The sequence below is a fragment of the Eurosta solidaginis genome, chromosome 2 (genome assembly GCF_040869045.1).
Source record: "Eurosta solidaginis isolate ZX-2024a chromosome 2, ASM4086904v1, whole genome shotgun sequence".
NCBI lineage: Eukaryota > Metazoa > Arthropoda > Insecta > Diptera > Tephritidae > Eurosta > Eurosta solidaginis.
Window position 1 is genome coordinate 204,260,218 of NC_090320.1, and position 144,179 is coordinate 204,404,396.

General features: G+C 39.1%; 2 protein-coding genes and 1 long non-coding RNA gene across 4 annotated transcripts; 2 read left to right on the forward strand and 1 right to left on the reverse strand.

The window, feature by feature from the left end:
• Positions 1–10,230: 10,230 nt before the first annotated feature.
• Sfmbt (Scm-related gene containing four mbt domains) lies at positions 10,231–86,283 on the forward strand. 2 transcript variants are annotated; one of them, XM_067766970.1, is made up of 11 exons: positions 10,231–10,390; positions 28,087–28,337; positions 33,611–34,475; positions 41,874–42,107; positions 42,237–42,767; positions 72,355–72,798; positions 72,873–73,122; positions 79,975–80,164; positions 80,233–80,539; positions 80,605–80,957; positions 82,983–86,283. In XM_067766970.1, exons 2-11 carry the CDS (start codon positions 28,194–28,196, stop codon positions 83,370–83,372), a joined length of 3,708 nt encoding a protein of 1,235 aa, XP_067623071.1. In that variant the 5' UTR covers positions 10,231–10,390; positions 28,087–28,193; the 3' UTR covers positions 83,373–86,283. The 2 variants fall into 2 exon arrangements, with proteins under 2 accessions (XP_067623071.1, XP_067623070.1); XM_067766969.1 differs by having other exon boundaries at positions 41,874–42,767.
• An 8,962-nt stretch (positions 86,284–95,245) lies between these two features.
• Positions 95,246–96,775, forward strand: LOC137240545 (uncharacterized). The gene is made up of 2 exons (XR_010949757.1): positions 95,246–96,506; positions 96,561–96,775. It is a non-coding gene; the product is annotated as an uncharacterized lncRNA (long non-coding RNA).
• A 26,888-nt stretch (positions 96,776–123,663) lies between these two features.
• On the reverse strand, positions 123,664–126,427 carry Sf3a1 (splicing factor 3a subunit 1). The gene has a single exon (XM_067766971.1). The coding sequence runs from the start codon at positions 126,253–126,255 to the stop codon at positions 123,937–123,939; it is 2,319 nt and encodes a 772-aa protein (XP_067623072.1). The 5' UTR covers positions 126,256–126,427; the 3' UTR covers positions 123,664–123,936.
• Positions 126,428–144,179: the final 17,752 nt, after the last annotated feature.

Below are 144,179 nucleotides of genomic sequence, written 5' to 3' on the forward strand. Positions count from 1 at the left end.
ATTCACTATCTGTGAGTTTTAAAGTGTACACAAGAAATTGTGTAAACTTTGAAATTCTGTAAGGGGAATATTTAGAATAAGGTGCCACGATTTTCCAACTTTTCTTTTTTTCGAGGGGTGGCGGGGGTCCTAAAAATCACAAAATTATCATCCGCAACTCTAGGAAACTCTAAGTTTATGAAATATAAGCTTTTTAATTTCCAAATTTGGTAAAATTTCAACTTAAGTCCTGCACTTAAAATTCGGGTCGCACATGTCGATAGCGATATCAAAAGACGCGTATTTGCGTCAAGATTCAGAATCCCAAAGCAGAAACTACATTTTTTATCTCGTTTAAAAGTTATTCGCGGAAAATCCGTCGGTACTATTGTCGCTTTTTTCGTTGTTGCAATTAAACAAATGACGGTGGTGAATAGTGTTGCCAGCTCCGCAACAATATCTTTTTAACTTGGTAGAAGATTATAAGGTGGTGACACGTCGACATAAATGCAAACAAATATACACTATCAATGTATTTTGTTTTGTAATTCTCTGAATAATTTGAAATTAATGTATTTAATTGGAACAAGTGCAGAATACATACATTTGTCAAAAAAAAAAAAAAAAACAAATTGGACTTTATAGAGATTTTTATGCTGATTCCAACTGTAATTCTGCGTAGAACACCTTTCTGCATAGGCGGCCTCCGGCCGCGCTTATAAAAATTAACCCTGGTCTACGCCATGCCAAGTCCGGGTGTGTGGTATAACCGTGGCTACCGCCACGGTGATGTCCTTCTGCGTAGTACACCCTGCTGCGCAGCACCCCAAATAATATTAGACGACAATTATTAAAAGTGTTTTACAAAAACAAAATACATTAATAGTGTATGTTTGTTTGCATTTATGTCGACTTGCCACCACCTTATAATGTTCTACCAAGATAAAAAGATACTGTTGCGGAGCTGGCAACACTATTCACCACCGTCATTTGTTTAATTGCAACAACGAAAAAAGCGACAATAGTACCGACGGGTTTTCCGCGAATAACTTTTAAACGAGATAAAAAATTTAGTTTCTGCTTTCTGAATCTTGACGAAAATACGCGTCTTTTGATACCGCTATCGACATGTGCGACCCGAATTTTAAGTGCAGGACTTAAGTTGAAATTTTACTAAATTTGGAAATTAAAAAGCTTATATTTCATAAACTAAGAGTTTCCTAGAGTTGCGGATGATAATTTTGTGATTTTTAGGACCCCCTCTACCCCTACAAATCAGCAAAAGTTTGAAAATCGTGGCACCTTATATAAAATCCAACCCTTCTGTAAAGCAAACTGTGAACAAGAAAACTCACTGATAAAAACTTCGTGACTTTTCTTGACAGCCAGTGTACACTATTGTCACATTCAAAACTCATACACATTGTTACAGAATAACTTTTTTCCATTGTAAACTTTACCAGGTAGCGCAACTAACAGCTGATCGCTCAAAATTAGTACACACACACAAACATCACTAATAGCCATATTACGGAAATATTTAGGGAAATTCAAGTTCAATTTTTAAACAGACATAAAATGTTATAATTTTGGAATATATAGCATCTAGGACACCTTAATTACAGTAATTGAAAGAAAATGTTTGCTTTTACCCAAGTATTTAATTATTTTTTCTAAATCTATCTTTAATATTGATACAATGATTGAAGGTATATTAATCCAATGCAACTCTGCTCTTCCTACTGTTCTTCTTTCCACTCCACTCGAGGGCCTTCTTTCACTGAATTCGAGTGCCTTCCACTCTCTTCGCAACATAACCTCAATTTAAGCTGCCAAACTATATAAGCTGTATTTCGTTGCTAACTAGTACAATTAAAACACTAGCTAGCTTACCGAATTGCATGGAAAGCAACAATAAAAAGTAATCGAGTTGAGTTGGCTAAGCGCTTTCAGTTGAAACCGCTTAGGTAATTGTCGACCTGATTGATAGTGTTGTATAGTGTTGCATATTCAAAAATAGGGCACTATTGTGAACGAGCGAATGAAATGAACTGTGGTTGTTAACCACTTAGCCAATTTAATTTGTATCAAATGAACGTATATTTATTATGTAGATAATTTATATTAAGTTACAAAATATGTGGAATTGTTAAATATTGAATTCTTATTAATTTATCTAGAAGCGTCAGCTTAGTTCAGTTGGTAGCGATTCAATGAATTGTCTCCGGTTGCAATTTGAACTTGCAACCGCCAGCGAATGACAAGAGGAAACAGAAACGAAGAAGAACTGCCACATAGAATGGTATTGCCAGATGCTGTGTGCTATGTGTGTCCCCACATTACTCCCCCCTAAGTGATGGTATTACTGTAGAATTTTGTTGTAGTGGTAAACTTGTTGAAAGCGACGGTTGTTGAGGCATGTTTGAATTGATGAGAACACGTCGGTGAGGTAGTTCTCCAAAAAATTCGTCACTTGCTACATGAGCTGGTTTGAGACGTTCGATGCTAATGTTGGAGTGCTTGCCATTCACGTCGACAGTGTAGATTCGCTCGTCTACTCTTTTGATTATTTTATGTGGGCCTGTATAGGGTTGATCCAGGGGACGCTTGGTTGCATCGACTCTTATAAAAACGTGGGTGCATGTAGATAAGTCCTCAAAGCAGAACGTTTTCTGTCGGCAATGGTGTGTGGTGGGAGCTGGCCGAATAGTTCTCATATGTTTGCGGAAATCGTTGATGAAATTCTGTGAATCTACTGGGGCTTCTGCGTTCGTGAAGAATTCACCAGGAACCTTGAGTGTCGTTCCGTATAAATATTCGGCTGGTGATGCTTTTAAATCGTTCTTGTAGCACGTTCTCAATCCCAGCAAGACTGTTGGCAACGCTCGGGTCCACTGGGGAATTTGGTGGCACATAATGGACGCCTTGAGGGTACGATGCCATCTTTCAACCAATCCATTAGAGGCTGGATGATACGCCGTGGTTCGAATTCGTTTGCCTCCAACTAATCTCGACAGGGCCGTGAATAATGCACTTTCGAACTGTGTACCCTGGTCGGTTGTCATAAGCTTAGGGCATCCAAAGCGTGCGATCCAATTAGAATAGAAAGCACTTGCGACTGTATCTGCTGTTATGTCCTTTATGGGGACGGCTTCCGGCCATTTAGTAAATCGGTCAATCATCGTGAGACAGTACCTATATCCTTGTGACTCTGGCAAAGGCCCGACTAAATCCAAATGTACATGTTCAAATCTTTCATCGGGACTGTCGAAAAAGGTTGGTGAAGCGTGTACGTGGCGATTGACTTTTGAACGTTGGCAAGGGAGGCAGAGGCGAGCCCATCGGGTGATGTCTTTGTTCATGTACGGCCATACGTATCGCTGCGCGACTATTTTGACTGTGGCTCTCCCACTGGGGTGTGCTAGATTATGCAGTGCGTCGAAAACTTTACGACGAAGTTCTGATGGCACGAATGGTCTTACGTTATTGGTAGAAATATCGCAGTGTACTACTTGTTGACTATGGCCGAATGTCAGTGGGTGAAATTTGAGCGATGTGTCGTTGTGAACCAACAGTCTTTGTAGCTCCTCATCTGTTGTTTGGGCTCGAGATAGTTCGTCATGGTCAATTGCCAATGGGAGGTGCATAGTGTCAATCCGTGAGAACGTATCCGCTACATTATTGTTAGTACCGGAAATATATTGAAAATTGGTGGTGAATTGGCTGATAAAACTGAGCTGCCTGATTTGTCGAGGCGATGATTTGTCAGATTGTTGTTTAAAAGCGTAAATAAGGGGCTTGTGGTCGGTCCTGACAACAAATTCGCGACCTTCTACCCAATGGCGAAAATTCTTTATTGCCTCGTATACCGCAGTCAATTCCCTGTCGTACGTACTATAATTCTTTTGTGCCGGTGACAGTTTCTTTGAAAAGAATCCTAAAGGTTGCCAAGTGCTATTGCTGTTTTGCTCGAGTACTGCTCCGATCGCTGTGCTGGAGGCGTCACATGTGATCCGAATTTCGGCTGATGGACATGGGTGTGCAAGTAAAGTGGCCTTCGCGAGATGGTCCTTTATGGAAACGAAAGCAGACTCTGCTTCTGCTGTCCATGGCACTGGCCTTCGATCGTTTTTCTTTGAATCTTTTAGAAATTCGTTGAGTGGAGCTTGAACCGTGGCGGCATTTTTCATGTGGCGTCTATAAAAATTCACAGCTCCAATAAACCTTCGTAACTCCAAAATGGTATTTGGCTTCGGGAAATTAAGCAGGTCTTTAACTCTATCCGGTAGTGGTGTTGACCCGGCCGCTGATAAACGATACCCCAAAAAATTCACCGTGGCTGCACCCAATACGCATTTGTCGGCGTTAACATATAGGCCGTATTTGCTCAGCCGGTGGAATACTGCTCGAAGGTGTCTTTCGTGTTGCTGCTCTCCTGTTGATGCCACTAGCAGATCGTCTATGTATGCGTATACGAAGTCGAGACCTGCTAGTGCCTCGTTAATGAAGCGTTGGAACGTTTGGGCTGCGTTGCGGAGTCCGAACGGCATGCTTACGAACTCGTACAGTCCAAACGGGGTGATTATGGCTGTTTTTGGGATGTCCTCCTCTGCTACCGGAATATGGTGGAATGCGCGCTTGAGGTCGATTGTGGAAAAAATAGTTTTGTTTGCTAAAATTGCGGAGTAGTCATGAAGTAATGAAATCGGATACCGATCGGGAACCGTTTGCTCATTCAGTCTGCGGTAGTCGCCGCACGGTCTCCAATCCCCTGATTTCTTCCTGGCCATGTGTAAAGGGCTGGCCCATGGGCTGTTAGACGGTCTGGCATGACCGAGTTCGACCAGTAACCGGAATTCGTCCTTAGCAACTTTAAGTCTTTCAGGGCATAATTGCCGTACGCGTTGTACGCATGGAGGGCCAGTGGTTGTAATGTAGTGTTTGACTGAATGTTTGGTTGCCGTGAGGTTGGACGGGTTACCTAACAGTTCAGGAAAGCTTTTGAGGATGCTTGTAAACCTGCTCGTACCGCTGAGCGCCGTAATGTTTGTGATAGGTGCTGTAGCGAACGACCCTGTGCTACGTGAACCGGAGCTTCGATCGATGATACACGCGCGCTTCAGATCCACCATTAGCCCATGTTCATGGATCAAATCTGCGCCGATGATTGGGTATGGGACATTGGCAATGCAAAATACCCACCGGATTGGATGTTTAAAGCCAAAGTCGAGCAAAATTGATTTTTCGCCAAACGTTTCGATTTGGGTGCCGTTCGCAGCTTTAAGTCGAAGTGCTTTTGGTGAAAGGTTGTCTTTGTTAGTGGGTGGAGTTACAGAAATATCTGCGCCAGTATCGACGAGGTACTTCATTCCCGAGTTGCGGTCGTATATAAATAAACGGCGGGGTAGGTTTTTACCACCAGACGTCGCCGAATCTACTGGTGGCTGCTTGCGTTTCCCTGTTCCTTTACATATGTACATGGTTGCGTGCACCTGTTTGCGCGCACTCCAAACCTACGATGATACAAGCACAATGCTGGTTGCCTGCTTGGTTCTGAGCCGAGCCGTATACTTGTGGTATTGTCTAGGTTTTGCCGACGCCGAAAACCATCCTCCGATGCTAATTGTGTAACCTTTGTTGTCAGGTCTTTAACTTGCTTCGTCAGCTTGTCGATTTGTTCCGTTAAATTGCCATTGTTTGAAGCAGCAGATTTGGAAATAGGCATAACGCATCGGCTAGCAGCGTCGCGTTGTACTTCCATCATTTGGTTTGCTATTTGAGCTAATTTGGCGTTATCTGTCTCGTGTATTCCAGCAAGCGCAAGCTGTACTTGTGTGGGAAGTTGTTCAAGCCAAATAGTGCGTACGAAAATGGGGTTGAGTTTGTTTCCGCCTAATCTATGTATTTCGGCCAGGAGTTCGGAGGGACGTCGATCACCTAGTGCCAAACCAGACAATAACATTTTGAACCGTCGTTCCTGTGAAATACCGTAATGTCTTATCAGAATTTCTTTGAGTGTTAAATACTTATCAGTTGTTGGAGGGTCTGTAATAATACCCTCGATGACAATAAGTGCGTCTTGATCGAGACGGGCGATAACAGCGTAATACTTCGTTGCGTCAGACGTAATCCTCCTCAGCTGGAAGTGAGCCTCCACCGTAATAAACCATAGTTCGACTTTTTGGTTCCAAAAAGGTGGAAGTTCCAGTCGTTCGTATTTATCGATGTGTGCACCCAGTTGATGTAGAGTTTGAGCACCCGTTGCTTCGAAGAATTCGTCTTGTTGGTTTCCATTTACCGGTTCAGTGCTATCACCTACGTTAGTTGCAGAATCTCCTGCTTCTGCCATGGCTTTGTCTTTTTGTGACAGATCACGTCGGGGTCACCAATTGTGGTTGTTAACCACTTAGCCAATTTAATTTGTATCAAATGAACGTATATTTATTATGTAGATAATTTATATTAAGTTACAAAATATGTGGAATTGTTACATATTGAATTCTTATTAATTTATCTAGAAGCGTCAGCTTAGTTCAGTTGGTAGCGATTCAATGAATTGTCTCCGGTTGCAATTTGAACTTGCAACCGCCAGCGATTGACAAGAGGAAACAGAAACGAAGAAGAACTGCCACATAGAATGGTATTGCCAGATGCTGTGTGCTATGTGTGTCCCCACAGAACATACGAATGCGCAGATAAACAAAAATAACAAAATAACAGCGTGGCGGCAGGGTGACATACATACAAACAAACACACGCATTTCATGTATTTTGTTTTTGTAATTCTCTGGTTGAGTGTCAAAAACATACTGCGATAGAAGTAGAAATGTCATAGCAGGTTTTGGCATAGTGAAACTGTTTAGCTAGTTGAAGCGTTTTCTTCAACCTCGCTTGAAAAAAATACACCTATAGTAAACATATGACTTTTATATCCAGCGCTCATTCAGCAACAAAATGTGCACAATACTTGACAGAATCGCATGAAAATATGGAACAAGTGCAGAAGACACACATTTGTCAAAAAAAAAAATAAATAAATAAAAAATCGAACTTTATAGAGATTTGTATGCTGATTCCAACGGTATATTTCTTTTTTGGTGCAAATGAGAGGTTTGGGGGTAATTCCATGTCAAAAGGCGAAATTATGAATTTTTCAAATCAAAATATCTCCGAAACTAGTAGATGGATTTCAAAAATTAAAAAATTGAAAAATAACTTATAAAAATACCTTTCATCTGATGTATATATATCTTTAACTTTTCTAGTCTTTATTTACCAAAAATTTGAAAAAGCTCTTTTTTGCATTCGTGAACGAGCTGATATTACCTTATAACTCTTATGTTTATTGTTATGTTAGCCGATCCAACACCGGCTGCGCCATGCACAGTAATTCTGCGTAGAACACTTTTCTGCATTGGCGGCCTTCGGCCGCGCTTATAAAAAATATAAAAAATAATCCGAAGGCCGCCTATGCAGAAAGGTGTTCTACGCAGAATTACTGTGCATGGCGTAGCCGGTGTTGGATCGGCTAACATAACAATAAACATAAGAGTTATAAGGTAATATCAGCTCGTTCACGAATGCAAAATTTTAAATAGTTTACCTTTGATGTATATTTTAGCAATAAAAAATTAGCAATGTTATACATTATGTATTTTTGCAATTAATTAATACAATGCATAAACCCATACATACATAAATAACATCATATATATACCTACATCGATAAAAATAATTGAACTCATATGACACCTTCTTTGTTTTTCGCCCCTAAATAATCAAGTTATACCTTCTAATATAAAGATATATATACCAAATTAAAGGTAATGAATTTATCTTCAACACCATAGTATTAAAGTATTTAACACATTTTTTCGACTTAGTATTCTATTAATGATAAATTAGCAATCATTTTCCCATAAAAACATAATTTTATTATAGAAATTTCTTCTAAATATAGATGTTTTATATATCAAACAAAACCTTGTTTTATTACCTATCTAAAGACATTACAATGTTCAAGATTGGCTCGATAGTTTCAAAGATATTTTGGTAGTATTTCAGTTTATGGTACCCACCGAGATTTGGGCCTTTTTTCGAGTGAGGTATCAAAAGACGCGTATTCACGTGTAGATTAAGAATCCGAAAGCCGAAGTTAACTATTTTTGCCCGTTTAAAAGTTATCCGCGAAAAACAGGTTTGTGAGATACATATTGTTCCCGCACGGTTACAATCTTTTAAGCGCACATATCACTTTACTTTTTATATTTAGTATATTAACATAATCTAACTTGCACAAATTAATGGAAAAATGATGTTAAATTTCACTAATTTACTTATAAAATATCAAAACAAATATTGCAACAAATTTCTGTCGAAATGAAAACACATGAAAGTGAACAGTGTTGCCAGCTCAGCAAACGCTGGTGATTACTTTTGTTGTTCTCTGTTAGGATTAATACAAATATTTACTGAATATGTTGCAATTTAATATATTAAACTAGAAGAGAATACGTCTTCAATTAATCTAAATAAAGAGATGCTGGCAAATATTTGGAATTTTCATTTTGGAACAAGTGCAGAATACATACATTTGTCAAAAAAATAAAAATAACAAATCGGAATTTATAGAGATTTTTATGCTGATTCTAACGGTATATTTCTTTTTTTGTGCAAATAAAAGGTTTGGGGTAATTCCATGTCAAAAGGCGAAATTATGAATTTTTCAAATCAAAATATCTCCGAAACTAGTGGATGGATTTCAAAAATTAAAAAATCAAAAAACAACTTAAAAAATACCTTTCATCTTATGTATATATATCTTTAACTTTTCTAGTCTTTATTTACCAAAAATTTTAAAAAGCCCTTTTTTGGTGGCCATGCACAGTAATTCTGCGTAGAACACCTTTCTGCATAGGCGACCTTCGGCCGCGCTTATAAAAAATACCCCTGGGCTACGCCATGCACACTAATTCTGCGCAGAACATTGACGAGTTTGTTTGGAGGTAAGTTTTTATTTTAGTTTTCTTGTTGCCGGTGTCGGATCGGTTAAGTGTAATTTTTTTAAAGGGGTTCTACGCAGAATTACTGTGCATGGCGTAGCCGGTGTTGGATCGGTTAAGGGTTATTTTTTTAAATTGCGGCCGAAGGCCGCCTACGCTGAAGAGTGTACTACGCAGAAGGACATTACCCACATCCGGACTTGGCATGGCGTAGCCCAGGGTTATTTTTTATAAGCGCGGCCGAAGGCCGCCTATGCAGAAAAGTGTTTTATGCAGAATTACTGTGCATGGCCACCAAAAAAGAGCTTTTTCAAATTTTTGGTAAATAAGGACTAGAAAAGTTAAAGATCGGATTCTTAATCTAGACGTGAATACGCGTCTTTTGATACCTCACTCGAAAAAAAGGACCAAATTTCGGTGGGTACCATAAAGTGCACAATTACCGATATTTTGTTTTAAAAAAATGTAAAATATACCTTTTGACGTGGAATTACCCCTATAGTTATTATTTGTACCAAAAAAAAATTATATGGTTGAACTCACCATAAACACCACTACCGATACTCATACAAATTTTTTTAATTTGACAAATGTATGTATTCTACACTTAAGCCGAAAATATAAAGTGTAAATATTTGCCGTCTTTCAGTGAGTTTTACAGCTCCGGCTCACGCTTACTTCTCACAGGAATACTCTGGATCATTGAGAGACTCGAGAAGCAGATGTCGTGAAATTTTCGCACACGTGAAATGTGATAGGCAGATGTCGCCGCTGGTTTTCATTTAACTCATACGGGGAAAGGCTAAGCAGCGACATCTATTTTTGAAAAAGTAGGTTTATTAAAGGCCGCGTTGGCAACCTAAAAAGAAGTAATTAACAAATTATCTGGCTCTCAAATTGAACCAGACTTCTATCTGGATTTATCTGGCTCAAATCGTTGTTGTTGCATTTACATGCAAAATTATTTATCTGGCTCTGGATTTTGCCACCGGATGACGGCAATTGTGTGCAAATGAGTTTTTAATAAGTGTACGTTTTTCAGTTTTTCATAGTTACGGAATTGACCCCCTGTTCGACTACCACAGAATATTTCGATAATCTTGTCACCCTGTTTACTTACTATTTTATTACATAAGTTTTGGGAACGTATTTTATACTTTACCGCCACCGCAAACTTTACAAAACAGAAAGAGTTAGCTATATACATTTTCGAAGTAAATACAATTGTATCTTGTCGTTTCTCATCGTTGATTTTGGCCAGTGCAGTTTTGTTACAAGCTGAATAATTATATTTTTTAAATATGCAAATGGGCCTAAAAAACTAAATTGTTTTACATAAAAACGTTTGCATAATGGAATTAAAATAGTTGGAAGCCAATTGTAATCGAATTTATACGAAACTGAACCGGGTAAGGTAGATTGCAAAGAAAGAAAATGTGTTTGGCTGGTGGCTGGTTTGCATGTTGTTCGTATCCGTGTGTTATCGTCGTTAGCGGCGGCGGCGGCGGCGTGTATGTTTATTGCAAGAAAAATGCTTTTCCAGCTATATTTGCTAAAAAGCTAACAAATAAATAACGATAAAACAAATGTTTTTGTATAATTTAGTTTTATGCAAATCCATAAACGAGTTAAAAAAAATAATTCCGTATGGGTTGCGTTAAATCTGCATGAAAATAGTTGCCTATGTGTATTTGGTAAAATATATGGTGGTGAGATATAAAAAGACCGCGACTAAATCATAGTACATAGCATAAAAAAATTGCAGGATTAAGCAGTGGTACTGTGACAAAAATTAGTACCTCTGCATGAGTAGCCTATTCATTAAGCTTCCACTCTACTATTTTATGTAAACTAATACGCATGTTTTCGATTTGGATAGAGTGCATTATGGCAGCATTATTGTGTACGTATATAGTTGGTCCCGAGAATTAAATAGATGCTTCAGAAAAAATTGTACAATTTTCCATTTGTGCAACACGATTTGACAATAAATATAAATAAGAGTGGTCGAGGGATCCCCTCTCATTATGGTCCACCCCCGTTAGAGGATATTGATGACAATTTGTGATCGGTCACACCTATTGGATGGGGCAAAGCACTGCTACAACAACAGGGATCCTCCTAGATGCCCAAACTGAATTCTTTATCTTCCGGAGGCTTCTGGTTTTTGCACAAAAAATATTTATTTTTTACCTAGAAAATTTTATATTTTACCCGGAATCGTTAATGTTGAACTAGCAGAACGTGCAGACGAAAAAATTTAGGTAAAGCTTCACACAGCCAAATATATCTGGAGATGTACTGAAAGACCCACTTTGAGCATGGCAGTAATGTTACCGTGTAGGCAAAGAATATATATTTGTTAAGAGGCGTCACTCGATACAAATATATACTCAAATATATTCTCTTTGGTGTAGGGCAATCGTTCACCGGAAATCGGATTACTACAACTGACAAAATCCAGATTGGCACAGAGTGACCCGAGCCCATTAGCTGCCATCTGTCATAGAAGCGGTTTAGCTCTGATAACGGTGTTCTCCGGGCGAGAGTTGTCAATTATACGAATTTTTAGTTTAGTTTATCGGGCATACATTGGATATGCCAGCCGCGAAAGACCAACCTTCGCCAACGCTAAAGCTTCGTCGCCAAAAATATCTAAAACAGTATCAATTGCGCAGAAAGGTATGCAATATTTAGTACCACAAGTTCATAAGGAATAACCGCCTAAGTCCCATGTAAAAGTAAAGAGTTTGACTGTAATTCTTTGTGACGACACGGTACTCAATGTTGCATACTTTTCTGAGTACATGATACGTTTTAGATATTTTTATGGAGTTTTAGCGTTAGCGGAGGTTTAAATTTGGGTGCAGCACCCGAATTCTAACATTCGTTAACGTTAAAACTCCCATCGTAAAAAATATTTAAAACAGTAACAAGTGCGCAGAAAAGTATGCAACCTTTAGAAGCATATGAATACATAGAATAACAGCCTAACTTTAATACTCTTACATGGGACTGATTAAGACATTTGGCAGTAAATGCTGCATATTTTCTGCGCACTTTATACTGTTTTAGATATTTTTAGCGATGCAGTTTTAGCGTTAGCGAATGTTGGAATTTGGGGGCAGAATATAGTCAGAAAAGGTAAGAGTTTAACCTGAACCAGTACTCGCTAACGCTAAACCTCCTTCGCGGAAAATATCTAAAAAAGTATCAGCCCCCGAATTCCAACTTCGCTAACGCTAAAACTCCATCGGTAAAAATATCTAAAACAGTAACAAAGTGTGCGGAAAAGTATGCAACATTTAGTACAATATGGTTACAAGGAGTACCAGCGTAACTCTAATACGTTTACATGGGACTTAGGCTCTAAAGGTTGCATACTTTTCTGCGCACTTGATACTATTTTGGATATTTTTAGCACTGGGGTTTTAGCGTTAGCGACTGTTGGAATTTGGTGGCAGGTGCCCAGCAACACTTAGTACCATATGATCAAAAGGAATAACAGCCTAACTCTATTACTTTACAAATGGCGGCAGCCCTCAAATTTCAACCTTCGCTAACGCTAAAACTCCATCTTCAAAATATCTCAAACAGTATCAAGTGCGCAAAAAATTATGCAAATCACCAACTTCTCTGACCTAGGCGTATTAATGGTCCCCAGGCTTGATTTTAAATTACAACGCACGTTTTATTATAACCGATGTGATCCAAAATTTAATTACTTTGGGAAAACACGAAGTTTTATTTTTTCAGAGTTCTATTATAAAAATGAGATTCAAAGTCATATATTCATGTATGTCTAGCGGTCTTTTTGAGTATTCTATAAAGGCAGCATAATCGCTTCAGTTCGTTAATTTGGCCTGTAATAATTTCTAAAAAAATCAAAACTTTGAGCTAATCAGTTAACAATAAAACGTGCGACATGTTGAATGTTGTGTAAATAGATCTAAAGGTACCCTGGCGTTTGTCAAACGATGGGCTAAGGAACTTAACGATCCATACGTTACTAAAACTCTCTTTACATCATTGGTGAGGTCCATATTGAACTATGCTTCGATAATGTGGAACCCGAGTTATCAGTTTCATTGTGATAAACTGAAAACACAATTTTTACTTTTTGCTTTGAGACACTTACCTTGGTATACGTCATGGAATCGCCCGCCCTAAAGCAGCCGGTGGAAACTTACTGTAGCCTACGTTACAGAGCCGTAGAGAGATGCTCGGTGTCTTATTTATAGCAAAACTTTTTTTAAGAGGCGCGAGAACCTCCGAAGAGATTTTAGCCGAGCTTTTCCGATTTTCGTCGTGCTTGTTTTAAATTTTACCTACAAATTGGCGGGACCGGGCCTATTTGTGTTATGCCGACTCCGAACGGCATCTGCAAGCCAGATGGCTTTTCACTTAGAGCTTTTCATGGCGGAAATGCACTCGGAGTGCTTGCTAACACTGCCGAGTGGCGACCCCGCTAAGAAAAATTTTCTTCTAATTAAAAAACATGTTTCTAAATTTTTAATGTTGCTTTGCCCGGGGCGTGAACTCAGGATATTCGGTGTGGTTTGCGGAACACGCTACCATCACACCACGGCGTAGCCTATTACATGGTTTCAATAAATAATGTCAAAACTTAGACTCTTGCGACTCGATATTCGGAATAAAAAATATCTGCTGACCTTAAATACGTAGTTAACCTATCGATTGAGGATACAAATAATAATAATAATAATGTGTTGCGACTGTTACAATTAACTACTCCACGTATTGTATTCATGTGATTATATTTTTTTATTCAGCCCAATTCTAAACAAAAATTCCGTGCGAGTTTTTTCCCTTCTCCCATTTCTCGTATTCTAGATAAAAATTTCTTTTGAGTTTTTTCAATGCTCCCTTTCCTCCTATTCTGAACCGAAAACCGGTTATGGGAGAAAATTTAATTTATTTATGTAGGTATGTATTATGAATGTGACTGAGAGGGAGATTTCTCTGCCATTTCTTAGGAGTTTTTTCACTTGTTAAATTAAAGGGAATGCATCAAAATAGTTAAAGGAAATTGGTTCTCAATTGTTTTTGTTTTTATCGGCCTATTGATAAATCATTCAAAGTTCGAATCGAGCTCAAGGCCAGAAAAATAATTTTTTTCTAATGATAATTATTGTTATTTTTTAATTTTTCTAAATTTGAAAAATTGTATTTTGTTTTTGGAATAAACCACCACAACCGACCGCTGTATAGCTAAATGGTTAGCGCAGCATGCCTAAAACGAACTGATGATGAAGGCTGAGCACCCTTCGGAAATTGGTTTTTAAAAAAAAAAAACACTTATTTGTACAAATTTGTAGTAAATTATGTACATTCTACCACAATATTCTTTATTTTAAGTCGAAAAGTATATCATAAGCAACAGAAGAGCTCTTGGTATGCAGCCATCTAGAAATTGCGCAAGGATTTTTTAAGAAGGCTTATGCCCCTATTACCGTTTACAACTCAACTCTGGTTGGGTTGAAATTTCGCAATTTGGTATTACAGAGGCCCTATTCAGTAACTATGAGTTTTGAAATGTACATTTTTCTTTCATACAAATTATATGAAGAAAAAGTGTACATTTTAAAACTCACAGTTACTGAATAGGGCCCCAGATTACAACTCAACCTGTCAAAAAAAATTTCGGTTGAGTTGTCTAGTCTAAGAACTTTTTGTGGCATTACCGTTTACAACCTTGTGTTGGTGTTGTTGTCAAAGACGTCAAAATCTTACAACTGATTACTAGCAGTTGTCTCATACAATTTTGCAGTTGTTTTGGAAAAATATAACGTTTTACAAGACGGTTCACCACCTAATTTTTAACAAAAATTTTCAAAGTTGGTATCAAAAGACACGTTTCGACCTCCGATTTAAGAATCCGAAAACAAAAATTTACAATTTTATTTCTAATAAAATCTAATTTCATGTGGTTGTATTTTGCCAGATTTTTGTACACACTAAGGCATAAAGGCTTTGCACCCACCCAGGGTTATTTTTACAAATCGCGGCCAAAGGCCGCCAACACAGAAAGATGTTCTTTGCAAAAATCTGTGGATCAGGCCTCATATTTCGGAGCCTCGGGCCATTTTGTGGGTTCATGTAAATGTTTTTCGACAGAAATAAAATTTTTAATTTCCGCTTTCGAATCCTAAAAACGGAGATCGAAACGCGTCTTTCGATACCACCTTTGATAAGAGTTAGATGGTGCACGGGCTCATAAAACGTTACCAAAAAAAACAAACAAAAAATTTGAAGCCGGTAGTTAAACCTCTTTTAATCAAACAATAATCAACAATTTTGTACACATTTATTAGAAAAAAAAACAACGTTTAAACGAATGTTTACATTGAATAAATGTTTGACTTTATGGAGCGACATTCCGAAGTTAAGAAATGTACAACGAAATTTCAATTAACAAAACAGCTGACTTCGAAAATCGAAATTCCTATTCCCCAATTATTGTTCTCCTTAGGAGAAAAGAATTGGAGGAATTCTTCCGCGGGAATAAAAAAATCCGCGGGAACAAAATTCCTGGGGAATATTTAGAATTGGGCTGATTGTATTTTGATTTGTTATATTTATTGTTAGGTTAAATAGTTACCTACTTATGTTGTTGTTGTAGCGATAAGGAAACTCCCCGAAGGCCTTGGGGAGTGTTATCGATGTTGATGGTCCCTTGCCGGATGCAGACCCGGTACGTTCCGGTACCAAGCCTGACCATCTCCGGAACGATTTGGTATGACCACATGCGACCTTCTAGGCCATACCGCCCTCCCACCCCCTAGATCCATGACGAGTTCGAGGTCGCCAGAGCCTCGGATAGGTGAGGTTGAGAATTGGGTTGGAGAAGCTATATATTGCGCTGACAACACCTTAAAAGGGTTGCTCTACACAACCCCTTGAATCTATTTGGTATTTTAGTCACCTCTTACGACAGGCATACCTACCGCGGGTATATTCTAACCACCTAACCCGCTGAGGGCAAATAGTTACTTATCTGTGAGGATTGTGTCCTGTAGATAAATAAATAAAAAAAATGGTCACAAGGAATAATAGCCTAACTTCTATACTTTTACATAGAACTTAATACCTACGCTTCTTATAACTGTGACTATGCGAGCAAAAAGAAGTTAAATTTTGCTTACAATAACATTGTCAGATATGTATATGGGCTGAATAGGCTTGATCACGTTTCCTATTACTCTGAAAAGTTGCTAGACATATCCTTTGACAACCTTCTAAAGGTTAGAACTCTTACTACCTTACATAAGAAAATCACCAAAGAACCTCATTACCTATTTCGAAGGCTTCAATTTCTTCATTCAACAAGGTCAATGCTCCTCGTGCATGTTAAATACCGCATGTTAGTTTCTGAACGGCAATTCTTTGTCACTTCGATCCGTCTTTGGAACTCCCTTCCAACTAGAATACGGCAAATAAGTAATGCACTGCATTTCAAGAAAGAGATAATTTGCTTTTACAACTGACTCTATTTAACTTCCATAACTTATGTACCTTACTGATTTCTCATCCTGTTTTGCTCACCACCTTCAACCTTCTCTAAGGGTTAAACTTACTACCCTACTGCTATTGCAACTCTCCTTTAACCTTAATTTCTGTTCTTCATCCCTAGGCTAAGCTCTATTAAAACATTTTTTAATGAAAATTTATCAATTGTCTATTATCTACTGTAACTTAATTAGTTAATTTGTTGTCATATTTTTAAATATTACATTCTTTATTTTTATACTCAGCGTGCTTTGCACACAGAGTATATTAACTTTGATTGGATAACGGTTGGTTGTACAGGTATAAAGGAATCGAGATAGATATAGGACTTCGATATATCAAAATCATCAGTATCGAAAAAAAATTTGATTGAGCCATGTCTGTCCGACCGTCCGTCCGTCCGTCTGTCCGTTAACACGATAACTTGAATAAATATTGAGATATCTTCACCAAGCGAAAGCGGATGATAACCACGCCCACTTTTTATATATATAACATTTTGGAAAGCACAAAAAACCTGATTGTTTAGTAAATAATACACCTAGAATGTTGAATATTGACGTGTGGACTGATATTGAGACTTGATAAAAATTTAAAAAAAAATTTTAAAAGGGGCGTGGCACAGCCCACTTGTGATAAAATCAATTTTACAAATATTATTAATCATAAATCAAAAATCGTTAAACATATCGTAACAAAATTCGGCATAGAGATTGCCTTTACTATAAGGAATGCTATGAAGAAAAACTAACGAAATCGGTTAAGAACCACGCCCACTTTTATATAAAAGATTTTTAAAAGGGTCGTGGACCAGTAAAATAAGCTATATCTTTGCAAAAAAAGAGCTTTATATAAATGGTATTTCATTTCCCAAGTGAATTTATAACAATAAATAGGAAAAACTTCAAATTTTAAAAAATGAGCGTGGCACCGCCCCTTTTATGACTAAGCAATTTCTATGTTTCGGGAGTCATAACTCGAAAAAAAATTAACGGATCGTAATAAAATTGGGTACACAAATTTTCCCTATAGTAGGAAATATTTCTAGAAAAAATTGATGAGGTCGCTTAAAGATCACGCCCACTTTTATATAAAAGATTTTTAAAAGGGTCGTAGATGAAAATAATAAGCTATATCTTAGCGAAAAAGAGCTTTGTATCAATAGAACTTTCCTTTTTGAATTGAATTATAACATTAAATTGGAAAACACTAAAATTTTTGAAAATGGGTGTGGCACCGCCCCTTTTATGACTAAGCAATTTTCTATGTTTAGGGCGCCATAACTCGAAGAAAAATTAAGATATCTTAATGAAATTGTGTACACATATTTTCCTTATAGCAGGAAATATTTCTAGTAAATATGGACGGGATCGGTTAAAGACCACGGCAACTTAGATATAAAACAAGTTTAAAGGGTCGTAGACTAAAAATAATAAGCTATAACTTAGCAAAAATAGTTTTGAATCAATGATATTTCATTTATCAAGTTTTATTGTAAGAGGAAATGGGGAGAAATTTTTTTTTTAAACGGGCGGTGCCACGTGTTATGTAGAATAGTAATTTATCTGATTTATTTTCTTTTTTGGCCGTCAGTATAAATTGTTGTTTTATATTTTTGAGCTCAAGGCTGGATTAATTAAAACACTTTTAATTTTTAATTTAATTTGTTTTATTTAAATTTTTCGTCAATATTTCGATTTCACTCTGAAGTCATCATCAGGACTGACTGCAAAAGACAATACGTAATTTTAATACCAATATATACAAATAAAAACATTAATTAACGCTTCAACACCACTTACATCTTCAAATGCGCTTTCAAGACTAACATTTAACATAACAATTATAAAAAGAAACAGCGATTAAAAATCTAAACAACCAGAGTAAACAAATTAAAAACCGTATTTGTAAACAAAAAACTTAAAAAACAACAATGTATTTGACGGCGAATAGTAGTACATATATATTTGGCATTACAGTGTTGTTGTGAAACGAAGACGAAACCTTTTATGTTTGTGCGAGTCTGTAAAAATACACCACAAGCTTTAGTTGTTTTTTATAAGGTTGCGGTAGACGTGAGAACAATTCGCGATGTCCGTTTTGAAATTCATCCTCTTATTATTAAGGGTGTCCACTATATGAAGCATTTCTAACGTGAAGCGTTTCTCGTAATTGTTTTCTTCTTCCAAAATGATTACATTGTCAAAGTCTGGATAATGTCCTGTTTCTTGGCAGTGGGATGTTAAAGCCGTTTTGTTGTCCGAAAAATTGTTCCTTAATTTTATATTAGATCTATGTACGGATATCCTTGTCTTCAATTTTGTTTTTGTAGTCCCCACATATACTTTCTCGCATACGTGGGACCCGTCGCCATTGCAAGGAATCTTGTATACTACATCCGATTTTTCATGTGTTGAAATTTTGTCTTTAAGGTTGCTAAAAATTTTCCGTAGGGTGTTGTCATATGTGAAAGCTAACCGCACGTTCTCTTTATCGTACATGTTTGAATATTTTATTCTCTCCGAGAGTTTCGGGACATACGTTGCAGACTTGTATATTTTGGCATCTCTAGTCTCTTTTCGATGTTAACTTTATGGGAAAGTTGTTGTTTTCTAGAATCTTTTAGATAGTTTTTATGTTTTTATCGTGATAAATATTGTCGCTGATGGATAGAACTCGTCTGACGAAGTTGTTGGCCGTGTTCAAAATTGTTTTCTTCTCATGTTGTGAGTGGAAGTTTATAAGCCTCCCCGAGAGGCTGTTGGTTTTTGATACCAATATATAGTTAAGAAATTATTTCTTTTGATTATCAATTTATCAAAAATGGGTTTTGCCCGTCTTTTTCTATCTCAATTGTAAATTTGATGGATCTGTGATATCCATTCAGTATTTTAAGCAATTTGTATCTTCTGTTTTTACTATAGCGAATAAATCATCCACGTACTTTGTAAGTAATCGTGGTTTGTTAACCGATTCAGCCTCAAATATGGTTAATAGTTCTTCCATAACGATATCCGCTATTACCGGTGACGCTGGTGATCCCATTGGCATCCCTGATCGTTGCTCGTATATTTTGTCTCTGTATTTAAAAAAAACGATTTTCTTTGAGACAAAACTTAACAACACTTAAGAAAAGCTCTTTCGTCATGGATGTGTACTCTTTTATCTGGTTCCACTTAGAATCTATGATATCAAGGGCCAAATCAACTGGGATACTGGGAAACAAGGAAACAACATCGAACGACACTAGACTCTCATCATCATACACATAAGTATCTTTTTCTTGAAATCGATCGCGTCTTTTACATTAAATTTGGATGCCATTGTTAGTTTTTTTAATATTTGAACAACGAATTTACATAGACTGTAGGACGGAGAATTAATAGACGAACAAATAGGTTTCAGCGGAATCCCTGCCTTATGGATTTTTGGCAGACCATAAATTCTGGGTGGGTTCGCTGTTTTACAGGTAAGACGGTACTTTTCTTTAAGGTCGATGGATTTGTTATTGTACAATTTTTCCACTATTCCATTATTTTTCTGTTGTAGTCTACTAGTGGGGTCACGCTTCAATATTTTGTACATAGAAATATCATTTCACTATTGTCTGCATCTTTTTTTCATATTCGATCTTATCCATCACTACCGTAACATTTCCCTTATCTGCGTTGAGAATTAAAAGTTGTTCGGTGTTCTTTAAAAATGTTTAGTGGAGCGCAGGGTGTCTTTTGTAAATTTATCTCTAACAGAAGTTTTCGTCATATTTAGGTGATTTTGCAGAAATGTCGTCAAGTTGTTCCTTTCTATCTCTTGTTTCTCTTTTTCTTTAATCATCTGTATGTAATTTTCTCCGTCAGCTATCATTTTAAAAATAGGAAATTCACTCACTTCCGTTGGCAGGGCATATTTGGGGGCCTAGGGAAAGAAGCCACTGAATATTTGTAGGTATTTGTACGTCTGTCGCGTTACAAATCCATTCCGGTATCACCCTAATGTTCAAGAGTTGTTCTTGTTTCTATTTTAGTACTTCATATTTGTTGACTTGTGTAGTTTTCATGTTCGTTTTTAATTTGTTTATTAGTAGTTCTTCGCTTATGAAAAATGCCGTAAAGTCTTTTGTGGTGAGATGTTGTGTTATTTGTGTCTTTAATCTATTTACCTCTTTTCCTTTTTTACGTAGAAGTTCATGTTTTATTGCGATGGTTATATTTAAAAGTTTCGCTTTCATCCTTTCTATGTTTGTACTTACGATGTTTGACAGTTTTGTTGGTAGTTTGTGGTTTTTGCTGTTGTTGTTGATGATATAAAGAATGTTTTTAGTAGCATTATTGATGAATTTTGGTGTTATTCCATTTCTCCTACACCTCTCCAGAAACAACATCGACTCTGAAAGCCTCGTGGACTGATGTGTATAGCGTTGGTATTGCTTTATGTGATTTCGGGTTTTTCTGTCATAACTCCTCTTTATGTTCTTGTAGACGTTGGTAGCGTCTTCAACTTCTCGGTGTGCTCTCCGTTTTTGCATGATTTATTTTCTTTGTTGGCCGTCAGTATAAACTGTTGTTTTATATATTTGAGCTCAAGGCCGGATTAAATAAAACACTTAATTTTTAATTTAATTTGTTTCATTTAAAATATAAAACAACATAGTAATTTATCTGAAATGAAATGTACAATTAAAGTTCACGCTGAGTATATAATGTTCGGTTACACCCATATATGTAATACTCCTATATTGCTACAAAAGCCTAGGTACATTCCCAAACATCAGAGTGCCGATATATTGCTGTTTAAACGTTTTTGTTTTTGTATTCAATAATCGAATGTACCTAAATTTAAATTTTTTCTTGTCACACTTATGCTGCTACAATCACAAAAATTGTATAATGTTTTGATTTCGAATTCAAAACACATTGCGAGCATTTTCTTTTAGCAATATAGAATATAGGAGTATTACATATATGGTTACACCCGAACTTAGACACCTTTACTTCTTGTTACTATTTTTTTTTTTATCTTATGCTGTTTTGACTAGCACTGTAAAATAATTTTGTCAAATTGTTGTGCTGTTACAAAAATAATTAAATTACTAAAGTTTATAATTTTTGGTTGCTTTCACTTCTTCGTCTGGGATATTAAATTTTATATAAAGTATTTTCTGACATAAAAAATAAATAAGGGTTAATTTTTTAGAATTAAGTTTAGTTGTCAAATGTCAAACGCGAATTGAAACCAAAACTTTTTAAAATTTAAAATTTAAAATTTTTCACACAAAAATTCCATTCTACATACAATTTTGTACATGTATTGTGATTTGCACTTCAATATAAAAAATTTTGAGCAGCACTGGTTACAAATACCAGTTTTCGTAAGTTTTTTTTTTTAATACGAACTGACAATGTTTGTGTTTTTCGTCAATCATATAGGTTCCTGCATGATGTTATAACGACAAGGTGGTCTATGTAGTGACAGCTCATTTTGAAAACTCCCATACAATACGAATGATGAGAGAAAGGGAAAAAATAGAGGAGGCCGTTTTGTGAAATAGTATTAAATAAAGTACTTTTTTGTATCAATGCACTAAAATCCACAAATGGTGAGGAAATTGGATGTTTTTTTAAATTGTTTAAAAAAATATTTCTACTCATATTAGTAGTGGAGTTGGCCTTTTATATATAGAGTGCTTAATCAAGTCCAGTGAAACCAATCATCGGGATAATGTAGAAAAAGCTCAAACTTTTTTTTTTGATAGATTGTCCCTAGAAATAAGCTTTACGAGTAAATTTCTGCCATAAAAATCTTCATCAGCCTTAGCAGATACCTTGACATATGGATTCTCAATGAGGATCTTGAATCCTAAATTAAGAGGGCCACACTATCTGCCTAATGCCAATTTCATACAGAGGCTTAATGAAATAATTAGTCAAGTTTTCTACGTTAAAGCCCTAATTGAACTCAATCTTCCATACAAAAAACAAATTCTTAATTATTTCATTATTGCTTCATTGAATGCCTAATCGAGCTCAATAATTTACGAAAAATAGTGTATGCACACAATTGTTTGTGCGATATCCAAGATTAATTTTATTGATTAAAGTTTTGAAATTTACATGAATATATATATAAGTTTAATAAAATAAAAGAAAATGTATTGAAGGCGTGGTGTATGACACGTTCGTTGTCCAAGTATTAACTCTTCCTCTTCTTCTCTCGTTTATGTATCCAGGCTGTTTGACAGTTGGGATAGCATTGCCAGTTGGTGTGGTATTGGCAAACTTGCCGTCGCTCACAGTCGGGTTTCCTGACCATTCGTAGCGCCCTCGCTCGAAATGCTGTTTTCGTTGTCACTGATGTCATCAAGATCATCAGGTGGTAACTGACACCATGGTCGTATTTGATCAGATGCAAAGACGGGTGTATAGTGGCGTTGTGTTCTTTCAGCATGAGGGAGATCTTCTATCACGCAGCGGTCATTTGGTAATACCTTGCTAACAATGAAAGGACCTTTGTATCGAGGTTCCAACTTACGTGATGTACCCGTGCTCATCGGTTCACCTTCGTTATACGTCTTCGGCCTGGAGTGCTGCGATTAGCTACATCTCGTAGCTGCTGTAATTCGGTGTCGGTCATCATGTCATTGGAATCATCTTGGAGCGCTTGGATGAGCTGGTTGTGCAGAATATCTCGTGGCGTATATCCATTGAGTAATGCGGCAGTTACCCACCGACGTGTGCCTTACGTAAGGACGTTTGTCGTACGAAGCACGTTTGACCGAACTCTCAAGCCCGTAGGAATCAATGTGTGCGTCTGTGTACATGTACATAACATATTTGTGTGTGTATTGTTTACAGATAAGCACTGTTGCCATTGACCATTTTGCATGTATGCTTATGGAAACATCAACTTTTTCCAATTTAATTTTTGATATTGTAAAAGGCCGGAATACATATTAAATAAGTATAAATAGATAAAATATTTATAATCAGCACTTTTACATAAATATTTCGAATTATTTTCACAATTTTTCAAACTTTAATTAGGCGTTTTTGCATAAAATTGCAAACGGTCAAAAATTAGCGTACAAAAGTTTACTAGGCAACTCTGTCTAGTGGGACAGCGATCAGCTGACACGTTCTTACGGAAAAAATTAAAATAGTTTTGATTTCTACGTTCCGGGCTACGTACATACGGGCGTTGCACGTCGGTGAGTTTTCGTTTACATTGCACACTCATAAGATAGGTCGTGTCAGCTGACACGTTTTTGGTACGTACGTTCGTGAGTAACTGCCGTATAACTGGAATGGAGCACAACCGGTAGTCTTGTTGAGCATGGTGTTGATGCACCATTGGATCCGGCGTAGATCGTCGTCCCATCGTTTTTCATTTTCGGTTGTCGGTAATAGCATGGATAGTATAATGCGGTTCATTCGTTCGGCGTGACCATTTGCACGTGGAGTACGCACGGCGTTGAGAACATGTTTGACGTTCTTGTCGTTGCAAAACTTCTGGAACGTTTTTGACGTGAAAGCCGTTCCGCGATCGGAGATGATGCGTTCAGGCATTCCTAAGTAGCTCGTTACTTCTAATAACACCTGGATTACGTGATTTGTTGCTGTGCTCTTTACTGCGCGTATTATGGTAAATTTCGTGAATGAGTCTACAATGGTCAATATGTGCCCGTTGCGATTGGAACTTTTCGGAAACGGCCCTAAATGTTCGACGTGATTTATATTAAATGGTATCGGCTTAACGTTGTCGTAATGGTACTGGCCTTCTCGTCGTCCACCTGGTGTTTTGTTCAGAGCGCATCCGACGCAGGAGTTGATGTAGCTCTTCACGTAATTACGCATGCGAGGAAACCATAACATATTGAGAATGCGCTTTATCGCTTTATCGACGCCCATGTGACCTGCTTTGTCGTGGCATTCATGTAACACCACATGTATTTGCTTCGGGACTACCCATAGAAGTTTGTCGTTGTACTTCCTGTATAGACGTCCTAACTCGATGACATAATCCGAGTGTTCTGGATTTGTACCATTCCTCATCTCGTCGACGATGTTCTTGAGTTTATCATCTTGCAATTGGATGCTGCATAACCAATCCGGCTTGTCGATCATTGTTTTAGCAATTTTGAGATCAGCGGTTTCCATCTCGTGGGCGCATTCATATGGCATGCGGCTGAGTGCATCCACATGTTCCATACGGGAACCTGGTCGGTGAATGATCTCAACGTCGAATTCCTGGATTCTCAACCACCATCGGGCTATACGTGGTATCAGTTTTATTTTTTCCATTGTAGTCCGCAGAGCGTTACAATCAGTAATGACTCGAATTTTCTTTCCATATACGTAATACTTGAATCTTTTCAATGATTCCACGACCGCCAAAGCTTCCAGCTCATAACTGTGGAAACGCTTCTCGTTATCTGTAGTGGATCGACTAAAGTATGCAATCGGCTGGAGTTGCCCTTTCTCGGCTTGCATTAGGACGCTGGCAAGGCCAATGGAACTGGCGTCTGTATGTAGTTCGTGATCGGCATCGATGCGGTAGCTCACCATTGTTGGTTTTGAGATGAGCATGTGTTTCAATTTGTTAAATGCTGATTCTTGTTGTTCTCCCCATACGAATTTTGTATTCTTGCGTAGTAACTTACGTAACGGTTCGGATATGATGGAATATCCGGCGACAAACTTGCGAAAATAGCCGCTAAGACCTAAGAACTTGCGTACTTCGGTGACGTTTCGTGGTGGCGGAAAGTTGGCGATTGCATTTGTCTTAACTTCTCCTGGACTGATGCCTGTAGGATGTAGTTGATGTCCTAAGAATGTGATGGTTTGTTTGAACAATTCACACTTATTGACGTTTAGTGTGAGTCCACATGATCGTAACACTTGAAGTGTTCGGGAAAGTTTATCGTACATTTCTTCGAAAGAGTTGCTGCCAATCAGGATGTCGTCCATGTAGTGAAGCATGTCGCCTTTCTTCACTCGTTTTTGTATTTCGACCATGAGTCGATTAAAAACTGCTGGTGCGTTCTTAAGCCCAAACGGCATACGTTTGAACTCGTACCATCCGTCGGTGGTAATAAATGCGGTGAATTTTTTACTATCGGGTGCCATTGCGATTTGGTAGTAGCCACTATTCAGATCGAGCGAAGAAAAATAACGAAAACGTTTGGCCTCTTGCAGCCTTTCTTCGATATTTGGGACCGGAAAGTTCTCCGTTTTCGTTAACTTGTTGATGCGTCGGTAATCGATACATAAGGTACAAGATGCCAAATTGGACCAGGCCTAAGCTAGGAGGGGTGACCTTACAGGAGAAACCTTGCACAAAATATTTAGGAATCATCCTAGACAGTAAGCTGTCATGGAAGCTCAACGTGGAGGAGAGGGTCAAGAAGGCCTCAACGGCACTCTATGCATGTAAAAATGCTGGAGTGTACAGCGATTGTAAGCCCTATTCTATACTATGGAGTTCTTGTTTGGTGGAAAGCCACACAAAAAACAACATACCTCAAAAAATTAGGGGGGGGGGGGGGGGGTATGCAGAGTATCGATGCTTAGCATTACGGGAGCCCTGAAAACAACCCCGACGGCTGCACTGTATGCCATTTTGCACATCCCACCTGTAGACCTGGTAGCAAAGAACAAAGCGTTAACGACCGCAACCAGGCTCGATGCTTCGGGGCAGCTTGAGCGCCGACCATATGGCCATAGTAGTATAGCGTCCTCAGTCACAAGACGAACAGACTACATGATTCCCTACCTGCGCTTCGAGGGAGATCTTAAGGCCATAATAGAGGTGGACGGTGGACGCAAGTGTGCGCAAATGGAGGACGAGGCGATACATGTGTACACCGATGGTTCCAAAGTAGTGGAAGGAGTAGGGTCTGCGATATACTGCGCTGATCAGGAAATAAGCAGATCCTACAGGCTGCCGGATTACTGTAGCGTTTACCAAGCGGAAATATTAGCCGTAACCACAGCAGTAGAAACCCAGGAATAGCTTAAGCTGCAACCGTGTTAGCTTTTATATTGACAGTCAAGCAGCAATTAAGGCAATAATCTCGCATAGCTCAGCATTTAAATGCGTGTTAGAGTGTAAGCAGTCTCTGGAGAGAATCGGGACAGGGAGATGCATACATCTATATTGGGTCCCAGGGCATATGGGAATAGATGGGAATGAAAAAGCGGACGAACTAGCTAAAAATGGCGCATTCCTTGAAGCTTGCTCCGTAGATGTCCCAATTAGATTGGGCGAGATTAAGCGAAGTCGAGAGGTGCACATGATCGACCAAGCGGGAAAGGCGTGGGCTCAAGCGCGGGGCTGTAAAGTGTCGAAGATTATGTGTAGGTCTTACAACCTTAGACTAACACAGTTGCTCCTATAATTAAAAAGCGAGGACTGTAGACTCATGACGGGTATTCTGACTGGACAATGTCTTCTGGTGTCACATGCCTTTAAACTAGGCTTGGTCAGTGATAGCACATGTAGGAAGTGCGGGTTGGAGGAGGAAACGATCGAGCACGTTCTGTGATCGTGCCCTGCACTTTCCAGGCTAAGACCCCAGCTATTAGGAGTGATACAGCTGTCAGATCTAGAAGCAGCAAGTGGCTTAAGTCCTAGGAAGCTTCTAGTATTTGCCAAGAGAACGGAGTTATTTTATAATATAGGTCCTGGTTTTTGATAGGGCTTTTCAGTTTGGTCGTTAAAACAAACTTCTGGTAACACTATGGACTCAATTAGTCTATGTGAGGTCCTCATGGACCGGCCAGTTCAACCTACCTACCTTGCCGCAATTTATCCGTGAAACAAAAATTTGCCGCGACTATATTTTAGAAAATATCGAGTGAAGTTAGCTCAGAAAACCACTTTGGCCAGTTAGGAAATTCTTCCACGTGAATTTGCCGTAAATTTGCCGTAGATAAGTTGCATATTTTATAAATTCGAAAAAAGAAATTCATTTTTTTTTATGGTGAAGTTAGCGTGCCACTTTTCGAAAACCACTTTGGAACCAGTTCGGGAAATAATTCCTACAGAAGAAATTGCCGTAAATTTGCCGTGAATTATCCTTGAAACAAAAAATTGCCGTGGCCATTTTTAGAAAACATCAACTGGCACGCCATCTTCATGTGAAGTTAGCGTGCCGCCCTCAGAAAATAATTTTAATAAATTCGAAAAGTTTGGGGGCACCATAAAAATATTAATTTTTTTTCGTATTTATAAAATATGCCACTTATCTACGGCAAATTCAAATTTATTTTCCTAACTCGTCTCTAAGGTGGTTTTCTAAGGGTGGGACACTAACTTCTAAAATATAGTCGCGGCAAATTTTTTTGTTTCACGGATAAATTACGGCAAATTCACGGCAATTTACCCAATAGGTATTTTTTTTTCCGCGTAAAAGTTGTCTTTCCAACTTCAGAGAGGTCATTTGATTTCGTTCAGCACAGCAAAAGTCGGCTTGTAACAATGCATTCCAGCGCCAAACTAATTATATTTGATATTAAAAAATTGTCTTATAATAATTTGTATGGTAACTAATACTATTTCCTTTCATATTTGATCTTAGGTACATACATTTTTTGGCTTTATTTAATAAATCTATCTACCCATTCATTCGGAAACTCCTAACAAAAAGAGTCATAGATGAGAAGCTTATATTAAGCGTTTCTTAAAATGAATCCTTCGGAGCTGCGTATGATGTGGATGAGTCACTATAATCCGGAACGCATTACCATAGAGGACGCAAACTCATACTTTGGACATTCATCTGTGGGACTTTCTGTAATGGATGATTTAAGTTCACACCAACAAACAATGGTGCGTATTAGAAAATAGAAACAACAACACCTATGATTACCTCTTGTTTCACCAAACACACACTTCCATCGTAAATTTTGCGGATGTTAAACAAAAATACTTAAACTGCGTTACAAAAAGGAGCGTTTGTTCTGTCCTATGAATCAAATATACTTTTACGAAAAGGGGAGACAAAATAAAAATACACGTTTATCGGCGATTTTCATGTACACGTCAGAATTTTTATACTCAGCGTGCTTTGCACACAGAGTATATTAACTTTGATTGGATAACGGTTGGTTGTACAGGTATAAAGGAATCGAGATAGATATAGACTTCCATATATCAAAATTATCAGTTACGAAAAAAAAATTTGATTGAGGCATGCGTCCGTCTGTCCGTTAACACGATAACTTGATTAAATATTGAGATATCATCACCAAATTTGGTACACGAGCTCATCTGGACTCAGAATAGATTGGTATTGGAAATGAGGGAAATCGGATGATAACCACACCACTTTTTATATATATAACATTTTGGAAAACACAAAAAACTTGATAATTTAGTAAATAATACACCTAGAATGTTGAAATTTGACATGTGGACTGATATTGAGACTATTGATAAAAATTTGGAAAATTTTGTTTAAAATCAAAAATTGCTAAACCTATCGTAACAAATTTCGGCAGAGAGGTTGCCTTTACTATAAGGAACGCTTTGAAGAAAAATTAACGAAATCGGTTAAGGACCACACCCAATTTTATATAAAAGATTTTTAAAAGGGCCGTGGACGAATAAAATAAGCTATATCTTTGCAAAAAACGGCTTTATATCAATGGTATTTCATTTCCCAAGTAAATGATGAAATTTCCCAAGTAAATAGGAAAAACTTCAAATTTAAAAAAATGGGGGTGGCACCGCCCCTTTTATAACTAAGCAATTTTCTATGTTTCGGGAGCCATAACTCGAAGAAAAATTAACGGATCGTAATAAAATTGGGTACACAAATTTTCCACATAGCAGGAAATATTTCTACAAAAAATGGACGCGATCGGTTAAAGACCACGCCCACTTTTATATAAAAGATTTTTAAAAGGGTCGTAGCCGAAAATAATAAGCTATATCTTAGAGAAAAAGAGCTTTGTATCAATAGAATTTTACTTTCTAAATTGAGTTATAACATTAAATTGGAAAAAAACTAAAATTTTTGAAAATGGGTGTGGCACCGCCCTTTTTATTACTAAGCAATTTTCTATGTTTCGGGAGCCATAACTCGAAGAAAAATTAACATATCGTAATGAAATTGTGTACACATATTTTCCTTATAGCAGAAAATATTTCTAAAAAAAAAACGGGATCGGTTAAAGACCACGGAAACTTAGATATAAAACAGGTCTAAAAGGGTCGTAGACTAGAATCAATGATATTTCATTTATCAAGCTTTATTGTAAGAATGGGGAGAAATTTTTTTTAAACGGGCGGTGCCACGTGTTATGTAGAATAGTAATTTATCTGAAATGAAATGTGCAATTGAAGTTCACACTGAGTATTTAATGTTCGGTTACACCCGAACTTAGACACCTTTACTTGTTTTTTTATGTATAAAGTATAAAGCTCGTAGTATCCGTTTGTCCGCCTGTGTGAAAGATTTTGGATAGATTTTCAACCCTTTTTCCGTGATCCAATCGCGCTAAATTTTTGCAGGCAGACTCGTGGAGATGCCTGTGTATCACATACAATTTTTTAAAAAATGAATTTTTATCAATTCTCAGATTTTCCTGATTTTTTTTTTTTAAATGGTTACCGGTTTTTTATAACGGTTTCAGCTCATTAAAAAACCGAATTTTTTTTTTTATTAATTTTATTATATTAAAATAAAAAATTGCAATGCTTTTAAAAAAACGCAGGCCTTTTATTTTTGAGTTTGTAAGCATTTGTGTCAGTATCGCGACAAAAAACCAATAGTATTCGCCAATCATATGCGTAAAATCTTGTCCTTTAAAGCGCTTTTCAATAGCCGCAAAGTCCTGATGGAACCTTTCGCCATGCTCATAGCTACAAGCTCCTAAATCATCAGGGAAAAAATCTAAATGATTGTGAAGGAAATGGATCTTTAGCGACATTAATATGCCCATTTCTCCATATGCCGAAATCATTTCTGCAACAATATTTTTATAATTGGCAGCTCGTTTGTTGCCAAGAAACTGCTCAATAACGGCAACTGTGCCTTTCCATGCACGTTGTTCGATAGCATTCAATTTTGATGAAAATTCATAACTTGCAACTACTTTTTTTATCTGCGGACCATTGAAAACACCTTAAATCCTACAATTCATTAAAAAAAATTAAGTTACTGAATGCCTTCTTAAAAAAATACCTATATGAATCTTATTATTTCGAGTTGGGCACTGCATTTTTTCTCAAATGAAATATATAGAAAAACGTTTTGTCAAGGTATACCTCTCCTAGTGGCACAACTGTCAGCTGATCAGAACAAACACACAAACGGCACAGAGTGTGTTGTATCAAACAATAAATTAAACGAATTTAAATGATGCAATATTGACTGCAATTAATTTCATTTCATCTGTCATACCAATTGTAAGTGTTGTAAAATTCATAAACAGTTTAGTGTTATTATTATGCTATTGATAAACTACAAATATATGGAGTAGGATGGGTCGAAAAACAATTTTTTTTTTTAGGAACGCTTTAGTAGTTTAAAAATTTGGAGTCCCTTCAAGTTATGCCGAAAAAAGTAAAAAGAAATTTTTTTTAATTCAGGAAAATCTGAGAATTGATAAAAATCTATTTTTTAAAAAATTTTACGTAATACAGACATTTCCACGAGTCTGACTGCAAAAATTCAGCTCGATTGGATCACGGAAAAAGGGTTAAAAATCGATACAAAGTCTTTCACACAGGCGGACAGACGGACTCTACGAGCTTTATACTTTATACATAAAAAAAAATTCTGACGTGTACATTAAAATCGCCGATACACGTGTATTTTTATTTTTTCTCCCCTTTCCGAAAAATTATATTTGGTTCATAGGACAGAATGTGTGTAACGCGGTGTTATAAGTATATATCAGGGGCCGAAACTGTTATTCCTTTTATAATATAATTCCTTGCAAAACTATTAATTTTGGACTTTTAATATATTTGGATCAAGATAAAAATTATTTTCGGATTTTTATTACCTGAGTCCGATAGAACTGGTGAAACTCGGACTTTTAAAAATAAAAGTCCGGAAATAAATGTTAAATCCGGACTTTTATTTTTAAGGCCAAAATAAAAGTCCGGCTGGATAACAAAGAAAGGGCCTATCCAAATTAAAAAAGTTTGGTACCAATCGATTCTCCTGGATTCCTAAAATTAAAAACCTTATGGACTTTTGAAAATTTATGTTAATTATACTAGAAATTTCTCATAAACAAACTATATCGAAAATCTCGTAGTATAAATAGTGAACTTGCAGTGGATTTTTGCAATAATTTTCGTTCCAATAAAACTATTAGAGTGAAAATTGGTACACCACATTCTGCTATGATGGGAAGGTTTTCTGAAATGGGCGTAATAGGTCAGTAGCCACGCCTCTTTCTGTATATAGAAATTTCCGCACAAAACATGCGATATTTGAGTATCTAAAGAAGCCACGTTATTTAAATTTGACATGTAGTATGCTGAACTACCGGTTTCGAAGGGTCCTTAAATGATCCCGGAAGGGTCCCAAAATGATATCGAAATAGTCCCGAAATAATCCCGACGGGATCCCGGACAAATCCCGAAAACTATCCAGATATGATGCCGGAAGGATCCCCAAATGAACCCGAAAAAGTCACGAAATGACCCTGACGGGATCCCGAAAGTCATCCAAAAATGATACCGGAAGGATCCCCAAATGATGCTGCAATAGTCCCGAAATAACTCTGACATATTCACGTATTTAGCAATGAATTAAAGTAGCCAGTTTTGATATTTTTATATACAAGTGGGTGTGACTTTAATTCGATTTTAAAATTTTTCTGTCGGTATTTACAAATAGAAATGTAAACTTCGCTTTCCAATTTGCAAAAACATAGATCAAAGTCCAAAAAATCATATTTGGAAAGTAGGCGGTGCCACGCCCATTGTCCAAAAAAATTATGTGGATAAACTACATACGATGTCAGTAATTTACATACCAAATTTAAATAACGTGGCTTCTTTGGATACTCAAATATCGCATGTTTTGTGCGGAAATTTCTATATACAGAAAGAGGCGTGGCTACTGACCGATTACACCCACTTCAGAAAACCTTCCCATCATAGCAGAATGTGGTGTACCAATTTTCACTCTAATAATTGTATTGGAACGAAAATTATTGCAAAAATCCACTGCAAGTTCACTATTTATACTACGATATTTTCGATATAGTTTGTTTATGAGAAATTTCTAGTATAATTAACATAAATTTTCAAAAGTCCATAATGTTTTAAATTTTAGGAATCCAGGAGAATCGATTGGTACCAAATTTTTTTAATTCGGATAAGCCGCTTCTTTGTTATCAAGCCGGAGTTTTATTTTGGCCTTAAAAAATAAAAGTCCGGATTTAATTTTTATTTCCGGACTTTTATTTTTATAAGTCCGAGTTTAACTAGTTCTATCGGACTCAAAGAATAAAAATACAGATTTTACTTTTATAAGTGGACTTTTATGGAAAAAGTTCGAAAAATAAAAAGGATGCATGGTTCGATATGATATTGCTATAGGGATACCTGGAAACTCAAACATTTTCACCTAGGACAATTTTTTGACCAGGACTTTTTCGGCTCCGAAAAAAAATTATTATTTTCCGTCCCTGATATATATAAGTACATACACAAAATCAATGGCAATATGGAACATTTGGAATCGTATGTATTTCATTTACAATTGAATTATTTAAATCTTCAATTGCATCTTATTTACTATAATTTCACTCATTTATTTCTAAAAAATCTTTTTTCTTTTCATATATTTTTTTCTTGCTGTGTTTGATCATTTACTCCTCCCCAAAAACAAATAAATTAAATTTTAACAATTCGAAATTTGAAAAAAAAACTATTACGGCTTCAATAACATAATTTCGCGTTAATAATTCTTTTTAAACACTATTATTCAATGAAAATGAAATTAAACCGTCGTTAATTACTAAACAAAAAAATATATTTATATATTTTTTATATACACACGTTTTATTTATTATAATACCAAAATAATACAAACTTATGTGCGCGCTCGTTTACCTGTTTTTATCAAATATAAGGATTTGAATCCAATGATGAGCATTGTTGGGGGGGATTTTAGTGGTCAGGCGGCAGCAGCAGCAGCGGCAGCCGCATTAGGTGTACAACCAACAGCACTCATAGCGGCTAACTCTAACGATATTTATGGATTGGCACAAGTAGGTGGTTTGCATCAGCAATTGCTGCAACAATCGGCAGCAGCTGTTTTTCAAAATTATACAGAAGTGATTGATGATGATGATGGTAGCGGTGTTGGAGTTGCTGGTGAAGTAATAGGTGGTGGTAGTGGTGGTGGTGGTGGTGGTGTTGGTGGCGGCAACAATGGCAGTTGCAGCAGTGTCAGCATTGTAGATAAAACCTTAGCACCACAATTTATACAAGCCGATGAATCACAGCCCATATACGATCAATTGGATGATGGCAGCTATGATGACGGTTTGACACCAAAGCAAGAAATTATTAATATTGATGATTTTGTTATGATGACCGATTCGAATTCGTATGATGGTACAGAATTTATGGCTGATGAGAGAGATATGCAAGATGGAAGTAGTGGAGGCGTTGATATTGCACATTCGCATGGCATGGATGAGAATGGTGTATTGGTGCCTTTGGATAGCACGCATAAATTAATGAACGATAGTGGCGATGAGGTGTTGGTGCCTTGCGCCACATCTATGGCTCTACACACAAATGCGCCGACCTCATCAAGAGGCCTTGGTGTTGGTAATGGTATAGGTGGCGGATCAGGGCATCATCGCTCATCGCAACGTAAGACCCGCAAAATTGAGCCGGTCAATAGGCCAGGCTTAGTACTAAAGACACCAATAGCATATAAGGGGAATATAGATCCATCGGTTATACCAATTCAAAAAGATGGCATGGGTATGTTTTGTTTTTTGATTATTTTTTAACTAGAGAACGACCGAACTTCGGCTGTTTCTTTCGCCGAATTTGCAAAATGTCAATTTCGCTTGAAAAATGTCTTAGTAATTCGCATTTTTAAATATATTACCGTTTTATTATTTGCTATTTAACAAATATACATGTAAATTAACCGCGACCGAATTTGGCAATTTTCGTCTTAAAATACCCATGTTCTGTCGTTCTCTAAGTAGGTCTAGTTTTTCCCAAAAAAAGTGCACTTAAATATAGCAACATATTTGGTGAAAGTAGCCGGCCTTCATGACGGGCTTCATCGAATTTTTTTGGATGACCCAGGCCTAATGTTTGACTTAAAACTGCATAGTGTGCTTTAACTTTAATAAATCAGAAGTAGGTTGTAACACTTTGAAATTTTTAAAGTAGATATAAATTACCATAAACAATGTTCAATGTAAACAAGTAAGGAAGGCTAAGTTCGGGTGTAATCGAACATTACATACTCAGCTGAGAGCTTTGGAGACAAAATAATAGAAAATCGCCATATAGGAAAATGAACCTAGGGTGACTCTAGAATGTGTTTGTACGATATGGGCATCAACCGAAAGGTGTTAATGAGTATTTTAAAAGGGAGTGGGCCTTAGTTCTATAGATGGACGACTTTTAGAGATATCGCCATAAAAATGGCCCCGGGGTGACTTTAGAATGTGTTTGTACAATATGGGTATCAAATTAAAGGTATTAATGGGGGTTTTAAAAGGGAGTGGCCCTCAGTTGTATATGTGAAGGCGTTTTCGATATATCGACCAAAATGTGGACCAGGGTGGCCCAGAACATCATCTGTCGGGTATCTCTAATTTATTTGTATATGTAATACCACGAACAGTATTCCTGCCATGATTCCAAGGGCTTTTGATTTCGCCGTGCAGAACTTTTTCATTTTCTTCGACTTAATATGGTAGGTGACACACCCATTTTACAAAGTTTTTTCTAAAGTTATATTTTGCGTCAAAAAACCAATCCAGTCACCATGTTTCATCCCTTTTTTCGTATTTGGTATAGAATTATGGAATTTTTTTTCATTTTTGGAAATTTCCGATATCGAAAAGTGGTCGTGGTCATAGTCGGTGTTCGCCCATTTCAGATAAGTACGTAAACTAAGTTTAGTAAAGATATATCGATTTTTGCTCAAGTTATCGTGTTAACGGCCGAGTGGAAGGACAGACAGTCGACTGTGTATGAAAACTGGGCGTGGCTTCAACCGATTTCTCCCATTTTCACAGAAAACAGTTATCGTCATAGAAGCTATGCCCTTACCAAATTTCACAAGGATTGGTAAATTTTTGTTCGACTTATGGCATTAAAAGTATTATAGACAAATTAAATGAAAAAGGGCGGAGCCACGCCCATTTTGAAATTTTCTTTTATTTTTGTATTTTGTTGCACCATATTACTGGAGTTGAATGTTGACATAATTTTCTTATATACTGTAAAAATATTAAATTTTTGTTAAAACTTGGTTTTAAAAAAATTTTTTTTTAAAGAGTGTGCCTGTTCGTCATCCGATTTTGCTAATTCTTATTTAGAACACATATAGTAATAGGAGTAACGTTCCTGCCAAATTTCATCATGATATCTTCAACGACTGCCAAATTACAGCTTGCATTGCTTGTCCAAAATTTTGCTAATTTTCTGTTCTGCGTCATAAGGTTAACCCACCTACCAAGTTTCATCGCTTTATCCGTCATTGGTAGTGAATTATCGCACTTTTTCGGTTTTTCGAAATTTTCGATATCGAAAAAGTGGGCGTGGTTATTGTCCGATTCCGTTCATTTTAGGAACTTACATACCAAATTTTATCAAGATACCTCAAAATTTACTCAATTTATCGTGTTTACGGACGGACCGTCATGGCTAAATGAATTTCTTTTTTCGCCCAGATCATTTTGATATATAGAAGTCTATATCTATCTCTATTAGTTTATGCCGTTACAGGGTACCGTTATGCGAACAAAATTAATATACTGTTAGCTCTGCTTATAAAAAATCAAAAATCATATCCGTTCGTCCGCGACGACAACTTAAAAAAAATTAAGATGTTGGAACGAAATTTGGCACAAAGATTCGCCTTGTGGCGCGAAATTGGATAATAACCAAACCCACCATAAACAAGTTCAAGTTCAATTACATTTTCGGATTGCTTACTTTATCCCGTCTTACTAAACTCTGAAATTTATAATTCCAAAACATATCATCCCGTTTATTCCTTAACCACGTAACTACAATTAAGTGTTGGGAAATCGAAGAAAACTAACTGAACAACATGCTTTTTGCACACAGAAAATATATATGCGTGGTAATTGAAGGAGATAGTAACGATGACGGTAAAGCTTTTTGACAAGTATTTTTACATAAATATTTTCTCATAAAAATTCGAAGTTACCAATATTTGTTTATATTCGTCTTTAAATATCCATGTTTTGTCGTTTTCTACGTAGGTCTAAAGTTTTTTCTCAAATGTCCACTTAACGGCGGCTTCCATTGGATTTTTGTGGATGATCTCCAGATCTAATGTGTGACTTCCTACTGCAAAGTGGCTTTATAACTTCAATCGTTTAAAAGTAATATGTAACACTTTAAAATAATTAATTTATAATATTAACAAGTAACGAAGGTTAAGTTCGGGTGTAACTGAACATTACATACTCAGCTGCCAAATTACAGCTTGAAAAACTTTTAAATTACTTGTATATTGCGATCAGTTCTCTTTTTAAATATAATTTATCATAACAGGCTTTTCTGATCTAAGTCCGGCGTGCAAATAAAACTAAATTATTCCACTATTTTCCCAACGTTTCGCTAAACTTTGTTAGCATCTTCAGGGGGTATTTATTTTAAAAAATCCCTGCCACAAACAGAAGTTAAAATTAACAGATAGTTAAATAAGTAAACAATTTTTTAACAAGAAACATGAACATAAAACACGAACATAAAACAACAACAAAAACATTAGACACTTAAACATATACATAAATAAACTGTAATCAGTACCATCTAACCATCATGGTAGTCTTGTCAATACTAAATATTCTTATTTTTATATTTCTAAACATGCTATGTAGGCGGCAGCAATGTTTTCTGTATCCTCGCGTTTGTTCATTGTCTTTTTTCGTCTTTCCATTATCCTCAGGCTTTCCAATGTGTATCTTGTTGTTTTTCTCTTTTCTTTGTCTATGATTTTCGCGTTTTTAAAATCAGCTGTATGACCACTTGTCAACATATGCTGTGATAACGCTGTGCTGGTCTTTTGTTTTTTTATGTCAGCTTCATGTTCTCCCAGTCTAACAGCTAAGGTTCGCTTTGTTGTGCCAATATATATTTTATCGCATTTTTCATTTTCTCTTCCTTTGCATTTGATCTCGTATATAACGTTGTTTTGTTGTTGAGGCTGTATAGGGTGTTTTGTTTTTGTATATATTGTAGAGACAGTGTGGTTTGATTTGTAAGCAAGGGTTGTGTGTTGTGTTGTTGCTATATTGTGATGAATATTTTCTGTCAATTTTGGAATGTATGTAACGCTGTAGAATTTCTTTTGTGTTTGTACTTCAGTACATGTTCGTTTATCGGGTTGGTTGTTGTTTTTCATGGTCTCCTGGTCTATAAATTCGCGTATTAAATTTATTGGGTAATGGTTTTTTCTTAGGATTCTATATATTTTGTCTATATTAGCGTCTTGGAATTTTTCATGGCTTATGGTCAGTATCTTGTGTAATAAATTTTTGGCTGTATTGATCTTATATTTTGTGGGCTGTGATGATAAATAATTTATTAGTCGTCCAGAAGAAGTAGGTTTTGTATGCCAGTCAAGTAGAAGATTTTGATTTTCCCTGTGAATGCATGCGTCAAGAAATGGAATTTTGGAGTTTACTTCTATTTCCATTGTAAATTTTAATTTGTCATGGTATTTGTTTAAATTTTCAAGAATTGTGTTGGCATCGTTGCGTTTAATTACAGCGAAAATGACGTCTACATATTTGCATATAAATTTTATTTCTATATTGTGTTCTTGCTTTAGCTTTAGAATAGTATTGTCCAACACGTCATCCATGAAGATGTCCGCAATGGTGGGAGAAGTTGGATTGCCCATGGGCATTCCAAAGGTTTGTGTATACAAATCGCCATCAAATATAAAATAGTTGTTTTGCTTTATGCAGAAGTCTAACATATCTTGAAATTTTGTTTTGGGAATGTTAGAAATGGCTTGTATTTTGTCCCATTTGTTTGAAATTGTTTTAGAAGCTAACGTCGTTGGTATGTTTGTAAATAATGATACGACGTCAAATGACACTAAAATATCTTCGTCACATACACATATTTCAGACAACCTATCTTTGAGGTTAAAAGAGTTTTTAATATTATATTTATCCGAAATTAATGTCTTTAGAATCTCTCCAATGTATTTGGATAATAGAAAATGAAAAATGCGATAAAATATATATTGGCACAACAAAGCGAGCCTTAGCTGTTAGACTGGGAGAACATGAAGCTGACATAAAAAAACAAAAGACCAGCACAGCGTTATCACAGCATATGTTGACAAGTGGTCATACAGCTGATTTTAAAAATGCGAAAATCATAGACAAAGAAAAGAGAAAAACAACAAGATACACATTGGAAGCCTGAGGATAATGGAAAGACGAAAAAAGACAATGAACAAACGCGAGGATACAGAAAACATTGCTGCCGCCTACATAGCATGTTTAGAAATATAAAAATAAGGATATTTAGTATTGACAAGACTACCATGATGGTTAGAGGGTACTGATTACAGTTTATTTATGTATATGCTTAAGTGACTAAAGTTTTTGTTGTTGTTTTATGTTCGTGTTTTATGTTCATGTTTTCGATACGAAATGCAATAGTGTAAGTGTTTCTTGTTAAAAAATTGTTTACTTATTTAACTATCTGTTAATTTTAACTTCTGTTTGTGGCAGGGATTTTTTAAAATAAATACCCCCCTGAAGATGCTAACAAAGATTAGCGAAACGTTGGGAAAATAGTGGAATAATTTAGTTTTATTTGCACGCCGGACTTAGATCAGAAAAGCCTGTTATGATAAATTTTCTTTTAAATTACCTTCTTTTAAAAGTGGGCGGTGCCACGCCCATTGTCCAAAATTTTACTAATTTTCTATTCTGCGTCATAGGGTCAACCCAACTACCAAGTTTCATCCCTTTAACCGTCTTTAGTAATGAATTATCGCACTTTTTCGGTTTTTCGAAATTTTCGATATCGATAAAGTGGGTGTGGTTATAGTCCGATTTCGTTCATTATAAATAGCGATCTGAGATGAGTGCCCGGGAACTTACATACCAAATTTCATTAAGATAAATTTACTCAAGTTATCGTGTTTACGGACAGACGGACGGACATGGCTAGATGAATTTCTTTTTTCGCCCAGATCATTTTGATATATAAAAGTCTATGTCTCGATTAGTTTATGCCGTTACGGGGTACCGTTATGCGAACAAAACTAATATACTTTGTGAGCTCTGCTCAGCTGAGTATAAAAACGTCCTATCTCAGAAAAATTTTGAATAACGCCCTATTACAGAATTTGTCTCAAAACCTCTATACCAGAATTCGATTGAAGAACACGCTATCTCAAATTCAATACATTTTGAGATAAGTCATTTTTGAAATAAATTGTGAAGTAGAGCGTTATTCAAACATTGTCTGAGATAGGGCGTTTTCAAAACGACGGTCGATATAGGGTGAATTCCGCGCAGCATTCGATATACAACGTTCAAGGTACAAAAAAAAAACCATCATGTCCGTTCGTCCGTGGCACGAAATAAAATAATAACCGCAACCACCGGCATTTGAAGAGAGGTTTTTATGCTCTCCTGTAAAATTCAAACGCTGTTAGATAGGCGGTTTTTCCGTTGATCGATAGATGGTTTTGGAAAGGCATCGTAAATATGCTATTTGATCTACCCCCATCTTCTACAAATATAGGAAATTCGGCAGGTTTGTTGCTTAGAGTTGTCGGGATTTTGCTACATGATGCGTATTCAAACGATTTTCCGACAGATTTCCACGTTTTGCCGTTTTCAGTGCCATTTTTTTTTTAATCTAACAATTCGAAATTTGTGTCCAGTTTGTGTTCATGTTCCGCAGCACTACTGCTGGTGCCGGGTCGGATCGCTTCTAATAATGTCTGTATGGCAACAACATTCTTATGATAAGTTATATCGGTACGTCCCCCGCCACAACCATGACAACTTTTATTGAAACCGTGCGGTATGCGCAACAAATCAGCAGCGCCTCATTGCGTTGCATCACATCGTCTGTGAAAGGTGCTTTTCTAGCATCGGGGCCTTGCAGCTAGCTCTGAAATGCTCAGCCTGTTATTTTTAACTTTTATTACTCGTGAATCTTTTCGTACGTTAGATACCAGTTCCTCAAGGTATATATAGCATATGCTACCACCAGCAGGTCATCCCATCTGGCTGAATTAAAAGCATTTTTACGTTCCGGGTGACAAATATTACTATGTCTGCGTCTATGGCTTCTGCTATGGAATCTAACGTGGAGTGCCCTCTACAGAAACCATGTGTTCGGCACTTCTTTCCCACCCTCTATTGCTGCAGTGAGGCGTAGCTTCAGGAGGCTATCGCAACATTTTCCTGCGTTGTCCAGCATGTACAGTGGGCGGAAAACTGGGGTATTCTTTGCCTTTACGAATGAGAACTTGCCGTGTTGTCATCCATATGATGGGTGTAAGAAAACACGTATCCTGTTACATATCTTCCATAGCTCAGCTGCCAACTGCTGTGCATAGGATAAGCACCAGTTCGAAGGCAGTTATGAGGCCTTGCGGAACTATCACTTTGCGTCTCCCATTTTTATGAAGGATATGTAGGTATGAACGCCTAGAACTCATTCTTGTTTAATTAAAAGTATAAACCAGAAAACCTTAAACGTTACATTTACACAAATTTATATTCATTTTATAAAAATCCGATTTTTTAAGTTTAAAATCACATTAGACTCTAGATTGTCCTCACATGAGTTGTTTTAACATTCTTATTTTGTTTGTTTCTGTTTTTTTTTTTTTCAATCTTAAAAATTATTCGGCTGTAACCAAAAACAACCAAATAATAGTATAAGGAAATTGCTTTATTCAAACCACAAACAGCTCCTTTTATCCGAATATCGTGGCATTTATTTTTTGCTGCGCTTAATTTTTATAAAACGATACATTTTGATTTTGATTTAGTGCCTCTAACATTTCTCTCTGTATATCTACACCCACCCCTCTTAAATCAAAATTAATTGATTTAATTGGCTTTACTGACCTTTCGATTTCATTTCTATGTATTTTGCTTATTTTTGCAGCCGTATGTGAGCGTTGTGGTGCAATCGGTGTAAAGCACACGTTTTATACAAAATCTCGGCGCTTTTGCAGTATGTCTTGCGCACGTGGTGAACTTTATTCTCTAGTTGTCAACAATACAAAAATGGCTGGTGGTGGTGGTGCGCAGCAGCAACAACAAACACTTCATTCAAATTCTCCTGCACATGATTTTGTTGATGGTGGTGGCGTTAGCGGCACAGCATGCAGTATCAATGGTAATAGCAACGATTCACAACTACAACTACAGCAACACGATACACAATCTCAACAATCCTCCTCCGATATTGAGTTGGCGTTACGTGTTGCACATATTAAGAATTCGAATTATCGTTTTCGTATCACAGACCAATCAAAAATTACTCAAATCAATGGCTATGACGAACCGCTGATGTCATCGGAATTGACTGGCATGGATGGCGCTGGCGCTTTAACATTTACAACAGATGATGGTGGTATAAGTTTAAATACGGGAGATGGCGGCGGTATAGTTGCTACACCAAGAGCCTTGCAAATGTATCGTGATGTATTGCCTCAAGAGGACCTGCCACAAATACCAAAATTTGAACGTATATCAGCATCGTGTCCACAAATGGAAAAAATTATAAGTATACGCCGTCGCATGTATGATCCCACACATTCGTACGATTGGACGTCACGTTTATCACATGTAAATTTCTATGCTGCACCCGTCACTTGTTTTCCCCATGCACCTGGTTATGAGGTATGGGATAGTATTGGAATTGATATGAAAGTAGAGGTGGAGAACACGGATTGTGATAATACAGAAATAGTGCAGCCTGGACAAACGCCGCATTCATTTTGGGTTGCGACGATCTTGAATATATGTGGTTATAAAGCTTTGATGCGTTATGAAGGTAAGTCAGAAACTGTTTGTGGTATTTTATTGACTACACTGGCTAATTCATATACAATATAATATGACATCAAAAACCAAAAATAGCATTGCTCATTTCTAGGCCTATGGCTAAGGTCAAAAGGCTGTAGTGACTGAAATCAAAAGCTAAAGTAAGCCGTAGCCTTTATTAAAAAAACTAAAGCAGAGACTAATTATTAAAATAAGTGATGTATATTGATTGGAACGATTTTCCGTCATCCCTTGTCAAATTTGGTTTCGAGACAAACCGGTTTTGGCGTTGTGCCATCATCAGTGTCGATTTTAGTTCTCTTCTGTCTCAAAACCAAATTTGACAAGAGATGACGGAAAATCGTTCCAATATAGTCCAAAAAAAATAATTTAATTTCAACGGATTTTGTTTGGGAGTCTCAATCAAATTATTATTTTGCAATACCCTGCAAAAATCCCGAGTACTCCATGCATGCATGTATGGAGTACTCGCTATGGACCAAGCGAGTGCTCCAAAATTAACCACAATTCATACAAAAAATATGGTCCAATTAACATTGCGATGTCCTAGGACTGGACCATATACTCCAGCTCAGCATTACATCAGAGTAATCCATGGAGTAACCACAGTCCTATAAACATCGTGTAGTGATTACAATCGTTAAAAACGAGCAATGAGCGGCTTACAACATGTTCGTGTAGAAACATGAGTTGATCCATTGCTGCATTACAGTGGAGTATAATGGTAAGTACTCCAGTGGACCACATGATCCAACGATTTTTGCAGGGTAAGAACAAAAAAAAGTGTATGGTAATTGAGAATTTGCGTGCAAAAAGGAAACTTCTTTGAAAATTACGTTTTGAGATTTTCGTGTTTTTAACATTTGAGGTGATATAGCATTTTTGTTGTTGTAGTTTTTGTAACATATTTCTTATTTATAGTATACTAGCAGACCTGGCAGACGTTGTTCTGCCCTAAATGTGGTCCATCTGCATACATTTTAATAAGCTTTTCCGTCTAACTCTGCCCTCACCCCTCTACACTTTTTCCTAATCCTTTTATTCACTCCTCCCTCCGTATTTTTCGCTTCATCTATCTCCATCTTCGTCTCATTCTATCTATTTTTCAGTCTCCTCTCTTCTCTCAAGTTCTTATTCTTCTTCATCCTTTATTTCCAGTCCCAGAGGGTGGTATGTAATTTGTTCCAGTCCCCTTCCGAGTCTCAGTCCCACTCCGAGTCTCAGTCCCAGTCCCAGTCCGTCTCTGGTCTACTTCCCGGAAAAAAGGACCGTAAATATTAATATAGGCAAATTTATGTATATACCAAATTTCAGGCAAATCGAATAGGACGTATGTAAATAGGTATGTGGGTATTATTAATTCATGTCTTTATTTCGGCTTCGCATGCACACATCAGTTTGGTCGGTTGATGCGACTAAATCGAATATCACCATGAAAATTACTTTAAAGCTCTCAGCAACAGCTTTCATTTGATATCCATATTCTATAAACACATTCTAGGGGTACCCGGGTCCACGTTTTGGCCTATATCGAGACCCTGTGCGTCGATCGCACCAAACCTATGTGCAAACCACCGCGTGAGGCATACGCAACGACCGGCGCAGCTCTTCAAACACCGGCTACCAATAACACACACTTTAGCCTTTCTTTTTATATATAACATTTCAAATGTAGCCTTTCCAATGTGGGAATAAATGTCACCTTTTTGCATATAACATAGAAGCAACAGTGAAATTTTTGTACTTCCTATGTAAAAAAGCTCAAATATAAAATTTCAGCGAAATCGAGAGACGTTTACATAACTTATATGGGGAGGCACACTGCATGGGAGTGTGAGTTACTTAATTCTTTTTAAACGGTTTTATTTAGCTTGACTTGACAGGCGGCCGGCCGGTCGGCACGAATTTTGTAATTAAAATTTAAGTAACTTCGCGATAAGCTACAAGCTTGAAACTTGGAATATAGTTCAGAACCCGATGACAATGCAATAATAAGAAAGAAACTCTGATAGTTAGAGCATGGATCGAAATACTTCAAAAAATCGTATTTGTGGTCCGATTTGGCTCATATTTGGAACACATAATGCATACATGTATAGAAAGCGAACTATGAAAAAATCGCCGCTAGGTGGGGCAAGGATCGAGATATTCAAAAAATCGTATTTGTGGTCCGATTTGGCTCATATTTGGAACACATATTACATACAGAAATAGAAATCGCTTTATAAAAAAACAATCCCGCTAGGTGCAGCAAGGATCGAGATAATAAAAATACTCGTATTTGTGGTCCGATTTGGCTAATTTTGGAACAAATATTACAAACAGTCCGGTAGAAGTGACATTAAAATACTTTGGAGTTCGAGGAGGGACAAGCATACGTGGCGCAGAGTCGAGTAAAGTCTTTGGAAGGATTAGGAGAAATTTCTATTGATAGTCATAAGTAAGACCAATTGAACCCTAATCAGGTTATGCCACGCCTCACATTTTTAGAAGCACAGCTTTACATTTTGCGATATCACGAAGTCAGTTTCAGAGATAAAAAAAATATTTGGTGTGAGTATAAAACCGGACATTTTTCCCATTGAGCTGTTTTACGCAAAATGGGATGAAGGGACGAAGATCCGCATTTATGAGTGACGCAAAATTGTAAGAATCATAGAGACTTTTTAATTTAACATAAAAATTATCAGATAATTTATAATATAAAAGTTTTAATCATCTGTATTTAATTAGCGAGCTTTGCTCATATTGCTTTATACAATGGTTTTTGTAATTGATATTAGAGAAAAATTGTAAGTTTACAAACGGCGATGGTTACTAGGACATGTTTCTGAATTTCACTTCTTCATCAGCTAGCTTTTCGGGAGCTGAGCGTTGAACTCGAATCTCCAACATTCATATCAGTGCAAGCCTTTTAGCTGCTACGCCATATGAATGTTCCGTTGTTCGCTGTACAATTGCTCTCAGAGAGTTGCCTTTTTGTTTATATTCCTTTTTGTTTTTCTCCCCTCTGGTGTAAAATCTATAAAATGTTATAACTCAATATATATTTTCTCCTAAATCAATAGTTTTTGGTATCTGGCACATACAAATCGAGATCTAGACAATTTTTGGAAAAAGAGCAGCGGTCCTTCTCCTCCCGCCATCCGCCCTTCAATTGTTTTTATTAGCACGGTTTTATTAGCTTTACCTGTATGTTTCTTTGTAACTCTTCATTCGCTCCAACGCGCCTGCTGCCTTATTAACCTGGTTTTTTAATTAGCTTCACCTTATTTTTAATCCGTTAGGGTCATATCGAGACCCTTCCGGGATCATTTCTGGATGTTTTTCGGGATCCGTCCGGGATCCCGCCGGGGTCATTTCGGGACTTATTCGGGATCATTTTGGGACCCTTCCCGGATAATTTCTGTATAGTTTTCGGGTTCCGTCCGGGATCCCGTCGGGGTTATTTTGGGATATTTTCGGGACTATTCCGGGATAATTTCGGAACTATTTCGCGATCATTTGGGGACCCTTCCGGCATCATATCTGGATGGGTTTCGGGATCCGTCCGGCATCCCGTCGGGGTATTTTCGGGATAATTTGCGTACCTTTGGGAGATAAATTCTTTACAGTTTCCGGGATCACTACGGGAGTTTTTCGGGGTAATTTTGGGTCCCTTCCGTAATCATTCCTGGATGGTTTTAGGGATCCGTCCGAGATCCCGACGGGGTCATTTCGTGACTTTTTCGGGATCATTAGGGGTCATTTCGGACTTATTCGGGACTATTTCGGGATCATTTTGGGACCCTTCCCGGATAATTTCTGTATAGTTTTCGGGTTCCGTCCGGGATCCCGTCGAGGTTATTTTGTGATATTTTCGGGACTATTCCGGGATAATTTCGGAACTATTTCGCGATCATTTGGGGACCCTTCCGGCATCATATCTGGATGGGTTTCGGGATCCGTCCGGCATCCCGTCGGGGTATTTTCGGGATAATTTGCGTACCTTTGGGAGATAAATTCTTTACAGTTTCCGGGATCACTACGGGAGTTTTTCGGGGTAATTTTGGGTCCCTTCCGTAATCATTCCTGGATGGTTTTAGGGATCCGTCCGAGATCCCGACGGGGTCATTTCGTGACTTTTTCGGGATCATTAGGGGTCATTTCGGACTTATTCGGGACTATTTCGGGATCATTTTGGGACCCTTCCCGGATAATTTCTGTATAGTTTTCGGGTTCCGTCCGGGATCCCGTCGAGGTTATTTTGTGATATTTTCGGGACTATTCCGGGATAATTTCGGAACTATTTCGCGATCATTTGGGGACCCTTCAGGCATCATTTCTGGACGGTTTTCGGGATCCGTCCGGGATCATTTCGGGACTATTAGGGGATCATTTTCCGGCATCATTTCTGCATAGTTTCCGGGATCGGTCGGGGATCATTTCGGGACTATTAGGGGATCATTGGAAGACCTTTCCGGTATCATTTCTGCATAGTTTCCGGGATCCGTCGGGGATCTCGACGGGGTCATTTCGGGACTATTTCGGGATCATTTCTGCATAGTTTCCGGGGTTCGTCCGGGATCCCGTCGGGGTCATTTCGGGACTTTTTCTCGACTAATACGGGATCATTTGGGGTCCCTTCCGGCATCATTTCTGAATAGTTTTCGGGATCCGTCCGGGATCATTTCGGGACTATTAGGGGATCATTTGAAGACCTTTCCGGCATCATTTCTGCATATTTTCCGAGATGCTACGGGGATATCGACGGGGTCATTTCGGGACTATTTCGGGATCATTTCTGCATATTTCCCGGGGTTCGTCCGGGAACCTGTCGGGGTCATTTCGTGACTTTTTCGGGATCATTTAGGGTATTTTCCGACATCATTTCTGTATGGTTTTCGGGATACGTCCGGGATTCCGCCGGGGTCATTTCGTGACGTTTTCGGGATCATTTGGGGTCCCTTCCGGGATCATTTCTGGATGGTTTTCGGGATCCGTCCGGGATCCTGTCAGGGTCATTTCGGGAATATTGGGGATCATTTGAAGACCTTTCCGGCATCATTTCTGCATACTTTCCGAGATTAAAAAAAAAATAAATAAATGTAAGGCGCGATAACCTCCGAAGAGATCTAAGGCCGAGCTTCTCTTCCAATTTGCGTCGTGGTCCTCTTGATTTTCCCTACAAATTGGCCGGACGGGACCTACATGTTTTATGCCGACTCCGAACGGCATCTGCAAAGCAGATGAGTTTTCACTGAGAGCTTTTCATGGCAGAAATACACCCGGAGTGCTTGCCAAACACTGCCGAGGGGCGACCCCGCTTAGAAAAATTTTCTTCTAATTGAAAAATCTTATTTCTAAAATTTTGATGTTGCTTTGCCCGGGAGTTGAACCCAGGGCATACGGTGTGATAGGCGGAGCACGCTACCCATCACACCACGGTGGCCCTTCCGGCATCATTTCTGAATAGTTTTCGGGATCCGTCCGGGATCATTTCGGGACTATTAGGGGATCATTTGAAGACCTTTCCGGCATCATTTCTGCATATTTTCCGAGATGCTACGGGGATATCGACGGGGTCATTTCGGGACTATTTCGAAATCATTTCTGCATATTTCCCGGGGTTCGTCCGGGAACTTGTCGGGGTCATTTCGTGACTTTTTCGGGATCATTTGGGGTATTTTCCGACATCATTTCTGTATGGTTTTCGGGATCCCGCCGGGGTCATTTCGTGACGTTTTCGGGATCATTTGGGGTCCCTTCCGGCATCATTTCTGAATGGTTTTCGGGATCCGTCCGGGATCCCGTCGGGGTCATTTTGGGACATTTTCGGGATCATTTGGGGTCCCTTCCGGCATCATTTCTGGATGCTTTTCGGGATTCGTCCGGGATCCCGTCTGGGTCATTTCGGGACTTTTTCTCGACTAATACGGGATCATTTGGGGAGCCTTCGGTATCACTTCTGAATGGTTTTCGGGAGCCGTTTGGGAACCCATCGAGGCATTTCAGGACTTTTTCGGGAATAATACGGGATCGTTTAGCGACCCTTCCGGCATCATTTCTGTATGGATTTCGGGATCTGTACGGGAACCCATCAGGGTAATTTCGGGACTTTTTCGGGATCATTTGGGGACCCTTCAGGGGTCATTTCGTGACTTTTTTTGTATTATTACGGGATCATATGTGGACCTTCTCGACATCATTTCTGGATGGGTTTCGGGATCCCATCAGGGTTATTTCGCGACTTTTCGGGACTATTTCGGGATCATTTTGGGATCCTTCCGGAATCATTTCTGTATGGTTTTCGCGATCCGTCGTTGATTCCCTCGGAGCCATTTCGGAACCTTTACTGGAGTATGTCGGGGTCATTTGGGGACTTTCTCGGGATCATTTGGGGCTCTTCTGGCATCATTTCTGGATGGTTTTCGGGATCCTTGCGGGATCTCGTTGAGGTCATTTGGGGACTTTTTCGGGATCATTTGGGGGCTCTTCCGGCATCATTTCTGGATGGTTTTCGGGATCCGTCCGGGATATCGTCGGGGTCATTTGGGGACTTTTTCGGGATCATTTGGGGGCTCTTCCGGCATCATTTCTGGATGGTTTTCGGGATCCGTCCGGGATCCCATCAGGGTAATTTCGGGACTATTAGGGGATCATTTGTGGACCTTTCCGGCATCATTTCTGGATAATTTTCGGTATCCGTCCGGGATGCCGATTTCGGGATTCTTTCGGGATCATTTGGGATACCTACCGGCATCATTTCTGGATGGTTTTTGGGATTCGTCCGGGATCCCGTCGGGGTCATTTCGGGACTTTTTCTCGACTAATACGGGATCATTTGCGGACCCTTTCGGCATAATTTCTGGATAGTTGTCGGGATCCGTTCGGGATCCCGTCACGGTCATTTCGGAACTATTAGGGGATCATTTGGGGACCTTTCCGGCATCATTTCTGGATAGTTTTCGGAATCCTTTCGGGATCCCGTCAGGGTCATTTCGGGGCTTTTTCGGGATCATTTAAGGATGGCTTTCAAGATTCGTCCTTGAACCCGTCAGGGTAATTTCTGGACTTTTCCGAGACTATTTCGGAATCATTTTGGGACCTTCCCAAGATCATTTCTGGATGGATTTCGGGATTTGTCCGGGATGCCCTCAGGGTCATTTACTATTAGGTGAGCATTTGAGGACCTTTTCGGCATCACTTCTGGATGGTTTTCGGTATCCGTTCAGATTCCCGTCGGAATAATTGCGGGACTTTTTCGGGATCATTGGGGTCCCTTCCGACATCATTTCTGGATGGTTTTTGGGATTCGTCCGGCATCCCGTCGGGGTCATTTCGGGACTTTTTCTCGACTAATACGGGATCATTTACGGGCCCTTTCGGTATCATTTCTGGATAGTTGTCGGGATCCATTCGGGATCCCGTCAGGGTCTTTTCGGAACTATTGGGAGATCATTTGAGGACCTTTCCGGCGTCACTTCTGGATGATTTTCGGTATCCGTTCGGGATCCCGTCGGAATCAATGCGGGACTTTTGCGGAATCATTTGGGATTCCTTCCGGCATCATTTCTGGATGGTTTTCGGGATTTGTCCGGGATCCCGTCGGGGTTATTTCGGGACCTTTTCGGGGCTAATACGGGATCATTTGGGGATCCTCTAGGGGTCGTTTCGTGACTTTTTCTGTATTATTTCGGGATCATTTTGGGACCCTTTCGGCATAATTTCTTGATGGTTTGCCGGATCCATCAGGGTCATTTCGGGATCATTTGGGGACCCTTCCGAGATCATTTCTGGATCCGTCCGGGATGCCGTAGGAGCCATTTCGGGATTTTTTGTTACTTTTCCGGGATAGTTTTTGTACCCTTCCGGGATCATTTCTGGATCTGTGCGGGATCCCATCTGGGTCAATTCCGGACTATTTCGGGATCATCTTGGAATCCTTCCGGAATCACTTCTGTATGGTTTTCGCGATCCATCGTGGATCCCCTCGGAGCCATTTCGGAACTTTTTCTGGAGTTAGTCGGGATAATTTAGGGACCCTTCCTGGATATTTTCTGGATGGTTTTTGAGATCCGCCCGGGAGCCCGTCAGGGTCATTTCGGAACCTTTTCGGGATCATTTTGGAACACCTTCAGGGATCATTTCTGTGTAGTTCTCTGGATACGTCTAGAATCGTGTCGCTCTCATTTCGGGTTTTTTTGGGACTATTCGGGGAACTTTTGGAGACCCTTTCGGGGCATTTCTGGATGGTTTTCGGGATCCGTCCGCGATAGCGTTGGGGTCATTTCGTAGCTTTTTCTGGATAATTTCGGGATCATTTGGGATCCTATCAGGTTAGCAGCTCATTTACTTCTTTTTTTTACTCAATTACAAAAATAAAATGCATTAGACAGAAAACAAAATTGTAAACAGATAATAAGCAGGCTAACGCGAATAGCCCATATATTTAAAATTTTCCTTTCGGACGGGGCCGCGGGTAAAGGCTAGTATATTATAAATGGCAAAGTTTGGATGTTTGGATGTTTGTCCAGACGTTTGTCTTTGTGACTCAATCACGCAAGAACGGCTGGACGGATTTGTATGAAATTTGGCATGCATATAGCCAATAGTCTAGAAGGATCTACTAGCTATATATTTTTCAAAAGGGGCGTGGTCTCCGCCCCCTAGAAACAGTTATAATTTAATTATATTTTTAGTCTTTGCGACTGAATCACGCCAGAACGGCTTCACGGATTTTGATGAAATTTGGGACAGAGATAATAGTCTACTGGCGAAATTTTTTTCGAACATGGAAAGGGGGAAGGGGTCCCACGACCCCTTCGAATAATTACTTTTTAATAATTTTTACACATTATAACTACGTATACTGACCTTCACCAATATTACAAACTCAATGGGTGAAATAAGTCGAGGGCTTACAAAGTGAGCAGTGATACACCCCCCCCCCCCCCCCCCCCCTCCTTTCCCTCGTGCAAAATCTATAAATTGTTATAACTCAATGTAAATTTTGTCCTAAAATCAATAATTTTTGGTATCTGGCTCATACAGATCGAGATCTAAACAATTTTGGAAAAACGATCAGTGGTACTCTCCTCCTCCCGCCATCCGCCCTTCTTCAATTGTTTTTATTAGCACGCTTTTATTAGCTTTACCTGTATGTTTCTTTGTAACTCTTCATTCGCTCCAACGCGCCTGTTGCCTTATTAACATGGTTTTATAATTATCTTCACCCTATTTGTAATCCCGTTTGGGTCATATCGAGACCCTTCCGGGATAATTTCTGGATGGTTTTCGGGATCCGTCCGCGATCCCGCAGGGGTCATTTCTGGACTTTTTCGGGATTATTTTGGGACCCTTCCGGGATCATTTGTGTATAGTTTTCGGGATCCGTCCGGGATTCCGTCGGGACTATTCCGGGATCATTTCGGGACTATTTCGCGATCATTTGGGGACCCTTCCGGCATCATTTCTGGACGGTTTTCGGGATCCGTCTGGGATCCCGTCGGGGTCATTTCGGAACTTTTTCTCGACTAAGACGGGATCATTTGGGGACCCTTTCGGCATCATTTCTGTATGGTTTTCGGGATCCGTTCGGGATTCCTTCAGGGTCATTTTGGGACTTTTTCTCGACTAATACGGGTTCATTTGAAGTACCTTCCGGCATCATTTCTAGATGGTTTTCGGGATCCATCAGGGATCCCGTCGGGGTCATTTCTGGACTTTTTCTAGACTGATACGGGATCATTTGAGGACCCTTTCGGCATCATTTCTGGATGGTTTTCGGGTTCCGTCCGGATCCCGTCGGGGTCATTTCGGGGCCCTTTCTCGACTAATACGAGATCATTTGGGGACCCTTTCGGCATCATTTCTGGTTGGTTTTCGGGATCCGTCCGGATCCCATCGGGGTCATTTCGGGACTTTTTCTCGACTAATACGGGATCATTTGGGGACCTTTTCGGCATCATTTCTGTACGGTTTTCGGGATCCGTTCGGGATCCCTTCAGGGACATTTTGGGACTTTTTCTCGACTAATACGGGTTCATTTGAAGTACCTTCCGGCATCATTTCTAGATGGTTTTCGGGATCCATCAGGGATCCCGTCGGGGTCATTTCTGGACTTTTTCTCGACTAATACGGGATCATTTGAGGTAGCTTCCGGCATCATTGCTAGATGGTTTTCGGGATCCGTCCGGGATCCAATCAGGGTCATTTCGGGACTATTTCGGGATCATTTGGCGTACCTTCCGGCTTCATTTCTAGACGGTTTTCTGGATCCGTCCGGGATCCCGTCGGGGTAATTTCGGGACTTTTTCTCGACTAATACGGGATCATTTGGGGACGCTTTCGGCGTCATTTCTGGATGGTTTTCGGGATCCGTCCGGTATCCCGTCGGGTCATTTCGGTACTATTTCGGGATCATTTGAGGTACCTTCCCGCACCATTTCTAGATGGTTTTAGGGATCCGTCCGGGATCCCGTCAGGGTCATTTCGGGACTATTTCGGGATACCTTCCGCCATCATTTCTGGATAGTTTTCGGGATCCCTACGGGGTCAATTCAGGACTTTTTCTCGAGTAATACGGGATGATTTGGGGACCCTTTCGGCATTATTTCTGGATGCTTTTCGGGATCCGTCAGGAATCCCGTCGGGGTCATTTCGGGACTTTTTTGGGACTAATACGGGATAATTAGGGGAGCCTTTCGGCATCATTTCTGGATGGTTTTCGGGATCCGTACGGGATCCTGCCAGGGTCATTTCGGGACTATTTCGGGATCATTTGGGGTACCTTCCGTCATCTCTATATGGTTTTGAGGATCCGTCCGGCATCCCGTCGGGGTTATTTCGGGACTTTTTATCGACTGGTATCGGATCATTTGGGGACCCTTTCGCCATAATTTCTGGAAGGTTTTCTGGATCCGTCCGGGACCCCTTCGGGTCATTTCGGGACTATTTCGGGATCATTTGGGGTATTTTCCGTCAGAGTCATTTAGGAGTCCGTTCGAGATCCCGTCAGGGTCATTTCGGGACTATTAGGGGATCATTTGAGGACCTTTCCGGCATCATTTCTGGATAGTTTTCGGAATCCGTCTGGGATCCCGTCGGGGTCATTTCAGGACTTTTTCGGGACTAATACGGGATCATTTTGGGACCCTTCCGGAATCATTTCTGTATGGTTTTCGCGATCCGTCGTGGATCCCCTAGGGACCCTTCCTGGATATTTTCTGGGTGGTTTTTGAGAACCGTCCGGGAGCCCGTCAGGGTCATTTCGGAACTTTTGCGGGACTATTTCGGGGTCATTTTGGTACCCTTCAGGCATCATTTCTTTGTGGTTCTTTGGATAAGTCCAGAATCGCGTCGTTGTCATTTCGGGTTTTTTGGGACTATTCCGGGATCTTTTGGAGACCCTTCTGTGGCATTTTTAGATGGTTTTCAGGATCCGTCCGCGATAGCGTCGGTGTAATTTCTTGGATTTTTCTGGATCATTTGGGGATCCTATCGGGTTATCAACTCATTTAGTTCTTTTTTTACTCAATTACAAAAACAAAATGCATTAGACAGAACAAATTTTTTAAACAGATAGCTTGATAAGCAGACTAACTTGAATAGCACATATATTTTATTTTCTCCTTGCGGACAGGGCCGCGGGTAAAGGCTATCTAATATATATTATAAATGGCAAAGTTTGGATGTTTGGATGTTTAGATGTTTGGATGTTTGGATGTTTGTCCAGACGTTTGCCTTTGTGACTCAATCACGCAAGAACGGCTGGACCGATTTGGATGAAATTTTGCACACATATAGCCAATAGTCTAGAAGGATCTACTAGCTATATATTTTTCAAAAGGGGTGTGGTTGCCGCACCCTAGGAACAGTTATAATTTAATTATTATATTTTTTCGTCTTTGCGACTGAATCACGCCAGAATGGCTACACGGATTTTGATGAAATTTGGGACACAGACAGTAGTCTACTAGCGAAATTTTTTTCTAACATGGAAAGAGGGGTGGGGGTCCCACGACCCCTTCGAGCAATTACTTTTTAATAATTTTTACACATTATAACTTTACGTATACTGGCCTTCACCAATATCACAGACTCAAGGGGTCAAATAAGTCGAGGGCTTACAAAGTAAGCAGCGACACCCTCCGCCGCGCCCCCCCCCCCTACCTCCCTTTATCTCCCACTCTGGTGTAAAGTCTATAAATTGTTATAACTCAATATAAATGTTCTTCTAAATGTATAATTTTTGGTATCTGGCTCATACAGATCGAGATCTAAACAATTTGGAAAAACGACCAGTGGTGCTCTCCGTCTCCTCCCGCCATCCGCCCTCCTTCAATTGTTTTCATTAGCACGCTTTTATTAGCTTTACCTGTATGTTTCTTTGTAACTTTTCATTCGCTCCAACGCTCCTGCTGCCTCTTTAACATGGTTTTATAATTACCTTCACCTTATTTGTAATCCCATTAGGGTCATATCGAGCCCTTCCGGGATCATTTCTGGATGGTTTTCGGGATCCGTCCGGGATCCCGTCGAGGTCATTTGGGGAATATTTCGGGATCATTTTGGGACCCTTCCAAGATAATTTCTGTATAGTTTTCGGGCTCCGTCCGGGATCCCGTCGGGGTTATTTTGGGACATTTTCGGGACTATTCCGGGATCATTTCGGGACTATTTTGCGATCATTAGGGGACCCTTCCCTCATCATTTCTGGATGGGTTTCGGAATCCGTCCGGCATCCAGTCGGGGTATTTTCGGGATCATTTGCGTTACTTTGAGAGATAAATTCTTGATGGTTTCCAGTATCATTACGGGACTTTTTCGGGGTTATTGTTGGTCCCTTGCGGCATCATTTCTGGATGGTTTACGGAATACGTCCGGGATCCCGTCACGGCCATTTCGGGGCTATTTAGGGATCATTTGGGGTATCTTCCGCCATAATTTCTGTGTGGTTTTCGAGATCCGTCCGGAATCCCGTCGGTGTCATTTCGAGACTTTTCCCCGACTAATACGGGATCATTTGGGGACCCTTTCGCCATCATTTCTGTATGGTTTTCGGGATCCATCCGGGATTCCGTCGGGGTCATTTCGGGACTTTTTCGCGACTAATACGGGATCATTTGGAGACCCTTTCGGCATTATTTCTGGTTGGTTTTCGGGATCCCGCCGGGATCATTTCGAGACTTTTTCGGGATCATTTGGTATCCCTTCCGGCATAATTTCTGGATGGTTTTCCGGATCCGTCAGGAATCCCGTCGGGGCTATTCCTGTACTTTTTCGGGACTAATACGGGATCATTTTGGGAGCCTTTCGGTATCATTTCTGGATGGTTTCCGGTGTCCGTTTAGGAACCCGTCGGGGCCATTCCTGCACTTTTTCGGGACTAATACGGGATCATTTGGGGAGCCTTTCGGCATCATTTCTGGATGGTTTTCGGGATCCGTTCGGGATCCCACCGGGGTAATTTCGGGACTTTTTCGGGATCACTTGGGGTCCCTTCCGGCATAATTTCTGGATGGTTTTCCGGATCCGTCAGGAATCCCGTCGGGGCTATTCCTGTACTTTTTCGGGACTAATACGGGATCATTAGGGGAACCTTTCGGTATCATTTCTGGATGGTTTTCGGGATCCGTTCGGGGTCCCATCGGGGCCATTTCGGGATTTTTTCGGGATCATTTGGTGTCCATTCCGGCATAATTTCTGGATGGTTTTCGGGATCCGTCAGGAATACCGTCAGGACTGTTCCTGCACTTTTTCGGGACTAATACGGGATCATTTGGGGAGCCTTTCTGTATCATTTCTGGATGGTTTCCGGTATCCGTTTAGGAACCCTTCTGGGACATTCCTGTACTTTTTCGGGACTAATACGGGATCATTTGGGGAGCCTTTCGGCATCATTTCTGGATGGTTTTCGGGATCCGTTCAGGATCCCAGCAGGGTAATTTCGGGACTATTAGGGGATCATTTGGGGACCTTTCCGGCTTCATTTCTGGATAGTTTTCGCGATCCTTTCGGGATCCCGTCGTGGTAATTTCGAGACTTTTTCGGGACTAATACGGGATCAGTTGGAGACCCTTTCGCCATCATTTCTGGATGGTTTTCGGGATCCGTCCGGGATCCCATCGGGGTCATTTCGGGACTTTTTCGGGATCATTTGGGGTCCCTTCCGGCATCATTTCTGGATGGTTTTCGGGATCCGTCCGGGATCCCATCGCGGTCATTTCGGGACTTTTTCGGGATCATTTGGGGTACCTTCCGGCATCATTACAAGATGGTTTTGCGGATCCGTCCGGGATCCCGTCGGGGTCATTTCGGGACTTTTTCGGGACTAATACGGTATCATTTGGAGACCCTTTCGCCATCATTTCTGGATGGTTTTTGGGATCCGTCTGGGATCCCGTCGGGGTAATTCCGGGACTTTTTCGGGATCTTTTGGTGTCACTTCGGGCATTATTTCTGGATGGTTTTTCCGGATCCGTCAGGAATCCCGTCGGGGCTATTCCTGTACTTTTTCGGGACTAACACGGGATCATTTGGGGAGCCTTTCGGCATCATTTCTGGATGGTTTTCGGGATCCGTTCGGGATCCCATCGGGGCCATTTCAGGACTTTTTCGGGATCATTTGGTGTCCATTCCGGCATAATTTCTGGATGGTTTTCCGGATCTGTCAGCAATCCCGTCGGGGTTATTCCTGTACTTTTTCGGGATTAATAAGGGATCATTTGGGGAGCCTTTCGGTATCATTTCTGGATGGTTTCCGGTATTCGTTTGGGAACCCTTCGGGGACATTCCTGTACTTTTTCGGGACTAATACGGGATCATTTGGGGAGCTTTTCGGCATCATTTCTGGATGGTTTTCGGGATCCGTTCGGGATCCCAGCAGGGTAATTTCGGGACTATTAGGGGATCATTTGGGGACCTTTCCGGCTTCATTTCTGGATAGTTTTCGCGATCCTTTCGGGATCCCGTCAGGGTCATTTCGGGACTTTTTCGGGACTAATACGGGATAATTTGGAGACCCTTTCGCCATCATTTCTGGATGGTTTTCGGGATCCGTCCGGGATCCCATCGGGGTCATTTCGGGAATTTTTCGGGATCATTTGGGGTCCCTTCTGGCATCATTTCTGGATGGTTTTCGGGATCCGTCCGGGATCCCATCGGGGTCATTTCGGGACTTTTTTGGGATCCTTTGGGGTCCCTTCCGGTATCATTTCAAGATGGTTTTCGGGATCCGTCCAGGATCCCGTCGGGGTCATTTCAGGACTTTTTCGGTATCATTTGGGGTACGTTCCGGCATCATTTCAAGATGGTTTTGGGGACCCGTCCGGGATCCCGTCGTGGTCATTTCGGGACTTTTTCGGGACTAATACGGATCATTTTGAGACCCTTTCGCCATCATTTCTGGATGGTTTTCGGGATCCGTCCGGGATGCCGTCGGGGTAATTTCAGGACTTTTTCGGGATCATTTGGGGTACCCTCCGGCATCATTTCAAGATGGTTTTGGGGAGCCGTCCGGGTCATTTCGGGACTTTTTCGCGACTAATACGGGATCATTTGGAGACCCTTTCGGCATCATTTCTGGTTGGTTTTCGGGATCCGTCCGGGATCCCGTCGGGGTCATTTCGAGACTTTTCCCCGACTAATACGGGATCATTTGGGGACACTTTTGCCATCATTTCTTGATGGTTTTCGGGATCCGTCCGGGATCCCATCGGGGTCATTTCGGGACTTTTTCGGGATCATTTGGGGTCCCTTCCGGCATCATTTCTGGTTGGTTTTCGGGATCCGTCCGGGATCCCGTCGGGGTCATTTCGGGACTATTTCGGGATCATTTGGGGTTACCGGCATCATTTCTGGTTTGTTTTCGGGATACCGTCGGGGTCATTTCGGGACTTTTTAGGGATCATTTGGTGTCTCTTCCGGCATAATTTCTGGATGGTTTTCGGGATCCGTCAGGAATCCCGTCGGGGCTATTCCTGTACTTTTTCGGGACTAATACGGGATCATTTGGGGAGCCTTTCGGTATCATTTCTGGATGGTTTCCGGGATCCGTTTGGGAACCCGTTGGGGTCGTTTCGGTATTAATACGGTATCGTTTAGCGACCATTTGGGGACCTTTCAGGGGTCACTTCGTGACTTTTTCTGTATTATTACGGGATCATATGGGCATCATTCGGGATGGGTTTTGGGATCAGTTCGGGATCCCATCAGGGTTATTTCACGACTTTTCGGGACTATTTCGGAATCAGTTTGGGACCCTACCTGGTTAATATCTGGATGATTTTCGGGATCTGTCCGGGAATTTTAGTATCATCTTGGGACCCTTCGGGGATCATTTTAGGTCTCTTCACAACCGGTAGTTCAGCACACATGCCTTTTTAAATTATGAGCTTTTATGGCCGTAGATTTGCTGCTAATTATTCGTAATTAAAATTCCGTATGTTTTATCTTCAATCTAATACAGCTTTTTCGTTCTATTTTTGAGTTTTTTAAATGAATCGTGTAACGAACTGTTATAACTATAATTACACTTTTTGTAATATTTTAACCAACTAAATACCCGAGAAAGCAACACTATTTTCATCTAAAAAATTCTCTTTGGTTTTTAGCTAATTGTAGGTTCACTCCTTTGTTCTATGAGTAGTAATTCTTTCACCCCTCCCATATCAGTTAATTTAATTTAAAAACAAAATGTATTTTTTTTTTTTAATTCGAAAAAAACTTTATTGTACTACGCATGAAAGCGTGCCTTTCAGCTTCTCACTTTGTTCTTTTTTTTACTAAATTACAAAAATAAAATACATTAGACAAAAATAATTTTTAAACAGATAAGTTGATAAGCAGGCTAACGTGAATAGCACATATATTTTATTTTCTCCTTGCGGACGGGGCCGCGGGTAAAGGCTAGTATATTATAAATGGCAAAGTTTGGATGTTTGTCCAGACGTTTGTCTTTGTGACTCAATCACGCAAGAACGGCTGGACGGATTTGTATGAAATTTGGCATGCATATAGCCAATAGTCTAGAAGGGTCTACTAGCTATATATTTTTTCAAAAGGGGCGTGGTCTCCGCCCCCTAGAAACAGTTATAATTTAATTATTATATTTTTTTGTCTTTGCGACTGAATCACGCCAGAACGGCTTCACGGATTTTGATGAAATTTGGGACAGAGATAATAGTCTACTGGCGAAATTTTTTTTGAACATGGAAAGGGGGAAGGGGGTCCCACGACCCCTTCGAATAATTACTTTTTAACAATTTTTACACATTATAACTTTACGTATACTGACCTTCACCAATATTAGATTAGATTATTATTTATTTCATTATTCTCATAAGCGTATGTACATATTAGATAGCTTAATTTTACATGTCTACAATATCATTACTTAGAGAATAGTGACATCTTTATTTTATATAATAAAAATAGTGTTGTATGTCACATCATGTTTTAACAAATTCCATTGTATAAATAGTAGTAGTGGGGTGAACAAAAAAAAGAATACAAGATATATATAAAAAAATGTATTTAAAATGAGAATAAGATATTTCAAAAATAAATTGACTAAATTAAGTCATGAAACAATTTGAAAAAAGAATACAAAAGCTAAGTTTACAGAATTCCTCATAAGAAAACAGCAAAAAGAAAATTCAAAACTATACAATGCATATATAAAATTAAAGACTATATTATACAACGTAGTGCATCAAAATTTCTATCTGGTTGGTATCAAACTCAAGAAGCCAAGTTTTTATTTTTTTTAAAAACACAGATCTGGATCTAATGTCTCGTATGTTTTCTGGAAGGGAATTAAAAAGCTTGCAGGATAAGACTGTAGGAATTTCTAAACAACGTTGTTCGAAAAACTGGTAAAGAAACAAGTGTCGTATGGTTACTACGCAGGCTGTACATTCCTCGTGTGGGATTTTGCAAATAGCCACCTCTCATGTAAAAAATTTTTAAAACTTTGTAATAGAACAAATGCCGAACTGGGAATATTTTTGATCTTCTAAATAAGTCAAAGGAGTGAGTCCGACGTGGACAATTAAAAATTTTTCTTACTGCACATCTTTGCAGTACAGTTAATTGATTTATTTTATTGGAGTGAGCACCACCCCAGCAACTTATTCCATATTCTAATTTTGAATGAAATATACTATAATAAACTGTTTTCAGTGTATGGTTTGGAACGTATTTTCTAAGACGGTAAAGTATACGATTGGTTGAAAGTAAGTATTTTCTTACAGTTGCGATTTGCTCATTCCAGTATAGATTACGGTCAATTGTGACTCCTAGGTATTTGAAGCTTTTCACTTTTTCAATTTCAAAGCAGTTAGAGTCACATGCTGTATTATTTTAAAAAGAATACTGATAACGATGGTTGGAGCACTTGTTACTATATAGGATATTACGTTTGCATATTGCACTGTGAAAGGTTATATTAAGATCTTGTGCTTCTTGAAGTTTTGGACTAAAGCACATTAATTTGGTTTTATTGCTGACAACCAGTTTATGTTCCGCAAACCATGACCGAAGTATGTGTATATCGTGGTTCAGATCCGCTATCAAATTTAAAGGATCCGTTGAGTTATATGCAATTCCTAGGTCATCCGCAAATGCTTCGACTTTGCCCTTAAAAGGTTGAATAAATAGTGAGTTCACATAGATAAGGAATAATATGGGACCCAGAACCGATCCTTGTGGTACACTAGAGTTTATGACTTTGTTCTCACTAAGAGTGTTGCCTATTTTCACTCTTTGGGTTGATTTCCTAAATAAGAAACAAACCAATTGTATAACAAGCCACGAATTCCCAAATTATAAAGCTTATTTAAAAGACGGCCATGATCAACCATATCGAATGCTTTTGTAATGTCCACAAAAAGCCCAGCACAATCTTTTTTTGAATCAATACCCTTGTATATAGTTGAACAGAAGTCCAAAAGAGCATCTTCCGTAGAAAGACCATCCCTGAAACCAAATTGCAAAGGACTAAGAAAATTTATTTTTTCAAAGTAGGATAACATCCTTACTTTTACAATTTTTTCAAAAATTTTAGTAATTGATGACAAAAGTGAAATCGGCCTATAGTGAGCCATATCTTTTTTATTACCTTTTTTGAGAATCGGTATTACAATTCCTAATTTTAATTGTTCTGGGAAAATCCCAGTTGTAACACTCAAGTTAAAGATATGTTTTAAAACATCAACAATATTGTATGAGATTTTCTTTAACATAACGTTAGAGATTCCATCATGACCGGAAGAATTACTATTTTTCAAAGATTTGATTGCAGTTAAAATTTCCGATCCTGAGATTGGCTCAAAAAAGAAGCTGTTGCTTCTGAAAGAATCTTTAGCTACTCCAAAATCAGAGCAACAATCGCAAAGGGGTGTCACATTTGGCGGAAAGTTTGACTTCACAATTGAAGTAAAGTATTCATTAAAATCATTAGCTATTTCTATGGGAACAGAAATATCAACGCCTTCTTTTTGTAAAACAAAATGAGAATCTTGCCTTTTTGTGTTTTTATCAATAATCCTATTTATTACTTTCCACTCTTCTTTTGGATTACCTTTGGATTTATTGACTAAGTTATTATAATAATCGTCCCGACATTTACGAATTTCTGCATTGATTCGTTTGCATATTTGCTTAAAACGAGTATTCAAATTGGTGTCACATGGATGTTTGTTGCACTTTTTTTTAAATTTATTTTTGAACCTAATTCTATTCAAAAGGCATTTATTTATCCACGGTTTGAGTCTGATTTCTGATGCTTTTTTGTTAACGCAGTATGTTGAGGAGTTAATGCATTGCATTAAATTATCTAAAAACAAGCCGTATGCCCTTGATACATTTTCTTCGGCGTACACATTGCTCCAAATATTTAAGCGAAGTTCAATATTTAGTTGATCAAAATTAATTTTTTCCACAACATGCCTATTTCTTTTTCTAACGTCTTTCTCAACCATTGTGTTTTTAAAGAGAATACCACTCATACAGTGATCCGTGATACCCAGGTCCGAGTTAATAGCGGAACAGGCAGACCAAGAAGAACCAAAGAAGCGGCACAGTACGTGATCAAGACACGTACCTGCCACTGGTCTAGTAGCTTCGTTTATAAGTGAATATAACCCATGATCTGACAATACCATGTTATAATTATTAAGTACAGGGCTTGTACTTAATAGATCCAGATTAAAATCGCCCAAAATTACAAGATTCGTCGTTGATACACTACTTGATAATGAATTGAACTCATCGATAAATAATTGAGCAGGTTGCGAGTGAAGTCTATAAATACAGACAAATACAAAGTTTATTTTGCAAATGCAGCACGAAACCTTTATAGCGTCAGCACTAGTGAGACTAAGTCGTTCAATTTTGCTACAGTCAAACGAATCATGAACAAAAACCCCTACACCGCCAGCTGGATACGAATCATTAGCACTTGCATAGAATTTATATTTAGGTAAATTATATTCGTCAATCTCAAAAGAATATATCCAGATTTCTGATACAAAAATAAAGCTAGGTAGGTTCAGGAAAGCATCAAGATTTGTTGCCAATAGATCGAAATTACGACGCAAACTAGGTATATTTTGATGTACAGCATAAACAGATTTAACAAACTCAATGGGTGAAATAAGTCGAGGGCTTACAAAGTGAGCAGTGATACACCCCCCCCCCCCCCCCCCCTTCCCTCTCGCGCAAAATCATAAATTGTTATAACTCAATGTAAATTTTGTCCTAAAATCAATAATTTTTGGTATCTGGCTCATACAGATCGAGATCTAAACAATTTTGGAAAAACGATCAGTGGTACTCTCCTCCTCCCGCCATCCGCCCTTCTTCAATTGTTTTTATTAGCACGCTTTTATTAGCTTTACCTGTATGTTTCTTTGTAACTCTTCATTCGCTCCAACGCGCCTGTTGCCTTATTAACATGGTTTTATAATTATCTTCACCCTATTTGTAATCCCGTTTGGGTCATATCGAGACCCTTCCGGGATCATTTCTGGATGGTTTTCGGGATCCGTCCGCGATCCCGCAGGGGTCATTTCTGGACTTTTTAGGGACTATTCCGGGATTATTTTGGGACCCTTCCGGGATCATTTGTGTATAGTTTTCGGGATCCGTCCGGGATTCCGTCGGGATTATTTTGGGGCATTTTCGGGACTATTCCGGGATCATTTCGGGACTATTTCGCGATCATTTGGGGACCATTCCGGCATCATTTCTGGACGGTTTTCGGGATCCGTCGGGGATCCCGTCGGGGTCATTTCGGAACTTTTTCTCGACTAAGACGGGATCATTTGGGGACCCTTTCGGCATCATTTCCGTATGGTTTTCGGGATCCGTTCGGGATTCCTTCAGGGTCATTTTGGGACTTTTTCTCGACTAATACGGGTTCATTTGAGGTACCTTCCGGCATCATTTCTAGATGGTTTTCGGGATCCATCAGGGATCCCGTCGGGGTCATTTTGGGACTTTTTCTCGACTATAACGGGATCATTTGAGGACCCTTTCGGCATAATTTCTGGATGGTTTTCGGGTTCCGTCCGGATCCCGTCGGGGTCATTTCGGGGCCCTTTCTCGACTAATACGAGATCATTTGGGGACCCTTTTCAGCATCATTTCTGGTTGGTTTTCGGGATCCGTCCGGGATCCCGTCGGGGTCATTTCGGGACTTTTTCTCGACTAATACGGGATCATTTGGGGACCTTTTCGCCATCATTTCTGTATGGTTTTCGGGATCCGTTCGGGATCCCTTCAGGGACATTTTGGAACTTTTTCTCGACTAATACGGGTTCATTTGAAGCACCTTCCGGCATCATTTCTAGATGGTTTTCGGGATCCATCAGGGATCCCGTCGGGGTCATTTCTGGACTTTTTCTCGACTAATACGGGATCATTTGAGGTAGCTTCCGGCATCATTGCTAGATGGTTTTCGGGATCCGTCCGGGATCCAATCAGGGTCATTTCGGGACTATTTCGGGATCATTTGGGGTACCTTCCGGCTTCATTTCTAGACGGTTTTCTGGATCCGTCCGGAATCCCGTCGGGGTAATTTCGGGACTTTCTCGACTAATACGGGATCATTTGGGGACGCTTTCGGCATCATTTCTGGATGGTTTTCGGGATCCGTCCGGTATCCCGTCGGGTCATTTCGGTACTATTTCGGGATCATTTGAGGTACCTTCCCGCACCATTTCTAGATGGTTTTACGGATCCGTCCGGGATCCCGTCAGGGTCATTTCGGGACTATTTCGGGATACCTTCCGCCATCATTTCTGGTTAGTTTTCGGGATCCATCCGGGATCCCTACGGGGTCAATTCAGGACTTTTTCTCGACTAATACGGGATGATTTGGGGACCCTTTCGGCATTATTTCTGGATGCTTTTCGGGATCCGTCAGGAATCCCGTCGGGGTCATTTCGGGACTTTTTCGGGACTAATACGAGATAATTAGGGGAGCCTTTCGTCATCATTTCTGGATGGTTTTCGGGATCCGTACGGGATACTGCCAGGGTCATTTCGGGACTATTTCGGGATCATTTGGGGTACCTTCCTTCATCATTTCTATATGGTTTTGAGGATCCGTCTGGCATCCCGTCGGGGTTATTTCGGGACTTTTTATCGACTGGTATCGGATCATTTGGGGACCCTTTCGCCATAATTTCTGGATGGTTTTCGGGATCCGTCCGGGACCCCTTCGGGTCATTTCGGAACTTTTTCGGTACTATTTCGGGATCATTTGGGGTATTTTCCGTCAGGGTCATTTAGGAGTCCGTTCGAGATCCCGTCAGGGTCATTTCGGGACTATTAGGGGATCATTTGAGGACCTTTCCGGCATCATTTCTGGATAGTTTTCGGAATCCGTCTGGGATCCCGTCGGGGTCATTTCAGGACTTTTTCGAGACTAATACGGGATCATTTTGGGACCCTTCTGGAATCATTTCTGTATGGTTTTCGCGATCCATCGTGGATCCCCTAGGGACCCTTCCTGGATATTTTCTGGGTGGTTTTTGAGAACCGTCCAGGAGCCCGTCAGGGTCATTTCGGAACTTTTGCGGGACTATTTCGGGGTCATTTTGGTACCCTTCAGGCATCATTTCTTTGTGGTTCTTTGGATAAGTCCAGAATCGCGTCGTTGTCATTTCGGGTTTTTTGGGACTATTCCGGGATCTTTTGTAGACCCTTCTGTGGCATTTTTAGATGGTTTTCAGGATCCGCCCGCGATAGCGTCGGTGTAATTTCTCGGATTTTTCTGGATAATTTTGGGATCATTTGGGGATCCTATCAGGTTATCAACTCATTTAGTTCTTTTTTTACTCAATTACAAAAATAAAATGCATTAGACAGAACAAATTTTTTAAACAGATAGCTTGATAAGCAGGCTAACTTGAATAGCACATATATTTTATTTTCTCCTTGCGGACAGGGCCGCGGGTAAAGGCTAGTAAATAAATAAATGCAAGGCGCGATAAACTCCGAAGAGATTTTAGGCCGAGCTCTTCCAATTTGCGTCGTGCTCCTTTTAATTTTCTCTCTAAATTGGCACGACGGGACCTACATGTTTCATGCCGACTTAAAACGGCATCTGCAAGGCAGATGAATTTTCACAGAGAAGTTTTTCATGGCAATTCGGAGTGTTTGTCAAATCACTTCCATGGGGCGACCCCGATTATATTTTTTTTCTTACTGAAAAAGCTTGTTTCTAAATTTTTAATCTAACTTTGCCTGGAAGTTGAACCCAGGACGCTGGGCGAGGGAGGAGGAGCACGCTACCACCACATCACAGCGGCCGCCAATGCAATTTTTAAGTCTTTAGACATTTTGCTGCGATACTGAAGTTGAATATGTTTGCGGATGTATTGGAGCCCCAAGATGCTTGGCATAAGATTCGATATTGATATTTTGAATTTTTTCCACAATCAATGCTGATCTACCTACCGTTTTTTCGAGGTAGCCTCCATCGATTTAAGTCAACCGAAAAAATTGAAAGTTAACAATGCTCATCCTAACATTCTATCTGTGCAAAAATCCGACCCCAATCACGCCCACTTTTTATATAAAAATACAAAAAGGCGTTTTTGAAGCATATATATCGTTATATAGGTAACTATAAAGATGCAATGCTAAAACTTTAGACTTTTTTTGTTTTGTCAAAGCCGTTCCGAAGACGCATAAAAAAAATTGCATTGGTATATCTTCTTGAAAAATCGCTACCAAAAGTCGATGCAAAGCGTTTTAAGAAGATATGCTGACATAAGAAGGCATTGCAGCAACTATTGTTCAAAATTGTTCACTCGTTTTCTTTTGTTCTACTTGGTCCTTTTAAATATTAGCATTGTATCTTTAGCAGTTACAGAGATATCACGATACATTTGCCTCCAACACACATGTGTGTTTAAATAAAAATAGGGCGTTGTTGTCACCAGATTTTTTTTTTAGTTTTTGGTGGAGTTGATCAACCTTGTATTCGAAATATGCGCTCCAAATTTCGCAATTTTACATTTACGCTCCGATTCTGAGCGTTACCGGTACCGAGAACATTAAGTATGTAACAGAATATTGTTACCAGTTCTTATATCCGCGATTCTGGAACAAATGGTAACCCTGTCATCACCAAGAAACTCACCATTGTCTGTGGGAAAAAGGTAGTTTTCTTCGCTTTACCGAAAATGTGTCACTTGTAGATACGAGCTTAACGAATAAACGGGACGATGTGTATGATAAGTTTTTACAGAGGTATATTGTAATTTATTCTGTGAAAGTACATAATGTATAGCAAGATGCAATACTTTTTTAACTATTATGATTACTAATTTGCGCTTACAATTCTTTATTTTCCAGTTTTTCCTTTTTCTAAACACCAGCTGTTGCGTGGTTATTTCGATGTAACCACCTACTTTTGTCTGTAATAAATTGTCCGCGATGTAGAATACTAAGGCCCGGTTGTCAGTTAAACTACGCTTAAACTTATTCTGCAGTTTTTCAGTCTACTTCAACTGAAGTTTAAGCTAAGTTTAAGCGGTCGATCTGCCAGGGTTAAACTCTAGTTAACCTATCAGTTATTTGCGTTCGTACGAAATGGCGTCGAATATACCCAACAAGCGTTTGAGCTTGAGTACCATTAGAGCTCATGTTGATAACTAGGCATACTTCTAAAATCTCAAAAGTTGTTTCGAAACAGTGGCTCAACTCGAGAATCATAGCGTACTCAGCAAAAGAGGGAACTTTTTATAAAGAAAAATATGCCATTACTTAAGTTGAAAAAATGTAATTAACAACTTGCGGTTCTCTAACTGGACTCAAATGTATGATTCAATGGTGTTGATGTAGGATCTACGGTGTGGCAGGCCGAGCACGCTACCATCACCCACGGCGGCCGCCTATATAATTTATCCTTGATTAATTACGCTCCATTACTGCTATCCACCAGGTGTTTATTTCTCACAATAAACAGCTGTTGGTTTTGGTGGTACCACCTTGGAGATTTTTTTCAACTCCACCTCAGCTCGATATATAATGTAAGATATCAACTGGAAAAATGGGTTGAATATTCATTTGAAAATTGTACATTTCTCAAAATCTCTCGAAATTAGGATAATAATTGGAAAATATTAATGATGTTGGAGATCACCTGGAAAACTTTTAATTTTACAAAATTTCTCAAAGGTTGGATAGTGACTGGAGAATGAAGTTGCATATCAACTCGAGAACTATCTGGTTTGAGAATAATTAAATAATGATGTTGGATATCACTTCCAGAACTAGATATATATTTCGCCGGAGAATTTTTTTCTATGTTTGTTGGGTAAACAAAATCCAGCTGTTGCCATACCTACAAATTATCTAGATAATAAAAAAAACAATGTTGCCGCACAAAACAGCATACCCCAAAGGCGGCCTTTAACTACGACTGAAAAACTGCTCAGTAGTTTAACTGGAGTTTAAAGTTGACTAGAGTTTAAGCAAGCTTAGTTTAAGCTTAGCTTAACCAACCACTGATAAACCGGGCCTAAAAGGTTGTAAAAGTTGTCACATGATTTCGCTACCGTGGTGAAGAATGCTGTGATCACACTAGAATCGGGGCATTAGCCGTTCTGAAGATATCGCTAGCGGAGGCGGATGAAATGGTCCCATGCCCATTTTTCAAAATTATATATGTTTATTGATTTAGACCCATGTACATATGTAGGCTGGTAAATTTGAAGATGAAAGCTCAAGTTGGTATCGGAATACCGCAGCTCTCTTTATAGGAAATATTTTACATATAAAAAGTGGGCACAGATATGCCGAATATGCAAATTTTTTTGTAGAAACCTTACTCGTGGTGAGAAGAAGTAGCATGTCAAATGAGAGTTCTAGCAAAAACACATATGAGGGTGCGCCGTCAGACCGATAGGCGGACAGATGGGCGAATGGATGGATGAGTATTTTCAACTTTTAATTTATTGCAAGTAACAAATTTAACTTTTACTTAAGATCTCAATCTCCTGCATTGGCTTCGGTTTTACATATCACAAGTTATCTCTTCGAATATTTAACGAAACCAACTCGTCAATGCTACAGCATGTCACAAGCCATATTCCACTTTATTAAAATTTATAAATAAAAGCGTCAAATAATTAGTTTTGAAGACTCGAAAAAAGTTAAAACTTATAAATTTAATTTCGGATGACTTATTTATTGGGCAAAATTATTTGAAAGCTTTTTTTCATACTTATTGAAATTTCTGTAATTTTTTTGATACTCAAAAACAAATAATTGCTATTTTGGGTGCATGATTCAATTACACAAGGTTTCGCATGTAGCTTTTTTAAAAATATGACACTCCGCACTCATGGTTGTTTTTAAGATGTGGAGAAGGGGGAAAAATGAAATCCCCTTTTTCAAAAAGGCACAAATTCGACAAAAATCTCCTTTTAAGACATGACGATTGATAAAGCTTTAGCCAAGGGCTTTGTTAGAGAATGTGGCCGTAATAAACAAACCGTTAGTCACTTTTGACACTGAGGGAAAATGATGGTGTGCATAACGCGTCATAGATAAATCCTAAGATGGATATATGGACTGAGGTTTAGGAGCTGAAAGCTCAGAAATTTTAGCAGTCGCTGTCAGCCCGTCTTTCAAACTCGGCTAGTATCTTCCAAGCTGAAGTCCTGGGGTCTTATCCTGTAACTATATGCGAAGAAAAATGCGTTTCAAAAGCTTTCATAAAAAAAAAATTTTTTTGTTTAATCCGAAAAAAATGTCTTTCGAATAGAGTTACAAATAAAACACCTGAGCACTTACTCAAGCAGCGCTCATGGCGCTTACCTCCCCCATCACTTCGTCTAAGATCGTCAGCTGCTGCAAAAGGTTGTTGTTGTTGTAGCAGTGCAAGAGGTCGCTTTAGGCTGCAGCTAACTACGCTACAGGCACCGATGGATGCATCATAGGTGGTGGAGATGCATCATTTAAGAATATAAATCTTTAGGATCATTGCCACAATCACTGGCCACTGGCCTGTATGAAGAAAGAACGGATATCCCTTTTTACAGCATTGGCGTGTGCTGCGTCGAGGAGAGCTGCAAAGACACACTCACGCATTGCCTTTAGCTATACCCAGCTTGAGCACACGCTAGGTTTCAAACTATTGGTACAGCCGGAGCTTCCGGAAGCTGTTTAGTACTCCGTAAACGAGATCTGGAAGTTCAAACGGCCAAGCCAAATGTTTTGAAAAGAGCGCCTAACATCCTTTTTATCAGCAACAAGAAAGTGCATCACAACAGCACCTCGTTCTTTACTTGCGGGTCTTTAGCATACGGGCAGCACAGCAACCAGGATTTGCGCTTATTTGCGGCGTCTGCAAAATAATTACAAAGTTCAAGTACTCAACATTGTTACAAAATTACGTTTTATATACAGCGTGCTTTGTACACAGAGTATATTAACTTTGATTGGATAACGGTTGGTTGTACAGGTATAAAGGAATCGAGATAGATATAGACTTCCATATATCAAAATTATCAGTATCGAAAAAAAATTTGATTGAGCCATGTCCGTCCGTCCGTCCGTTAGTACGATAACTTGAGTAAATAATGATATAATATTCACCAAATTTGGTACACTTATCTGGACCCAGAATAGATTGGTATTGGAAATGAGCGAAATCGGATGATAACCACGCCCACTTTTTATATATATAACATTTTGGAAACTCCCAAAAAACCTGATAATTTAGTAAATAATACACCTAGAATGTTGAAATTTGACATGTGGACTGATATTGAGACTCTCGATAAAAATTTGGAAACATTTTTTAAAATGAGTGTGGTACCGCCCACTTGTGATAAAATCAATTTTACAAATATTATTAATCATAAATCAAAAATGGTTAAACCTATCGTAACAAAATTCGGCAGAGAGGTTGCTTACTATAAGGAATGCTTTGAAGAAAAATTAACGAAATCGGTTAAGGACCACTCCCACTTTTATATAAAAGATTTTTAAAAGGGACGTGGACGAATAAAATAAGTTATATCTTTGCTAAAAACAGCTTTATATCAATGGTATTTCATTTCCCGAGTGGATTTATAACAATAAATAGAAAAAAACTTCAAATTTAAAAAAATGGGCGTGGCACCGCCCCTTTTATGACTAAGCAATTATCTATGTTTCGGGAGCCATAACTCGAAGAAAAATTAACGGATTGTAATAAAATTGGGTAAACAAATTTTCCCTATAGCAGGAAATATTTCTAGAAAAAAATGGACGAGATCGGTTAAAGACCACGCCCACTTTTATATAAAAGATTTTTAAAAGGGTCGTAAACGAATATAATAAGATATATCTTAGCGAAAAAGAGCTTTGTATCAATAGAATTTTACTTTCTAAATTGAATTATAATTAAAATTAAATTATTTTTATTAAATTATTATATTAAATTATTACTAAAATTTTTCAAAATGGGTGTGGCATCGCCCCTTTTACGACTAAGCAATTTTCTATGTTAAGGGCGCCATAACTCGAAGAAAAATTAACATATCGTAATGAAATTGTGTACACAAATTTTCCCTATAGCAGAAAATATTTCTAGTAAAAATGGACGGGATCGGTTAAAGACCACGGCAACTTAGATATAAAACAAGTTTAAAAGGGTCGTAGATCCATGATATTTCACTTATCAAGTTTTATTGTGAGAGGAAATGGGGGCGGTGCCACGTGTTATGTAGAAATGAAATGTACAAATGAAGCTCACGCTGAGTATATAATGTTCGGTTACACCCGAACTAAGACACATTTACTTGTTATTTGTAATTTACCCAAAAATTTACAGCAAAATTATTAAATTTTTCACGAATGTTATCAAAAGAAACTATGGGTAACATTTAATAATTAAACCATGTTTTGGGTGTATGTGCTGTGTAGCGCTGTGAACTGAGTCTTACAATTACAGTTACAATTTTATATTTCTGCTGCGAAAATAATGTTACTATCTATTCCCTAAATTTTACTCTCAATAAAAACTCAAGCAACGCCATCTAAGGAATTAACTTAGAAAATTAAATACATTTTCTCACTCATTGCAGGATTTGATGAGGCCACTCATGACTTCTGGGTTAATCTTTGTAATGCTGAAGTGCATTCGGTTGGTTGGTGTGCGACACGCGGCAAGCCACTCATACCACCACGAACAATAGAAAACAAATATACGGATTGGAAAGATTTTCTCGTCGAACGTTTGTCTGGGGCACGTACACTGCCATCTAGTTTTTACAACAAAATAAATGATAGTATGCAGTCACGTTTCCGATTGGGTTTGAATTTGGAATGTGTTGACAAGGATCAAATCTCGCAAGTGCGCCTAGCAACAGTGACAAAGATAGTTGGTAAACGTTTATTTTTACGATATTTTGATTCGGATGATGGATTTTGGTGCCATGAGGATTCGCCTATAATACACCCGGTAGGATGGGCAACGACAGTTGGCCATAATTTAGCAGCACCCGGCGATTATTTGGAGCGCATGTTGGGTAAGATCGCTAACGTAACTTAATTGCTTACTAAAAATAATAACTTCTAATTCACATTCATTTTTCTATTTTAGCGGGTCGTGAAGCAATGATTGAAGTGCATGAAGATGACGCAACAATTGAACTTTTCAAAATGAATTTTACCTTCGAAGAATATTATATGGATGGCAAAGGAAATGGTTTTGTGGAAGGCATGAAATTGGAAGCTGTCGATCCACTAAATCTTTCATCAATATGCGCTGCAACAGTTATGGCAGTCCTAAAATTTGGTTACATAATGATACGCATCGATTCATATCAGCCAGACGCAGCAGGGTCAGATTGGTGAGCATGTTACATCGCAGTGGGGAAATATAAAAGAAATAAATTTCTTTCAAGCTAAAGCTTAGTATTCACATCAAAACAAAAATCAAAAATACTTGGCTACTAGTGTTTTTCACATCCCCCAGCGGGTCAGGGGTTAGAATATACCCGCGGTAGGTATGCCTGTCGTAGGAGGCGACTAAAATGCCAGATTCAACGGGTTGTGTAGCGCAACCTTTTCAGGTTCCCAGCGCAATATATAGCTTCTCCAAACCCAATTGTCAACCTCGCCTATCCGTGGCGAATCCTGTTTCATTAACAGCCGAGGCTCTGGCGACCCCAAGCTCCTCATGGAACTCGGGGGTGGAGAGGGAGGGATGGCCTGAAAGTTCAATGTGGCCATATAAATCGTTCCCGAGATGGTCGGGCTAGCACCTTAATGGTGCTGTGTTACCGAAGCGTACCGGATCTGTATCCGGCAAAAGACCATCACATCGATAACACTCCCCAAAGCCTTCGGGGAGTAACCTTATCGCTACTACAACAACAAAGAACGACGCCTATTTAAATACCAATTTGCTACAACAACCAATTTATTTAAGACCTATATTCTGAATATATGCGTTGTGCTCCACCCGTGACAAAAAATCCGAATGTTGTTATTCTACATTTTGCAGGTCGTTTGTTTATTTCATATTTGTTATACAATGTTAGAATGTGGTTTTAAATATATCCAATAAGTCAGTTCTGTCTGCTTTGAAGTTGTTAATGAATTATTCAACAATAAAGTATGCCCCACCCGTCACAAGAAGAACGCAGAAATATTTCATAGAAATATGTAAGTAGATATTGCTAATACGCTCTGAAATCCTCATAGAGATATCAACTAATTAGCTCGCACCCGTGACAAACGCCATATTTTGGATTAAAATAAATAAATAAATGTAAGGCGCGATAACCTCCGAAGAGTTTTTAGGCCGCGCTGCTCTCTTGCAATTTGCGCCGTGCTCCTTTTAGTTTTTTCTACAAATTGGCGGGAGGGGACCTATTTTTTTATGCCGACTCCCAACTTGAGTTTCCACTGAGAAGCTTTTCATGGCAGACAATCGGAGTGCTTGCAGGACACTGCAGAGGGGCGACCCCGCTTAGAAAAAATTTCTTTTAATTGAAAAAACTTTCTTCTAAAGTTTTGATGCTGCTTTGCCCGGGGCGTGAACCCAGGATCTTCGGTGTGTCAGGCGTGCTACCATCACACCACGGCGGCCACCAATTTTGGATTATAGCAATAAAATCATTAATGAAAAATTAGTTATTTTTACGAAATTTTATTTATCACGGCATCAATTCGGGACTACCTACGGATCAGTTTGGGATTATTTTCGGAAATATTGTAGCCATAATTTCGGGACTACCTCCCAACCGTTTCCGCACCATCCGCTGAAAATTTGGGTATTGCGATCATTTTCGTTGAGCGACTATGTTGGGGCTCCTTCGCAAACGTTTCGGAGTTGTTTTCAGTACCATTTAAGTCTGGGTTGCGGGACTATTTCGCGTCAATTTCGGGATTATAACGAAGGAACTGATTTCGAAGATCACATTGGAACTTTTTCGAGATTATTCCCCCATCCCCTACCCCTGGACACATTTTTTATACTCAGCGTGCTTTGCACACAGAGTATATTAACTTTGGATAACGGTTGGTTGTACAGGTATAAAGGAATCGAGATAGATATAGACTTCCATATATCAAAATCATCAGTATCGCAAAAAAATTTGATTGAGCCATGTCCGTCCGTCTGTCTGTCCGTTAACACGACAACTTGAGTAAATATTGAGATATCTTCACCAAATTTGGTACACGAGCTTATCTCGACCCAGAATGGATTGGTATTGAGAATGAGCGAAATCGGATGATAACCACGACAATTTTTTATATATATAACATTTTGGAAAACACAAAAATCCTGATTATTTAGTAAATAATACACCTAGAATGCTGTAATTTGACGTTGTTGTTGTTGTTGTTGTTGTTGTAGCAGTGCTTCGCCCCACCTAACAGACGCGACCGATCACAAACTGTCATCAATATCCTCTAACGGGAGTCCAAGGAAACTTGCTGTTTCAACAGGGGTGGACCATAGGGAAAGGGGTGTTAGAGGCGTTGGTTCCACATTACAATTAAAGAGATGGTTGGTGTCATGTGGGGACACATTGCAAGCGGGGCATACATTTTGTATGTCGGGGTTGATTCTGGATAGGTAAGAGTTTAACCTGTTACAGTATCCAGAACGAAGTTGAGCCAGAGTGACACGCGTTTCCCTGGGGAGTATGCGTTCCTCTTCCGCAAGTTTTGGATACTTTACTTTGAGTACTGGGTTCACCGGGCAATTCCCGGCATAAAGGTCCGACGCCTGTTTGTGGAGTTCACCAAGGACCTGCTTATGTTTTTTCGCTTCATACGGCTGTGTTCTCAGATGCCGTATTTCCTCAAAATGCTTACGGAGATGACTCCTTAAGCCCCTAGGCGGTGCTGGCTCGTCAATCAGATGTCTGTTGGGATGCCCAGGTTTCTGGGTATTCAACAGGAACTGTTTGGTCAGCATCTCGTTTCTTTCCCTGATGGGGAGTATTCTCGCCTCATTATGTAGATGGTGTTCTGGGGACATAAGAAGACAGCCCGTGGCAATTCTGAGAGCAGTATTTTGGCAGGCCTGTAGCTTCTGCCAGTGGGTAATTTTTAGGCTTGGCGACCATATGGGTGACGCGTAGCACGTAATCGGCTGGCTAATTGCTTTGTATGTATTCATGAGCGTTTCTTTATCTTTTCCCCAGGTACTGCCAGCAAGGGATTTGAGGATGTTGTTACGGCTCTGAATTCTCGGAACAATTGCGGCTGCGTGCTCACCAAAATGTAGATCCTGATCAAACGTCACACCCAAGATTTTGGGGTGTAGGACAGTCGGTAGCGTAGAGCCATCGACGTGGATGTTCAAAATGGTCGACATTTGGGACGTCCATGTTGTAAATAAGGTCGCGGAAGATTTAGTCGGTGATAATGCCAGGTTTCGCGAGGCGAAAAAACTGGAGAGATCAGGGAGGTAGCCGTTTATTTTATTGCATAGCTCATCGATCTGTGGGCCTGGGCCTGTGGCCATTACTGTGCAGTCATCGGCGTAGGAAACGATTGTGACTCCTTCCGGTGGTGAAGGTAGCTTAGATATGTAGAAATTAAACAAAAGTGGGGATAGGACACCACCCTGTGGCACCCCTTGTTTAATTCTCCTTGGCTTTGATGTTTCGTTTCTAAATAGGACCGATGCCTGCCGACCACCCAGATAATTTGCGGTCCACCTTTTAAGACATGGGGGAAGGGTAGACCCTTCCAGGTCTTGCAGTAACGAGCCATGGTTGACCGTATCAAAAGCTTTTGATAGGTCTAGCGCTACGAGTACTGTTCTGTGGTGGGGGTTTTGATTTAAACCGCAATTTATCTGGGTGCTGATGGCATTTAGCGCGGAGGTAGTGCTATGGAGTTTTCTGAAGCCATGCTGATGGGAGGCTAGTTGCAAATTTGCTTGGAAATAAGGGAGCAAAATGGCTTCGAGCGTCTTTGCTGGCGATAGGAGAGATATCGGACGATACGACTCTCCTATGTTAGCTGGTTTACCAGGCTTTAGTAGCGGGACCACCTTGGCCATTCTCCATTTCTCGGGTATGACAAAGGTGGAAAGAGACAGGTTGAAGACCTGCGCTAAATATTTGAAACCCTCTTTCCCTAGGCTTTTAAGCATCGGCATGGCTATGCCGTCTGGGCCCACTGCTTTGGATGGTTTAGCGCGACCAATGGCGTCCTCAACCTCTTTAGCGGTGATGGTGATTGGTGACGCGCTGAATTTGTGTTTATGTGCGTGTCTGTTGGCCCTCCGTCTAACTTTGTCGACCGTAGAATGCATTATATATTGTCGGCAGAAAGCGCTCGCGCATTTTTTCGCATCCGACAGCACTTTGTCGCCAAAGGCGATGGAAACTTTGTCTTTGTGCTTAGTCGGATTCGATAGGGACTTTACGGTGGACCAAAGTTTACCCACACCGGTAGAGAGGTTACAACCTCTTAGGTGCTCCTCCCATTTCGCCCGCTTGTGTTCATCCACAAGCAATCTGATGCGTTGGTTTATATCCCTTATTTGGGGGTCGCCTGGATCAAGCTGCCTTATAAGGTCACGTTCTCTCGCTAAGTTTGCGGCCTCCGCCGGGAAGTGGGGCCGGATTTCGGGAATTCTCCCGGCGGGAATGAAACGTGCCGAGGCGGATTCAATGACCTTGCGGAAGGCACGCTCCCCTTGGCGGGCATCAGTCGGGATAGGGAGGGCAGCAAAGAGATTGTCTGTAAAGGATTTATATTCTTCCCACTTTCCTTTTTTAAAGTTTATGAAAGTGCGTTTTTCGGTGACGGTGAAGTCGGCGGTACGCTCGAGCGAAGCAAGTATAGGCAGGTGGTCGGATGCCAATGATACCACGGGCTGCCAGTTGACGCAGTTTACGAGTTCTGCGCTCACGATTGAGATATCTGGCGAACTGTGACAGCTTCCTACCATACGTGTGGGGGCGTCTCCGTTTATTGTGCAGAACGTCGTTTCTTCTATTTGATCCGCCAACATCTCGCCCCTACTGTCCGCCCGCAAATTTGAATGCCATAGATCATGATGGGCATTGAAGTCGCCTAAAATAATGCGATTGTTTCCAGTGAGTAAGGCTGTGATATTAGGGCGGTATCCACCGGGGCAACAGGTGGCAGGGGGGATGTAGATGTTGATGATTTCTAGGTTTGCATCGCCTGACCGGACAGATAGGCCTTGACGTTCTAAGACGTTGTCCCTGCGGTCGATGCCAGGATCAAATATGTGATACTGCACAGAGTGGTGTATTATAAACGCGAGGCCGCCTCCATTTCCGCTCTCGCGATCTTTTCTGTGGACATTATACCCAGAGCAGGTCTGCAATGCAGATCGTGCTGTGAGTTTAGTCTCTTGAATCGCAGCAATGCGGATGTTGTGCCGCTTCATGAAATTGACTATCTCCGTAATCTTCCCAGTTAGTCCATTACAGTTTAACTGCAGAATTCTGAAGTGCATGAGGGGAGACGTCGCCACTCTGGGGGTAAGTGACGGGTGACTACGCCTGGGTTGAGGAAGGCCAGGACGCAATTGCTGTTGTGGCCCTGGGACTGGGCGTCCTTGGGCAAGCATTGGGGTACCCGGATGATTTGGGTTTGCGACCTGGCAACATGGCGCGATGAAACCCGTCGAGGGGTTGCCGTCGCGGAGACCAGAACATCTAGGAAAGTGGCACCACCCAAGGCAGGAGCTGCATTGGGCGGATGTCGCAAACATATATATTCTGTGCTGGCAAACGGTGCAAACGGAGGTAGGGACTAAGAGTCTGGTTCCCTGACCTACACGATTGCTGCCGGAAAAGAGGGGGGAGAAGACGGGGGCAGGGGCTGTTGCTCAGCATTGCTTCCGACTCTACTACGAAGATTGTAGTTATGAGTGGTAGCAGCTGTTTGAGTTGTTGGCGCCGTAAGGCGCGAGCAGCAGCGGGTACTTGTTGTGGCTTGCTGAGCAGCGGGGCTGCTGGAAGGTAATGGGGGGGGGGGGGGGGGGGGGGGGGCGCTTAGACGTAGACTACGAGGCGCCCTTGGGCGTGAACAGCAAGGAGCCACAAAAGATTTATAAAAGTTACGTGGACGTCGGGTTTTGGGATCAAGCCCAGAACAACCTGTCCGATGCAACCATCCCTTACACGAGACACACTGAACAGAGTATGACCGTCCTAAAAAGATTCTTTTCCGGCAGATGCAGCAAAACCATTTCTCAGGACCGGGGTCAGGAGACGGACCCGGATTGGATTCGATACCTTCCCGGAGCAAGAGAATATGGAACAGTCCTGCTGCAAGGAGCTGCTGGGAGGATGACAATTTATGGGAGGGACGAAACAAATTAAATGGGGTTACACTGAAATGACAGTCCTTGGTCGGGAAAAATCCCGAGTCGCTCCGGTACATAGAACCGACTGCCTTGGGAAGCGTGTATTTGCGCTGACCATAATCTACTTCAATTCTTACATATTGTAATTTGACGTGTTGACTGATATTGAAACTCTTGATAAAAAAAAATTTTATAATAGGCGTGGCACCGCCCACTTGTGATAAAATCAATTTTACAAATATTATTAATCATAAAAACCGTTAAACCTATCGTAACAAAATTTGGCAGAGCGGTTGCCTTTACTATAAGGAATGCTTTGAAGAAAAATTAACGAAATCGGTTAAGGACCACGCCCACTTTTATATATACGATTTTTAAAAGAGTCGTGGACGAATAAAATAAGCTATATCTTAGCAAAAAATAGTTTTGAATCAATGATATTTCACTTATCAAGTTTTACTGGAAGAGGAAATGGGAAGAAATTTTTCTTTTAAACGGGCGGTGCCACGTGTTAGGTAGAAAAGTAATATATCTGAAATGAAATGTACAATTGAAGCTCACGCTGAGTATATAATGTTCGGTTACACCCGAACTTATACACCTTTACTTGTTTTAACGTTAATGCGATTTTTTTAACGTTTAGCTTAACGAAATTAGAAATAGTTATTGAAGAAAATGTATAGAGCTAGCAGTTTTAAAACTAGATTTTCATCTTAAAATAATATTTGGTCTTATCATAAACAAAAAACCTGTTTATTTCATTTGTGTAAGTGTACTTTGTAAACACAAGTTTTGAATTTTCAAAAATTTCTTTAAAAAACCCCACTTTAAGTAATTTTACCAAAATAATTAAAAATTTCAATGTAAAAACTATTTTTATTTTCAGGTTTTGCTATCATGAGAAATCCCCTAGTATATTTCCAGTAGGATTTTGCGCATCTAATAACATCACATTAACACCACCCAATGGATATGAGATGAATACTTTTAGTTGGGAAACATATTTGATGGAGACGGGTAGCATTGCCGCTGGACAACATTTATTCCATCGTATTGTGCCCAATCATGGGTTTGAAGTAAGCTATTGCATATTGCTGAATGTAAAATTATTTTTCTAATTTGATAAATTTAACTTTTTTATTAGGTCGGTATGAGTCTCGAGTGTGCTGATCTCATGGATCCACGTTTGGTGTGCGTGGCCACAGTCGCACGTGTAGTTGGACGTTTGCTCAAAATACATTTTGACGGTTGGACAGATGAATATGATCAATGGTTGGATTGTGAATCGCCTGATGTATACCCAGTGGGTTGGTGCGTTTTAGTCAATCATAAATTAGAAGGACCACCAATAACAGTACACTCAACGGCCAAAACGAACACAAAGGTGAAAAGTCCAAAAAAACGTAAGAAAAAACTGGTGAATACGAAAAGTGGGGAAATTTCAAATACAGGTATTCTATGAGTTTTTAATACCAAAAAGAATGTGCGTAATTTTCGAACTATTATATTTTTCAAGCAAAATCACGGACCATCGCTTTAAAAACGAATCCGCATCTTCCAAAATTGAGCATTAAGCTTGAACTTAAACCCGAACATCATAATGCCGCTTTTTATGAAGATGATCACGAAGATGATGATGACGATGTGGAATATGATGAAGAAAGTACAAGTCATCGTTCTGGTCAATCAACACCCGTATCACATATTGTTGACGGCACACAACAAGTGCTAACAGAAAAGACGACGACGTCTGTACAGCAACAAATGTCTACGGCACAAGCGCCAACGCGTTGCGGTAATGCAGCCATTAAAAAATCAGTTTCACCGGCACCGCCGGTTGTGGGACGAAAGGCTACCAGCTATATCGGGGTATGTATTAGGGAGTTGTGAGAGTATTGCAGCTGTTGTTGAAGAAGAGTTGTTTAGTGTATTTAGTGTATTTTTTTAACGTTTTTACATTTGGCTTTGTAACTCAATAAAATGAATTTTTGCATACACACAATAGCCGACAGATCTACTGGCTATTTTTTTTTTTTTTTTTGAAATCAGGGAAAATAGTTCACCCCCCTGGGTCTAATAATTCTCCCCTTTGGCAACCTGAGTGAGCTTTTTTTTTAAACGGTATAACTTTGAGTATATTTTGATGTAGACCAATGATTTTGGTATATATCTCATATAGTTCGAGATCTAATCGATTTTGGAAATGTGAGCAGTGAGCCCTTTTCTTTCCTTTTTCGCGATTGTTGATTTCATAATATCGGGTTGATTTCGGCTGTTTCCTATTAGGGATCATGTTGAGATAATTTCAAAACGATTTCGATGTTGTTCTCAGGATCACTGTAGGCATAGAAATGTTGCGAGATAATAATGGTACTATTGTAGAAATAGTTAATTGCTCGGCTAAGCTGAGCGTCCATGTTTCGCTCTAAAAATATGCTTGATTATGTTTTCGAAGGCTATACGTTTTTGGAACCCAAATTATTTCTGTATAGTTAACGTATTTCCATGTAATTCCTGAATTACGGTGTATAAAATTATTGTTGGCGTAAGTGAGTCATCAGCTTTGGAACCTGTTTTGTATTATTTATGTTAAAAAAATTCCAGCAAAGTAGAAAAAGTTATCGAAAATAAATGCCAATATTTTAAAGGTATACATGAAGTCGTTTGTCTTTGGATTATAACTTATATAAAGCAGCCATCTCAAAAATAAAGAAAAACCTGCATTTTAGAAGTTGCCAAACACAAATGATAATACCATAAAAACTATGCTTTTATTGTTTTATTTAGGTTTTTAAGTAAGAAACGCTTGAATAGGTAAAATACGTTTGGAACATTTTCAGAATCAATTCACGATTGTTTTTCTATTCTTTCGGTACTGTTAAGGGGTACTTAAGAACCGTATCGGAATAATTTCAAGACCGTTTTCGGGAGTGACTATTTCGCAACCGTTTGTTGTTGTATTAACGACAAAGACACTACCCGAAGGTTTTTGGGGAGTGTTATAGATGTCCTTTGCCGTATATAGAACCGGTAGGTTCTGGTAACAAAGCACCATAAATGTACTAGCCCGACCGGGAACGCTTTATATAAGCACATTAAACCTTCTAGGCCATAATTCCCCCCTCCTCCACCCCTAGTTCCATGAGGCCAGAGCCTACCCTAACGTATGTATGTATGTATTATACATTCATATTTGTAACAGAATTCGCCTCGCGTAGGTGAGGTTGACAATGCGGAAGCTTTGAAGCTATAAAGCTATAAAGCTTTGTATTGCGTTTATCAACCCCTTGAAGACCGTTTCGGAATTTTATTCGGAATCATTTCGATACCTGTACGGCGTTGTATTTGGAACTATTTCTTCCTTTCCATCCATAAGAAAACTTTTTTATCCGGAGCATAATCTTTCATTGGCATAACATGACCTCGCCAGCGTAGTCACTTGTTGTAGTTCCCTGGGCTATGTTGATGTCTGAATATAGCTGGTACGTCTCATAAAATTTTCTTCATTTCCGAGCTATTATAGGATTGTTTCTTGAATCAATTTAGGAACATTTGGCCCGTCTCGGAATCATTTCTTAAACTTCTTGGAGGTGTTTTTCTGCATTTGAAATGTTGTACACGCTTCCCCTTCCACGCTCTATACCATCCTTGTCTACTTTTTCTTTTGTTTCTCGCTGTCTGTCGTCCCTTATTCCATTTATCTCCATTCCTGTATATTCCACTTCTGACTCAGAATCCCAAACCCTCTTATCTAACTCGTTCATACTTCCACTTATAAGATTATAACATTTGATAAAAATACTGATGTAATTATGAACTTGACTCATTGTGCGATGTAGTATTTTCAAAATATAGCAATATTACTCATATCTAAACTTGTTTTAATTTTCACAGAATTCATCAGTTTGTAATAGCAAATACATTCCGCGTCTCATTGAATCCTCATCGAATGACAACAATACCAGCAGCTGTAGTAGTAGTAGTAGCACTAATAACAATAGCCAAAACACAGATCCGCATGCCGACCTTATACCCGACACATGGAATGTCTATGACGTATCACAATTTCTGCGCATGAACGATTGTACAGCGCATTGTGACACATTTCTGCGAAATAAAATTGATGGTAAACGATTGTTACAACTTTCTAAGGACGAAATCATAACATTACTTGGCATGAAGGTGGGACCTGCGTTAAAGATATTCGATTTAATACAACAGCTCAAATGTAGAGTTAACCCAGGCAAATCAAGGTTACATAAGGCAAACAAAACATTTTTATAGTGCCTTTTGAAGCTACAGCAACAACCTAATTATCAGCAAAGCCACCTAAATCAACATTACAGCTTAATCTCTCATACATATACAGCAATTCGTCACAATACTTGTTATTTTAAGATTTATTATATGAACACACTGTGTAACTGTTAAATGACTTATGTATGTAGTACATGCATATATATTTGGATCATGTAGTATGACAGTGCCTAAAATGCATACTTGAAACGATTCGAATTTGCTACCAAGAATTGAATGAAAGAGCATAAGTAACAAATTCAGGTTTTTGCAATAATGCGAGAGATTGGTTAGTTATGTCAATTGGAATTCATTATATACATACATATAAAACATTAGTTACGGATTAAGTTTTAAATTAAGCAGAAACAGATTAAAATAGCCAACCGTGTTAAAATGACAGTAACAGAAGGAAAGAGAGAGAGAGAAAACCCACAACCAGAAAAGAATATAAATAAGAAAACCACACAAAGATTAAAACAAACAGTGAGAATATTTTGAATTACAATTTTCTTTAATGCCGTAGAGTAGTTACTTATTTTTAATATTTCCACTTCTTACATACTTACATAAATGCATACATACATATTTTTAATACCTACATAGTACACCGTAGTACAGTAACTTTATTTTAGCTAAAAAAAAAACAAAAAAAAAATCAAAGTTATAAATTTCTTAATAAATGTCATATTTAATTGTATACACTATCATTTTCTATTAATAGTAAGAATCACAATGAAAAAAAAAAAAAACAATGCGTAGACTGACAATGTTAATGATGATGATGTGAAAAAGCAGACATAATTCAAAACCACTAATTGTATGCGTAAATAACTACAATCAATAACCTTTATATAAACAACAAACGCGACGTTCTCTAATGCTAGAAAAGAAAATATATATTTAACAGCACTGCTAAACTATACGCAATAATAATCAACCACGCAATATAAATGCCTTTTCCTAAATGAAAACAATAGTAGGTTTGCTAAGAAATATGTACCTACTTTCATACATATTCATTTAATTCATACACTATAAATGGAGAAATAAAATCGGTTATGTTGCGCATATACATACATAAATTTATATATCGTTAGTATAGAGCAGACCTGTTAAATTTGAATTAGTAATCAATTAATTAGATGCCTATTTTAATGGCCAATGATTATTTCAATTGTTTTCCGAAAAAAGCAATTACTAATTGATTACCAATAGAATGATTTTTTCCGATTATTGAAAAAAATAAACAAAAATAAAAAATAATAAAAAAAAATATTAAAAGAAAATCAAAAATAATCAATTACTTTTTTTGATTTTTGATTACTTTTGATTATTTTTGATTTTTTTCAATAATCGTAAAAAATCATAATTTTTTTTTTGATTATTTTTTTTTAATCAATTGAAAAGTAATCATTAAAAATAGAAAATAATGGCAAGTAATCATTAAATGGCGTTTAAAGAAAATAATCAATGGAACGGCCAATCATTATCATTAGTAATCATGATTTAACAGGTCTGGTATAGAGCAAGAAAAGTGCGTATTCTTTTTTAAATCTATTTTCCTGTTTGTATTTTCTGGTAGCCACTAACAATAGTAGTTGTCTGCTTAGAATTGTATTTAAAAAAACAATTATTGTACCTAAATCATGCATGACGTTTTTTGGTATCAGGACATAATTTATACACAATACAATCTATACTAACGATACTTGTACATTTTTTTACCAACTTCGATCAACTTGAATTCTTTACATTTTCCCATATAAATTATTTGCATAAATATTGTTACATTCAAAACTCAATTTCAAGAACTATACGACATGACGCAATAAAAGCAGACAGGTGGCGCCTATATTACAAAATGGAGTCGCATTTGACAAAACACGGCCTCATAAATTTAAGTGTTCCTTCTTTCTGTATCATAAAAAAACACTACATTAATTTCTCTCTGAAATATGAAGTAACGTGCCGGAAAGCAGCGCCTGTGGTCTGTATTGCTTTTTGTAGGAGGGTTTCTTTCCTTTACCTGAGAGGAAATGGAAAAGTTTTAGTCAACGGAACTGAATGGCTGAATATTCAGAGTATCACATTGTACACAACTAAGGAATATGGAAAGTTACCGCTGACGTCATTGAGATGACTTGCAGAATAATACCCAAAACTTACAGAAGAGGAACACACACTCGCCAGGGAAACGCGAGTCACTCTAGCTGAACTTCGATCTGGGTACTGTAACAGGTTAAACTCTTACCTATCCAGAATCAACCCCGACATACAAAACATATGTCCTGCTTGTAACGTGTCCCCACATGACACCAACCATCTCTTCAACTGTATTGAGGAACCAACGCCTCTAACATCCCTCTCATTATGGTCTACCCCTGTTGAAAGAGCAAGTTTCCTTGGACTCACGTTAGAGGATATTGATGACAATTTGTGATCGGTCGCACCTATTGGATGGGGCGAAGCACTGCTACAACAACAACAACAAGATGACTGACAATCTGGAACAATGGGAGGTTTGTTAAACGAAAACTCGGGATAGACGGTATAGGTTTACATTTTTCGATGTAAACCAAGCTTTGAATTAGGCTCATTCAGCAGAAAGAGGTGGCTGGTGTAAAAATATAAAAGGGCAGAGGTTTTACAGCAACGAAGCATCAACAAATCAGAGATTATAAATTTAACTGATGGCAAAAAAGAACTTTGGCTTATCAGAATTTTTTGTTTTTGTACTACGTAGATCACCTGTCTGGTTTTGTCTGCTATACGTTAAAAAATTACATAGTGAAGAATGTACCAAAATCTTCAAAATTGTATAATATTGTAGAGTAAAAGAGGAAGAGGGATGTATTTCTTTAAATAAAGTAAGCGTCTACCAGAAATAAAAAAAGAACACAGCGCACGTTTTATTGTTTACTGAGGTAAATCAAACTTTTTTTTCGAGATTTTATGATACCCCCAAAACAGCAAAACATACAAAGAATACTCCAGAGGAAAAAATCAAATTTGTCATGAAGCTGTAAAAAAAATCAAAACTTAGTTTGCGTTTTCCTAACAAATTCAAATATTGAATTACATCTGTTTACAATAAAACGTGAGATATTTTCGATAATTTGAAATGGCCTTGAATACATCGAACCCTCAACGTCGTGCGTTAGTTGCATGAAATGTTGATAATCAATTGATCATTACTAGCAAAGCGAACGCGACATTAAAATTTTTACTGCGCGTTTACAGCACATGATCACCTTGAGTACCAGCAACATTTCAACTATGAAGTAGAAGACCTTGAGCAAAACTACCTGTTATTATTTGGTTTAGCACATCCACATTTTAAAGAATACCTTCTTTACATTTTCGTGGAGTATTTGTGTTTATGTTAACGATTGTATTTAAGAAATAATTCTTACGAAAAATCACCATTGCGCAACGCAGTGCGAGTTTACATTGCTTTTGGCATATAATAAAAATAAAACAAGTAAGAAAGGCTAAGTTCGGGTGTAAACGTACATTACATACTCAGCTGCCAAATTACAGCTTGCAAAATTTTTAAATTATCTTCTTTTAAAAGTGGGCGGTGCCACGCCCATTGTCCTAAATTTTACTAATTTTCTATTCTGCGTCATAAGATAAACCCAACTACCAAGTTTCATCGCTTTATCCGTCTTTGGTAATGAATTATAGCACTTTTTCGGTTTTTCGATATCGAAAAAGTGGGCGTGGTTATAGTCGGATTTCGTTCATTTTAAATAGGGATCTGAGATGAGTGCCCAGGAACTTACATACCAAATTTCATCAGGATACCTCAAAATTTACTCAAGTTATCGTGTTAACGGACAGATAGATGGACGGACGGACATGGTTAAATGAATTCTTTTTCCGCCCCGTTTATTTTGATATATAGAAGTCTATATATATCTCGATTAGTTTATGCCGTTACGGGGTACCTTATGCGAACAAAATTAATATACTATGTGAGCTCTGCTCAGCTATAAAAACGTAAACTGTGATGAGCAGTAAGATTTAATGAATGCGTCTAAAGTAAACAGACTTCAACTTCAACTGCAATTGAAACTTTCATCGGACATAAAAGGGAGAGGTGTTATCCATTATTTAGTTGAATTGTAGTAACTTTGGGCACTTAAATGGGCTTCGGGTTTGATGAAAAGTTTTACAGTCCCACTTGGAAGTGACCATAATACTTCTAAATATGTTTCCATCCATAAAAATGCATTGATATTGTCATCTGCTCTGTTGATTTGTCGTTGAGAGTCAGAAGTAAAATACATGCCCTTCTAACATATTATACAAATTTGGTCAGAAGATCCCCAAAAACTCCTGATAGTTGAATCCATGATGTATTACTAATGTTACTAAGTTCTTATTTACTGAAATATGTCAGGGGATACACTAGCCCCGCGGCAGTCGGCCTAGAACATTAAAAGCTGATCCGATGGAACCGGATTCATATTTTCTAAATTACAATCCATAACTGTAACATTCCTCTTATCTTAGTGGTCTGATTTATAGGGCAAAATATATTGAGAACTCCATTTTAGCGAATTTTTTACATAAATAAGGTGTAATACGACAGTTTTGGTGTTTTTGTTGTAGGAATGACAAAAATATTCCTCGAAAGTCTTCAGTAGCGCTGCACAGATCAAAATCCGTAGTTGGATATGAAGTGAATACAAATAGATTGTTTTAACAAATATAAAGGTAGATAGGTGAAATGGCTGCGACCCTGGTCGCCCAAGTAGCTATTTAAAGCCGTTGTGATGCCATATAACTCGCCTAAAACCTACGGAATGTTACGGTCAATGTATTACAACCAGCCAGAGTTGCTGATAAAATTAAGAATATTCGGGATTGCTATCACAGATAGACCTCTGAGGTCTTCTAGAAACGGGGTTCCAAGGAACCTTAGTCGGGCTCTAGCTATAGCCGGACATTTACACATAAAGTGTTCTACTGTCTCCTTGGCATTTGAATCTTTGCAGCTTCTGCAGTAGTCGTTATACGGAATGCCCATCTTTTCCGCATGTGTACCTACTGCCCAATGACCGGTGCAGACTGCTATCAGTTTACGTGTGTTGGCCCTGGATTTGTTCAGAAGACTTCTCGTCCTCCTTCCATCATAGTCTGGCCAAATGGTTTTTGATATTGCACAGGTGGTGATGTTATTCCACTTTGTTTGTGCTTTCTTCAAGTAGAAGCTTTGGATATTCCCCTTGGCTACTGCTAAGGGTATGTCTACTTCAACACTGGTTATTTCCTCACTCATCTCCGATGAGCCCCTGCGTGCCAGCTCGTCGGCCTTCTCGTTACCCTCTATCCCCCTATGACCTGGGACCCAGATAACGCATAGTTCTAGATTGGTGGATAACTGGGATATTAGTCGCTTACAAGCCCACACTAATTTTGAGTTAATGTGTGGCGAGGAAAGCGCTTTTATCGCTGCTTGGCTATCCGACAGGATGCAAACTTTACCAGCTACATTCAAGCCCTCCAGTGATTTGCAGGCTTGCCAAATCGCGAGAAGTTTTAACAAATACCTGTTTAAATTTTTTTTTGAACAAATAAACACATACGTATATGGACGTAATAGTTTAGCACGGCCTTACTTATGGAAGCCAACACCAAAGATACCCAAATGATCTCTGTAATTAAATCCAGTAAAGGTCCCTCGATATTCACCTACTAGATCATCACTATCATATTTTACTCCAAAAAACAACACTTTTTCGGGGACAACATTGGTGAAAAATTTTTAAATAGCCGAATGACAGAACAAAGAATTTAGAGCGAAACAATTTACGGCTCCCGTTATTTCACCATGCACGTGGCCCTACTTTATAGTTTTTTTAATACGAAAAAATAAAACGTCAAATAAAACTACAGAGGAGACAGTGTAGGTTAAAATATGAGATTTAATAAATCTTAACAGTTAAAGCTCCAGAAGGAGATATGCTAGATCATCATTAATGTGAGATATGCTAGAATCATTTCCTAAACAATAACCCAGCTAAAAGGCTATCAATGTACTAAACTTGAAGCAAATCGCTCAAGTCTTAAATATAAATCTAGGCAAAAAGCTGTCTATCTGTCTACCTAATCTCAACAAGTCACTCAGCAAATTTCAAGCAATTCTCCATATTCCAATTCTTTCTAGTGCTTGTTCATACTCCAAAACACTTTTGGTTGTAGTACTACGAGTGAGCAATCGGTCCAAATTGATACAAGAATTTGATCTGTAAAAAAACGAAACTTGATAGATTTGCTGCTTATGCCGAAACTGCTGTAAAGGTTGTGTTGACAGGGATGTATCTGAGACATCAGCGTAGTCATACCCACCTATTGCGAGTGTCGATCGCAGTAGACAGCCGACCGTTGAACGAAAATCAATTATGTATCTTTATAATGGATAAAAATTATCACCCCTATTCTGCATTTCGATAACGTTCCCGTTCTACGCTCCGCTTTAATCGAAGTTGGGTATTCTGTATTACGACGGAATCGTAACGAGAAGAGGAAGAGCAAATGATTTTTCGAAATCAGCTGTTTGTACGGAATGTGTGAACATTGGAACAAAATTAATTAAAGAAAATTTGTAAAAAACACTGCATTATATCGACAGCTACCAGTGTGTGTGGACGCGTTTGGCGCAAAATAAATTTTAACTTAAAATAGTTAGCGCTGTACATAATTGTACTTTTTTTTTTGTCAGTGAAATTTTTCTGTTTTAACTGTGCACAGTAAAAAACATAAATTTATAGGAAGTGGAACGACAAAACTGTTTCCAGCTTCCTTATAAAGTAATTGTCTGGATAAATTTCTTGAAACTAACTAATAAGGAGCACCATTTGTTAAGAAGAAGCCGTGATTCTGGTGTGTTATTTTGTTACATTTTTGGTCAGTTCATCTCTTAAATCTGTGTAAAGCAATAAATTAAGCTGCCTCGTACGGCAGCAAGTGTTCCCAAAGCCGCAAAAGCATCTACGACGTCACTGTCGAAGACGCTAGCGGTGGAAGATTTTGATGTATTGTCGTGCACTAATGCAAAAAAAGGTATAAAGGTCAAAAAAGAGCATGAGGGAAAAATTTTAAATTCTCTAAAAAGTAATATGTTAAATATGCCTAAAAAAAGTGAAGCCTCTGACGCCAAACAAAATGGCGGTAGGACGCCGTCTGAAAACATGAATGTAGACAGTGATGATAGTTTTTGCTTAGATTCTGGCGGTATAAACTTGTCAGAACAAGCTTGTTTCAGTTTGGGTACAGTTTCTCAAAATGGCGTGGGTCAGCCCATCAATACAACTGATTTAACAATGGCGGTCTCTGACGCCAACACAATTGATGCTAATACCGATAGTCAAAACTTTTGGAAAAAATATCAATTTAGAAAATTCCAGTGAAATGAATGCTGGTACAGTCAAAGCCATTGCAACAAATGGTAATGTAAGCAATGCTAATACTGGTACAATTGAAATAATTACATACCCCAATGATTTTAAAGGGGATTTTTTTGTTTTGGTGGATTCAAGCAACTGCGAAGACTTGAAAAACACTAAGATAGGAAATGAACTCCCTTTCTTTGAGCAAATAAAAAGTCTGCGTCTTAAAGACTTAGTTTTAATCTCCCGAGTTGGTAAAATTTTATATAAAGTTTACTTTAAAAATGCCATCAGTGCAAACAATTTTATGCTTTGTGACAAACTAAAAACCAAAGGCTTAAGGGCCTTTTTTCCCAAAACGGCCATCGAAGCATATTGTGTAATAAGCGGTATACCTCTACATTATACAGAAGAATATATTAAAGCCAATGCCACGGTTGACATACAAAGATACCAATGAAATTACTCCATTCACTACCATGAAACTAGATTTTTTGGGCAAAAAGATCCCAAAATTTATCCTTTTTGAATATACCAGACTTAAGGTTGAATTTTTTGTGCCACCCTCAAGGCAATGTCTAAATTGTGGACGTTTAGGTCAAACACAATATTCATGCAAGGGCAAAGAACGTATTAAATGCGACTGCGTTGGCTGTGATTCAAATCAGTGCATCCAGGTATGTCTACTATGTGGTAGCTCTGAACACATTGCTTCAGAAAAATTAAAATGCAAAGTTAGGGAAAAAGAGCAAGAAATCAACTTTGTACGCACAGTTAAAAAAGTATCTAGAAACGAAGTTATTAATGCATTTTTTGGTGAAGTACCAAAAAAAAGCTCAAACCGTTTTGATCTTCTTTCAGAGGATGAGGAACGCTCTCCGCCTCTAACAAAAACTAACACCTCAATTAGAGATAGGGACCTCGAGGTCAATCGAAAACTCACCAAATTTAGGTATAGTACAGTGGCAGGTAGGGCATCGGTCCTTGAAAAAAAGACGACAAAGGCACCGGATTTACCGTTTAAAAAGAAAAATAATGAAAATTGAGCTGAGTCTCAATCAGTTGTAGACAAACCAGAATATCTTAAAAATAAGGTTACAGAGCTTGAACGTATCCTTTCGGATATTTTCAAGCTTCTACAAGAAAAAGTTGTGGGTGGTCGACTAGAGGGCACCATTGCAAAAATTTTTGACTTAACAAAAAGTCTTGAAATTAATAACATAGAACATGATGCAGCCCTGATCAATCAGGCTTGTGCTAATCAATCTCAATCAGTATGAAGATATTACAATATAATGTTCAATCGTTGAAAAACAATATAAACTCAATTGAATTTTATCTAAATCATAATAAAATAGATATTGCATGCTTCAGTGAAATTTTCACGTCTAATGAACCTCAACATCGTAAAATAATTAACTATAACATTTTAGAAAAGAATAGAGAAGATGGCTATGGTGGTGTTGCCATTGCTCTCTCAAAGTCCATAAAATTTCAAAAAATTACATTTAGCTCTGATTTTGACATCATCATAGTCAAAACCACTAATCTGAAACCGAATTTAGTAATCTGCTCTACATATTTTCCTCCGTCAATCCCAATTACGCCTTTCAAGGCTGAGGCTGAAAGACTGCTTACTTTTTTGGGAAATCAGGAAAATGTCCTTCTTCTAGGAGATTTCAATGCTAGATCTACTTATTGGGGTGATAGTCTTAAATCATTCAGAGGAAATAATTTACATAAAATAATTCTTGAGCACAATTTCTAGCATTTAAATGATGGTTCGCCAACTTTCGCAACAGACAATTTAATTGGAGAGTTGACCCCATCAGAATTGGTGGTAGTCATCACCTACCATTTATAATTGAAAATGTTTCAATTAAAAAGAACAATAATAGCAAATTCCTCTCACAGAAAAAACTAATGGAAAATCTGAGGACAGTCAGCTTCGAACCTTGCCTTGAGGACATTCAAAGCAAGTTGAATGACGAAATTACAGCAGCGACAATTGAAATTAATGAAAAAAGGTAATCCAAGGCATGGTGGAATCATGATTTGGAAAAAACATATAGGTTTCTCAGGATAGCGTATAAAAAATGTAACAATCAAACCTCTCTTAAAAATTTACAGCTTCTGTCTGACATCAAAACTGAAAGGAAGTGCAAAATAAAGGAAGCAAAAAAGCAAATTTTGATCAAAAGATTATCAGTCTTAACGAAAACCCAACAGTTAAAAAAGCTTGGAGATTTGTGAAATCCTTGAGGGATGATTTTAAACTAACAATCCAGAGCCGTTGGTCAATTGAAAATGACAAGGATTTCCTTCATTTCATTGCTGATCAGGTACCTCAGCATGCTAACTCTACCCAAATCAATGAGGTTGTAAATCCGTATAATGAGCTCCTAATAAGTTTTGATGAACTATACAATGTTATCCATAGTAAAAACAGTAACTCAGCAGGTGGGGCATATAAAATAACTTATCATATGCTTAAGAATATACCAGATACTTCCTTAAATAACATTCGTACCATGCTCAACAACTATTTTTTGTCAAATCAGGTACCTGATGAGTGGCGCACTATTAAAATTGCCCCCATACCTAAAAAGGATTGTGACCTTAATTACTATACAAACTTCAGACCTATTTCGTTAATACCGGTGATGCTCAAATGCATTAATTCGTGCATTAAAGAACGTCTAGCCAAATTCATAGAAGAAAATGAAATCCTACCACATCGGTCTTTTGCTTACAGAAAGGGTCGTTCGGCTACTGCTACTGTCTGTATCAACTATCTCTTGCACAAAGCTGCTGTAATCAAAAGTCAAGGCTACAAAGTAGTAATTTGTACAACAGATATCAGCAATGTATACAATTGTGTCAATCTTAAAAAACTAAAAGATGTAATGGCTGACATAGGGGTTCATGAGTTATACATTAATTGGATAACTAACTTTTTAGCTCTCAGGAGACTTCAACTTGGAAAAGAGATGGTAGAGGTGAAAGATGGTCTGTCACAAGGCAGCTGCATCTCCCCTCTTTTGTTCAACATTTATACAGCAATATTACACAACATTGAAGATCCCAACACCGAACTATACCAATTTGCTGATGATTTTGTGGTCATGTCATTTGGACATACATACATACAACAAAAAATTCATCAATTTTCAGATTTGTGCCAAAGTATCAATCTTTCTTTCAACCCAAATAAAACTAAACTTATGTATCTCTGTAAAAGTAATAAAAAAGCCATAAATGTTTACACACAGAATAATGTAATATCTCAGGTAACAAAGCTGAAGTTCTTGGGCAGAAATATTAGTTCGTCCTTAGCAGTTAATCAACTCTACAAGGAAACAATAAAAAACTCTTATAGAAACTCCAATCTTTTTAAATGCTTGACATCAATAAAATCAGGGTTGCGTCCTCAGGTAGCATTAAATTATTATAAAACTATGGTTAGAAGTAAAATAGAATACTGCCGTTCATCCACAGCGGGATGTGCACAAACTATAAATAAGATGTATGGGAGTTTAGGTGCTGCACCTAATACACCAATTCCAATTTTATATGCTATGGCAAATGAGCTTCCACCAGCTGAGAGGGCAAAATTGCTGGCAGCAAAAGAGCTAATCCATGTCATATCAAATGATGTATCTTTCAAAGATCTTTTATGTTCCTACCACAATGCAAAATCCAGTTACAATTATGTGTTTAATGAATTCCTTACTATCTTTGATCAAATTCGGGTAGTTGAAGAAACTATTCCGGTAACTTGCCTTAAAATTGTTATCAATACTCTTAATGAAAGCAAACGCAATGTGCCAACTCAAGTGGCACAAGCTATATACGCTCAATATTTACACAACTACCAGTCTGGTGGCTTTAAAATACTCTACACTGATGCATCTATAGGCTCAAGCACCACAGGTTGTGGCGTATATAATCTAAGCAACCAAAGTGAGCATGCGTTCAAGCTACCCTTCAAGTCTTCATCTAGTTTTGGTGAAATTAATGCGATCAAAAAGGCGATCGAACTTGCGAAGGAGCTGAAATTTTCTAAAGTAGTTATTTTTACAGACAGTCTAATAGCGTGCAAATTGTTAAATAAACAGAAAACAAACAACTACTGCATTTTAGATATTCACAAAATTATACAGGAAGCAGACTTTAGAGAAGTCATAATAGTATGGACTCCCAGTTATATGGGTATCAAGGGAAATGAAATTGCTGATCAAATAACCAAAAATTCTATTGATGGTGATATCATCGTTAATGTAAAATTGTCGGTTGATGAAGCACTGAATGCAATTAAAAACCAAATAAAAGAAAAATGGTATACAAATTTTTTAGAATTTTCCAACTTGAAACCTAATTTATATGGTCAAATATTTACAAAGATTAAAAAAAGAACTTGATTTCATAAATGCCCTCTTTCTCCCAAACAAATAAAGTTAATTAACAGAATCCACACAGGCTTCACTTATGACAAAGCATATTTATTTAAGATTCAAGCTATTAATGACCATCAAACTTTTCATTGTAGTCTTTTAAGTAATATTAGGAGAGATTTTGAAATCTTTCAAAGTAACACAAATTTTTATGAAATATTACATGACCAAAGATGTAACAAAATAACTCAACTAGCAGAATTTTTGCAAAAAATTGAAGCTAAATTTTAATTTAAAATAACATATATAAATTAATTGTAATTTAAAATTTTATACGGTTTTCTCATGGTGATAAACCGTCCACCACACTTATTTTTTTTTTTTTTTTGACAAACTGACGAATCTATCCACGCATACATATGTATACATATATACGTACATATACGAACAAATTTTACAGAAAAGGAGCTGTCATCAACATAAAGAAGAACTGCAATTGGACAAGCATTGCAGACAATTGACGGAAGCACACAATTTGAGGGATAACTTGGTGTTTTATAAGCTTAAAGCTGGAGACATTGGTGCTTTATCGGTAACCGTATCGGTAACCTTATAACAGCTGATTCGACCAATCTTATGAGAATCAATGCAATCGATTATTGGTGCCGCTAAGGTCGTAACCGTATCGTAGCCAACCAATTGGGTTTTGGTTTACCGTCGTAACGATAAACAGCTGATTACGTTAGGGATACAGCGATACGACATACGGCACCTATGACTCCGGCTTAAGCTTTAACCATTAATTCTAAAGTCCAAAAAAAAAGTAAAAAACACTGAAAAACGTTTATATTTTATTATCCACGCCATTTTATACAAAAAAGCAAGAGAATATATTGCGCAAGTGTTATATTTTTTTGAGTGAAATGCTTTCATAATTGTATGCGTGTTTTTGTTGTTATTTTGGCCAATTCCCTGTCGTGGCCACCAAGTTTTGTTAAAGCGGATTCCTGCACGAATATAGTTGACATTTTCTGAACTTTATGGATGCTAATTGCATTGCACTGGCCTAAAATACTTTATGATTTATTTATTCTTTCCGCAAGGATTGTTTACGTTGTCGCATCACCTCCCTCTACTCCGGCAGCTTGCTTTGGCATATAACTGAACCCAACGAACATACCCAAATTATAGCTGTATATTATACTGGAATCAATAGCCGCAGCATTATTTGTGGTGTTGGAAAGCAACGCATACGAAAATGGCCAGGCGCGTATGGAAAGGCAAATATTGCGAGATTTGTGTAATCCATTTGAGATGAGTGACGAATTGTAAGAAATTGAACTTAAAAGTGGTAAAGTTTAATGACTTATTTTCTTATTTAGGTTCAAAAAAACTTTCGACTTAATAAGGATGCTTTCAAGTATATGTTAGATATTTTTGCGGGGCAAATACATCCAAGGACTTCGACATCGACTTGTTGTTTTTAACCTGGAAACATATAAAAAACAATCATCATCAAGCCTTTTATGTTTCTTATCAAGTTTTACTTACATTTTTGTTAAAATTCTGTTATGGATTAATAAAAAAATAAAATGAACATATTTTTCCGCCAACAAATTTGCAACTTAGAAAAACGGAACTACGATCGAAATGCAGAATACACAAAATCGAACGATTCGAAGTTGGATCGAAAGAGATTGGAACACAGAATACCAAAATTGCCAAATCGAAAAAATTCCAATCCAAGTTGAAATGCAGAATAGGGCTGAGTAACAAATATAAATAGAAAAGATGGAATCGACAAAGCCGATTCTAATCCGATCGACACTCGCAATAGGGGGGATAAAGATGTATCTCAGACGACCAGATAATGAATCAACGAAATAAAAAAATCTGTGTTTGTTGCTGTTGTAGCAGCCGAGCAGCGTTCGTATGTATTTATTCTTGCCTGCCATACAAGACCATAAACAAATGAGACAAGATCCCGCATTCCGGAATTGTTGTATTTATAATCGAATTTGAAAAAAAGTTTGATGACGTAGCGCTTTTGAAGTTTTTCGATTAATTAAATTTCTCTCATATTTCTTTACCAGTGTTCGGAGTATTTAAAACTATTACCTGAGTAAACAAACGACTACGCCGGAGAAAAATTTAAATCTTCGGAGTATATTTTTTCTTCCTTTTTGAAAGCTGGCAAACAACTAACATCAAATTGATTTGGTGGCCCTTCGATTGTGCTTTTGCCATGAAATGTTTCTCAGCAAAAAAGTGATATGCCTTATCAGATACATATGGAGTCGGACTAAAACGTGTAGGATGACTAATTAGTGCACCCATAAGCACACCACATTCTGGAAGAAAAGTAGAGCCCACTTTTCTCCCCGGAAATGTATCTCGAAAACATAATATTATTATTTTCGGTTTATCATACATATTTCATGCTCTTTTAATGACAGGAGGATTCAAGACCGGGGCAGAATCCTTTAGGAACGATAATAGCGACCTGGTAGCTGACGTACAGAGTGTGGGGAAGACCAAACCGATTCCCCGATTGCCGATGATGAAAAACACGCTCCGGCTTCCAAATATGGCGAAGTAAGAATGGCAATATCACGGCTAAAAAATCACAAGGTGCCAAGTAATGACGCGATACCCGCCGGGCTGTTCAAACATGGAGGCGATAAGTTGGTATAAGATAAAGAAGCAAAAAAGTGGGTCTTGCACTAAATGTGGACAAGACGAAGTACTTGCTATCATCGTGGCATTTGTAGCCACGTCACTGTTGATGGATATAAATTCGAGACTGTGAAGGATTTCGTCTATTTGGGAAGCAGAATTAAAAGCAAAAATGCCGGCCTAATAATCAAACGGATAATAACTCTAAATGATTCAAGGTTCGATTCGAGCTCAAGGCCAGAACAATAATTTTTTTTTTTTCTAATGATAATTATTGTTATTTTTTAATTTCTTTTATTCCAAAAACAAAATACAATTTTTCAAATTTAGAAAAATTAAAAAATAACAATAATTATCATTGGAAAAAAATTATTGTTCTGGCCTTGAGCTCGAATCGAACCTTGAATCGTTCTCTATCGACGAACAAAATTCTCGCTCTACAAGTCACTCATCATACCTGTCCTGATGTAAAGCTCGGAATCATGGAAGGTCTGGAGAGAAGATGAGATGGCTCATGGAGTATTCGAGAGAAAAGTTCTCCGGAAATTTTATAGTCATATCCGTGATGAGGAAGGAGAGTATCGAAGGAGGTAAAATGATAAGCTATATGAGCTAGGAAAATAAGAGCTGAGCAAAATACTCCTATTGGAATAAACTCTGAACACTGCGTCAGCAAAGAAACATGTTGTCAAAAGCGTGACGTCACGCCGATAAAAATTATTTCCCAGCCAACTATGATTTTTTTGCTCTCTAATTTTTTAATGCGGGATCTGTTTATTGATTCATGATTGGATTTCGAATATGTTGAAATTTAGTACGTAAACGTTTAAAATCAACAGAAACGATTGCTTCTAAAACAGGCGGCCGCGGTGATGTGGTGGTAGCGTGCCTCGCCTTTCATACCGATGGTCCTGGGTTCAACTCCCAGGCAAATTCATACCTAGAATTTATAAAACAAGTTTTTTGAATTAGAAACCAAAATTTTCTAATCGGGACCGCCGCTCGGAAGTGATTTGGCAAACGCTCCGAGTGTATTTCTGCCATTAAAAGCTTCTCGGTGAAAATTCATCTGTTTTTCAGATGCCGTTCGGAGTCAGCATAAAACATGTAGGTCCCTTGCGGCCAATTTGTAGGGAAAATTAAAAGCAGCATGACGGCCTAAAATCTCTTTTGAGGTTATCGCGCCTTGCATTTATTTATTTATACTATAGCCGACATATTGTCATCGTTATTTCCTTTAAAATCGTTAGCTGTGCTAGAGCATAATCAAAAAAAGTATCAGTGCAGTGCTTTCGACTTGGTTTCGAAGATACGTCTTTTTAACTTTAACTCATACATCTACTACATTTTTTTGTGTGGCAACAATATATTCTCCAGGAGCAATCCCAAAAACATAAAAAAATATATACGGAAATTACAGTACAATGATTAGGGGCAACCATTGTAAATACCATAATAATTGAAATAAAAGCCAAGGCATTAATTTTTCAGATAATTTTTTTTATTTTCTTAGTTAAACTTTTATGGTTAGTTAAATAAATAAATCTAAGGCGCGATAACCTCCGACGAGATCTAAGGCCGAGCTTCTCTTCCAATTTGCGTCGTGCTCCTATTGATTTTCCCTACAAATCGGCCGGACGGGACCTACATGTTTTATACCGACTCCGAACGGCATCTGCAAGGCAGATGAGTTTTCACTGAGAGCTTTTCATGGCAGAAATACACCCGGAGCGCTTGTCAAACACTGCCGAGGAGCGACCCCGCTTAGAAAAATTGTCTTCTAATTGAAAAACCTTATTTCTAAAATTTTGTTGTTGCTTTGCCCGGGGTGTGAACCCAGGGCATACGGTGTGGTAGGTGGAGAACGCTACCATCACACCACGGTGGCCGTTATTATTCTGAAATAGGACGACAAGCAACATATATGACGCTCCGCGATAAAAGAGCCCTACCTCGAAAAAATCAATATTTTTTAACGATTTATTACAGCTCATCAAGCAGACCTTTTCTCGCGAAGCGTCACATATACACTCTAAAGGCGGATTTATGTATGTAAAATGGATCCTTTGCCTATGACAGATGAAGTTAATGCAAGGTTTAGGTAAGGACTTGCCGCACAGTTTGTGTAACGTCAAGCGAAGCAAAAAAAGAAGAGATAAATGTTAACGCGCCTTACCTACTTTCTCTGCCTAGTATAAATCTGCCAACTACTTCATAGTTCCGATTAATAGGCATCAGCCGGTCTTGACTGTAAATTGGTATCGGGCGTTCGCCTTTTTTGGCCGACTGTTTCTCATCAAATACGCTCTTACATTTTTTGATGTTAATTCGATTAATTATTGTGTTAATATTTTTTTTTTCAATCTTGATTTTGAAAATATTCTCTACAGCTTGCAGAAAATATTAAAATAAATCCACAAACTTTTTAGTTAGAAACAATAAATCTAACTTAATCCGTCTACTTTGTTAGACTAAAATTGACTGGACTTCAAAAGTTTAGGAAAAAGCTATGCAAACATGTCAACAATTTTCTGGAGAGGTGAAGTCACAAAATTGCTTCGAAACATCTATTTTTTTGTAATTTTCTTTTGTAATCGGCTATGAGCAAATTAATCGCTATCGGCAAACTCCCACGTTTAAGCCGGTTAATCGTCATCGGTCTCTGAAAAAAAGCCGGCATCGTTCGGACTCTACTATTTAATTAATATTGACAAATGTGCAATAAACCTTTTATTTGCACCATTGGTATTTTAGGTCAGACGAACCTAAAACCTATAAAAAGCAAAATTAAAAGGTTATCAATATGTTATCGGAAAATTATCGATTTATTATCGTGAAGTAACGGATTGTTTATCGATAAGTTATAGATTTGTTATCGGAGTGCTGCCAATTTGTTTTAGGCTTGTTATGGATTTGTTATCGAATAATTACCGATTCGTTATAAAAAAGTTATGCATAGTTTAACGGAGTGCTATCAATTTGTTATAAGTGTATTATCGACGAGTCAAAGGTTTGCTAAAAAACAAACACCAATAAAACCTCACTATAACAGCGATGATACATCTGTAATTCGGCAATGACAAGCCGATAAGAAACCAGTAAGAAGCCGATAATTCGGCTATAACAAGCCGATAACTCGAAGCCATGCGTACATGCCCAACCCTGCAAAAATTGTTGGATTACGTGTTCCATTTTCTTCATGTTGGAGTACTCTAACAATACTCCTTTGCAATGCGTTTGCGGAACACCATCAGCCGATCATTGCTCGTTTTTTAACGACCGTGATCACGACACGATGACGATCGAACAGAGTTCCCAAAAGTAAAATATTGCACACAAATAACTGATAATAAAATTTTACTATGGCAACTCTGATAAAATGCAACCGCGCACTGGTTTTATGTATACATACTATAGTATAGAGAAATATTAGTTTCTTTATTCACGCAAATGCTAAAAAACATAAGAATATTCGTAGTAAAATATATAAAAGTTATGTTGCCCCTCTTCAGTTACTTTCATTTTAAATTAAATTCACTCTGATAATTCTTTCCGACACAATTCCTCTTTAGTACTTTGGCATATGATCCTCTGTGGGTGCACCATTGATACTATAGTGAAAGTACTTTGGAAAGTACTCTCACGTATGTACTCTATGGAATACTTACAAACAAAGCGAGAGTGAGATCACCTACTCCTCTCCTAGGACATCGCAATGTTAATTGGAGCACATTTTTGGTATGAATACAGATTAGTTTTGTGGTACACTCCTATACTCCCAAAGGAGTATTCCTTACATTATTTATGGAGTACTCGCGTTTTTTGAAGGGAACTACAGCTTTGTACACATATATTGCTCCTTCCTCCTCTATGTTAATATTTTTTTGTATTAATCGAATACGTCCCAATGAAGCAGTCGGCCAAACGAACCCTACAGAACATTAAAAAAGTGTGTTCTGGCGGAAGTAACATAATTTAATCCTTCCGAGGGATGGTATTCTTAAAAATATAGGGGCGTGTATTGATAGTCGAAGTTTAGTATTTTCTTAAAGTTAGTCGTCCTAAATGTAAGGAGGCATGTAATGTCTGTACAACGTGATTGAACGAACGAAGTTAATAAACCAAAATCAAAGAGTGAGTAAATGAGAAAGAGAAAAGGGAAGGAAAAGTGTAAAGAAGAGAAAGAAAAAGCAAGTAATTATGACGTGGATGATGATAACGATGCAAAAGGTTATCGACACGTTTATGGAGGGAAAGGAAATTAAAGCCAAACAAGAGAGAGGACATGAAAGGAAATAATACAAAATGGTGGAGACAGGAAACGAAGAACTGGAACCGAAGACGGAATTGCATGCTCCCCGATATGGCCACCAAGGTTACTCACTGGAAGAAAATACAGGCCTGCCATAACACCGCTCTCAGAACCGCTACGGGCTCTATCGTTATGTCCACAGAACACCACTTACACAATGAGGCGAGAGTACTCCCCATTAGAGAGAGAGATGAAATGCTGAACAGTTTCTGTTCAATACCCAGAAACCCGACAGACAGTGTGGACCAGATACACCTACCAGGGGCTTAAGAAGTAATCTCTACAAGCATTATGAGGAAATACGGCACCTGAGAACACAGCCGTATGAAGAAAAAAACACAAACAGGTCCTCAGTGATATCCGCGTAAAGGCGTCGGACCTCTATGCCAGGAATTGGACGGCGACCGCAGTTCTTAAAGAAAAATATCCAGAACTCGCAGAAGAAGAACGCACTATCCATGGGTAGACGCGCGTCACTCTAGCTTAACTTCCAAACTCTTACCTATCCAAAATAAAACCCTACATTTAATGTATGTCCTTCTTGCAATGCGTCACACATGACACCAACCATCTCTTTAATTGAAATGTGGAACCAACGCCTCTAACACCCCTCTCATTATGGTCCACCCCTGTGGAAACTGCGCAAGTTTCCTTGGACTCCCGCTAGAAGACATTGCTGATTTGTGTTCGGTCGCGCCTATTGGGTGGGGCGAAGCACTGCTACAACAACACAAACCGGTTTCGGCGATGTGCCATAATCAGTGTCGATTTTCGTTCTCATACTATATACTATACTCATTTGTTTTGCTATACACGGTTCCTACCTGCTTGTTGTTTTCACCTATTGCTGCTGAAGGAGCTTACCTCTAACGATTGGTCTACTTAGATTCATTATGAAGATTGGAGCCGTATACCATCAACGCCGAGTCTTGGTATTACAAGCTTCCATCTTCAAGATATTATTTCAAATCATTCCTCGTGTTCCAATGAAACGTGAACCAGATACGGATAGATTTAACATGCAAATACAACAAGGATTATCTCATTGACGCCAAAGGCCTGGTGTCATGTTACCTAGTGATAGAAATGGGGATTCTCGGCAGATATAGCCATTCAGCTCCGCAGCCAATCTGGTGCAGGAAATGCCTGTGGAATTAAAGCCTAAAATGGAAATAGTAAAATACAGACCACTTACATTATTTTCCTGTGCGCTACCTAATATTTCGGAAAGTCATCAATGTAGTAGTTTTACGGAATTGAAAAAAAGCAATGTTGCAGCAAGAAAATCAGGAAGCAAAACTTCAGGTTATGCAGTAAAAGACAAAATTTATGCGTATCAAATGCTGGAATTTAATTTTATATCTCGCTACTATAGTAGCGTATACGAACAGTAAGTACATTTAAATAAACTCTTATTTCAGTTTGCTTAACTAAAATATCTTTTTTGCTAGTTTTTAGTTTATAAAATTTTTTTCTAAATATTTTTATAGGCGCGTTCTGCCCATCTCTGGGACGGGCATCCATCCTTTATCAACAAATTTTCTCTTTCTCATTAAACAAAAAGGGCACGAGAATTTTTAATATGGAATATCCTTCCACATTAAGTTGTTCTCCCTTTTAGGCGCAATTACATTTGACAAGCCTAATTACGATTAACTTTGCCGATGTGCCAAATAACGGGATCGCGGTAAACGACAATGTTGAATATCGTGTAAACGATATTGCATATCTGGCTGTATTACCTTCTCTGCTATATAATTTTTCATTATATGTAACGGGGTTATACTCGCAATTTGTCCATCTTTATCGTTTTCTAAATTTTTAACTTCAACCTCGGCACATTCTGAACATTGTGTTGTGGGTACAATTAAATCGAGTGCAGTTCTATATTCGATTTTCTTATCTAATCCTTTGACAAGATATACGCTAGTATATGGTCTTTGATATTCGTCATTACGACGCTCAAGCCAATATGTTGCAGCTACAATGGAATATATACGCTTTTCAATTACTTTCATCTGTTCACGCATATTCAATAAATTGATTTCTTGTTGATCAACAAAGAATGGTTCGTGCAACAATCTGCCATCAGTGCGTGTTTGATCACGTATTAATGTTAATGCTTCAAATAGCTTGCCAATACGTTCATCTTGTGATTCGGACATTTTACGTAATTTTTTATTGTTTTTGCGTTTTTCTTCTAATACAATATTTAAATTGTTTAAATATTCAATTTGATTTCTTTGCTTATCACGATTATTTAATTTTAGAAAATGTATCTCTTTAAATAGACGCCCCATAGAATTATTTAGTAAGGTTATACGATAACTAATTTCGTTGGCATAGTTAAAATATGAATAATAAAGACTTTCTTGTTCTTGAAAATTAACAATTACGCTACGTACATCATATGAATCGGTATACTTGCGTATCTTTCTTAAAATCTTGCTATATAAATTAATTTTCCATAAATATTTATTATGTATTTGTAGTGTACGTCTTATATGTTTTTGTGGTACGGGTGCTAATTGTCTTGGTTGGGATAATGGACCTGTAAATTTTTTTTTAATTTCACGCGCTAATTGTTTTCTTTGCAATTCGTTCATTTCGAGTTTACGTCTATCTAATTCCGTTATGTAATTTCGTGCACTTAATTCCATTTTCTCATACATATTTATAACCATTTCAATTTGATTCAATGCATAATCGAGTAAATCTGTTAGATATTTTTTACCTTCATTTAATTTTTGTATATATTGGGTATATAGTAAACTATACATTTTACGTTCTTGCAGTAGTTCACATATAATGCGTCGCAACTTTTCACTTTCATAAAACAAATCGGATTCCCTTTTGATCATATCTTCAAAATGATCTTCTAAATTGTGCAAACGTTTTTGTGCTTTTTCTAAGTTTTGTTTATTTCTGGTTTTTTCATTAATTTTCAAATTATATACTTCTTTCTCTATAACGTTTAATGCAGTTTTTAAATTTGTTAGATCCTTTTTTAAACGTTGCACCTCGTCAGTTAGCGCACCATAACAATCGAGTAAACATTTAATGCTCGCAAGTGCTCGACTATTTCTCGTTGTGTGAAATGTTCCGCTCGCATTCCAAATGTTTGTTTTTAATGTATCTTTTTCATTTCTCAATTTGCCTGCCATATCTTTATAGGATTCCATTTGTAGCATTTCATTTCGGTCAATACAAATTGGTTTTTCCAAATCTTTTCTGTATTTCCGTTGACGTCGTTGTAGTTCCGATTGTCTCGTGCTATAACGCTTTATTAGTTGTCCAGTATCAACCAGTCTTACAGAGCTTCTGTTAAAATCCATTTTGCTCCTTTTAAAATTTTTTTATTTCTTTTGCTTAGTTCGTGAATTTAGTAGTAGCAAAAAAAGCAAAATCTTTTATATAATTTTACAACTAAATTTCGCAATAAAAGGCAATAAACGTTGTAACAAATTCAATGTAGGAATGATTTGTAAAAAATTTTCAAATCGTTACAAATGATTCAAAAGCAGAAGCCAAGCATTTGAAAAATATTGTTGGATTACTAAGTACTAGAAGTTTAGGGCGACCTTGTAACCGATGTCCAAGTGCGTCGGTTATGGAGACAGCGATGTACCGTCCAGGGATAATGAACCGAGCCCCGCAACCGATGATGATACAATTAATGTTCCGACACCTGATTATGACGAACTCAGATTACCAATAACCAGATTACCTGTGTAGCTTTTTAAACACAGCGACGAGGAGTTTGTAACGCCCATGCATTAGCTTCTTTGCAAAATATTGTACCAAATTTAGTGAAATTCCGCTTATTCCAAATCTTCTGCTAACGTTCGAATCGCAAAACTGTTAAATAAATAACTCCAATATTCAATAATGCAAAAATGGTCTTTATTAGAATACTTTTAAAGTACTTCACAATAACACTTGACTTCACAACCAATAGCGTGCTTAAATCAAACAGATTACTGACTATTCAGCTTTCGCTGCTTTTATACTCTCTGTTATGCTTGGTTACCATTCATATATGTACATGTATATTTGTAGTTTATAGTCTCGCATAGCCATATGCGTGTGTATATGTGAGTACTACTTCGGCTGACGATTACATCTGTGTCTGAGTTATCTCTTCGTTGCCTTGTATGTATTTAGTAAATGATGATTTATGTGTTTATGTAGCTTGCTTTAATGTTTTTGTTGTTGTGCATTTTTTTACGGAGGAAAAGTCCACGTTTCCAAGAGGATCAGCCAACAGAAAGTGAAGCAAATACACCAGAAAATTCAATAAACGTAGCAATGAGTAGCGTCGAAGGCAACAACATCGCTCAACAAGTACAGCAAAGTAATTTACAAGCAGAAGTGGTAAGCGGTGAAGGAAACAGCCAGCGGCTGCAAGAAGAGGGTGGCGCTAACAACGTCAACAACGTAGAGGCACATAATAACGTCATATCTGTGCTTCAGAAACAAATCGCAGCATTGGAGAGTGAGTTGAAAAGGGTGCATAACAAAGTTAGGGAGAATGAGGCGCAGAACTGCCAACTAAAATTAGCGGTCCAACATCATACGATGTCAACTCCCGTTACAAATGCAAATATCTACGAATCTTCCAACCAAGTAATGCATCCCGTTAACTTTCCCATGTCCTACGCCACCGTACAAAGCTCTGTTGCGCCCTCAGCCGACGCCGCTGCGCCAAACGCTGCTTCCTTCGTCCGCGCTACCCACAACGCAATGCAATCGGGCCATTCTGCCGCGCCTGATCCCACTGCTTCATCTAATGCCTTCTGTATCGCAATGCCAACTTCCTCCGTGCTGGGTGCTATTGTTTCAACCACAATTGCCAGTGATGTTTACAATGCCATACCAGGTACTACAACCGCCAGTGCCACATTCGCCAATCTTGCCAGTGATTCATACAGTGCCATGTCACGCGCTTCTGTTGCCAGTGCGACTAAACCCGCTTTCGCTAATAATGATGGTGATTCATATTGTGCACTGGCAGGCGCTTCTATTGCCAGCGCCAACTATGCCGGCGTTCCATATAAAGCCATGTCAGGCGCACCCGCTGCCAGCGCCAAGCCAGCCAACTGCGCTGCCCCATTTGCCAGCGCCGGCTATTCTGCCAGCGTCAACGTCGACGCAACTACTTTTGCCAACCGCGCCGTAGCATCGTTTTCCACCGTGCCATTCGCTGCCGCCGCAAAAAATATTGCAACGACATATCATAACGCAGCTCCAACTACAACCACCGGAGTCTTTAGCGCTAATTCCGTTGAAGCAATTTGCGGGACAATGCCTCACGCCACACGTTCGTTCGCCGCTACAGATATTGGTAGCTCAAATGCCCCTGGCTACAATGCGGTCCCCGCCTTTCAGTCAGCATCAGGATACAGCGCGTCTCTAGATTCAACTCCTGCTATATCGTCTTCATACGGCAACGTAAACAACACATTGCCACCGCCACCCGTCAGCCGTCTCATCAGCATGCCGTCTACCTTAACGTTTCCAAGGAAACTCCAAGATCTTCCAGAGTTCAGTGGACTAGCTGAGGATTGGCCACTCTTCATCAATGCGTTTATAGAATCTACGTCTGCATACGGGTATTCGAAGTTGGAAAATAACCAACGCCTTCAAAAAAGTTTAAAGGGTGAAGCTAGAGAGACTGTGAAATCGCTGCTTATTCACCCCGACAACGTCGACGCCGTTATCGCGCAACTACGTTTTAGGTTCGGTCGACCAGAGCAGCTCATTCAAAGCCAGCTAGCTGCGGTAAAGGAAATTAGCCCTATATCGGAAAACGGAGTTGTCAAGATAATATCACTTGCTACTAAAGTAAAAAATTTGTCTGCCTTTTTACAGACCGCCGGCGGTCATCAACATTTAGCAAATCCAACCTTGATTTCCGAGCTAATCAACAAGTTACCAATGTCAAAGCGCCTTGAATGGGCGCGCTACTCATCCGCGATACAACCGTATCCTACTGTCGTTCACTTAAGCGAATGGCTTAGTGAAATAGCGAGTTTAATTTGCAAAGTCCAAGAGCACGAGCCACGTGAGCCAAAACGTCGGGTGGTACTACACGCCGTAGAAGAGCAACCAACTCATAAGTCCAAATGTGTCATGTGTCAAAATTATCACAAACTTCAGGAATGTGAACGTTTTTTGAACGCGAGTGTAGCAGACAGGTGGAAGTTTGTAAAAAGCCAACGATTATGCTTCGCATGCCTAGCTAGAGGCCACTCCTCGCGACAGTGTCGCCGACGCAAAACTTGCTTATCCAATGGCTGCAAGAAAACGCATCATAAGCTGCTTCACGATGCTATCCCTGTGCACCGTCCTGCGGAGAAGTCCGCATCAGACATACAAGATCGTCGTACCCCAAACTCAGCATCAGTACTGAGTTGCGTCACTAACGTCAAGTCTAGTAAACTTCTTTTCCGTATTTTGCCCGTGACGTTGTACAATGATGGGAATACAGTTGACACTTACGCTTTATTTGATGAAGGTTCTTCCGTTACCATGATCGACAGTTCACTAGTCGAGGAGTTGGGTCTCAAGGGTGAAGCGCGAAGCTTAAATGTGCAGTGGTTTGGTGGGCACAAGGCACACCAGCCTGCTTCAGTGGTCAGCATGTTGGTTAGCGGGTGTGGTATAAATAAAAAGCACACGCTTCGCCATGTCTACAGTGTACGTGATCTGAATTTGCCATGTCAGACTCTGAGCGATACTGATATTTGTCAAAGCATTAGTCATAAACGATTTCTACCACTAGTACCATATAACGGGGCTACACCAAAACTACTCATAGGGCTAGATCACTGCCACTTAGGACTTCCGAGTGAGACCATAAGAATCAATGCCAACGGGCCGTATGCCGCCCACACTGAGCTGGGGTGGACAGTATTTGGACCCTCAACAGCCCCTTCACCAGAATCGAACACAAGTCTCTTCGTAGGGCATACGTCTGAGCAAAGGCTTGACGTCATGATTGCTGACTATTTCAGCACCGAAGGGTTTGGAGTAAGGTCATCACCACCCATTGAGGGCAAGGCAGACGTGCGAGCACGTTCATTGCTTGCCTCAACCACGCGCCATGTAGACGGGCACTACGAAACCGGCCTGCTTTGGAAAACAGACGACGTCCATCTCCCTGAAAGCTACTCAGCTGCGTACAAACGTTTGGTCGGTATTGAAAGGCGCATGCAAAAAGATCCAGATTTCGCCAATGCGTACAAGGACATCATGGACTCTTACGTCACCAAGGGCTACGCGCGTAGACTCACGCCAGATGAAGCAGCACAAAGCTCCCAAAAAACTTGGTACTTGCCACACTTTGGGGTGACCAATCTTAACAAGCCTGGAAAACTTCGCCTAGTGTTTGATGCTGCAGCTGAGTCCCATGGTGTTTCTCTCAACTCCCAGTTGCTTAAGGGTCCACAAGAATACCAGACTCTGCCGTCCGTGCTATTCCACTTTCGGGAAGGAGCAGTAGCAGTATGTGGCGATATAAAGGAAATGTTCCATCAGGTACGCATACGTAAGGAGGACCGATGTTCACAACGTTTCCTATGGCGCGACGGCAACACATCAAAACAACCAGAGGTATTCGAGATGGTAGTAATGACGTTCGGAGCGGCTTGCTCTCCATGTGCCGCCCAGTATGTGAAATCCCTGAACGCCCTAGAACACCAAGACAAGTCTCCTCGAGCCGTGAAGTCGATCCTTGAACGACATTATGTGGATGATTTCGTTGATAGTTTTAACGATGCTAAGGAAGCAATTGACGTAGCGAAGAAAGTGCGTGACATCCATAAGATTGCAGGGTTCGAGTTACGCCGCTTTACATCGAATTCGCAAGAAGTTTTGGAGGCACTCAACGGGACGGAATTTGCCATACCCATTCTTAGCAAGGAAGGGATAGCCGTTGAGAAAATTCTTGGTATGGTCTGGCAGCCGTCTACCGACTGTTTCACCTTTAGACTTCGATTCCACAAAATAGACGACGCCATCAACACTGGCGAACGGAAACCCACCAAACGAGAACTGCTCAGCATTGTAATGTCGATATTCGACCCCCTCGGATTTCTCAACAACCTTACGATTACAGCGAAATTATTAATGCGTGAAATTTGGCGAAGGAAGATTAAATGGGATGAACAATTAGCCGACGATCTCAATGATGCTTGGCGTTCATGGCAACAACGACTTCCATCAACCACATGTTTGCAAATTCCAAGATACTACTTTCGGTGCGAAAAGCCAAACGATATTCAGCTGCACATTTTTGTTGATTCTAGCGAACAGGCGTTCGCAGCAGTGGCATACTGGAGGATCGAAAACTCGGCTGGTGAAATAAGCGTATCCTTCGTCTGCTCAAAATCACGCTGCGCTCCACTGAAGCCACTCACTGTGCCGCGGCTCGAGCTGCAAGCCGCAGTTCTCGGCACAAGATTGATGCAAACAATCCGTGAGGAGCATGAGGTTGTCATATCCGATTGTGTCCTATGGTCCGATTCAACAACCGTACTCAAGTGGATACGCAGCGAACATAGACGATATAAACCATTTGTCGCCCACAGAGTGGCGGAAATCATAGCCGCTACAACATTATGTAGTTGGAGATGGATACCAACAGGTCATAACGTTGCCGACGAAGCCACCCGAGCTAGACGCACTTGCACTGAGTCCGAATCGTGTTGGTTAAGTGGCCCACAGTTTTTGCGAATGAGAAAAGAGTATTGGCCAACAGGCCCCGAAATCCAAGAAACTGACGCTTCCGGCGATGAAGAACTCCGACCGAAACATGCCTTGGCCGTTGTGAGTAATATTTTTGTCGATTACAACCGTTTTACATCTTTTTGCAGACTGATCCGAACAATTGGATGGGTGACTCGTTTCGTGGGGCGATGCCGCAACGGTAAGCAACCTGATGAGGTCTATGGATTAACGTCATGGGAATTGGAAGCGGCAAAGACAGTTATTTATCGCCAGGTTCAAGCTGAAGCGTTCGCCGCAGAACTCCGTTTGCTCGAAAAAGGCACTCCCATCTCTCGGTCAAGTGTGATCTACAAACTCTCGCCTTACATAGATGAGCATCGTATCCTTCGCGTGAAAGGTCGCATCGACGCCGCAGAATGGCTACCAGTTCCCACTCGACGTCCTATTATATTACCCTCAAATCATCCGCTAACAAAGCTTCTAGTGAAACACCATCACGTTGCCATGAAACATCAAAACGCAGAAGCAACAATCTGCGAAATCCGTCAAAAATATTGGATACCCCGATTGCGTAAGTTACTTCGAACCGTTATTAGTAGCTGTCAAGTCTGTCGATTGTCCAGAGCGGCGCCAGTTGTACCCACTATGGGCCCATTGCCCGTTGATCGTTTAACGCCGTACGTAAGACCGTTCTCCTACACCGGCCTCGATTATTTTGGCCCTATCATTGTCACGATCGGCCGACGTCAAGAGAAACGCTGGGTGGCACTGTTCACCTGCCTCACCATTAGGGCGATACACTTGGAACTCGCTCATGACTTAAGTACAGATGCGTGTATCATAACTATCCGCAACTTCATCAATCGTCGCGGAGTTCCCGTGAGAATAAGGTCAGACAATGGAAAAATTTTGTGGGCGCCAATCAAGAAGCTAAACGGTTTAGTGAAGTATTCGACTGCGAGCGCTTGCAGGCAGAAATGTCAAGTAAAGGAGTGGAGTGGTGGTTCAACTGTCCGATCAATCCATCCGAGGGTGGTGCGTGGGAACGGATGGTGCAGTGCGTAAAACGAGTGCTGCGTCAAACACTGAAAGAGAGATGTCCGAAGGAACACACACTGATTTGCTTCTTGATCGAAGCGGAAAACGTCGTCAACTCTCGTCCTCTCACTCATCTGCCAATATCACCTGACCAGGAGGAACCACTCACGCCAAACCATTTCTTGCTCGGCACGGCCAACACTGCGCACACACCAGCGACTCATGTACAGCCCGAAAGGCTATGTGCTCTGCGAAAGCAGTGGAGGATTGCTCGCCAACTACGAGATCACTTCTGGAAGAGGTGGATTGCAGAGTATTTGCCAACACTAACCCGTCGTGCGAAATGGTGTGGGGCTACAAGATCCTTGAAGATTGGCGATATTGTGTTTATTTGCGACAGTTCCATACCACGTAATCAATGGTGTCGAGGCATTATAGAACAAGTCTACCCAGGAGTGGATGGCGTCGTCAGGCAAGCGGACGTGCGTACTTCGAAAGGAACGTGGCGGCGAGCTGCATCCAAATTGGCTTTGTTGGACGTAGAATCTAGTGAATCTTGTTGATTCACGGGGGCGGGGGTGTGGCAGCACGGCCGCACGCAACCCTGTCGATCATTTGTTACTTGTATTTATTGTGAATCATCTGTTTGTATGTATGCATTGGAATGTAAACCGCGATTGTCTCTTGTCAATATCATTCGCTGAAAGTAAGCCGGACGAGACGCAACCGCGGTAAGTTTAATTTGTACAATTCCATTATTTGTTCGATTGTCATCACATTTATATTCTAATCCCTGTTCTAGAAATAAACTCTCTTTCTCTCAAACATTTCAACGTTAAATTAGTTTGATGTTAAATTTCGAGTCATCGTCCGAGCTGCAGCGATCACACCAATAAATATTACTTTGGACTAGGTAGGCAATTGAAAAGTAAAGTCCTCTCGACAAACGAAAATTATGGTCTACAAGTTAGTTATCGTATCAGTCCTGATATATGGTGTAGAAACATGGACCATGAAATCAACTGATTAGGCGGCTCTGGCTGTGTTGAAGAGAAAAGTTCTTCGAAAGATTTGACATCAACATAGTGCAGCGAATGAAAACACTGCAGCAATGCTGGCTAGGCCATAAAAGTTGATCCTTTGCCTAAGAAAGTATTTCTATCGAAACCCGCCTGTGGACGCAGAGGAAGAGGGCTGGCCAGGGGGAAAACTATGGTGTAGGATGGCCATAGCCGTTTGAACGGTTAAGCGCCTATAAGTAAGAATTTTTGGCCCCTATGTAGAGCTCAATAGTTCCGAACGCTTGAGTCCATGTATGGCCCGGGTAGCTACTAAACATCCTTTTGGTGGCGGGCCAAATGCGTGTGCCACTTTCGGTTTCATACCTCTAAGACCAGATTTTTCAACGCGAGTTTAAACTCCAGTTATTGTTGGCCTGAGTTTAATCCTGCCACTTTGGCCGCAGAAATTAAAATTAGCACCAAAACGACGGGTCTAAGATGTTAGATCTGGCTACAGTTATGATTTAATTATAAATAAAAAATTTAAAAAATAAATTAAGAACTCTGAAAAATAAATTGTTTTCGCCTTTGAAAATTATGTGTGTAACTTGGCATCTTTCAAATCGCATATCCTTCCATACCGCGATACAGAGTAAAGCCACTGGTTTAGGTTTCTGTTCGGGTTTTCCTTCGGTCTCTTTCCTTTCTTCTTCCCGTTCCTTTTCTTTTATGTACTAACCATTCCTTTCCCATCTTTTCTTTTCCGCTGAAGGAGGAGGTCTGACATGAGGTGGCAAAAACTCGGGCGTTGGTTTGGCACAATATAGCTTGATTAAAGTGCTTGTGTGTGATATTAAGGGTTCATGTGAGATATGGCGTTCCTTAAACTTAAATTGGTACATCATCCTAGGCTGTGTATCCCAGATTAATTTGGGTCATTCTTTGACCGTTCTATTTGAACCTGCTTCTCATTATCTCCTGATGAAAAAGAAAGCTCCGATAAGTGCTTACTACTTCCAGAGAGGACTTTTATTAATCTTGCTATTTTGATAGAACGTTCGAGGTCATCAAAGAAGTATTTCCATGAGATTCTTCCTGCTCTCTTAACTTGCCGTTTGGACATCTTCGCGGCCGTCCCCGATCAAAGTAGCTAGACAACTTTTGTAAGCCCCCGAGTGCGGTCGCAATGTCATCAGGAATGCATGTTGTTGTTGTTGAAAGGATAAGGACAATCCCCGAAGGCCCTGGGGAGTGTTATCGATGTTGAAGGTCCTTTGCCGTATGCAGATCCGGTACGTTCCGGTAACAAGCACCATTCAGGTACTAGCCCGACCATCTCCGGGAACGATTTGGTATGCCCACATGAAATCTTCTAGGCCATAACGCCCTTCCACCCGCTAGGTCCATGAGCCTCGGCTGTTAAAGAAAGGATTCGCCACGGGTAGGTGAGGTTGACAATGGCGTTGGAGAAGCTATATCTTGCGCTGGCAATCCCTTGAGAGGGTTGCGCTACACAACCCCTAAGCCCCCTAACCCGCTGGGGATGTATCGCTCCAAATTGTTTTATTATTTTAGATCCATAACAGATCTCTATCGCCCCTATTGCGGGTGTCGATTGAAGTATATAGTCGACCGCTGAGCGATAATCGATTGTCTTTATAATGGAGATAATTATGTAATATACATCGAAAAGTTATACAGGCTGCAAAATCTGTATCGAATAAGCTCCCTGTTCATAATGGTCCAAAGATTTGTTGATTTGTTTGCATAGTGAAAAAATAAAATTGAAGACATCGAAAAATATTCAATTCTGTTCCGATCGACACTCGCAATAGAGGGGTATATCTATCGTTCTAGCAATCCTTGCTACGACTTTTGCCAGCTTAACTCTCCGATTAGCGGTGAATAAATTCAACACATCTTAGCGTTGTCGTCTGGCCAGAAGAAATTTTACACTTTGAACTTTATCCACAAAATTTTTGAATTTTGAAGAAAACTCGTCGCATACTGTGACTACCCAGAAATAAGTTTGAATTTTTATTAATAAATTTTGTTCGTCTAGCCAGATGACAACGCTAAAATGTGACATAATTAACTTTGGTACAAAAAAAAACAGATAAAATAAAAAGAAAAAAATATCGATTTTGGAATTATTATAAAGACCGCCTCTAAACTTAAAAAAAATCACATGATCGGGGGGGCAGCAGTAAAGTTATTCACGAAAATAAAGCCTTCTCGTCTGGCCAGACGCCACAATCTATCGGACGGTTAAATATAACCTCCATAGCCTTCGGAGGATACGCGTGGGAAAGGGTTGAATATATTCAGTCCATTGTTCTAGTATTTTTAAAGGCATTGAAGGTCAATTAAGCGAGATACTGAAGCTTATATATACGATGTATGATTATAAAAGATATGCGATAGGAAACCTCCAGTTATTTCGCGGTATATGACGCTTGGAGCTCAATGTGATATCAAGCACAATGCTTGATATTGCCTCAACAAATGCTACCAACGCTACCCTGTTGGCTCTTTGGCCAAAAAGTTAATCAGGCACAAAGTTTATACCGCACTCATTGTGGTGCATTGTTGGAGTAACCGCAAAAACACTATCCGTAGATTTAGAGAAGTATTACGGACGTGGGCAGTCCTTTGGCGGATATGAACCTTCTGCTGGTATTATCCCGCTTGACCCAGGAACGATTATTTGGAACCCTCGTGGACTTACCGAAGGAATGTTCTTAGCCGGTTCTTTTGTGGCCGTACTCATCCACCTTTTTGAACTCTTCTGGTGCGACCTCCACATGTCATGTAACAGCATGCCAGGATATGAATACTGTGACGAATATTAGTGACACTAAGTAATACTCACATCACTAGTCTGATGCTAAGTAAATGAAGCCACAACAACAATAAAGCAGGCCGTCACTTGTATCTACATAAACGAATCAATCATTATGTCTACTCATATGTACGTACACGCAGCAGGGAGAAACGCACAAACACATGCATATATCTATATCTGAAATACTCCCAAAAGTAGGCAATCATCTGTGGAAGTATCACTCACATATACACGCGCATGGGCTATGAGAGAAGCTATAAAAATCGCGCATCTGTAGTTATAGCTGATAAATGTATAGTTGGTAAACGAGAAGTAAATTCTAGAAATAGAAACGCCTAGAAGTATGCGAACGAGGAAATCACAGAGTATAAAAGGAGGTAAAGCTGAGAATCAGAATGAGTTTGATTTAAGCACGCTATCTGTTGAGCAGTAGAAGTGTTATTGTGAAGTACGTTAATAAAGGTAATTTTGCATTATTGAATAGTGGAGTTACTTATTCAACAGTTTAGTGATTCGAACGTTAGTACAAGGTTGCAAATAAGCGGAATTACTCAAAATTCGTTACTATACGTTTTTTTCTGCTGCCCGACGGCTACTACCGCCAGGTCCTATAGTAAAGTTTTTTCTTTACCACGACTGCCCCTGCCTTCCTCCCTAAAACCGTGCACGCCAAGCCCGGAAAGTAAAAAGCATTTTCTTCGTTTTTCGACGTTGTCCTCCAAAAGATAGATATTGGCTTTCCGAATACGTAATGGGACCCATTCTAATACTTTTTGTACTCAGCTTAGCAGAGCTCACAGATTATATTAATTTTGTTCGCATAACGGTACCCCGTAATGGCATAAGCTAATCGAGATAAATGTAGACTTCTATATATCAAAATTATCTGGACGAAAAAAGAAATTCATTTAGCCATGTCCGTCCGTCCGTCTGTTCGTGGACACGATAACTTGACTAAATTTTGAGGTTAATGAAATTTAGTATGTGAGTTCGTGGGCACTCATCTCAGATCGCTCTTTAAAATGAACAAAATCGGACTATAACCACGCCCACTTTTTCGATATCGAATATTTCGAAAAACCGAAAAAGTGCGATAATTCATTACCAAAGACTCAGACTCAGAATAGAAAATTAGTAAAATTTTGGACAATGGGCGTGGCACCGCCCACTTTTAAAATAAGGTAATTTTAAAGTTTTGCAAGCTGTAATTTGGCAGTCGTTGAAGATTTCATTATGAAATTTGGAAGGAACGTTGCTCCTATCATTATATGTGTTCTAAATAAAAATTAGCAAAATCGGATGACGAACACGCCCAGTTTAAAAAAAAATTAAAAGACAAATTTTAACTAAAAATTGTAGTAAAGTAAAAGTAAATTATGTCAACATTCAACTCCAGTAATGATATGATGCAACAAAATACAAAAATAAAAGAAAATTTCAATGGGCGTGGCTCCGCCCTTTTTCATTTAATTTGTCTAGAATACTTTTAATTCCATCAGTCGAACAAAAAATTACCAATCCGTGTGAAATTTGGTAAGGGCATAGCTTCTATGACGATAACTGTTTTCTGTGAAAATGGGCGAAATCGGTTGAAGCCACGCCCAATTTGTATACACAGTCGACCGTCTGTCCTTCCGCTCGGCCATTAACACGATAACTTGAGCAAAAATCGATATATCTTTACTAAACTTAGTTCACATACTTATCTGAACTCACTTTATCTCGGTATTAAAAATGGGCGAAATCCGACCATGACCACGCCCACTTTTTCGATATCGACAATTTTGAAAAATGAAAAAAATTCCATAATTCTATACCAAATACGAAAAAGGGATGAAACATGGTAATTGGATTGGCTTTTTGACGCAAAATATAGCTTTAGAAGAAAATGAAAAAGTTAAGCAGGGCGAAATGAAAACCCTTGGAATCATGGCAGGAATACTGATTATTATTATTATTATTATTTATTATTACGGCGGTTTAAGCCTAAAACTTAGATTATTACAAATTATAAATACATTTTAATTATAATAGTATTTCTAGCGTTTGGGGTGTCGGAATGCATGAGATTCCGATCAGCACGGGAACTGGTGGTCCCAACGGGCGAGTCTTGGAGTCATCTCATTGGGAGGTTGGAAGGACGTGTTCACAATCCTGCCCTACTCCAAGACGTATGATTACAGTTTTATTATGTATGCTGTCGGAATGCATTTGATTCCGGTCAACCCAAAAGCTAGCAGCTCAGCAGAATGAGCCACTCTTATCGGACGGTTGGAAAGGACGTGTTTCCAATCCTCCCTGTACCAGCTTTTTAATTAATTATAATATATCATTGTTGTAGGAGTATACGTGATTCACATGAACTGTTTGTCTGGGACGATATTTTCAGGAATTCTTTCCCAATTTGATTGCGAGCGATATATGTATTTGCCCTGATGCATAAGGTTCCTCTGTGTCTATTTGGATTGCCATGTACGCTCAAGGATCAGTAACATGAAATACAGATACAAAATATTTTATCTTATTGGAATGGTTTTGCAATATTCTAATACACTTTTTTTGAAGGTGTTTAAGTTTTCACAATTTTTAACATTCATTAAAACATTTCAGGCCTTTGTAAAATATATTTTGCTTGGCCATTTCTGTTTTGAGAAGAGGTAATCTAAAATTATTATTTTCCCTGATTATTTAAGAATGGGTTTCATTCACATAAACAAGTTTTTCACTTAGGTAGGCTGGTAATTTACCATGCTTGATATAAAATACAAATTTCATAAATAAAAAATAAATAAATGTAAGGCGCGATAACCTCCGAAGAGATCTAAGGCCGAGCTTCTCTTCCAATTTGCGTCGTGCTCCTCTTGATTTTTCCCTACAAATTGGCCGGACGGGACCTACATGTTTTATGCCGACTCCGAACGGCATCTGCAAGGCAGATGAGTTTTCCCTGAGAGCTTTTCATGGCAGAAATACAATCGGAGCGCTTGCCAGACACTGCCGAGGGGCGACCCCGCTTAGAAAAATTTTCTTCTAATTGAAAAATCTTATTTCTAAAATTTTGATGTTGCTTTGCCCGGGAGTTGAACCCAGGGCATACGGTGTGATAGGCGGAGCACGCTACCATCACACCACGGTGGCCGCCACATACAAATTTCATACTATGGTAAAATATCAACTGTTTCACACTCAACCAGTTTAGTGCATCAAGCATACTCTTTATGGAAGTGTCGTACCTCACTTTCAATATAAATCTCATAGCTTTGTTTTGCATAATTTGTAACCTGTCTTTTTGTGTTTCATTGGCAATAAAGAATATTGTAGGGCAATATAAGAAGTGTGGTTCTATGATGGATCTATAAACTTTCACGATACGATACCGAATCTTTAATTACGCCTTCTGAAAGTAAATTTTCCCCCCCCCCCCCCCCCCCCCCAGTTATATTTTTGAACCTTTTTGCTATACGTATAACATCCTCAACCGTAATTTCTTCGAATTTTAAACATGATCTAGCTGTAAGTTGGAAGTCGTTCTGACTCTGAACAACTTCAATTTCCCTGTTTATATCAACAATGCTATCTATAAAGAAGGAGTTCAATGCTTCAGCAATATCGCGAGGTGTATCATATGTCACACCTTTTACGATCACCGTCAAGATATTTTCTTGTGGCCCCGTTAAGTTTACAGCATGCTTAAGATGCTTCCACATTAGCTTGCTATCTGAACTATTGATGTCAATATTATTCTCCATGTATTTAATCTTTTTAAATTTTATTAGTTTTTTGTAGTACTTCGCGACCATGTTATATTCGGTATAGTCACCCGTTGCTCCAGCTTGTGAGTGCAACCGGTATTTTAGTTTATTCAATTCTGTCAATTCTTGGTCATACCATTTATTTCTTAACTTTACCGTACTGTTTTTTTCAAACGTTAGTACTCCCATACAATCTAGTAAACAAGTATTTATATAGTTGACCATGTAGTTGACATTCATGCTTCTTATTAAACTAAGATCGCAATTCCTCAGTAGAGCCGTCAAGTTATCGGCAGAATAATTCTCCCAAGATGTTGATGAAATGACTCCTCGTAACGGGTTTGAATTACTTACTTTTATAGCAAATGAAATAGTTTCGTGATCGGATATTCTGTGGTCTTCAAGATTTACACAAGACAGTATATCAGCGTTTGCATATAATAAATCTATTTTTGTTTGAGAAGTTTCCGCGACTCTTGTATTGAAATTTATTTTTTGTTTCATTGTGCTACGAGTACAAATTTCATTCAGTTTGTAGCTGCTCGAAGAGTTGATATTTAAGTTTATATTGAAATCTCCAACTAGAAGTGAATTCGTACCTGATTCTAATACTTCTGATAAAATACTCTCTACGTGATTTAAAAATTCACTGTCACTAGAACTTGGGGAATGGTACAACACACCTATTTTCCACTTAATGTCCACTTGCTTTAATTTTACTATAGCACACCATACATTTCTATCAATTGATCGATTAAACCTGACTTTGTACTTGATTTCCTTTTTCAGTAATAAAACGACCCCTCCCGTATGTCTACTATGAGAGTCGCAGCGAATTAATGTATACGGTGCAATATTAATTTCAGAATCAAGAATATCTGAAGTTATACGTGTTTCTGAGCATAAAACAATGTCCGGATCCACTTCTTCTATCATTTTTTCGAGCTCTGCTTTATTTGCTAACAAACTACAAATATTCAAGTAGACACATTTCAAATCGAAAACATTTAATACTGGGCTTGTGCGTCTTGGTTGCTAAAAACCAACTCGTTGTTTTTCCAGTTTAAGTTTCCTTTGATAAACTGGGCAGTCATGGCTCATTATGTTATGGTCTATATTGAGCTTAAAACCTAACTGATTATTGGCATCTACGCAATTACCACATTTATTAATGGGCATGCTCTCCTTGCAGTTTTCTGCCCCATGTCCTCCCAGACATTTACTACACCTCTGTTTCAGGGTGCAGTTGGCAGCTATGTGGTTAAACCCTAAACATTTGTAGCACCTTTTTACAGTTTGACCGTCATAAACTGGGCAGCGATACCATCCAACATTAATTTTCCTATGTCTCGGGATAGCCTCATAATATTTATGCTCTATTTCTATAACTGCATTAATATGTTGTCCTCTATTTTCTTTTTTAGCGCGTTTAATTGTAATACATTTCATTTTAGCTTCCCTCAGTGTATCATTCTGCGCAAGGATTCGGCTAACTATTTCGCTCTCGGTATGCTCTGCACTAATATTAGCTACCACAACTCTAGGAAAATACACTTTTAGCTTAGCTATATTATACACATTTTTATCCAACTTTTCTGTTAGCGTATCTCTAATTTTGTCCTTGTCGCCTGCTGTATTAGCGCTTATAATTATGGTGCCATTATTTTTGTTTTGAACCCTTCCTATATTTAAATGGGACGGATCTATTTTGTTTAAATCCGTTTTTGTTTTCTCAATGGCTTGTTTCACTTTGGGCTTAATAACAATTGGAGGGATGCCTTTTGTAACAGTGGCATATGTAGAAACATTTCCACCGTCAAAACCTTTATTCTGATTTGCAGCCTTCTTAACCTCTTTTATAATTTCCTCTTTCTGTTTATTAAATGCCTCATTAGGGATATTAGCAACCTTTTTAACTTCATTAATAATTTCATCCTTTTGCTTAGTGAACGCCTCATTTGGTATACTAACTTTGCTTAGTTTATTCTTATTTTCTAAGCACAAGCATTCTATTTTTTTCATTAACTCTAGTTTTTCTGAGTTCACCTTATAGATTTTTTCTACTATTATTTTCATCTCTCTTTCGTTGTGAGTTATGGAAGCGCTTATTTCCCTTTTATGCTCACTCAACATTTTTTCAATTTCGCTTTTCTGCTCTTTCAAATTTACTTTGTTTACCTCTGAAATAGCCAAGATTTCCCTTAAAGCCTCATCAACATTGGAAACATAAGTCATGCAATCATCACAAATAAATCTTAAAAGTTTACAACCTTGCAAACAATTAAGGCCATAATCATCAATAGATGCACACTCAATGTTTTTATGGTAAACCTTACCACACACACCTTCACATCTTACACCTGTTCCCCTCTTATTTTTTTTGCGACATTTCCCGCACTCTTCCATTTTCTGCTTAACAGTTACACAAAACTGCACAAGCAAAATATATTTTCACCTTTTTATTTAAGTTAAATATAATTGAATCTCACAAGAAATGCACTTTATTAATGCTGGTACATCACCTGTCACTACTTTGCTAGTTTCACCAATTTTTAGTGCTTATCAAAGCACACAGACTTAATAATGTTTATTCTATTTATGAGCTCCAAATACACGTCCGTTCGCACGCAATTCGCTTTAAAAGAAAGTATTACATATATAAATAAATTAGCGGTACCCGACATATGATGTTTTGGGCCACCCTGGACCACATTTTGGTCGATATCTCGAAAACGCCTTTGCATATACAACTAAGGGCCACACCCTTTTAAAACCCTCTTTAAGACCTTTAATTTGATACCCATATCGTACAAACACATTATAGTCACCCCTGGTCTACCTTTATGGCGATACCTATAGAACTAAGGCCCACTCCCTTTTAAAATACTCTTTAATACCTTTCATTTGATACCCATGTCATACAAACACATTCCAGGGTTACCCTAGGCTCATTTTCCTACATGGTGATTTTCCCTTATTTGACAAAGGATGAAGGAAATTCGTTCCAAAAAACGTCACCCTTGGTCTACAATTTGCTCGATATTTCCCAAACGTATGTAATATGGAATTTAAAACCACTTATAAACCATCTACGAAACCATGAGCAGAGCTCTCAGAGTATTTTAATTTTCTTCGCATAACGGTATTCCGTAACGGTATAAACTAATCGAGATGGATATAGACTTCTATATATCAAAATGATCTGGGCGAAAAAAGAAATTCATCTAGCCATGTCCGTCCGTCTGTCCGTAAACAAGATAACTTGAGTAAATTTTGAGTTATCAAATTTGGTATGTAAGTTCCTGGGCACTCAACTCAGATCGCTATTTAAAATGAACGAAATTAATTAAGAATAAAGAAAATAATTAAGAGCGCTTCGAAAATATTTCAGGGGTGATTTAAAAAAAATGATAAGGAAATGCATTCAAATTTAACCAAATTTTCATATTTAAAAAAAATATTCAAATAAAACGAATTGATAGCTGAAGAAAGATAACAAGGGCAAGTTGCTCCACTTTTTAGTATTACCATTCGGTCTTTGATACTGAATTATAGCATAGCTCTTTTCAAATATCGGTCTTTGGTATAGAATTATAACATCTTTTTCAGTTTTAGAAATTTTGATATCGATTTTTCTTAAGTGGGCGTGGTCGATTACCGATGTTGTGTATAACCTCCGTGCCAAATTTTAACAGATCTTCAACGTTTTGTAAAACATTCAAATTTTCTAAATAAATGTGGGCAGTGCCACCCCCATTTTCCAAAATGTTTCCAAGTTTCTGTTTCTGGTCATAAAGTCAATTCACACACCAAACAAGAATAGGATAAATTTCGATTTAACCCTAGTTCGGCCGACGACTTTTACACCTATTTTTGGCCGACGCAACCACCCCGATGACTGCCAGAAAAAGGATAAAAGTGTTCAACCCGTTACAGTTGTCTATGATTAAGATTATGAAACCTTATTTTGTATTTTTTCTACTTAAAATTCATTAAATTAGGATGTTACGGAAAATGAGTTAACAAAACTCGTCGGCCGAACTAGGGTTAAGAAAACCACAAACGCAGAATTACTATTTGGCTTATGGATCAAAGTCTACAAAAAACTGGTTTGCCCATAACAGAGACAAATTGTTTTATCGCAAAGAGCTATTTTTATTGTTTTTTTGTTTGTTTTTTTTTCATATGAGATTTCGAGATTTTGTATAAATGGTTTAGCATCATTACATTTGCAAACTGGTGTAAAATTCGAAAAAGTTGTTCACGATCCGCAGCTTAAACATATTTGTTATGGGATAAATTTCCAATACCATATAAACAAGACCCTGAACTCCCTTATGATGTTTCAAATTATACAGAGCTTTTAAATACTACATATACATTTAATAGCAATTTGTTCGTACTCTATTTTTTCCTACCACCACGTTCTTTTATCTGTAAATGTATTGTAGCACCACTTAGCAAATTGTAAAATGCCATTGAGTTGGTATCCTTGAAAAACATGCCCTCATATGAAATTTTTTGCTTAGCAGGTGGCATTCCGGTTTCGTCTTGAATTTTAGTTTTAAGAGTAGCGACGGTGTCCAAGAGAGACAACGAAAATGCTACTGTTTGCCCGTTTAGCTTCCATTCTGATTTGTCAATTACGTTTGGAATTTGTACTTGAATAGTAATGGGACCCTTATGTTTTGATAAGAACTCATCTTCAGGGATCAAATTATCTTCCGATCGCAATTTCTTTTGTGGAGGTTCTTCTTCTACTTGTATTGGAGGATGATTAAGCATGGCTTGGTCCAATACATTTGCACCTGATGGCATTTGTGGTGGTCCACTTGTCTGCATCGGGACTATGTAACCAGATACAGGGAATGGCGGCGGCATCAATGACGATGGAGGTCTCATAGACATCATCATCACCGGAGGAGCTGGTAAGCTATGGGAAGATGGTTGAGGAGGCTGTGATTGCTGCTGGTGAGAAACGGGCTGATGCCCCGGCCCTTTAATGGTAGTCATATGCGGCAATGGTGGTGCATTTTTATTAGTAACTGGTTTCGGTCCAATTTTTTCTTTTTCCTCGTCCGGTAATAGGCCTTTTACTTTGTGTATTTGATGTATCTGATCTTCTAATGTTATATTTGCTCGAGCAGCTCTTGTCGCTGCTTCTACACTTGAAGTATGACCATCCCATGTGACCCTGTCATCTTTTTTCTTTTCTTCTTCCCCTAATTTCTTACCAATAACTGTCTCTTCATCGCCCACACCGAAAATATCTGTACGACGTTCTGCTAATTGTTTTAAACTGGCTTCTATGGCAGTACCGCCGGCAAATACAGTGTCCTGGTTAATTTTTTCAACTGTATGCTTGTCACGTTGTTCCACCCAACGTGGATCCAATAATCCAATACGCATATGCTCGGCCACTTTTGAAGCTGGTATCTTTTCACCCGTTATTGGTGATATTAGATATTCATCGCTAGTAGACGGTTTTTGCTGCTTCTGTTGTATTGCTTTTGGATCATATTTCTTAACAACGACTTGATCATGTGTTGGCGGTAAGAGCGGTGCTACTGGCGGCTGAAGTTTTGTATTTGAGGATGTTTCTTCATCACTAGAAGCTTCGTCCATATCCTGAACTTGTGTATTGTCGTTCTTTGCATTTGTTATTTTTTGATTATATGAAGTGCCCTTCATTTGTATACCAGTACGATTTTCCATTTGTGACAGTTTAACTACTGGCTGCTGCTCGTCTTTATCATCTTCTTCATCTGATTCAATCTGCATTTCAACATCACCATCTTCTTCCAACAATCGTTCTTCCATAAGAACACGTGCCCCAACTTCTTCTGGCGTAGTGGGTGGTGGAAAATTACCTGTTTCGAATGGTTGATAATCTACTGTTTCTACAACAACGAAATCGTGCCAATCAATCTGCGCGTAAGCCACTCTTTCCTTTTCAACTTTCTCTTCTTCTCGCCTACGCTGAGCTTCTTGATGCTTTTGCCAATTTGCTCTATATTTAACCTGATCCAAAATTAAACTAACACTTGACCGTCCATCCGCAGATTCGGAACGCAGTTTAATTAAAAGATCTTTAGGTGGAATTAATATTTTGGTGTACTGTTCCAACAACTTCGTAAAATATTGAAACAGTGAGTGCTGTGGTCGCAGAAAATCGAACTGAAAATTACGCTGCTCACGGTTCATTAAATTTGTTAAGAACTGACGGCCATTACGTGCTACAAACTGAGCAGTTAGCTTCACGATATCTAAATCCAGAGCAGATATGGAAGGAGGATCTGCAATGAACTCAAAATCTGCAGGAGGGTCCTTTGGTACAAACTGCTGTTCTATAACTTGTTTCAACAGTTCTTGTTGTTTTTGCTGTGCTGAGCTGTTAGCCGATAATTGCTTTAGCCCCGCAGTAACGCTCGACACTGCAGAAGCATCTTTTCCTTCTTGAAATTCAATGACTTTGTGTCTGTAGTACGCGTGGTACGGGTCGCCATAACTTAAAAAATTAAACTTTACATTTCCCAGCTCATTTTGCCTAATACGGGCCTCAAATTCTGGGCCATTACGTGCCACAAAACTTGCTGTTTTATCGACAATATTTCTCACCTCCGGCGGGGGATATATAATTCCAATTATCGGGCCAGACATGGGTTTGGATTGATCGTTTCCTAGAACCTGTGATTCATTCTTCCCAGTATCCAGAGAAGGCATCCTGCTTTTTTTAATTTGTGGGCCCGCAGCAGGGACGAATACAACAAAGTATACTGATGAAAAATTATCACTTTGAAAATAGGCACAAACTAGGGATGACAAAGAATAAACACTTGATTAAGTAAATCGACAATTCTGCACCAATGAACGGTTCAGTTGTATGTTTGTTTTGTATTCCATTAATCGATGCATTCCAAATTTTAGTCGTAGACGATAGAATCCATTGTGAATCACAAATCACAAAAAACAAGATTGCGTATTGCGCATGTAAACAAAAGATCAGCTGTTTTTTATGGGCAATTTTTACGTCATTTTCCTTTTGCTCTTGTTGTTTTCTCTCTTTCTTTCATTCGCTCAAGCAGTCAAGTGTGACGTAGATGCGCAGAACGAAGCAATAATGAACTCGTGAATGGGCAATCTGGGTAGGTGATTTCACGAGTGCGAAAATGTTACATCTGCTTCTCAAGTCTCTCAATAATCCAGAGCGTTCCCGTGAGAATTGAGCGTGAGCCGGAGATGTAAAACTCACTGAAAGACGGCAACTAATAGAATTATTAACATTTAAATAGTTTCACACGTAAACAAAATATTTATTTTACTTACATTATCTTCAATTTGTTTGCTCTTTCGTGTTTTTGCATTTAAATATTGCTAAATCTTTATGCATACACATATGTACACATATTTATTTCAATGCTACCACTGCTGAACTATATGGTTGGCTCATCTCATCAGCTGATTTTATTTTTTTCATTTCACTTGAGTAGGGATTGTCAGAAGGAGATGGCAAACTCAAAATGAAACCAACACATTGAGAACATTTTCTTACAACACACAAAACCTGATAAGTGTTATGTTTTCATTCGTCTAACACCAACAAGCTGGCTTTGACAATCTGAACAAAGGTTTGTTGTTGCTGTGGAAATGTGCCAACGATATAGTTGAGCCATGAGTGCTACCTGTAGTAGTGCAGTTTAGGGGCCCTACCCTAAAGTTGGCCCAATATTTTCGAGTGAGGCATCAAGAGACGCGTATTTACGTCTGGATTTAGAATCCGAAAGTGGAAGATAACTTTTTTCACCCGTTTAAAAGTTATCCTAGTTTGTCTGGTGCATTTTGTTCCCGCATATTTACAGACTTTGTTACGGTCTGCTGCTACGGTATATGGCTGCGATCCACTTGGGAGCGTGTTCACGGGAACACATCTAGCGATGTGCAAAGGTTGCGATGAAAAATATCAAAAAGGAAGGAAGAGACAGACCGGCCATCACTAAGAAAAATTTTTTTTCTACCATGAGTTTCCGCCCGATACAGACAGGAAAAAAAGAAAAAAGGAATTTGTGTTGAGATACCAAACAGTACTGTGTGCAGCGAGCGTACATCCTTTGATTACCTCCGCGGGGATGTTCAAATTCCCATTGGCCATTATCCCAATAAAGATAATAACCATTCACCTGGTTTCTACGTTGGCACGATCCTTATCAGTTTTGCGTTCCTGAGGCTGTCGCTCTGGGTACATTGATAATCGCATTCGAGGTATAATTTTGATGGAAAATCCTCCAGACTCCGATTTCGACCAGACCAGTATATATATTCATCGGCACGTGGGAGCGCATGGCGCGCAGCTTTGGGTGGTACAAATTTGGATTCTTTTGTGCCCACGGTTTCTAATTGCCACCACTTTCGAAAGCATTTCTTGCAGTGAATCGACAAAACCGAGTCACTAGCATACCCGCGGAATAACTATCTTATGCAGTATCAGACTTAGTGCTACCTCGGTTATCTCCACCAATATTTAACAGCCAACATCATAAGTGCAACCACAACCACTTAGACAGCGCAACCACCACCGTCATCGCACGCCCGAAACGGTGCCCACTGACCCACATTGTGCGCCACAACCGCGCACCACCACCACTACTAATAGCGCCAACACCACGCGCACATACCACCAGATACGACGACATCAATACCGGCAACACCACTCCACACCGGTACAACCATTACAGCAGGGCCATGGGCATAGGCCATGACAGTAAACATACCGGCATCATCTTAGGAACACCAATTCTAGCAACTACCGGATGAGTTTGTTCCGTAATACGGACAACGTAATACTAGTACTACCTTGTAGACACTTAGCTTAATGTAAGTAGTTTTTTTTTTTGGTAATCATGAAATTTCAATTGATCTTATCTCCGCATAAGTAAAATTGATATATTTGATAATTGGTTTTTTTTTCCCCTGCAAAATGGGGTTTGATAACATTTGGCGCTATAGAACTAATTTACGTCAAACAAACATATTTATATCTTTTGTTTTAAATAAAACTTAAAACTCAAAACATAGTTGCGAGAAAACTATACAAAATACATTATATACCGAAAATCATATGTACACCTGCGAATAAAGAAATGGCAGCAACAGGGATTTGCAAATTTCGTTGGTCATATTGCATTTTGAAAGCTATGCAATGAAAATTTCGGAAACGCTTTAATATACATATTCACGAAACATGCGCCAAATGGGTTTGACATTTTAAGAATATTTTCGAGTATGCGATATTGCTGTACAATCAACCATGTAAAATGATCTCGAAAATGCTTGCCAAAAAAATCGGAAATTTTCAAAGATATTCACGACAATTTTCTTAAATTTATATAACAGTGAAAATGAAAGATTTAAATGTAAGGAAATCATTCATAATAGTTTTTAATTTCAATTTGAATTCTTTCGAAGCAAAAGGAAGAAAATATCTAATAAAATTTTCAAATCCATTATACTGCTATTTTTTTTTGTCATGTAAATTAGCCTAATCCTACTCTTAAATAAATAAAAAAAAAAAAAAATAAATGTAAGGCGCGATAACCTCCGAAGAGATCTAAGGCCGAGCTCTCTTCCAATTTGCGTCGTGCTCCTCTTTTGATTTTTCCCTACAAATTGGCCGGACGGGACCTACATGTTTTATGCCGACTCCGAACGGCATCTGCAAGGCAGATGAGTTTTCACTGAGAGCTTTTCATGGCAGAAATACAATCGGAGCGCTTGCCAGACACTGCCGAGGGGCGACCCCGCTTAGAAAAATTTTCTTCTAATTGAAAAATCTTATTTCTAAAATTTTGATGTTGCTTTGCCCGGGAGTTGAACCCAGGGCATACGGTGTGATAGGCGGAGCACGTTACCATCACACCACGGAGGCCACCTACTCTTAGGAACTGTAAAAAGGAAATCCTTCTTTGAAAATTTAAAAGTTAGTTTATGACACATTTTGCTTACAATTGTTGGTCTTTTGGTTTACTTTCTAATTTAAAAGACGATTTTTGTTTACTATCAAATGCCAGTTAGTTGGTACGAACTTTTGAATTTCGACATACATTTCAGCTGATAGTGTATGTAAGTGAGCTTTAACTATATAATATGATTTAATTATGTTTTTTTTTTTTAAATTGTAAATGTTAGTAAACAAAATCTACCGTGAACTAATTTATTCTATATCCATATATTTGTGTTACAAAGTACTTTCATACAACCATAGTTATAGAGTCATCCAAAAGAACGTATGCATACGGTCCTATTAAATAAATGAAAACAAATACCAAACATTTAAAAGGGCTACATAATACCCACACACATAAATGTAATTGCGAATACATACATGCTACATATGTATATCATTTGTACCCGTGCTAATGAAGTGAACCATTAGACGGAAACGTGAGAGGTAATTAACAAGAAAAGAGAAATTACACCTTGGAATGTAATAAGAATGACTTACATACTTAATAGCAAATGAAGGTTTTAGCTAGAAGTAAATAGAGTGTAAGTTACTAGTTATTACAAGGGCACACGCACCTAAATACAACATAATAGCATAAGTAATTCTGTTTGCATATATGATGTAGCCTACATATATATATGCATATAAATACATAGTTTTTTTTATATAAACATTGAGACCAAAAGTAACGAGTATATGTACATAGTAATAAACGCGCTAAGCCGGTTGGGATCGTTAGGTTTGTTTATTAGAATCATCTATTAAGTCTTTAACCACTGAATATTTGAAATAAGTTTATAATATAAGGACAGCCTTATTGTTGACAATGAATTAGTGCGTTACATCTGAATGGTTGTAAGGAATATCGTCTTACAAAATCAACATCCAAACAGATGAAAACAATTTTTTTTCTTCTTAACAGAGGCTATAAGGAAGATATAGAATTAAATCAACTGCTAATGATGAAACAGGTTTGGATCTTGAATTTGGAAGATTGACCATTAGTAGTTTTAATTTTCGAAGGTTTACCAGGTATTGGTTAGATCTATATCTGTTACGTTACGAATAAATTTTCACGGAAATCCTTTACAAACATGAATTGTAAATAAAGTAATATTTAAAATGGGAATGTTGACTACCCTGTTCATTTAGAAGGCACTTAGGGCATACAGGTAAGGGGCCACCGAATTATAGGTGCGTCGGTGGCCATGGTTATTTGAGGGTGGGACTAAGCACCGGGCGTCGCAACAACACCCTCGGCGCCCCTATGTATATTCGGCCCTTTTCTTTTTTATTTTAAATTTTTTTTTAGCTTTTTTTGTTATTATTTAATTTTTCAGCGTTTCTGTTGAGTTTGATTTAAACTGTTAGTAACCGGTCATTTTTTTTTTTTTTTTAACCGGTCATCTCCGGTTCGGTAACTTTTTTTTTGCGGTTATTTTTTTTTGAATTTTAAATTTTTGAATTTTTTTTGAATTTAGATTTTGAATGTCAACGGTCTGTCCGTGACATCCGGTTCGGCCGGATGTTGTTTTATTTTGAATTTTTAAGCGTTTTGAGTTGTCTCTGCGCTTCTGTTAGGTTTTTTTTTGAATTTGACAGCTGCTCGTTTTGATAGGCATGATATGACCATTTTCTCTGTTTATGGCGCAGGAACAGTAAGGTTGGCAAGGACCCGCCCCAGCCGACAATGACTAGCCACTGTGCACCAACACATCATGCCGACCGCCTTCCTTACTGCTTCCACTGTAAATGCGTTACCATAACAACTTTTAAGCGTACAAATCACATTCTGTTTTGTTTTTCGATAGATTAATACAATCAGATATTCACGAATTAATGAAAAAAATTTGTGTAATTTCCCTAATTAATATGCAATAAGGAAAAAATTAGAGAAACACACTCTAATCACTTGATTCGTTGTTGAAGAAAAACACCTGGTGAACAGCGCTCCCAGATGAGCAATAATAGAAATTAACCGAACAAGAAATTACTCTTGTTTTTCTCAAGTCAGAATAATGGAAGGTGATTAATAGAGATAAACAATAATGCTCTATGTATTTTGTTTTTGTAATTCTCTGAAGATCCGGTGTTATTTTATCGAGCCAAAGCGGCGAAGCCGCAAATTTGGAATAAATAATTGGGCAAAATTAAAACCACGCTCAATTTTTCATTCCAAATTTTCATATTTTACGATACGTATTGCATATTGTATAGCTCTTACGGCTGCAAAATATAGAAGTTTCTTATTTATCGAAAACAGCGGCGCAGGCGAAATTTGTTATTCGAAATTTTCACTTAGCGCGATTTTTTATTACATATTTTAATTTTTTAAGCTGTGGTATAACTTTACGCATACCTTTTAAACGGGTGAAAAAAGTTAACTTCCACTTTCGGATTCTTAATCTAGGTGTAAATACGCGTCTTTTGATACCTCATTCGAAAATCTTGGCCCAAATTTAGGGTGGGCCCCTAAACTGCACAATTACCGTGCTACCAACTCAAAGTGGTTAGCTGTCATAAAATAAATCTACTACAGAAAATGAAACGAACAGAACTGCTATACGGATCAGAAATTGAACCAGATAAATATCAGGATCACAAAGTTGTTGTAACTGATATTACTAATCTAAAAAAATCCTCTTTAGATAATCTACTCGTTTATATGTGCCCATCCCTAGAAACTAGGTTATAACCTGTCAAATTTTCACGTATATTTTTTTCGTGATTCCAATTGGAGATTACACTTTAGAGGTATTATTTTTTATATTTTCAACTCGGTATCGGCATGTGTAAACGTGGTCTTAGCACATGAAATATATACGAAACGTTATGGTGAGAAACCATAAAGCGGGAGTCATTGGTGCCGTATGTCGTATAGCTGTAGTCGTATCCCTAACGTAATCAGTTGTTTATTGTTACGACGTTCAACCAAAAACCAATTGGTTGGCTACGATACGGTTACGACCTTAGCGGCACCAATAATCGATTGCATTGATTCCCATAAGGTTGGTCGAATCAGCTGTTATAAGGTTACCGATACGGTTACCGCTAAAGCACCAATGTCTGTAGCTTAAGCCAATTGGTTCGCTAAGGTATCGTTATGGCTATGGCGTTATCATGGTTCAACTATATATGGTTGGCTCATCTGTACAGCAACAAAATATGTCTGTTCAAATTGTCAAAATCTGTGTATTGGTATTACGCGAATGTAATAGAAACGTCAATTGTTGTGTCAAGTTGTTATGGTTACGCATCTATGATGGAATCAGTAAGGAAGGCGGTCGGCATGATGTGTTGGTGCACAGTGGCTAGTCATTGTCGGCTGGGGCGGGTCCTTGCCAACCTTACTGTTCCTGCGCCATAAGCAGAAAAAAGTTCCTATCATGCCTATCAAAACGAGCAGCTGTCAAATTCAAAAAAACCTAACAGAAGCGCAGAGACAACTCAAAACGCTTAAAAATTCAAAATAAAACAACATCCGGACGAACCGGATGTCACGGACAGATCGTTAACATTCAAAAAATTCAAAATTCAAAAAAAAACTGTCAAAAAAAGAAACTAACGATCAAAAAAAACTAACCGAACCGGAAACGACCGGTTACTAAATCTGAAAAATCAAAAGGAAAAACACAAGCTGAAAAATAAAAATATAAATAAAAGGGCCGAATATACATAGGGGCGCCGCGGGTGGTGTTGCGACGCCCGGTGCTTTGTCCCACCCTCAAATAACCATGGCCACCGACGCACCTAAATTTCGGTGGCCCCTTACCTGCCTTACCTTATGCCTTCTAAATAATTGGCGACGCCAGCATTCCCAATTCAATTACAAATTTATTTATAATTCATTTTCATTACGGCTTATTACTTAGGATTATGATTAAATTTATATAAGTTTACAGCTAGGTACATTAAAGTGAACTAAATGATGCCGTACAAAAAGGAGGTTCACTAGGAGTGATTAGTAAGAAAAAGAAGTATGTACATATATTCATTCCTTTTGATATAAACTTGATTTAGATCCAGGTCATATTTACTTTGGTACTGAATTCAAAAAAAAATTAGACCATCCCAATTGGAGGGTAGGCAGGGGTATACATGGAAGCTTCCTTATACCTGCTCACTTTGTTGTGGGCATATGTCGAATAGCATTGTTTTAAATGAATATGCTTAAGTATACGTAAGGACAGACCTATTTGTTCTTACAAATCTCTCGTTTTAAACCACGAACTTTCTTCAAAATACCCTGAAACATATGCAGGTTAGAATTGACCAATAAACGTTTAGCGTTTGACGCAATACTTCAACGTCTGTACTTAAAATTTACATTTTTATTTAGGTGTACGGTGTAAATTAGGCTTTTATTTAAAATTTAAAATATACAAAAAATAAATAAATACTAGGCGCGCTATACCATCGGGGGAATACAGACCGACTTTTCTAAATTAATTATCTAAAACATGTTTACTTGCGAAGTTGAAAAATAAAGAAAACTCCAATATACATATGTATGTATGAATATACTAATTTTCAATAAGAACAAATAAAAATAATCTGACACTTTTTAAATATTATATTTAACTTTTACATTTCAAGTATGTGTATATAACATACAAATTGGCATGTCTAGTCCTTTAAGGCTAAATATACATACATAGTCAAGGCATTTATCATCATGCATATGCATCTGATATCAAATCTTTAATTGTATTTATTTTGATTTTAAATTTAATAATCCGAAATTTCCAAATTGGGTATGCCTTCTTGGTTGTCTTTCGTTAATGCAAACCTTACCTAATCTTAGTCAGAAAATTCTATACGAAATTGGCATAGCCAGGACATCTGCGAAATTTTATTTAGGGTTAACACAAAGCATAGCGTTAGTTTTGCGTATTTAACGCAAAGGTACAATAGTGGTGGAATTCAAACGTAATACAACGGCTGGCATTCTCCAGCTGACTAAACTTAGGCAAGTATTTCACAAGGGGGGGGTTGCATACATATGTGCAACCTAAGTGGTCACATGCTTATATATACATATACCCCTACTCACTACGCACCTTGGTATATTTTCTAGGTGGCTGCACTCGACGCGCACTCTAATTGGGTATATGTCTATATATGCATATAACTATACCCAATTTAGGTAGCTAATCATACGTGTAAATGGGTGGCGATTAGATGTAAATAGTGTTAGTGTCGTATATCATGTTTCGTGTGCCCACCCTTATGTACGTGTACCTAGGAGTGTATGTAAGCTCCACTCAAGGGGCTTTGGAACGGACTCACCCCTTTATGTGGTTATTGCGGTAGTTGTTCTGGTTGAGGTGGCCGGCTCTGGGTGTGCCCGGCTTATTTCGTTGGGCCTATAGGTAGCGGCCTTTGCTGCTGCGGTTGAACTTGCTGTTGTTGATGTTGCTGATACTGCCGATTCAATTCATTGGCTGTTGTTGTTGAATCTTACCATTTGTTATTTGTGCCAATACGTTCATGTTGCCAAAGACCGTTTTACGTATTCAATACAAAATCGATTTTATAAAGTTGCAATTAATTCAAAAAAAATTTCCCCGGTTTGTTGTTGTTGCCGGTTCAACGGGCCCATGAGCATATAAAGTGTTTGCCACAGGTGGTTGTAATTCTACTGCATCCACATTCATGTACACATAACCGCTTGCAAATGTGTGACCAAATTTTTCAATTGTAGTGAGACTCCTCGCCGTTTTTAATGCGTTCAGCAAAATTCGTATATTTTATACTTAGTAAGGTATGATTGATTGAACATAAAATGGAAGTTCGGCTTTTTATAGTTAATAGTAAAGAAATGTATTATAAGACTATTGCCAAATGTTGTCCTTTTTGATCACTTTTATGTTCCTGCAGATTGATTGATAACGTTGCCGATATCCTTCTGTAACTTCTGTAATCTTTTTTACTTTTTTTTGCAAAGATATAGCAAATATCACTTTTCTGGTGTGTATCGGGCGGAAACTCATGCTAGAAGAGAAAAATTTTTTTTCCTCATGGCCGGTCTGTCTGTTCCCTTCCTTTCGATATTTTTCTTTTTATCGCCACTTTCACCACATCGCTAGGTGTGTTCGCGTGAACACGCTCCCAAGGGGATCATGGCCGTAGACCGCAGCAGCAGACCGTAACAAACCTGCTTCGCTTTGAAGACCTGACGATGAAGCGAACAGGAACCCGGATCCTCTGTGGGAAGCTACTGCCAGGGATCTCCGACGACAAGCAACGTGGGGCACGACTCACCCCTGAGATAAGAGTCTCAAAGTCCTACTACGAAGCTAGCCGGGCAACATAGGTCTATCAAAAAAAAATTAAGTCAAGTTGGGAGTAATTTCTGTTTCCTAGTTATACGGGCTTTGCGGCAATTAGACATTTGTTATGGAGAACTCGTCAAAACTCCGAAAGATGATTCCTAGAGGTTATCGCTCCCATTGGAATGCAAGACAAAAAAAAGGTGTAGACATTTTGATCTGGAGAACTCGTCCAAACTCCGAAAGGCTAGTGGTTATCGCCCCCACAGAAGGCCAAAACAAAAAAAAGTGTAGACATTTTGATAAAGGAGAACTCGTCCAAACTCCGAAAGGCTAGTGGTCATCGCCCCCACAGAAGGCCAAAAAAAAATTTGGATACTCAATGGGAACGCTGACATCTCCTGTTCCCCGAAGGCACTCGGGCTCCAAAAAAAAATAAAAAAAACATAAACTCATTCATTCTTGTCCCTAGTGCTCCCAACCGCAACGCATAAGGGGGTCTTAAGGACCTGCCTCTGGGACTGGTTGGGACCACTAGGGTCAATTTCCTACACACACAGGTTGGTCCCAACACACCCAGCCGCAACGCAGAGGCGGTCTCTGGGACTCGCTAGTGGGACTGGCTGGGGGTGTTGAGGCCTCCCGTCCATTCACCCTGGACACCCCTCCTGCCTCCGCCGCTATGGGTGGAGCGGCTTCAAGGGCCACTCCCCAGACTGGTGGGACAGGGAAGGGTGTCACTTTGAATCCCAGCTCAACCCGTCACATCTAGGTGGTATTCTATGGTACCACCTGAGACGTGGGATGAGCTGGGGTCCTCATAATACACACACCCACTCTCACACCGGACAACACAAAATTCGGCTAAAGGAAACTAAAAGAACAAAAAAAAATTTTCTAAAAAAAAACCCAATTAGCGGACAAAATTATTCCTTAGCCGACTAACGGACAACATTCCGGCGACTAAAATTCCCAATTACAAAAAAAATCAAGTGCGTGCAGCACTGCCTCATCGGGTGAAAACAAAAACCGGCTAACTTGACGTTCAGTCACGTGGAACCGTTGGCCACTGCCCCCGATGACCAGCCCGGACAACCTGATCCGTCCAACCATCCCACCGCAACGGAGGTGGCAGCTACTGTGGCTGCTCACTCGGACTGATGGGATGGTCAACTTCACGGGTTGACCCGACTGACCCTCGCGGCCAGCGCCTCAGGCGCCACGTTGGGCGCCATCTGTTATGGCGCCCTCAGCAACTGTCAACGATGATCACTTCGGACAACTTGATCCGTCCAACCATCCCACCGCAACGCAGGTGGCTGCTCCTGCGGCTGCTCACCTCGGACTGGTGGGATGGTCAACTTCACAAGTTGACCCGGAATGATCAGCGCGACAGCGCCTCAGGCACCGAATCTCGTTGGGCGCCATCTGTTATGGCGCCCTCAGCAACTGTCCACGATGATCACTCCGGACAACCTGATCCATCTAACCATCCCACCGCAACGCAGGTGGCTGCTCCTGCGGCTGCTCACCTCGGACTGGTGGGATGGTCAACTTCACAAGTTGACCCGGAATGACCAGCGCGACAGCGCCTCGGGCACCAAATCCCGTTGGGCGCCATCTGTTATGGTTACGCATCTATGATGGAATCAGTAAGGAAGGCGGTCGGCATGATGTGTTGGTGCACAGTGGCTAGTCATTGTCGGCTGGGGCGGGTCCTTGCCAACCTTACTGTTCCTGCGCCATAAGCAGAAAAAAGTTCCTATCATGCCTATCAAAACGAGCAGCTGTCAAATTCAAAAAAACCTAACAGAAGCGCAGAGACAACTCAAAACGCTTAAAAATTCAAAATAAAACAACATCCGGACGAACCGGATGTCACGGACAGATCGTTAACATTCAAAAAATTCAAAATTCAAAAAAAAACTGTCAAAAAAAGAAACTAACGATCAAAAAAAACTAACCGAACCGGAAACGACCGGTTACTAAATCTGAAAAATCAAAAGGAAAAACACAAGCTGAAAAATAAAAATATAAATAAAAGGGCCGAATATACATAGGGGCGCCGCGGGTGGTGTTGCGACGCCCGGTGCTTTGTCCCACCCTCAAATAACCATGGCCACCGACGCACCTAAATTTCGGTGGCCCCTTACCTGCCTTACCTTATGCCTTCTAAATAATTGGCGACGCCAGCATTCCCAATTCAATTACAAATTTATTTATAATTCATTTTCATTACGGCTTATTACTTAGGATTATGATTAAATTTATATAAGTTTACAGCTAGGTACATTAAAGTGAACTAAATGATGCCGTACAAAAAGGAGGTTCACTAGGAGTGATTAGTAAGAAAAAGAAGTATGTACATATATTCATTCCTTTTGATATAAACTTGATTTAGATCCAGGTCATATTTACTTTGGTACTGAATTCAAAAAAAAATTAGACCATCCCAATTGGAGGGTAGGCAGGGGTATACATGGAAGCTTCCTTATACCTGCTCACTTTGTTGTGGGCATATGTCGAATAGCATTGTTTTAAATGAATATGCTTAAGTATACGTAAGGACAGACCTATTTGTTCTTACAAATCTCTCGTTTTAAACCACGAACTTTCTTCAAAATACCCTGAAACATATGCAGGTTAGAATTGACCAATAAACGTTTAGCGTTTGACGCAATACTTCAACGTCTGTACTTAAAATTTACATTTTTATTTAGGTGTACGGTGTAAATTAGGCTTTTATTTAAAATTTAAAATATACAAAAAATAAATAAATACTAGGCGCGCTATACCATCGGGGGAATACAGACCGACTTTTCTAAATTAATTATCTAAAACATGTTTACTTGCGAAGTTGAAAAATAAAGAAAACTCCAATATACATATGTATGTATGAATATACTAATTTTCAATAAGAACAAATAAAAATAATCTGACACTTTTTAAATATTATATTTAACTTTTACATTTCAAGTATGTGTATATAACATACAAATTGGCATGTCTAGTCCTTTAAGGCTAAATATACATACATAGTCAAGGCATTTATCATCATGCATATGCATCTGATATCAAATCTTTAATTGTATTTATTTTGATTTTAAATTTAATAATCCGAAATTTCCAAATTGGGTATGCCTTCTTGGTTGTCTTTCGTTAATGCAAACCTTACCTAATCTTAGTCAGAAAATTCTATACGAAATTGGCATAGCCAGGACATCTGCGAAATTTTATTTAGGGTTAACACAAAGCATAGCGTTAGTTTTGCGTATTTAACGCAAAGGTACAATAGTGGTGGAATTCAAACGTAATACAACGGCTGGCATTCTCCAGCTGACTAAACTTAGGCAAGTATTTCACAAGGGGGGGGTTGCATACATATGTGCAACCTAAGTGGTCACATGCTTATATATACATATACCCCTACTCACTACGCACCTTGGTATATTTTCTAGGTGGCTGCACTCGACGCGCACTCTAATTGGGTATATGTCTATATATGCATATAACTATACCCAATTTAGGTAGCTAATCATACGTGTAAATGGGTGGCGATTAGATGTAAATAGTGTTAGTGTCGTATATCATGTTTCGTGTGCCCACCCTTATGTACGTGTACCTAGGAGTGTATGTAAGCTCCACTCAAGGGGCTTTGGAACGGACTCACCCCTTTATGTGGTTATTGCGGTAGTTGTTCTGGTTGAGGTGGCCGGCTCTGGGTGTGCCCGGCTTATTTCGTTGGGCCTATAGGTAGCGGCCTTTGCTGCTGCGGTTGAACTTGCTGTTGTTGATGTTGCTGATACTGCCGATTCAATTCATTGGCTGTTGTTGTTGAATCTTACCATTTGTTATTTGTGCCAATACGTTCATGTTGCCAAAGACCGTTTTACGTATTCAATACAAAATCGATTTTATAAAGTTGCAATTAATTCAAAAAAAATTTCCCCGGTTTGTTGTTGTTGCCGGTTCAACGGGCCCATGAGCATATAAAGTGTTTGCCACAGGTGGTTGTAATTCTACTGCATCCACATTCATGTACACATAACCGCTTGCAAATGTGTGACCAAATTTTTCAATTGTAGTGAGACTCCTCGCCGTTTTTAATGCGTTCAGCAAAATTCGTATATTTTATACTTAGTAAGGTATGATTGATTGAACATAAAATGGAAGTTCGGCTTTTTATAGTTAATAGTAAAGAAATGTATTATAAGACTATTGCCAAATGTTGTCCTTTTTGATCACTTTTATGTTCCTGCAGATTGATTGATAACGTTGCCGATATCCTTCTGTAACTTCTGTAATCTTTTTTACTTTTTTTTGCAAAGATATAGCAAATATCACTTTTCTGGTGTGTATCGGGCGGAAACTCATGCTAGAAGAGAAAAATTTTTTTTCCTCATGGCCGGTCTGTCTGTTCCCTTCCTTTCGATATTTTTCTTTTTATCGCCACTTTCACCACATCGCTAGGTGTGTTCGCGTGAACACGCTCCCAAGGGGATCATGGCCGTAGACCGCAGCAGCAGACCGTAACAAAGTATTGCAACATTGTAGTCGACTGGATTTTGAGATACTGAATTCACAATAACTTTCCACGAAAAACATGAATTTATGTCATTGGAAATTATATCAGCGAAAACTTCATAGAATTAATTGCTAATCGATTGCTATCCATAGCGCATACAAATTCGACAGAAAATTGATAAATAGCTTGAACTCTTCTGTTGATTCCCTGGAGACTACGAATTATAACTGCTAGAATGCATTTGTATTTTGATTGTATCGACGTTTATTTCTATGAAATGAATACATTGTACATTTTAAATGAGAATTAAATTAAATTTCACGAGTTTTACTTACCGCGGTTCCGTCTCCATCGGCTTTGAATCAACGAATGCCGATTGAAAGAGAACCGATGTTTATGGATTTGCCACTCTAAGAAGTGTGTACAATATTTGAATCTCAACCGTCGAAATATGATTGACGCCGTGCTGTATTTAAGAGTCATTCCGCGACACCCCATCCCCCGTGAATCGTTCTGATTCACTACTTTCCAAGTGCAGAACGGCTAACTTAGATGCAGCACGTCATATAATGCCTCCTCCAGCCACGCGTACATCAGCTTGTCGGACCACTCCATCTTTACCAGGATACATGCGTTCCACCACGCATCGACACCATTGCCTTCTTGGTACGTTTGCATCACACACGAAGACTACGTCACCTTCCTTTAGTGGTTCAGTGAGGTTGCACCATTTAGTACGACGAGTAAGTGTAGGCAAATATTCAGCAATCCACCTCTTCCAAAAATGGTCACGAAGTTGGCGGGCAATTCACCATTGTTTACGCAGACTACAAATCTTTTCTGGTTCGGCGTAAGCGCTCGGCGTCTGTGCGGTGTTGGCGGTTCCAAGTAAGAAATGGTTCGGTGTAAGAGGCTCGTCTTGGTCGGCGGTGATAGGTAAATGGGTCAACGGCCTTGAATTCACAACATTTTCTGCTTCAATAAGGAAGCACTGAAGTGTGTGCTCCCTTGGTGCGACCCCTTAAGCGTTTGGCGTAACACACGTTTGACGCTTTGAACCATACGTTCCCATATGCCCCCTTCTGACGGGTTGATAGGGCAATTAAAAAGCCATTCTACGCCTCTTGTTCCCAGCTCGTCCTGAACTCGGCCACAATCAAATACTTCTGAGAATCGTTTTGCTTCTTGGTTTGCGCCAACGAAATTTTTACCATTGTCAGTTCTTAGTCTAACTGGTACACCGCGCCTGTTAATAAAATTTTCTTATGGCCGTGATACATGCGTCTGTACTTAAATCAAATGCAATCTCCAGATGGACTGCTCTCACCGTGAGACATGTGAAGAGAGCCACCCAACGTTTCTCCTGGCGACGACCGATAGTGACATTAACAGGGCCAAAATAATCCAAACCAGTATATGTGAATGGCCTGATGAAAGGTGTGAGGCGATCCTCCGGCAACGGACCCATGATTGGCGTAACGGGCATCGTTTTGCTTAGGCGACACACGAAACAATTGGCAATGACGCTTCGTAATGTTTTTCGTAAACGTGGAATCCAGAAACGACGGCGAATTTCACATACAGCGGCTTCGGTGTTTTGGTGCTTCATTTTGCAGTGATAATGAGCGACAAGTAGTTTTGTCAATGTATGGTTTGGTGGGAGGATCACAGGCCGTCTTGCATCCAGGGGAAGCCAGCTAGCGTTGTCGATTTGACCCTTCACAAGTAGGATTCCTTCATCATCTACGTATGGTGTCAGCTGAATTAGGCTGCTGTTGCGAGGAACCGCCTCACCGATCTCTAAATGTTTTAGTTCTACTGCGAATGCTTCTTGCTGGGCGCGACGGAAAAGAAGCCGTCTTGCAGCGTCAAGCTCTGTCGATGTTAGACCATATGCGGATACGTTACCATATTGACGGCGGCAGTTATTGACAAACCGTAGCATCCAACCAGTGGCTCTGACGAGTCTATTTAAAGAAGAAAAACGATTAAAATCCAAAAATGTGTTACTTACAATGACCATAGCCAATTTCGGACGCAGCTCTTCCACTTCTGGGATACGGTCACCGTCGATAGTTTGACTTGGCCATGTCGACTCTTCGGCACGCAAAAATTGAGGCCTACAAAACCAGCGTTGAGTAGAACAATATTTAAGTTTACCACATGCACGAGTTGCTTCATCCGCGACGTTTTCTATGGTTGGGACCCACTTCCAGCTTGATGTTTCAGTGGCGGCCAAGATTTCGGCCATACGGTGGGCTACAAATGGTTTATAACGCCGATGTTCGCTGTTAATCCAGTTTAGTACGGTTTTAGAATCGGTCCATAGCGTGAAATTACAACAGCTGATAGAATGTTCATCTCTGATGGTCTGTAGCAAACGTGTTCCAAGGACAGCAGCCTGAAGTTCCAAGCGTGGGATTGTTAATGGCTTCAGTGGTGCGGTCCTTGCCTATGAGCAGATAAAGGCAACCTCGACTTCTCCATGGGAATTTGTGGTGCGCCAATATGCTACGGCTGCGAAGGCGTCCTCGCTGGCGTCCGCGAAAACATGAAGTTGGAATTGCTGTGGCACACCATTTCGGAAATAATGCCGTGGAATCTTTATTTCCATCACGTCAGGAATAATTTGACGCCAGCGTTCCCATGCAGCAGCTATATCATCCGGCAACGGGGCATCCCATTGTAACTGTTGTCTCCACACTTCGCGCATGATCAGTTTAGCAGCGATTGTGATATGGCTCAGGAACCCAAGGGGATCAAATATAGACATAATTATACTCAATAATTCCCTTTTTGAAGGGCGTCGCTCGCCGCATACTACTCTTTCGTCTACGTTGTTGAACTTTAATTGAAATAAGAAGGCATCAGTTGAGGGTCGCCAAGCCATCCCTAAGACCTTTTATGTGGACGTTCCATGCTTATTAACATTTGGGATTGTTGGGATTGTGGCTTCCACGCCATCAAGGGCTGCGAGTACTTCTGGCGAATTTGATGTGGAGTTTCGTAGTTCAAACCCAGCACCACGGTGAATGTCTCTTACCCTTCGTGATACGGAAATGGCTTCTTCTACGTTGCCGAAGCTGTCGACAAAGTCGTCTACGTAATGGTACTCCAGGATTGCCTTCACAGCTCCAGAGCATTCAGCGTTTTGATGTACTGTGCAGCGCAAGGCGAACATGCTGCCCCAAATGTCATCGCTTTCATCTCATAGACGTCTGGATTTCTTGAGGCATCGCCATCGCGCCATAAAAACCTTTGGGCGCATCTGTCCTCCTCTCGAATCATAATCTGATGGAACATTTCCTTGATGTCCCCACACACGGCTATGGCTCCTTCACGGAAATGAAATAGAACGGTTGGTAGCGCTTGATAACATTGAGGCCCCTTCAGAAGCTGCGAGTTAAGGGACATGCCCTGTATTTCTGCGGCGGCGTCGAAGACGAGACGAAGTTTAGCTGGTTTATTTGGATTGACCACTCCAAAGTGTGGCAAGTACCACGTCTTATTATTTGTTCTCGTGGCTTCGTCGGACGTCAACTTTCGCGCGTAATCTTTCGCGACATATGAGGCAATGATATTTTTGTATGCGTCGGCGAAAGTGTCATCACGCTGCATTTTTTTCTATGCTTATCAATCGTTTCTCGGCCAAATCGTAGCTATCCGGCATTTTAATGAAGCCTTGCTTCCACAACAAACCCGTTTCAAACCGCCCATTCACTCGGCGCGTTGTTGCATCTAGAATAGTTCTAGCGCGCAAGTCAGCTGCACTGTCAATTACCGGTGCTGCCTTCACTCCAAAGTTCTCTATTTCAAAGTATTCTGCAATCATGTCGTGCGTCGTTTGATC

Bases quoted from the DNA above. Each gene is read 5' to 3' on its own strand.
- Sfmbt (XM_067766969.1), top strand. From the start codon at position 28,194: ATGAATCCTTCGGAGCTGCGTATGATGTGGATGAGTCACTATAATCCG. The intron at 34,476-41,873 runs GTATGTTTTGTT...TTATTTTTGCAG, and splicing joins AATTCAAAAAGATGGCATGG to CCGTATGTGAGCGTTGTGGT. The intron at 80,540-80,604 runs GTATTCTATGAG...ATATTTTTCAAG, and splicing joins TGGGGAAATTTCAAATACAG to CAAAATCACGGACCATCGCT.
- Sf3a1 (XM_067766971.1), bottom strand. From the start codon at position 126,255: ATGCCTTCTCTGGATACTGGGAAGAATGAATCACAGGTTCTAGGAAAC.